Source organism: Pseudorasbora parva, chromosome 11, assembly GCF_024679245.1.
Source record: "Pseudorasbora parva isolate DD20220531a chromosome 11, ASM2467924v1, whole genome shotgun sequence".
In the NCBI taxonomy this organism is placed as follows: Eukaryota; Metazoa; Chordata; class Actinopteri; order Cypriniformes; family Gobionidae; genus Pseudorasbora; species Pseudorasbora parva.
Window position 1 is genome coordinate 38,908,745 of NC_090182.1, and position 116,167 is coordinate 39,024,911.

The following is a 116,167-nucleotide window of genomic DNA, read 5'->3' on the forward strand; positions in this document are numbered from 1 at the left end:
GGTAAAGCCCATTGAGTAAATTATTGCAAAGACATAAGTGTTGTCACCTTGTCATATGAGCTTCACCTGTGACTAATATTGGATCAATTAGGTCTCAAGTGTGTATAAAAAGAACCCCAGTACACTAGACCTTCACATCAACTGCAACTAGACCTCTGCAAACATGCCTAAGATTCACCCTGAGACTAAAGTTTTGATTATCAAGAGGCTGAAGACCAGATCCACTGCTGATGTGGCAGACATCTTCAATGTGTCTCAGTGTCAAGTACAGAGGATTAAAAAAAGATTTGAAGAGACTGGAGACGTTTTTGACAAGCCTTGGTCAGGCAGACCCCGCAAGACAACTGCTCGAGAGGACCGTTTGTTGGCTCGAAAATCCAAGGCCAGCCCATTTTCCACTGCAGCAGAGCTCCACGAGACCTGGTCATCTGAATTCCCTGTGTCAACCAGAACAGTTTGTAGGATTCTGTCTCGAAATGGCCTCCATGGTCGAATCAGTGCCCAGAAGCCAGCACTAAACAAAAGACAATTGAAAAAACGTGTGGCATTTGCCAAGGCCCACAGCCTGCTAAAAGGATGGACGCTGGAAAAGTGGCAGAAGGTGGATTTTCAGATGAATCTTCAGTTGAATTACACCACAGTCGCCGCAAATATTGCAGGAGACCTACTGAAGCCAGAATGGATCCGAGATTCACCCAGAAAACAGTGAAGTTTGGTGGCGGAAAAATCATGGTCTGGGGTTACATCCAGTATGGGGGTGTGCGAGATCTGCAGGATGGAAGGGAACATCAATAGTCTAAAATACCAAGAAATCTTAGCTACGTCTTATATTCCCAACCATAAAAGAGGCCAAATTCTGCAGCAGGATGGTGCTCCATCGCATACTTCCATCTCCACATCAAAGTCCCTCAAGGCGAAGAAGATCAAGATGCTCCAGGATTGGCCAGCCCAGTCACCAGACATGAACATCATTGAGCATATGTGGGGTAGGATGAAAGAGGACGCATGGAAGACGAAACCAAAGAATATTGATGAACTCTGGGAGGCATGCAAGACTGCTTTCTTAGCTATTCCTGATGACTTCATCAATAAATTGTATGAATCCTTGCCAAACCGCATGGATGCAGTCCTTCAAGCTCATGGAAGTCATACAAGATATTAAATTTGGATCTCACAGCACCACAACTTAATTTGCTGACATATTTTTGTATTTGCAGTAAATTTGTTACATTTCTGTATAGGCGACAAAACTTTTGTCTTGCCAAATTTGACCTTTCTGTCTTGATTAAATGATAAATATTTCTTCTGTGAAAATTATTTATTTCGGTGCATTAAACATCTTTTGGGAGGGTTTTAGCTTTTCACATGAACTATTTCTAACACCAATTAATTAATTAAAAGTCAGGTTAATATCAGGTATTTCTACAAAATAGATATGCGACAAGACTTTTGTCAGGGACTGTATATATATATATATATATATATATATATATATATATATATATATATATATATATATATATATATATACACTTTTATAATAAGAATATCACTATTATAATACAATTATTTGTATATTTTTTTTAAACAAACAAAAAAAACATGCAAACTAAGTTTATATTAACTAGACAAAAGATTGGTTGTCATAAAATCGTTGTTGGTGTCAATAAAACCTATATAATTGAACAGGTCGACTGTGGTCTCAGCCTTGATAACGTTCATGTAAGTTAGCCGTGATAAACAAAAGCTGCACGATTAAGTCATTTATCGAAACGAAAAGCTGCCATTTCAACGTGTTAAAGCATCCAGATTTGTAGCCATGTTAATAACGTTTGTAAGAAACCAAACTATTTGTAAATCCATCAAGATTTCAGTGAGATAAGAGTATTTATGTTCATACAGATCAGTCATATTACATCAGGTTCTACAGAGCCCGACAGAAAGCTTGCCTGTGACAAGATGGCCGCCGGTGATGACGATGGTGACTCCGCCGTAAGATATCTAGCCCTTATTATGGATATCTGGACTGCAAATGGACTGCATTTATATAGTGCTTTTATCCAAAGCGCTTTACATTTTGCCTCACATTCACCCATTCATACACCAACGGCGATGTCAACCATGTAAGGCGCCATCCAGCTCGTCGGGAGCAGCTGGGGTTAGGTGTCTTGCTCATGGACACTTCGACACTTGGTCAGGTGGAACCGGGGATTGAACCACCAACCTTCTGGTTTGTAGACAACCTACATGAACCACTGAACCTCTGCCGCCCCAGTGGTACCACTGCCAGTGGTACTGCCAGTGGTACCACTAAACCACTGCCGCCCCATATCTATGTCAAAGACTGCCTCGTGGCGTACCACGGATCAGCTTTTTGTCTGATTTTGGCCTGGAAGGGAAGGCATACCTTTTCCTAAGCAAATGCTAGCTCATTGAGTGGCGGACACTATTGGTGAGGCATATTGTTCAACAGGCTAGGCATTACCTGTCATTCAACTCAGGCAGTGGCTGCTTCTTGGTCAGCATTATGTGGTGTGCCTCTCTCAGAGGTATGTGTAGCAGCTACATGGGCATCACCTTGCACATTCACAAGGTTCTAATCTTAATCTGGCTCTTCTATTAGTTCTGCTGTATTGCCTGGGACCACTTACGTTCCTCATATCCTTGTGACTTGGCAACATTCGTTCTCCACCATGTTTTGACCGTCTCTAGCGGTGTGGAACAATGAAATAGAATGCTGGTTACCGACATAACTCTGGTTCTATGAATGATGGAAGACCGCCAGAATCTCTGGTCACTCAGACTGAGAATGACTAAGAGACCGACCATTAAAGCACCTTTTTTGACGAGTGTGCATGTGCAACATGCTCTAGTACGTAAGAATGAGCCTATGATTGAATCTGGAAATAACTGAGGAAAAACAAGAGTTAGTCCTTAGGTGCTATATCCGTGATAAAATCTACAATGAATTTGATCTCAAAATTATTGATTAAAAAAAGTTATTACACCACCACCTGCTTGACATCATTAACCAACGTGGTTAAACAACAGTTTCGAAACAGTCATGACTAGCTAGTTGATTTCTTCAATGATTCAACGTAAGCAGTGAGTGTCGTTGTACGGGAAATGCACCCCTGAATGAACCATGAATCATAAATGTAAGCCTTCTATTGTTTCTTAGATGGGGTTATTACATTTTATATCAATGGGAATTTTCTTCTGTGGTGTCCTTCTTGAAAGGGGTTTCCCAGGCGTGTTGATTCACTGGAGGTCTTTTCTCATCTGAAGTGATGACTTGGGAAGACAATCACATTCTGGTGTGTTGGCGGATGAATAGAGTTGTTCACTGAAGCTTTGTGACAAACCCTTAACTTAGAAAGCGAGACTCTCAACAGAAAAGAAAAGGAACAAAGTAAAGAAAGAAAAGAAAAATAATTTGTCTTGTTTCTTCATGATGGTGTTTTAGGATCAACCTTAGCGCATCTTAATCATGGCCTTATGCTTCCTTAAAACCAACTTTGATGCTTTGTCCTTCAACTCGTGTCCCCGTTCGTGTCAAGTTTTTTTTTTTTTTAACTTAGATGATTTTCCAACTCCTAGAGGAGATCTGACCAATTAGGTGTTGTCTTTGGTTCAAGGTGTGATGATTTCTCCTCCTCTCACATAAATGACATGTTATCTGATTAGTCACATGGTCTCTTAACTTTCCCGCTCTAGCAGGAAATGATTTAAACTTTCCATGATTCAAGAAATGAGACATCATTCACACACAGTAAACAAGATCCTCCAATAAACCATGCAATAGTTATAACAATTGCATTCATTTTGTGTGATATATGCCTAATAGTCACAGGTTTGTAGACATTATATAGAACTATGCAGTTGAATGTTGTTTGATTGAGTCTGTCTGGCATTGTTCCATTTTAATATATAAAGGCAGCCTCTGTGGCTTTTAGAGAGGATTTCAGTCCTGTGTTTAAAGGTCAAAAAGAGGTCTTCAAAAAGAAGGTCTCTTTTAAGCCTCTATTTAATCCTGCTTGGAAATGTTTAGTCTGGTTGACAGCTAAATGACAGGATCTTTTGATCCTTATCTTCTGAAAGAGTAATGATGTCTGTAAATGTTTTTGAACAGTCAGTTGTAAACATAAGGATTTTGCAACGCACAGACACAGCCCTATCTGCCGTCGTCATACTCAGATTCTAGTCAAAATATGACTCAGATAGAATGCATAATTGAAAAAATGTTGAGTCAGTGGTGATGTGTCAACGGCAGTTACATTGAACTAACATTGCAAAAAGATGTTGCTTTAGCATCACACTTGCACCCCTCCGTTAATGTTGAAGCAATTCTGATCCCAAATCAATGGTAATAATATTGATTCAACATTACAAAGTGATATGTTTCTAACATCTCTTTTGCACCCTCAGTTAATAGATTTTGACCATAAATCATGGGAAATAGCGTTGTTCCAACATTATGGTATGTTCACACCGAATGCTAATACACCGTCTGGAGCGCATGATTTCCATTTAAAGTGAAATGAAAGGCACGTTGACGAGCGTCTGAAGGTCCTGCAGCGCGATAGAGGCATTTGGCGCAGCGCGATGGACGCAATTCCGCCTCATGGGCCTTTCACACAGAGCGCGGCAATGGCACCACTGTGCTAAGAAATCTATTCATTTCAATGGCTTGCGGCATGCAAGGACGGTTTGTTGCTGCGTTGAACAAAGCGCACACGCAGCGGAGCGCACCATTGACAAGCTTGCACGCACGTCGCGGTCAGAGTTCAATATATTTTAACTTTTGCCGCTGCGCTCTGTGACGATTACCCGTGCAGTCAATCGAAATGGTACATCGAAACAAGCAAGGAAAGCAAATGGATGGACAGCTTGTACTCTGCTTAGGCTGCTGTGCCCAGCAAACTGTCAAACTGCTCCCTACTGAGCCGAAAGTACACCTGGAAATGGTTGTTGTGGAAACAAAGCTCTTTCGTGAGCCTTGATATAGAAATAGACATATAGAACTCCCACTAAAACTTTGCCTTACTTTACGCTGTATCTGAAGGGCTACGCTGAACCCCGCAGCAAGTGCAGCGCATTCTACATCTTGTTCCTGGGACACCGACTAGCTCTTCTGGCACTGCAGGGTTATATTATTGAAAAAACAAGTTCTAGGAGTCGCACGATAACTACGTACACATTGCGGCATTAGTTTCGGCTTTTGTTCACACAGCGCTCGTCCCGCGTCGAATACCGCAATATTACTAGGTCCCCGACCCGGGTCGAATTCGGTAATCAATGCCGGGACGTGCTTGCTTTCACACAGAAGGCGACCGGGCAATGTTCCGGGAATATGTGTGCAGTGTGAAAGGGGCTTATTAGAACTACATAGCTTCCAGTTTCTGTTCACAGTAAATGCTTCTCTGCAAGTGCTATAGTTTGAGTCGCTCAAAATGATCTTCTTTTTTTTGGGGAATGCAAATTCGTTCTTCCCAAAAAAGCCTTCCCAAGTTTGTTATGAGAATCATTTAGAAATATGCTGTTGTCAACAAATAGAAGTACTAATGTCTTTCTGCGTGAATTTCCGCCAAAATAAAAGCTCTGCTTAATGTTTGAAAGAAATCCACCATTTCTTGTTTTAAAAGAAGTCTCTGCTCACCAAAGGCTGCATTTATTTGATCAAAACTACAGTTACAGTTTTTCTTGATTGCTTAAACACATTTCTTGAAACTATGCTTCATATTCTCAAAACTATAAACACAAATCCATAACGTCTCACCCAGTTTCCCAAACAACCTATTTTCAGGTCAAAATGAAGCTCTACAATCAAAACCATTCACTCTTGCTGAAAAACCAAACTTTGCCCTCAGACAAGACACACAAGCCCTCAAAATCACACACACTACAACATAGTCTAACACACTGGTGCAATAAATTCAAAACAACATTTCCAAAACTGGTAAGTTATGTTACTTGTGGTTCCCCTCCTCACAAACCTTTTCACATGATGAACAAAAGACACAACCAATGGATACATTGGCACATTTTTATTCATTCATTCATACTACACAGTACAAAAAAAATATATATATATATATTGTATTCCGCCTCAGCCTCCCGTCTTTGGTCTGGGTCAGGCCAGAGAATCTCATCCACATCACAGGCTATATTAGCCCTAGCCTGGCAGCGGGGGTAAAATCCTCTTGCATGCCTGATCCACCCCTGGCACGCATCTACTGACACATGGCCTGGACGAGGTGAACAAGAATATAAGGTTCTCAATCATACACTTTCCACTAGTGTTGTAGTCAAGACCACCTAAACCGAGACCAAGACAAGACCAAGACTTTGAAGGGCCGAGACCGAGTCAAGACCAAGACCAAGACAGGCCGAGACCGAGTCAAGACCAAGAACAGTGCATGTCCCCACACTTATGATAAAATGTGGAATATGCATATGATTGGCACTTCTCTCGTATGATCAACTAAACTGGCTCTAATTTCATCCGAGACTGCTTGTCTTCCTCCTCCTCCTCCTCCTTCACCACATCCTCTTCCTCTCCCTCCTCCTTCACCATGTCCTCTTCCTCCTCCTTCACCACCCACGTCCTCTTCCTCTCCCTCCTCCTTCACCATGTCCTCTTCCTCCTCCTTCACCACGTCCTCTTCCTCTCCCTCCTCCTTCACCATGTCCTCTTCCTCCTCCTTCACCACCCACGTCCTCTTCCTCTCCCTCCTTGACCTCTTCCTTCATTTCTTTGTGGATCCATTGTTCCAAAGCTCAAATTAACTGACTCTGGCACTTTTATGTAACTTGAAAGTTCTGATTGATGTGTGTTAAATTTTGACTCTTAGTGTTTTCACCTGGGTAATCGTGTGCTAATTGAGCTGAAACTATGCTGACTTGAGTGAACAATATTGAATGCTAGTGCTTTCTAAATGACCACATGGTCTAGGCAATGAGAAATTAAGGGATTTGTGTGTAGAGTTTTGCAGTGACAGTTTAACAAATCTGACTCATGTGTCAAAACAGGGAATAGTGTTTATAGCTTAGTGAAATGGGTGTGCTTTTTGATAAATGGCGTTATGGTTTTGAAATTTTAGTTCAAAAGCCTGGTTATAGTGTTTAAGCAATCGAGAAAAACTGTAAAACAGTTATATTGTGAAATATTATTGCAATTTGAAATAGCTGTTTTCTATGATAGATAGATAGATAGATAGATAGATAGATAGATAGATAGATAGATAGATAGATAGATAGATAGATAGATAGATAGATAGATAGATAGATAGATAGATAGATAGATAGATAGATAGATAGATAGATAGATAGATAGATAGATAGATAGATTAAGATATAGATATTCGTATGCGATATGAATATCAAGTCAATTGTAATGTGTTACTCTGATCAAAGCTGAATTTTCAACATCATTACACCAGTCTTCACTGTCACGTGATCCTTCACAGATTATTCTCATGATGATTTGCTGCTCAAGAAACATTTATTTTTTATTATCATGTTGAAAACAGTTGTGTAAACATCTTTTTTAGGATTCTTTGAAAGCTTTCTATTTTAGATAAATCCTGTTCTTTTGAACTTTCTATTCATCAAAGAGTCCCGGGGTAACGAATTGTGAGCATATTTAGCATGATACTTCTTTAAAAAAAAAAAAAAAGAAGTTTAAATTGTACATATCCCAGTCTGAACCGTACTGTAAGACTCGTCAAGCTTGTAAGAATATTAAAGTGCAAATGAACGCCTGAGCACTCTTGTGGGTTTGCTACAATTCAAAAACCGTATAAGGGTAAAAACATGACAGACAGACATGATGTAAGCAACACAGCTACAACTAATACAATTGATAATGGGTCTGTGATTATTATCAAGAATTGACAATAGTCAATCGGTACCAAGGGGCCCCCAAATAAAATTCTGCTTAGGGCCCCATGAAGGCTTGAGCCGGCTCTGGTGTGAGGACCCTATTGGAATTGCTCAGCCCATTATTCTTCTCTCAAATGAATTACATTTTTTGAGGGCCTAAACCTGCTCGAAAACTCATGAAACTTTGCACACGTGTCAGAACTGGTGAAAATGTATGTCTGATGTGGGATTCATAATTAGCGTCGATAGCGCCACCTACAAAATTTAAATTAGGAGCCATTCGAGCTACATTTCATGTATTATAATGAATTTCGGTGGACACATGCAACAGCCCAATACCTACAAAAAAGACTCTGGGTGCAAATTATGAAAACCCAACAGGAAGAGAGATATTTAGAATTTTCAAATTTTGTGTTAAGTTTTTACCATTTCCTAGCCTGGATGCCAGCCGAACTCAGCCCCTCCCACAACATTTGAGCTTGGGCGGTTTGGTCTGGACTTGATCCATAGAGGAGTGATTATGCCTGAACAGAAACTGTTCGGACCAATGAAATCATCAGGGCGGGCTTTAGACGATGACAGACAGATAATAAACAGTAACGTAACCATGCACGTCATCAAAGGGGCTTGGATTATATTTGTTAAAATCCTAAACGGAGAGCTTGTTTGTATATGCATTCATCTTCACAATTTCTCTCAGAAATGATGATCATTCTGGTAAGTAACTTTGTATCCTTAAATTATTATTTTTACAACAATGGCAAAAATCATTTATTCCAGTGCGCGTGGATTGCCAAGTTTTTACAACAAAACTTGCCCAATAATAGCCCTAAACAATAGCTTCTCAGGCAATAGCTTCTCAGGGTTGTCCGGAAAAAAATGGCGTTCGGGGGGTAAAATGTGTGTTATTTATCACATAATTAAGATCACTTCAACCCGCGGACATGGGAAACAACCCACGGAAATAAACCCAGACTTGGCAACACAGTGCAGTTGAGTTCTGTTGACATTTGACAACTACGTTATCGCTTTGTTGCTCTGATTGGTTGTAGCTCTATCCAATGGAGGTCTTACCAGGTTTAGTTGAAACACGCCCCATAATCACAGCCCAGTGGAGCAGTTTCAGACTCATATTCTGACTAGAATTGAGTATGACCACGTCAGACTAGCCATTTCCAGTAGTCATACTTTAACAAACGCCTCCTAGAAATTTAATCAGAACATCATCATATTTGTGTATACATTTAATGCCACAAAACAGGAAGTTGTTGTAACTCAGGCATACAAGCTGTGTCCCAAAGTGAAGGGTGCGCACTTCGAAGGCCATGCACTTCGAAGGCCAGACCAGGCCAGGCCTTCAGAGTGCACGAAGTGCACGAAGGGCGAACCGAGAGACAGGGTTGCCAGGTCTGAATAATAAAACCCTTCCAATTGTTATTCAAAAGTATCGGAATCACGGCCAGAATGGACCAAAATATCCCAAAATGCGGGGCGCGGGAAGTAGAAATATTGCTTAAGTAAAGACAACTTAACCTGTGGACTATAGGCTACAAACACCCCAAAGTAACAGTAGCCTAAATGCAGACCCATTCCAGACTTGGCAACAATGAACCAAAGCGCCGTTAATGGACTAGCAGGTTCTGACAACTGACAGCGGACGTTCGTGAGGAGATTTTAAAAAGAGAAATGGAGCATATACTACTACTTATATATATATATATATATATATATATATATATATATATATATATATATATATATATATATACTTTTTTTTTGAGCTTTCTATTGGGTTTTGACATGCTTCAAAGCCTGCGACGATGGGCTGGACCATAAGCATGTAAATCTGTAGCCGGTTAAATATTGTCAAATTGCAAATATTATTTAACAGTTTATTTCTTATGTTAAATGTAACTGTTACAATATATTTTAAACATTTAGCCTATATACGTCCAAGTTTTTTTTTTTTTTTTTAAGTAGGCCTACTTATTTTTATTCAACTCATCATCTCAGATGCATTTTTTATGGCATGCCATGCAGCCGTCGACCGATTCGGCCCCGCAGAGCTGCGGACAGTGGATATATGCACTCATCCCAGAAGATGATGTCCCGCTCAGGCCTTACCAGAGTCTCTATTGTGCATTATTCCCCATCCCGGTCCAGCTCCAGCTTCTCCCGCTCAGCGCAATGAAAGAGTAGAAAAGGGTTTTCTTCTGGTTTGGCTGATAATAAAAATTTGTTGTTTCTAATGTTAAACTTAAGTTATTTTATTGGTCTATAAATAGGCTATAGTTGTAAAAAGCCTGCGTAGGCTAATAGACCAATTTATTTTCATTTACACATTTTAAATTACATGACAAGAAAATATATGTATAAACATAAATGTGTTTAATGTAGCTACAAATTATAACGTGCATTACAAAAATAAACAATAGCTAGGCTATAGAAAAACCACTTCTCTTTAATTTAGCCTACGTTTGAAGTTAACGAAAATGAACAATAGACAGCAGTTCGTTTAATTTACAAATAACTTGCATAAAAAATAATAAGCTAGCCATTTAAATTGTTCTGTTTCGGCCACGCATTCAGCCTTTGGAGGATCGATGTTTCGTTGACCGTCGTCAGTGAACATTCATTCATTCATATAAAAAAAACAACAACTTTATTTTAACATCTAAGTCAGCAGTTTTCGTTTGTTTGTATTTTTTCTTATAATTCTGAGTGACAGATGTCACATTTGATTTAGCCTATTTTTCTGTGATATTGGTTTTAGTTACGGTGTTGACATACAGCCTGCTGTAAGAAAAATAAATGATTGCACAGACAATTCCTATCCAGTGTCTCTCTTTCTAAAATTTAAAAGATAGATTCTGGAAACAACATCTAAATTTAGCTGGATCAGTCGGGTCGGGAATAAAATAATTTATAGTGGGTGAGCACGGAGTGAATTTTGCGCGAGCGGATCGTGCGGTGCGGAATAGCGGGAGCAGGACGAAAATACAGCGCCGCGCAGATTATATTTTGAAGGCTATTTAAAGAAAGTGTATGGGGGAAAAAAGAAACAGCGAAAAGGGTGATAATGGACTGATTCCTCTTCTTGAGATAATGGTTGAGAAATAAATAGCATTTAAAAATTGGGAAATTAAAGTTTATCTTGCTCAGGGCAGGGAACTGGGAACTGTGTGAATGCACTAACGTTGAACGTTTCATTTACTTCTAGCGCTTGCGCTGTTGTGTTCAATAGTAGCCTACCCAGGCTACACTTGAGTTACCGACCGCTACCGTCTTTAACTGGAATCTGATCGAGTGCCGCGGGAATGCGGACCAGTCAAATCCTGTAGTCACCAGTGTGCTATGAATTCTGGGATAGGGAAGGCTGCGAAGTTATGGGAAGGTCCCATCTGCTGTACCCTTCCTTTGCCTGAGAACCGAAGGGCGCATTTTGAAGTCGCTCATGAATTGCGGCAGCCTTCGTCGCACCGCTGTGACGCAATCGCACTTCAGATGCGGCCTTCAGAGCGCTTCAGAGGTGCAGCTTTCACTTTGGGACAGCCCACGTAGTGCCGCTGTGACGTAATCGCACTTCAAATGCGGCCTTCAGAGGGTGCAGCCTTCACATTGGGACAGTCTTCGTAGTGCAGGTATGACGTAATCGCACTTCAAATGCGGCCTTCGAAGTGCGGGCACTTCACTTTGGGACACAGCTACAATGTCCGATCTGTCACAAACTTCATATTTGATAAAAGTCCTGTCCTGAAGACCACTACATGCCAATATTCAGTTATAGACAAAGTGCCACCTGCTGGCAGGAGTAAGTGTGGCACATCAAATGACTTTGCTGTATTTCTCCTTTATTTACCTGCTTAAATGCATCTTGCTCACTATTCGCTGTTTTCCAGGTGCAAGGGCCCTTTTATTGCTTTTTGCAGCTTTAATTATTTTTATGTTTTTAACTGGGGTGTAACACAGCCCTGTATTTTGTGATGTGTTTGTTGTCAAACTCAAAAAAATATATATTTTAAATTAATAAAAAAGTTAATGTATTTTATTGACAAAATATTTGGTTTGTCTTTTTATTATTTTTATTATATCAGGTAACATTTTAAGCTGTAATTTGGTCAAGTAACAATGTGCCACTTATGCGGAATGTTATCACATTTCACTTCCAATATTTCGGGGTAAATCAAGAAAATAGAATACACTGCATTGATTAAACATAACCACATAATTTTACCAGACATGTGGAAAATTAATGTGGGGTAAAATAAATACTCTGTATCTCAAATGGATTTACACAAACTGAGAGCCCTGCTCTCCCCTATGTCTGATTTTTCTCACCGAGATTATCTCCAGTATTTATTAATTTATTTTTAGGTTTTCATGGTCACTGTCAGGTTTTAGGTGTGTTCGACATCGGCTGCGGCTAGATGCATGCGATCGGCGAGAGTAGCCGAGTGTAGGCGGGGAGGAGCTGCAAACGGAAACGTGAAGTCGGACACTTTCTACCTCCCGGAGTGACGCTTGTGCTGTGTTAACAAACTTTATCACAGCTGAAGTTAAATAAATGCAATATTTCTAAAACACACAGATGTTTCAATGACATTTTCATTCAATACTTTATGTACTGCTTAATAAAGCATCTATTTGGACAAGATTAAAGTTCAACATATAAACATACACTATCAATGAAGTGTTGTCAATGGTTTTAGTTAATGATGCCGTCGGCGCTGCCTCAAGTCGGACAAAATTTCTAACCGGCATGCACTGCTTTAAGTCTGCAGCCGATCGGTCTGCACATCGCTAGGTGAAGTCAAGGGAGTAATCTTGCACTCGGAAAGCGTTCCACCCATAGGGGCGGCCATTGGTAACCAAGCCATTACCTGCTGTTAGCATCCCCATTGACTCCCATTCATTTTCGAGTCACATTGACAGTGAATAACTTTACATCTGAGGTGTTTAAAGACTCCATTTTTCCATTGTTTATTTCTAAAGAAACACGACAATGCATAAAAGGCTCCATTACCTTGTATCTTACACTATCGCCCCGTAGAAGCTGTTTTTGTAAAAATAGGCTAACGATTGCGTCATAACCAACGCGACTCTGTCGCACAGTTGAGAAATTACCGTATAGACCTGAGGAGACGCTCGCAGGCAATCTTTTACTGTCTATGAGACAGTCGGGGGGACGTGGAGACATAAAGTCTGATAAAGTCAAGGTAGAAGAATGGGGAGAAGCCCATAGTGAGCCAAAAGCAACAGGACAAAACATTTAAACAACGTGATTCAGATTTTACTTTCCACAACTACTAGAAGACCTACAGCTGTCAGACAGGAGGCTCACGTCACATCTACATCGTCAAGCTCAGTCTGAGCCTGCGCAGTTCGCTCAGCCATCAGGAAGTGAGTGCTTCTAGTTGACCTCACTTTCCGCCGTTGAAGTCTATGGAAACGCTCTGTCCATTTCTTTTACTGTCTATGGGTGAAGTCGAACAAGCCTTTTGTCATGCACTTCCTGGTTTTGTTATGTGTTCCCTGGTCATGTGACTCTATGCCCTCATGTGTTCCTGCCTCATGTTCCTGGCTGCGTCCGAAAACCTAGGCTGCTGACTCGTTGCCTCATCAGACAATGACTTGTAAGGCAGCGTTTTGTGCATGAAGGCATCTCATGAAAATAATTTCGGACAGACTTCTAAGGCAGTGTAACAGTGTAATGATCTACAGCTAAATAGAGAGAGCTTTGGTGAGAACTAAACACATATTTTGTGAGCATTACTACAGTAGTGAATTCTCACTAGAAATGACATCAGAAGTGTAATATGTTGGTAAAAATGGTACATTTACACACAAACTGACCCGCAAACGCAACTTCTGGATTTTCCCCAGCTCAACTGTCACTGAATGGAAAGCACAGGATTGTGGGATATCAAAGGCAGCGAAGGACACATGTACGCTGCCTTCAAAAATCGATCAGACGAAGGTCTCTCAGGAGACAGGAAGTGAAGAAAATATTAGATTCGGATGCAGCTTGATGCCTTCCTGCCTTCAAATGTGTCCTCCAAAGGCAGCATTTTCCAGGTTTCGGATGCAGCCCCAGTGTCATGTTGTCATTGGTTTATGGGTTAATCATTGTTCACAGGTGTCCCTTGTCTTGTCATTAGCCCTTGTGTATTTAAGCCCTCATTTTTGCTATAGTCTTTGTCAGATGGGTTCTCAACCTCGCCTCTTCAGTTGACTATTTTACAGTCTGTGTCTGAACTCTGTTTGCCCTGTGTCTGCGAGTCAATAAACAGCTCATCACACTCCTCAACCTGGTGTGTACTTTCATTGCTTATTGCATGGACAGCTTTCTCACAGCTTGAGTGACAGACTTTGGCAAAATGGTTTAATTCACCACGTATTTTACACACTTTTCCTTTTGCAGGACAGTGAGATCAATTGCTGTAAGGTTTGTTTCCACAGTAGACGCATCCTTTGGTGTGCACTGGGGTAGCATTTCTAGGTTTCAGGTTTTCACTGTATTTCTTTGTGTATTTATCAATCAACTTTATTCATGTAGCGCTTTTACAATGACGATTGTTTCAAAGCAGCTTCAGTGTCCTCAAAAAGGACAATATTGCAACAAAATTAGATTTGGCTGTACAGTCATTCTGGAGAAAACAGTGATGTCATCAGCTTTTTTAAATTTATCATATACCGACAATGTTGGCAGATCAGTATTATAGTTTATAGAATTAAATGAAACCTAATTAATTTTATTTGTATATTTAGTTGAATAACTTTGATCATAATTTTAGTGTCCCCAACTGAGCAAGCCAAAGGCGACAGTGTCAAGGAACCAAAACTCCATCAGGGCATGATGGAGAAAAATAAACCTTGGGAGAAACCAGACTCAGTCGGGGTGCCAGTTCTCCTCTGGCCTATTAACACACTGTACGATTATTATTCTGGCAACCTTACAGGTCTGAAATCATATTAGATCAGAATATTCAAAATTTCAATGTATCACGCAAGAGACGGGTTTATTTAGGATGGCGCCTCGATTACACAAGAGTATGAATTCTTGAAAGATCGGAGTTATTGCGCTGGAGACGAGTTTAGTGAGGATGACGTGCCGGTGAGGCAAATTCAGAGGAGACACCAATTGACACGGACTCAGCAGACACTCCAGGATGAGCTGGTCATGTCCAGGCGCAAGTCCACCATCCGATCCGGACACGGCCTGGAACCGGGATAAACAGAGAGACTAACGTTAGTGTGGATGCCACTCTTTTTATGATGTAATAAGTACATCAGGTGTTATGGGAAGTGTTCCCGGTTTCCAGCTGACCTAGTTAATGCAGCCTAACAATCAGTCAATTGATTTGAATAATGAAAGTTAAAAGTGTTCTATGTGTATGCCATAGTAAAGAGATGCGTTTTTAGTCTAGATTTAAACGGACCGAGTGTGTCTGCTTCTTGTTATTTAGCATTACCACGCCCTGTGATGTGTGGCGGGCGATTGTATTAAAAATGTCACGGCTCTTTTCTCCGACCCATAGTAGAAGATAGCTACATTTCTCATCCTCACCCTTTTTCTTCAGGGGTCCACTGAACATCAGCTCTGCTTGCTGTTGAAACTTGCGCCATGCTTCGGGCAGATTCGTTGCTTCCCAGTTCATTCTGGGCATAGGAACTCCAGCGGTCTCCATCCTTGCATATAATCCGTTCACTCTGACACCATGTTGTGTTTACGATTGAAGAAGTGTACAAGGGCTCTGGGTGCACGCAGAATGTATGTTTATAATGAGGATTCACTAAACTTGTTTTACGTCCATGACATGAGTGTTAACTCTCGGGCAGCAAACACGCAACTGCTCTCTGTGGCTACTTTACACAAACTGCACTGGCAAGTGCTATAGCCAATAAGAACACAGCACACGTTGCAAATGGCATGTGATTGGTTCGTGGCAAAAACAAGAATACTACAGCTATGACTTGACTTACTTGACAAAAAGCTGTGATTCGACTTGACTTGACTTGATTGTCACAACAAATTACTTGAAGGTTAAGACTTGAGACGTGCTTGTGACTTGCACATGTGTGACTTACTCCCACCTCTGCTGCTAACAGCTGGAGCCGTTTCAGGGGAAATCACGTCAACACATTGAATAATGCGGCGTGTTTCAAGGCACTTCAGTGGGCCTTTAAGAAAATTACACGTCATTGGACGTGTCAAACATCAATTTAAAGAAATATTAACAATCATAAATATTCAATCAGTAATAATCATGAATATTTTAAATGTGGACTCGGAAATAAGTCTGAGTCCTAATATGTTTGAGTCAAGACCGAGTCAATGAAAAGACTGAGACCATTAAAATATGGTCTCGAGACCAAGTCCGAGTCCGAGTCTCGGTTACAAATTACTATGTTTTATCAATTTTAAATGCCTACCCTTTGCTAAAAAAATTCAATGATTTAATCTGGCTTTGTATTCTTGAAAAGTGCTAGAGGACGGCTCCCAAATTTGATACATTTTTATTATGGCCCATAACTAAACAAATCCTACAACCATCAAGGTACATTTTGATCAAGGAAGTTGACACTGGGCATGGTTTTACACTGGTGTGAGTGCCAACATTTCCAGAAAAAATATATTTAAAAAAATATTTTTATTTCTCATCACTTCCTTCTCAGCAAAGTTAGAGATTTCACTTGTCATCAAGTAAGTTCATCACAAGTTTTAAGGTGTATGAAGCCTCCACCTGATGAATCTGCCCACTTATGATTCACTGCACGTAGGTGTGCTTAGACTAATAAAACAGGATTAACAATTTTGCAACATTAACAGTTGCAAATTTTGTAACCTAATGTTTCTCCACACCTCAGTGAAACATCTGATGAAGCAAAATAAACTCCTCCCTCTGTGATCATATATAATAATGAACTGCAGCGGTCTGATTTTGTGACAGGACTAAACGGACAGTGATAAATCATGGGTAAGTTATCAGCTGCTGAGTGTTTTTATATGGTATTGTCTGAATTATGAGGAACTTTTTGTGATTGTGTAGCATTGCATAAATGTACTGTGTATACAATATAATTGTTTAATGACTGCAAGGGCTTTAGGTGATATTTTCGATGTGGTTTCTAGCATGCATTTATGGAGACATCATGAAAATAAACACCACCGGTGCATCAGAGAAGACAGCAAGACAAGACAAATTAACTGTAAAGGGTGAGAATTCATGACTGCATGCAACTTATATCTGACTTTTTTTTCCAATAAATGGAATATGCACTATGCGGCACTATTACTCTCTCTGTATTAACAATCATTTAAACTAGGGGTTGAAGCCTCTAAACAAATGGCTGAGCATGATCTGGCCAGGCTGGAGAAATACAAGAATATGATCATCAAAGTTGGCAGAGCAAAGAAGATGGACCCGGCTGTGATTGCTGCCATCATATCCAGAGAAACTAGAGTTGGAACTTTACTGAAGGATGGATGGAATACTGCTCATACAGCCTTCGGCCTCATGCAGGTAAATTAAAAGAATGGATCTAATCTACTTGAAAATAATTCACAGATAGACTTTATATGAGGTTTCTTCTAGGTTGACAGTACCCAAGGCCACAAGCCAGTGGGTACATGGGACAGTGAGGAACATGTCACACAAGCTACTGAGATTCTCATTCGCTTCATTAAAGAAATTAGAGGAAACAAAGAAAAGTTTTCCCAGTGGACTCAAGAGCAATGCTTTAAAGGTAAAATACTTCCACATGTGTAACTTGTTTTAGAAAACATACATCAGATTTGATAGCTTTTCATAGATTAATATTGATAAAGGAATTGATTGATCAATTTATCATTTTTACTTTGGTGCAACTAAAATTAATTTCGTACAAAAATGACCAAAATATAATTTGTAATGTTTTTATTTAGACTTATATGTAAATTGTACGATGTTCTCATAAGTGAGTGTTTCATGTCTCAGTTATAGTATGTTTGTTCCAGGTGGAATAGCAGCCTACAACAAAGGTGTGAGTAGAGTCTCTGCTCAATATGACAAAATCGATGAGATAACTTCAGGCCTTGATTACTCCAATGATGTTGTTGCCCGAGCCCAGTGGTTCCGAAGCAAGGGTTACTGAAGAACATCAGCGGTTACTGAGCAGTTAAACTCTAACATTTATTAAAAACATAGCTACAGTGTATTAACCTCATTTGTTTATGTATTAGAATGATGAGTTAAATATACACTATAAGTTTGGAATAATAGAGAAGTGCAAGTGTTTTTGACACAGCTGCATTTATTTGATTAAAAATACAGTAAAAACTGCAATCTGAAAGGTTATCACCATTTAAAATAACTGTTTTCTATTGCAATACATTTTAAAATGTATTTATTCTTGTTAAGAAAATGCCAAATTTCCAGCAGTCAATCATTATTTTTTGTTTCAGTATATTTTGTTATCAGTAACCTAATAGAGCTAAACTGCACATTTCATTGCATATGATATGATGAAATAAAGACATTTTCCACTCAAATCATTATTGTTGTGAACAGTCTTGCCATATCCTCATTATTACCTCATATTCTACATTTTGTCCTGGAAGTCAATCCAAATGCAGAGCTCTCAACTACTTCAGTTTCTTCTTCTGTCTGTATCTTGACATCCAGTTTCCACAATGTGGATCTAATGATTGGAGGCTCAAGGTTCAGCCACACCTTAACTCTACCTCTCAACCTAACTTGGTTAAGCTTCACACATTTTGGCTCTGTAGTGAGCACCACTTGATTTCCACAGTGCTGATTACAACATGATTACAATGGGGAATATGCAAGTTTTGTTTCCAAATGTCCAAAGTAATGATACAGTGACAATGTTGAAACCTTAAGATGCAGCTTCTGATGCAATGTCTCGTTCCCATCCTCTCAGGGAACCGGGATTATGTGTATAACCCAAACAATTTAGCTCAAAGGGAATTAATAATTATGTTTATAGGGAATTTTGAAAGACTTGTTTTATGGATGAATGAACCATAAATCATAAATGTAAGCCTTCTATTGTTTCTTAGACAGGGTTATTACATTTTATATCAGTGCACCAATTCGGAGGCGTTTCTTGATTTTGTTGTTTGTGTCTTTGATGGGAATTTCCTTCTGTGGTGTCCTTGCTGAAAGGAATTTCCCAGGCGTGTTGATTCACTGGAGGTCTTTTCTCATCTGAAGTGATGACTTGGGAAGACAATCACATTCTGGTGTGTTGGCGGATGAATAGAGTTGTTGACTGAATCTTTGCGGCAAAAACTTAACTTAGAAAGCGAGACGCTTAATGGGAAAAAAAGTAAGGAAGAAAGTAAAAAAATAAGTTGGCTTGTTTCTTCATGATGGTGTTTTAGGGTCGACCTTAGATTTCTTAGCCCGCCTTATGCCTCCTTAAAACCAACCTTTAACTCGTGTCCCAATGTTTTTTTGTTTTTGTTTTTTACTTAGATGTTTGTCCAACTCCTAGAGGAGATCTGACCAATTAGGTGTTGTCTTTGGTTCAAGGTGTGATGATTTTTTCCTCCTCTCACATAAATGACATGTTATCTGATTAGTCACATGGTCTCTTAACTTTCCCGCTCTAGCAGGAAATGATTTAAACTTGAATTTTATAATGACACAAAACATTTTACATGGATTTGATCCACATAGCTCAAGAAATGAGACATCATTCACACATATAGTAAACAAGACCTCAATAAACCATGCAATATTTATAACAATTGCTTGAATTATTTGTGATTGACTTAATCCTGCTTCGCTGACAGGTAAATGACAGGATCTTTTGATCCTTATCTTCTGAAAGAGTCATGATGTCTGTAATTGTTTTTTGAACAGTCAGTGTAAACAAGGATTTTGCATCGCAAGCACAGCCCCACCAATGGTTTCCAAATGATTTTCCTGGTATTAGTTTCCTGCATTAGGGTGTATCCATTAATCACAAAGATTTTGAAGTGGTGTTCATTTAATGTTTAATTTAAGTGTAAAGTATGCACAGTTATGTATTGTGTTGTTAATGTTGTTGTGGTCACAGTATCTATTTTGTTGAATATGCATTTTCTTAGGCCAAATCAAATTTAAAACTACACTTCTGTTGAATGTGGTGCATACCATTGCTGCTTTATAAAATAAAAATTTATTAAGTAACTCTGACCTGATGAATATCGATTATTTTCTTAGCATCCCCACACACTGATCTAGCACTGGTAGAGAAAAATTCTGCCACGGTAAGTCTTTTTTATGTAACAAATTAATCTAATGAATATTATTTCCATTTCTGCATATTAAGTGACCTTTGTTAGGGGTCCTATAATATATTTCCTTTTTCATTTACTTCTGAGTTGCCCAATTATTTATCTGTCCTAAACGTAACTAAAACACAGAACCCATCAGGTTTGGAAGGATGGTCCCATGTGGTGTAGTTTCAAAAGGTTATTTATGATCTGAATCCATCAGTGCTCCTGAGTCAACTAATACACAGATAAAGCATAACATTATGACCATCTAATATTGTGTTGGTCCCAATACCCAAGGTTTCCCAGCAGAACATTTCCCAAGGCATCACACTTTCTCCTCCGGCTTGCCTTCTTCTCATAGTGCATCCTGGTGCCATGTGTTCAACAGGTAAGCGACGCACACGCACTCAGCCATCCACATGATGTAGAAGAAAATGTAATTAATCAGAACAGGCCACCTTTTTCCACTGCTCCATGATCCATGTTGGTGCTTTTGGCAGTCGACAGGGGTCAGCATGGGCACCCTGACTGGTCTACAGCTATGCAGCTCCATACGCAACACACTGCAATGCACTGTGTATTCTAACGACTTTCTATCAGAACCAGCATTAACTTCTTGAGCAATTTGAGCTACAGTAGCTTGTCTGTTTGATCGGAACACATGGACCAGCTTTCCCTTAACATGAGCATCAATGAGCCTTGGCCGCCCATGACCCTGTCGCCGGTTCACCACTGTTCCTTCCTTGGATTACGATAGAGACTGACCACTGCAGACCAGGAACACCCCACAAGAGCTGCAGTTTTGGAGATGCTCTGACCAGGGACGCCTTGGGCCGTAATAAGCGAACTAAGCGGCTGCTTAGGGCCCCCTTGGCCACCAGGGGACCCCCAAGAGCTCTTGAAATGACATCTTGCTGCTACTGTATGTTCTTTTATGTTTGAAATCGCAAAATGGCCTTAAAACAATTACTAAATAAACTGCAAAATGTTACGTTTTCTAATATATGCACGGATTGATTCTGACAGCGCTGCACGAGCTCGCGGTGCCATCGACTGTAGCTTGTTCGTCAGAATTCAAAGTCCACAGTGCGAGAAAGGAAAACGGCGCTGAAACGGAGCTACTCATCAGTTGCCCGGTAACCTTTTTATGAATGGATGGATTTTGAGAATGCGCTTTGGTTTAGTGCAAATATCTTATTTGACATCCTGAATGTTTTGGACGGAGTACAGCTTAGCTGCAGTTTCTGTTCACAGTAAATGCTTCTCTGCAAGACAAGTGCTATAGTTTGAGTCGCTCAAAATTATCTTCTTTTTTTGCGGGGAATGCAAATTCCTTCTTCCCAAAAAGCCTTCCCAAATTTGTAATAAGAATCATTTATAAAAATGCTGTTGTCAACAAATAAAAGTACTAATGTTTTTCTGCGTGAATTTCCGCCAAAATAAAAGTTCTGCTTAATGTTTGAAAGAAATCCACCATTTCTTGTTTTAAAAGAATTATCTTATGCTCAACAAAAGGCTGCATTTATTTGATAAAAACTACAGTGAAAACAGTTATATTGTGAAATATTATTGCAATTTAAAATAGCTGTTTTCTATTTCTCTCTCTCTCGCTCGCTCGCTCGCTCTCTCTCTCTCTCTCTCTCTCTCTCTCTCTCTCTCTCTCTCTCTCTCTCTCTCTCTCTCTCTCTCTATATATATATATATATATATATATATATATATATATATATATGATATTCATATGTGATATGAATATCAAGTCAATTGTAATGTGTTACTCTGATCAAAGCTGAATTTTCAACATCATTACACCAGTCTTCACTGTCACATGATCCTTCACAGATTATTCTCATGATGATTTGCTGCTCAAGAAACATTTATTTTTTAATATCATGTTGAAAACAGTTGTGAAACATCTTTTTTATGATTCTTTGAAAGCTTTCTATTTTAGATAAATCCTGTTCTTTTGAACTTTCTATTCATCTGGAGTAAAGAAACTGTGAGCATATTTAGCATGAGACTTCTTTAAAAAAAAAAAAAAAAAAAAAAAAAAAAAAGGTTAAATCGTACAATTCCCAGTCTGAACTGAAACTTTGAATATTAAAGTGCACACCTGAGCACTCTTGTGGGTTTGCTACTTTTACAATTAAAAACCGTATATGGGTAAAAACATGACAGACAGACATGATGAGCAACACAGCTACAACTAATAAAATTGATAATGGGTATGCGATTATTATCAGAAATTGACAATAGTCAATCGGTACCGAGGGGCCCCCAAATAAAATTCTGCTTAGGGCCCCATGAAGGCTTGGGCTCTGGCTCTGACCCAGTCGTCTAGCATCACAATTTGGCCATTGTCAAACTCGCTCAAATCCTCACGCTTGCCCATTTTTCCTGCTTCTAACATCAACTTTGAGAACAACATTTTCACTTGCTGCCTAATATTACAAAAATGCTTTTTTGTTGGAACCAGCGAGTTCCAACATTTCCAGAAAGAAAAAAAAATTCCCACAACTTTTTATTTCTTATCACTTCCTTCTCAGCAAACTTAGGGATTTTACTTGTCATCAAATAAAACATTTTAAGGTGTATGAAGCCTCCACCTGATGAATCTGCCCACTTATGATTCACTGAGCTTGGGTGTGCTTAGACAAAAAACATTCACAGTTGCAACATTCACAGTTGCAAATTTTGTAACCTTACATTTCTCCACACATCAGTGAAACATCTGCAGAAAAAGAGCAACCCCTCATATATTACTGAACTGCAGCGGTCTGATTTTGTGACAGGACTAAACGGACAGTGATAAATCATGGGTAAGTTATCAGCTGCTGAGTGTTTTTATATGGTATTGTCTGAATTATGAGGACATTTTTGTGATTGTGTAGCATTGCATAAATGTACTGTGTATACAATATAATTGTTTAATGACTGAAAGGGCTTCAGGTAATATTTTTGATGTGGTTTCTAGCATGCATTTATGGAGACATCATGAAAATAGACACCACCGGCGCATCAGAGAAGACAGCAAGACAAGACAAATTAACTGTAAAGGGTGAGAATTCATGACTGCATGCAACTTATATCTGACTTTTATAGTTGCCAAATATTAGTTTATTTTAACATTGATTTAAACTTGTTATAGGTGTTGAAGCCTCCAAAAAACTGGCTGAGCATGACCTGGCCCGGATGGAGAAATACAAGAGCATAATCAATAAAGTTGGCAAAGCAAAGAAGATGGAGCCGGCTGTGATTGCCGCCATCATATCCAGAGAGTCCAGAGCCGGAGCGGCTCTGAAGGATGGCTGGGGCGACCATGGCAATGGCTTTGGCCTGATGCAGGTTGGTTAGGGGAATAAATCTATTTTGAAATATAATACAGTAGTCATCTGAGAAAGCTAATAAAATATTAAATATTATGACATCAAAAAGGAAACAGATATATAAGCAGAGGATGCTAAAGCCTTTCTGAACCTTTCTAATTGTTCTCTTCTCTGATGGTGTTTTTTTCAGGTTGACAAACGCCACCACACTCCAGTGGGTGGATGGGACAGTGAGGAACACGTCGCACAAGCAACTGAGATACTCATTGGCTTCATTAAAAAAATTAAAGAAAATTTTCCTAAGTGGACTCAAGAACAATGCTTTAAAGGTAGGCTATATTTACTCTCAGCACCATAAAAAAAGATAAATAAATGCAGATAGCACAGGAACAACATCTCTAAGTTGTCGGCCAAAGAACACTTAATCTGGAAAACATCTGATAAGCGTTTTAGAAAAAGCAGTTTTACATACACAATAAATCATAAACATCTTAAAGACATTTTCCAAATATCTATTTAACATAGAACAGGAAAAGTCCGATGAGCAAACACTCTTGCAGATGTAATGCAGACATTGATTAAACAGCCGTCTCTGTGATGTATTTGTGCTATGAAACAACTTCATGTCTCAGTTGTTGTAATATAATATTTATTCCAGGGGGAATATCAGCCTACAACGCAGGCGTGAAGAACGTCCGTACATACGAGCACATGGACGTGGGCACCACAGGAGACGATTACGCCAATGATGTTGTGGCCCGAGCCCAGTGGTACAATAGCAAGGGTTACTGAAGAACAGTTATTAACCTGTAAACCCCTTATATTTCTGAAATGAGCACAATAACTCAAGATTAAAAATCAAAATTAGATGAAGTCCTCATTTTTAATATCAAACCTAATATTTTGATATTAGAATGCTGATTTAGCGTGGACCGTTTTCAGAATGAGTAGACCTACATTTCTCATTAATAAAATAAAAGTCATTTATTTACTCAATTCATGTGTTTATTATTTACCAAAACATTATTTCTAAGTCCACACCTCATAATCTTCATTGATCTTGGAAATGTCTGCAAACTAGTCTTGGAACTTGTTCTCCACACGAGAGGGCGATGTTGAGCCTCATCCTGCTCTCACTCACGTCACTGAATGTGTTTTAGTACAAATCCCTGTAGTTTCGCTCGTTTAAGGATGGCTAAATACCTCTAGGATTTCTTCGTTTCGTATGTACATGTCTGCTTTAAAGCAATAACAAGATAATTTGGATTAATTGAGGCTTTCTGGCGGGTTTGAGCTCACTACGCTGGACAAAGCTGCTGTTTGGGAAGTTTGGGAAGCAAACATCTCCATCACTTTCCGCTAGTCCAGTGAGTAATGCTATGCGAACTTTTTTTTTCTTCAGTGAATTATAACCAATGACATGTTATCTTCTTCACTGGTTTATAATAGAACCGCACTTTGAATGCTCGCTTGTTATGTCTTTTGTAAAACAAATAACTTAAGGAAATGTAAAAGTGGTCTAACAACGTAAATATTCAGTGCAGCAAGCTGTCACAACGCCTCAAATAATATATATATTTTAATATATGCAACAACCTGGAAATTCCGATATTTTGTCCTGTAAGTAGGCTACCTTTTTTAGTTTAACATTGTCATATTTGTGTACTGTAATATCATTGTTTTCATGTTTTAAAAAGACTTCTGAGCCACAAATTACCAGACTACAGTTGTTTTAGGGATATATAAGAAAAACACACAATGGATATATATATATATATATATATATATATATATATATATATATATATATATATATATATATATATATATATATATATATGTATAGTATACATACGCACACACACACACACACACACACACACACACACACACACACACACTTCATATATTTAATAAACATTTGCATGCTGTGTGTGTGTGTGTGTGTGTGTGTATATGTGTGTATATATATATATATATATATATATATATATATATATATATATATATATATATATATATATATATATATATATATATAAAACTTAAATATATGCATGTGTGTGTTTATATACACAATATTTATAGACAGTGACAGTACACACACATTATATAAACACAAACTTTTATTTTGGATTCAACTAATCATGATTAATCGATTTGACAGCGTGTGTGTGTGTGTGTGTGTGTGTGTGTGTGTGTGTGTGTGTGTGTGTGTGTGTGTGTGTGTGTGTGTGTGTGTGTGTGTGTGTGTGTGTGTGTGTGTGTATGAAAATGAAAATGTGACTGACAACACGATCTAGCCACCAAGTTAAAAGGCAAAAAAAAGAGAAATACATTCTACATACTGATTTGCAGGTTTTCATACTCTTTATAGGAAAAACATTTGTATTTTAGCTGTGTCTGTGGTAACCATGTTAACATTGTCTGTGGCGCCTGATCTGGCATCCTCACCCTGCTGCTCAGAGATCAAATAGCCCTCCTTTTGCTCTCAGTTCAGTGTGTGTGTGTGTGTGTGTGTGTGTGTGTGTGTGTGTGTGTGTGTGTGTGTGTGTGTGTGTGTGTAGTACAGACTCATCATTAAAAAAAGAGTCTCAGAATCATGTCTCTCATTTGATGTCAGGCTGTGTGCAACTAGCATTTGGAGAATTTGGAGAATTTTAGAGGGTGGAACGTTTGAAAAGATATGGTGATCAGTTACAGAACATACAAAAGCCAACAAAGAAACTTGTTTTTGCAATGGAATATAACTTTTTAAAAAGGTAACTGCAACTTATCTCAAAATTCAGACTTTTTTTTTTTTCTCCGGATTGCGATTGCAAGAACTAATGTGGAAATTGTTATAAAATATGAGCTCACAATTATGAGAAAAAAATTAGTTTAGTTAGTTTAGTTAAAAATGGTCTGAATTGCAAGATATGTGCACGGTGTTCACAGAAAATGTTGTTTATATCTATGTATGTGGTGTTTTTAATATGCTTTAACACAAACCATGTGTAAATTCATCAGTCAACAGGATTGCTGAGTATTTTCTCCTTAAAGACGGTTTGAAATCGCTGCTGTTTCTGATGTCACAAACTGCCTTGTAACCAATCACGTCATGAGGGGTGCGGGTTCTAGCATATCATTAACTATTCTCTGAAGTTATCCTGTTATATTTTTCTGTTGATATGATGAATCGGATAGATTCAGCAATATAGCGGGTTAATTATGTATGCTTCCTCCAGTGGCGTTCTATGATGTTCAAAGCATTTCTAAGGATGCTGATTTTCAGAAGGCAGACTGAGATGGCAAACGGGAGCATTTGTGTAACATTAGTAACACATTAGCGTAACCAAAGGCTAATCGTATTAATTACCGTTATGTGTCCGATGTTGTAGAGAGCAATACATCAAATGCATCACCATTCTATAAATTAACTTGTATGAGCCTGTACAATTCAGTCTTCCACTTTTTCTGAATCAGTTTCTGGTTCAAACATGACTGAATTAAACCAATATTTCCACTTGCCACTGTGCAGCATTTAAGTTGATCGAGTGGATCTCTGATCTAGTGTGAGTGAGGGGGGATATTTTTGCATATTCATGGATCCAAATGAACCAAGGGTGTAGAGTTACATAACATTCAAGCTTTGTTAAGCATAAATAACTTATTTTCACAGGAATATATATATTTTTAAAGCACATTAAATGTCTTAATTTAACTAATGCCAAATCGTTGCTTAATCTAAGCCCTGTCTGTGAAACCAGGCATTATTATTGTTATAGGGGTGTAACAGTACATGTATTCGCACCGACCCATTTCGGTACAGGGCTTGCGGTTCAGTGCATGCGTTCTAAACAGCTCCGAATACAATCAATCGGCTTGTTTTAAGTGCGGAACACGCTTCAGTCCATTTTATCATGAAATTCAAACGATAAATGCCATTTTGACGCTCTTTAATGTGTCGTGACTGATCACTGTATAGCCGCAACTGTTTAAAGGTGCACTATGCAACTTTCCGTCCACTGGAGGGCGATTATTCTAAACAAAGGCATAGTTTGATGACGCCAAGTTTGAGCGCAGTATCTTGGGACATGTGGTCTTCACCTCACAGCCGGTGGAAAATAGGACTCGGGCAGAAATCACGTTCATAGATGCAGTTATAAACGTCACTGTAGTGTGAAGCAGAGCAGGACCGAGTGTTGTGGAGCTGAGCACGGCCGCTGGAGCGATTGTTATACGAACACACTGCTCGCGAGTTCCAGGAATTTTATTATTTCGGGAGGGGACACAGTCGCCGGGCGTGCGCACTTCCTCTTTTTCCGGTCGTGATTATAAGGTAAAGCAGCTCTGTTTATCATATTAGATACATTTAAGTGTGTTTAAAATTATGCTATGACGTTACTCTGTGCGTTCGCTCTGCGCTGCTGTGACATGTTCACACATTGTGGCGCATTTAGTGTGACATAGCTTTTAAAACCAGAGCAGTTGAATAACAGAGTTGCGACACGCCTTCATCACGCGGCAGCACACGGTCACGGCGCTCATTATAATTCTAAACAAACCAGCGCGGTGTCAATCAATACAGACCAGTGTTTCCCAACCGGGATCCCGAGCAAAAGTTGCGGGAACGCACTTACACCGCGGTTCATCTCACATCTGATGACGCATCTTTAATATGGGTTGTAACTTGAAAATAATGCTGTATGTATGTTTCTGTCGATGGATACGTGCTGACTCCTCAGGTATACACTACAACAACAGCGATAATAAAAGAAAAACGTGGGCAAAACGGTCTCTCTTTGTAAACTTTATAAAACGCATACGAGTGCTGCTGTACGTCCGAATATGAGCAGTCATTTTCACCGTCATCAACCCCGTGTAGCCAGAAGACGCGAATGAGAAGATCTGTCTGTGTGCACTCATCCCAAAGCGTGCAAATATTGAGTTATCTTTCAAATCCTGTGCTTAAACGGACAAACTCACAAAAAGTATGTCAAAATGTCAAAGCCTACTCTATGCCTTAAGTGAACTTTATACAGAAAATACGACGACTATCCGTGGGTCTTAAAGGGGCAGTAGCCTTCACTGCTGTCTGTTTAATGTCAAACAAAAGATAAAGACATCACTCACTGCTCCTGACTGAATAGCTTTTGTAAGTTTAATAAGGATTATTTTTTTTAATTTTAAACAGTTAAATGTGTGGTTATTTGACTTTTGATTACTTCATTCCATTTCTCTACCTAAAAACTAATGTTAGACCTACCTGAAAAGCATTGTTTATTTTATTCTCATCTTTGCTCAATAGTATTTATTTGTGCTGCTGCTTCTATTTAAGTTATCTGTTCTTATTTTCTTTATTTTCATTTGACAGTAGTCCTTTTTCCCCTGAACATAGCAAATACCGAACTGCACTGAAACGTGAACCTAAAACCGCGATACAAAGTGAACTGTGAGCAGTCTGTACTGTTACACCTCAAGCGTAACTTATGTGAGGGGGTGCCACAGAATTTTGAAAAATTTCAAAGGGTAAAAAAATGAATCGTTAGATTAGTCGACTAATCGAAAAAATAATCGTTAGATTAGTCGACAGAAAAAATAATCGTTAGTTGCAGCTCTACTTGGTCCGCTTCCAACCGAATTCTGGTGCTGTTTGATTGATATATGAACGCAACATGGACCAAAGACACCAAGTAAACGAACCAAAACATGTTTCGAAAATGCTAAAAGAAACGCACAAAAAGCATACCTGGTTCTTCTCATCAAAGGACCCGTGTTGCCCATTAGTTTGTACAGACAACGGAACTGCCATTTCTTTTACAGCAGATCTTCATATTTGCATACAACAGAGGAAATCCTGGTGCTGTTTTGAATGTTTTGAACATTTTATGAGCTCTTTGTGAGTTTTCAGTTAGTAAAAATAATACACACTTAAAATGATTGTGTTTAATCCAGCACACAGCATTGGTTTGAATGTTCATTAAGCAAGCTCCTACGTCATAAAAGCCGACCAATCAGGTTGTGACCGTCTCCCTATGCATTTGGTTAGGTAACTTTAGGTTCCCTGTAAAAATGTCAGTGTGAATGCTAAGAGGACCAGGACTATATGTTTTGTTTTTGTTTTTTGGTCCAGACCAAATTAACCGAACTACAAATGTAAATGCACCCTTAGAAGTTTTGGGTGGGTTAGTTCACCCAAAAAAGACAATTATGTCATTAAAGGTCCCATTCTTTGTGATTCCATCTTTCAAACTTTATTTAGTGTGTAATGTTGCTGTTAGAGCATAAATAATACCTGTAAAAATATTAGGGCTGTCCTTGACTAAGGATTTAGACAATCGAATCAGAATTGTCGAATCTCTCTATGTATATATATTTTTGGGTGAACTAACCCTTTAAGGACACATTTTTTTCAGTAAACCACTGTTGAATAAAAATAAATAAATAGCAATTTCGTAAAACTGCTGTACCGAACCCGTAGGTACCGACCCATGACTTCAAAACCAAGGTAAGTACCGTTTGTGTACCGTTACTCCCCAAGTTATTTATATCTATAAATTCTATAAAGTCAGAATTGTGAGATAAATTCACAGTTACAACGGTCAAGCTTCCATAATAATCTGTAATAAAACAAGAAAACCAAGAGACCATGCTTCACACAACATCTGTATAGTAATTGACACTCATTAACTTATGTATGTTAACTGTATTTCATATGAGTTGTGTATGGAGGCAAATAGCTGAACAGTTGTTTTATAAGTTAATTAAACCCGTTCGAGCATGTGTTAAGAGAGCCTGTTGTCCTGTAAAGCATCTTTTGATGATGAGCCGTGTTAATATTGTCCTGTTGTGTCTGCAAGATACTTTGAAAACAAAAGCATCGTAAAACCCAGGGTGAAATTATTTCATTATTATCATCTCATTAAACAATTAAGATGCTCCATTTGGAAGCCTCCCCCCAAAAACGCCACACACCGAGTTTTAAAGAGCCTGGAAAACAAGTGGATACAAAGTTTACTGGTCACAGATCGAGGAAAAGAGCAGCTGAATGGGCTGTGTTCATTGGTCAAGCTGTGTGGACCCAGCTGGATACTTTTTTATTGTAAGGGTAAAGGACTTAGCGGACACATGGAGAGCTTGGCCTGCTCATGGCTTTGTTTTAGAAGTTCTTTCCCAGGAGAGGATAGACTTCGTATTGTGAAAGGAACTTATATATTCATCTTATAAGTTATTTCGAAACATCAATCCACACGTCCTGCTTTTCAGGCCTCTAAGCCGAGGGGTATCATTTCTTGGGTTATTTACAGTTTGGCATACATGGCCTTAATTAGAGTGTGGGGTAGAGCGCTGCCTCAGAAGATGCGTTCCAGATGTGGGCTGGAATTCAGAGAGCTTTGTAAAGAAAAGAAACAGTGCTCTGCAGGAGATGCCTAAGGAAACTTGAGGAAGAGAAAAGTGTTGAAGGGAATTGACAAGAGTTGAACGGAGGGGGGTTGTATTCGAGTTTAAATATTCATGACTATGTCTAAATGTCTTTTAAAAGAATTTAGTCAAATTTGTTCTGGCTGTTTCTGTCATTAGATTTTCGATCATATGGAGCGATGTAAATATTACAGCACTATCATCTGTAACAGTCTGTGCCAACTGCATAAATGTAAAATTAGGTTCAAATTAACATGGTAAAGTATGTAAGAAAACTATATGCTAACAGTACTGTTCAAATACCGCTTTGGTCGGTAAGACTTTTTAATGTTTTTGAAAGAATCTCTACATTATATAATGTAATTTATTGCTGTGATGCATCATTACTTCAGTGTTTAGTCACATGATCCTTCGTAAATTATATGCTGTTTTGTTGCCCATGAAACATTTCTTAATTATTATCAGTGTATAAACAGTTGTGCTGCTTTATATTTTGTGGAAGCCGTTATAGCAGGGGTGTCCAAAGTCAGTCCTGGAGGGTCACTGTCCTGCAGAGTTAAGTTCCAAATTGCCTCAACACACCTGTCTGGAGGTTTCTAGAATGCCTAATAAGACCTTGATTAGCTGGTTCAGGTGTGTTTAATTGGGGTTGGAAGACTCGGAGCTGAACTCTGCAGGACAGTGGCCCTCCAGGAGCAGGATTGGATACCCCTGTGTTATAGGGTCATTATTAAGTGTAAAATCAACCATATTTCAGAAACTTCCCCATCTTAAGCCGGGTGCACACTGTGCAATTTTGGCCATGATTTGGCCGTCTGAGACAAATTTAGCAAATCCTTAAAGATTCCTCAGATCCTAGGCTAAAGCCTAGTTCAGACTGCACGATTTTCAAACTCGTCGGGTCACTGCTCTATTCACACTGCATGACTATCTGGGGTATCATTCAGTCACTGCTGTGTTCACACTGCACGATGGTTTGACGACAGAGGAGTTCACACTGCATGACTGAACAAGAGGAAGAATCGCCGACAACTCTCTCTCTCTCCGGTGCGCAAACGTTTTGCCAAACACACGTGCGATGTGCCGAGTAAACAACGCGAGATCACACGTGCGTCAGACCGGAGTTCTCGCGCGACACTTTGAATTGTTATTTAAAATGATAAACTGCACAACGTTTGCTTCAAACTGTATGTGCGCTGATTTGTAGAGAAAAAGAAAAAAGATTATGGAGGAAGAAATTGTTGGAGAGACAGAGGGAGCCAGGATTGTGTTCTGCAAAGACAGTTTGAGGTAAATAAACAATTTTGTAATGTGCTGCTGCTGTGGCTGGATGTGCAAATGTTTGGGCTTTGTTTCTGTTTGATAGAATTGTAAATATATCTATTAAAATACTGATATTCTGCTCTATAACTCCTCCCTGAACGTCCTGCTGCCCTGTATCTCACTCTTTCATTGGCTGTCGGTCATCGCCGACGTAATTTTCAGTCAGAACCCTGTTCACACAGCAGGAGTTTGAATTGCCGACAGGTCCAGATATTTAGCATGCCAAATATCTCACCGGCGTCGGCGACTCGTCGGCGATTCTCTCTGATCGCGTCTTTGATTATTCACACTGCGTGATTGTCATTCGCGTGCACGAGCACCGATTTGCCTGTGATCTCGGGCATTTGTCGGCGATTTCGCAAAACCTGTCGGCTACTCAAAATCGGGGCAAAAATCGGGCAGTGTGAACTAGGCTTAAAATCTGATGTCTTTGGTCGTTAGTTTGACATGTTCACCGGCAGCCGATTAATGAGCTCTGCGATCAAATTTTACCTCAGACGAAATTCTGGCAGTGTCAGAAGATTTGGCACACAATCCTGCAGTGTGACTTCTCCTACGCCGACAGTCAAATATCTCGGTTTTTCAAGACAAACTATGACCAAAACGAGAGCTAGAGATTTCTTTGTAGCCAGCATTTCAGTCCCGCGTGTAATGGAGCTCACCGTCATTGATTGATGATATAAAACTCCAGACGAGTTTTCTTGTGCGCGTCGGTTTTTAGCGCGCCTTCACTATCGTACAGTCTGACATTAATGCCAACCGAGATCTTACAGTGTGACATGGCTTACATCGGGGATCATGTTCGTACAGTCTGACAAGGGACATTCGCAAAGGATTTTGAAAAATCGCACAGTGTGCAGGACCCATTAGATTTTGTTAAAGGAACACAGCGGCTCTCATTCCTGCATAATAATCCAGGAACTTTGCTGCAGTACCATGGGTGCAGCGGCGCAATGATATTAAAGGGTTAGTTCACCAAAAAACGAAATTGATTTCATTAATGACTCACCCTAATGTCGTTCCACACCCGTAAGACCTCCGTTTATCTTTGGAAAACAGTTTAAGATATTTTATATTTAGTCTGAGAGCGTATCCAAGTGTATACACACTATACTGTCCATGTCCAGAAAGGGAATAAAAACATCATCAAAGTAGTCCATATGTGACATAAGTTGGTTAATTAGAATCTCTTGAAGCATCGAAAATTCATTTTGGTCCAAAAATAACAAAAACTACAACTTTATTCAGCATTGTCTTCTCTTCCTTGTTTGTGTTCAGTCCTCTAATAAAGATTCAAATGCTAATGAATCAGTGAATCGATCAATAATTTGAATCGCCAATGTCACGTGATTTCAGCAGTTTGCCAGTTTGACACGCGATCCGAATCATGAACCAATACGCTGATTCACAACAGTTTGAATCTTTATTTGAGGATTGATGTCTGAAGAATAAATAATGTTGAAACTAGAAATTATTCTTGTTTCCCTCTATCAAAACAATTGCTTAAAACGTGCCAAATCCACAGAAATGGTCAAGTTAAGGCACACTAACGAAATTTATTATTTTATAATGTTTCCTGGGGTGTACTTATATTGTTAGTATGGTTTTTACATCCAAAAATGTCATAATTTAGAAATTAAAGGCATTTTTTCTATACTGATATTAGCCCTCTGGCTTGAATGCTCTGTTTCAAGGGGTGTGTCTGCTGTGAGTCTTCATTGAAAACACCCATTGTTGTAATTGGCTGACATCTTTGCATTTGAAATGAGATTACATGCGGAGGGGGCATGGTTTAGTCAGGTGTGACCAGGCAGCTGCAGCTGCCAGTCGAGAGAGAGACAGAGAGAGACGGGAAAGATTGCTGCGAAACAAGCGGCAACCTCCCGCGATCTCTCTTGAAGCCAATACGGAAGTAATGTAAACTGCAATTCCTCAACTGGCCACTAGGGACAGGCTCCAGAAGGGAGCAGAATCTCATTGAGCCCCAGGTTAAAATTCTCAACTTTAAAGCAGAAAAAAACATGTTTACAGCCTGGTACAAATTGTGGTTTTGGCTTATAAGGCTAATGTTGATCTTCATGACAACTCTGAGGGGGGTGAAATTTTTTATAACTCATTCGTTTACGTTATATAAAGCCTTAAAGTTCTGCATAATTAAGGGCGTGGTTACAAGTGGATAGCCATTTATCTGCCGTCTATAGTTATTGCGTCACCTCAGCTCCGCGCACATCCCGCCTTTTTGCCCATTTTCTGTTATCCGGGAGTGACACGTGACGACTCGCTCACAAGATGGCAACGCCCAGCTCGCCCCTACTTTAAGCTTCAGAACGGCTTATCGGAATCCTATGGGTGACGTCACGGACACTACGTCCATATTTTTTTACAGTCTATGCTGCGAAAGTGTTATTGTACCGAGTTTTTGAGAGTGCGAGTTTATTTTGTTTGTGTCTGAGAGCTCTGAATAAACACGCATGAACTTTGCAACGTTATTTCTCTCACAAAATGCTTTCACCACAGCTTACAACAAACATGACATCGACATGAATACAGTTAGAGATTCAGTTGAGCATAATGAGCAGCGGCATTCAAACGGCAGTTTGGACGATTGTGCACTGCTGATAAACACTGTGATAGGCCGATCCGAACATTATAAAGAGTGTTTTTTTTTTTATCGCTCTCTGTAGTTTAATCATTTAAATAACAGATTTGTTTCATGCTGCTAACAGAAATGACGTGAGGTTGATGGTTTTAGTCACTGGCTTGATTCACTGATGCATCAAGACGACCAGCGGCGGGACTAACAGTATTAAACGATTTAGAAAGAAAGTCTGAGTGAACTTGAATGATTAGCTACATATCAGAACTCACTGATCCCAGATCAGGCATTAATGAACACTGTTACTCACTTTTTGTGGCGGTGCTGTCAAATCCATATGGTAAAGCCTGTGCTGCTGACATCCACTGATAAACTGAATATATTCTCCGCTATAATTTTCTGGGCGGGCAAAGCAGAGGAAGGGGCGGTAACCTTTCCTGGTATGACGTCATAACAGGAGAATTCTAGATCAGCTCGTCTGAGCTCTCATTTTCCCAAAGGCAGAGAAAGACAGCCAGAACTCAGTTTACACAGATCCAAATTTCTAGCCACTTGGGGACAACATTCAGGCTAGAGGAATTCATATTAATGTTCATATATCACAATAAAAATTTCATGCCATGGGACCTTTAAAGGGTTAGTTCACCCAAAAATGACATTTCTTTCATTAATGACCCCAATGTCCACACCCGTAAGACCTCCGTTCATCCTTGGAACACAGTTTAAGATATTTTAGATTTAGTCCGAGGGCTTTCTTTCCTTTGAATGTAAGTGTATGCCCACTTGCTGTCCACGTCCAGAAGGTACACCATTTAAATATAAATCTTTTTTTAACATTATAAATGTCTTTACTGTCACTTATAATCAAATGAATCCCAAGTTTGAACATTTATTAATAAGATAAAACATCTTAATTTGACCATCATGCGTTATGTGACTGTTTACAGTAAGCTTACACATTGCTCAAAAACAGTGAAAATAAAATTATAGGGGTCAATTTTATCTACTGGTGCTTATAAATCCCCCAGGGTTTTTTAATTCTAGTTTTATCTAAACAAATTTTAACAATCGGGGTTTGTAAATAACACAATTTTAGTAAAGTCATTGACTGGGAGTCTTGGATATTTTATTGAAAATATGTCATGTATATGTCATTTGAAATACAATCATGGGCAATTTTTTACCCCGTGGCAGTTCTATTGTTCAATGAATCAAACAAGCGAGTTTGTACTTTAAAAACTATTTCATGTAGTCTAATCAACTACTATGATCATAAAAAGGATTTAATAATTATAAGAGAGTTGTAGCAATGTGGCATGCTAAACATGACATGTCAGCTTTCCAAAAGTATTTAACTAAATATGAAGAAGTCTGTAGAAGGAAGTCAAGGACGGTTGATAGCGAATGTTTTGCAGATTATCAGGCAACCGCATACTATGACTGAATTAATGAATCTACTGATAATACTGACGCTATGGCCCTTTGGAGGGGCCATATGCTTAAAACAAAATATGGGTTTCTTCAGGGGCAGAGCAGAAAGGTCTCAGGAAATACCAACCTGGCTTCTTTTTTTCATAAGGAAAACTGACATTCCACTCAACTTTGAAAAGAGAACTGGGACATATGCCTCCATAGACATTCTGTTCACCATATGTGAGAGGTAAAAAAAAAAAAAAGGGTTTGACAGCCATTACTGAGTGTGAACTTGATGTATCTGGCTATGTTGGTCTAGTATGAAGGCTCCCCATCTCCCATCCCCTGACAGGAAGATAATACTTTTTTCGAAATCCAGCATTTGCCAATGTTTGTGTTTAAGAAAAGCAATGGACTGGCGCAAGCTAAGCTTGTTTACACTTCTGCAAGATACTCCTACACAATTTGCCTGAGAGGGAAGGAAAATATTCAAAACTGGCAGAAAGGCGAAACGTTTGTATGTAGTGAAGAGGTACGGTATGAGATTGAATGCACAACACATTTTCTAAAGAAAACAGGGTAAATGACAAATGTCCTGTCACTAAAATATCCGGTTGTAACTAGAGTTGAATCTACATCGTCTAAATCCTTCATTTGCAGCAAGCGCATCTTGCTCCCAATGTAAACAATAATTTGTATTTACTTGCATTAACCAGCAAACCTTCGGTAAACGTTCATTTGAGACATATTGAGCAGTAAGTGCACAGGTTATTTTTTGGCATTGATGGTTTCGTAACATCCACGGAAGCTTTCCATTTCACACAAGATTCTTTATAGTTATTTAGATTAATAAAATGTTCTTTACACCTAAGCAAAAGGTTATTTTCAGAACTGTCCAATGAAAGGTATATTGGAGAAACCCCCTTTTAGTGTAACTTGACTACCTTACTAAATATTGGGTGAAAATGTTACTAATGATTTATTAAAACTGTGTTGGCCGTCAGATGACTGGCTTTCCAACCCCCTTCGTGGGACAGAATGAGCCTCCCTCAGACACGAAGGTGGTATCTCCTCAGGGATCTGCCCCATCTAATTATCAAATGACGCCTGGTCTGTCGGCGGTAAGCTGCTGGGCTGAGACAATAGTAGCTGATTCTCTGGATTAAGTGACGGGGGTTGGAGAGGGACGGGAGGGGGGATCCAAGAGGAAGAGACAGAGATCATGCTCAGTCCTGAGAGACAGGCTACCGGAGCACACATGCTTTCCCTGTGAAGGATACACATTCTCAGTCACAAGTATCTTTTCGTTTTTTTACGAACGCCCCATAAGATAATGGTGGTGTGACGGTTCACTTTTGGAACTTGAACAGATTCTTACAAAGGATGCGCTAAGGAAACTCAGCTTTAGAGGTGAACTTTGACACCATGTCTGGACTTTACAGCTGCTTTGGGGACAAAAAGTAAGTTGGAGCCTTTTGTTAATTATTTCTTGGTTTAAAAAGAGTTTGTGGTAGCACTTATCTCTTGTTAACATGCTTGAGTTTGAAATGAACCTCTTTTAGTGAAATTTTAGTGGAACACTGATGAAAATGCTTGTGTTGATAGAACTGCATACATTTGAACTATTTTTCCTGTAAGGAATCTGTTGTACTCTCTGAGAATGTACTATAATAGCTTCTTAGATGAACTTGCTCAATTAGTCTCTTTAAACGCTCTTCTATCTAATGGTCTCATGACATCTTCAACAAGACCCTACTCATCACCGCTGAGAGAACATGTTGTTTACCATTGGGTTTCGTCCAGATTCTTTACAAGTTTAGTAAAGAGACTTGTGTACCATTTCTTTTCACTGAATTTGCCATTTATTATTGTTTATTCTAGTCCACCCCCCATACCCCACCCCCAGAGACTAGATTAATGTACAATAAGATAGTTTGGACCAGTTATTGAGACATAATGTTCCATATTCAGATGGATGTCATATGTGCCTTTGCAGAGACTGACAACATGCCCTACAGGTTTTTATATATATATATTTACTGGAACCAGCTTCATCCTTACATTCTGACCTACCTCCATTTTCACACCATTTATGGTCCTTGTGCTCCTGTGAGAGTCCCGCTTTGTTTGTATCTACACAGTGTATCTATTTTGCAAGGAACTTGAGCCATCTCATGAAATACGAGTGCAAATGTTAATGTTCAGACCCCTTTTGTGTTGACCTCTGTGTTTTCTCTGAGCTTGTTGATGTTGAGCCCAAACTCTTGTTGTTTTTAGCAGGTTTCTGCTGTCTTTTAACAAGTATCAAGTCAGTGAGAGGTTGTTTTGTTAAAGTTTGTTATAGTTCAATTTGCATATTGTGGAGAGTGGGGTAAGACGTTTCAGTGAGGACATCTTATTTTAAACGTTTTTTTTTTTTTTTCTAATCCTGATGTACAATCTTCATTTTAGCTTTACCTCTCATTTATTTTTGACTAGCTTATGTAAAAGGTGGTATGTCATGATACACCACTCTTCTTTACTGTAAAACATTTCTTCTTTGGGTTCCTTATGGATTCTCTACTAATGATTCATCCGGTATCAGATAGCCGGAATGTTCTGCTTTTTCTTTACTGGTTTAGTTACATTTAAAGGAGTATTGTACTTTGTGGTTAAAGTTCAGAAGAACCACAAAAGTACAGATGGTTCTGTTGTGTGTCTGTGTCTGTGTGTGTGTGTGTGTGTGTGTGTGTGTGTGTGTGTGTGTGTGTGTGTGTGTGTGTGTGTCTGTGTGTCTGTGTGTCTGTGTGTCTGTGTGTGTGTGTGTGTGTGTGTGTGTGTGTGTGTGTGTGTGTGTGTGTGTGTGTGTGTGTGTGTGCGTGTACATGTTTTTCTAGCCTGGTGAGGACTTCAAACTGAATGCACACAGACTCATGGGGACTCGTGTCACCGTGGGAACCTAAATTGAGGTCCCCATGGGTACAAAAGCTTATAAATCATACATAATGAGTTCTATTGAAAATGTAAAAATGTAGAATGTTTCCTGTGATGGGTAGGTTTAGGGGCAGGGGCAGTGTAGGGGGATAGAATATATGGTTTGTATGGTATAAAAACCATTACGTCTATGGCAAGTCCCCACAAAGATAGCGCACCAGACGTGTGTGTGTGTGTGTGTGTGTGTGTGTGTGTGTGTGTGTGTGTGTGTGTGTGTGTGTGTGTGTGTGTGTGTGTGTGTGTGTGTGTGTGTGTGTGTGTGCATTCAGGCTGTGTTTGGTGAGTTTTAAACTATCAATCAAAAACTAAGAGCAAAAGTTTTACAAACACAGCTCATTAAGCCCATATTGCCTAAAATATCATCCTGGATGGAAAAAGAAAACATCTTTATAGATAATTCAGAGCTAGGTTCTGTGTCTGTAATTTTAGGGAAGCATTTTAATCACTAAAAATCTCCCAAATTTTGCATAATATGTGCATGTCTTACTTAAATTCCATGTAAATCTATAGGGTATATATTTAAACGATACAAATGTACAAACTCTTGAGGAACTAATTGAATTTAAACCACAAATGTTGTTAGATGTTAGAATCTAAACAAAAAATGTTAAAAAATCTGTGAGAAAATGAAATAAAATACTTTTATTTAGCTCCTACCCTATAACAAAACTGACAGGAGATGGAATTAGACCTTATTGTTAAGTGAGCCAAATTTTGTTAGCCCAGTAAATGTTTTAGGACGTTCTTTCTCTTGAAATATAAATTAAGAAATGAGATGGGGATGGTCATCACTTTAGCTAATGTTGTCAACTGATTGAGCCAAATGGTGACTCCAACTGGTTTAATAAACTTATTAGTGTAGTTAACTCCATGTTTCTATCTGCTTAAAGGTGCAGTATGTAAGTTTTTGATTGTACTAAAGCATAAAAATACCATAATATGTTTGCAGATATTTAGGAAACATACTTGTTTCTTTAAAATTCAACAGCACAGCATATTGCAGCCATGGAAGCAGCAAACAAATATCTGGGTCAGATATTGCAGATTCTACCGGACCTAAAGCATATTAAACGGGAGCATATTAAAACACAGATAAATCAATTCATTAACTTCTCTTCACTTTCAATTTTTAATAACAATTGTTCTTGTTGCGGGGGGGGGGGGGGGGGGGTCATTTTAAACTGATCCAAAATTACAGTTACATTACAAAAAAATACTCACTGAAGACTTGAGTATAATGACTCTGAAATTTAAGCTTTGGCATGGATAATGGATAACAGTGCTTTGCCTGTGCTTCCCCATTATATAGTCCCCCATAACATAGGACTCCATTTATTATGCTAAGCTAAAGGCGACCCTGCCAAACTAAAACAATGCATGCACTGAGACACAAATGAAAAAGCCCTATTTCTAAAAACAGTGGTGTTCCTTTAACAACCACCTTATTAACTATTGATAAGCATTTAAAGGTGCACTATGCAACTTTCCATCCACTGGAGGGCGCCTATTCAAAACAAATGGGTAGTTTGATGACGCCAAGTTTGAGCGCAGTATCTTGAGACATGTGGTCTTCACCTCACAGCCGGTGGAAAATAGGACTCGGACAGAAATCACGTTCATGCATGCGGTTATTAACGTTACTGTAGTGTGAAGCAGAGCAGGGTCGAGTGTTGTGGAGCTGAGCACGGCTGCTGGAGCGATTGTTAAACAAATACCTGCCTCGCGAATACCGGGACTTTTATTATGACGGGACGGGACACATTCGCCGGGCGCCCACACTGATCCGCTCTTCTGGTTATGATTATGAGGTAAAGCAGCTCTGCTTATCATATTAGATACATTTAAGTGTGTTAAAAATTATGTTATGATGTTACTCCGTGCATTCACTTGTTCACACTGCTAAGAGATATGACGCAATTGACGGGCGACTTCCTCAAACGCTATGCTGAAACGTCCCAGTCCTTAGTTAAAATAGCAATTTTCTCACAATTTACAAATAGTTGGAAACATTTGGGATATTGTAGGTACTTAACTGAACAAAACATATAACACTGGCCTAGTGGTTTTTTGGATATTTTACTGCAAAAATACTACATAGTGCACCTTTAATCGAGTTTAGTGACCCAAACTGGAACCTATATTTTTTGTTACCATAGGTATCACCATGGTTATCTATTTTTATTATTAGGTTGATATTAGATATTAGATATTAGACCGAAACTAGTGCTCATTTAAAGTTATGTTTTTAAAAAAATAATAAAAATTGAATAACACTGTTAAATGTCATTTGTTGCTGTTAAAAATGATTGATGATCTATCTGATTGATATATACACAAACACTCTCAGTTTGGAAATTCATCAACAATGGCAGAGTTATTGGCTGGTGCTAATATTCTCAAAATAGGCTAAATATAAGTTTCACTAGGTCCATAGTAGTTTCATATAGTCTTGATTATTTCTCACACTGTGAGAATTCACACTGTGATTTTAGAGTACTTTGTTTAGTCTCCTGTCTGATAAGTCTTTAAAAGCAAAAAGCTTGAAGCTAACACAGCATGCTTGCTAATATCTTCTGCTTGAAAGCTTCTCTCCACTAACTCTTACTCTTTCTTTCTTTCTCCCTCTCTCTTATTCCTCTGTTCCTCCCCCCATCCAAAAGTTAAGACATGAAACGTCGGACGTCATCCCAGAACTCTGGCGTTGGAGGCAGTCCAAGGTCAGTCCATTAGTCCCTGTAGAGCTCTGAACAACCTCTCTGCTATCATAGTCACGCACTGGCTAATGATAAGGATTTTTTTAGTCAGTCTCTTGAAAAAGTGGTTGGTTTAGTTTGCTTGATAGGCTTTTAAGTAAAAGCTAATCTAAAATGTAAAATATGTCATCATTTACAAATCTTTATGTCATTCCAAACCAGTATGACTTTCTTTCATGCTTAGAATGCAAAAAAGATGCTTTGCATCTACTCTTTTCTAGTGGCAGTCTGCTTATATCATGCGACTATACTAAATATTTTGTGACCTTTTTTCTTGTTGGATCAGCTCGGAGTCAGACAAATCACGAGCTCAGAACATGTTTAGTTGCGGGCCGATCTCGATCACGTGACAGTGTGAGATCTAGTGAGAATCATTAAAATCCAACGCAAAAATGCTCAGTTATAAACCATACATATCATTAGGGTTGGGTATCATTTAGGTTTTTTATCATACCGGTGACAAACTGATACTTTTAAAACGGTACCGGACGTTTTAAACCGGAAAAAAATTAGCATTTTGCACTCGCACTAGGAATGTGATTGCGAGGAAATTTTCCCAACTGTTAATTGACGTATGACAATACGGTAATTACGGGTGGCTTTTAAATCGATAGTACTGAACCAAGAGTAAAATGTGCACGGCCACTCGGGTATTCATAGCGGTGCGGAGCAAAGCAAAGTTGAGCTTCCATTGAGAATAAACTAAAAACGCACCAGTGGACATGCACCGTGAATGACAGTGCGGCCGTGAATGAATGGCGCATTTTATTTTCTGTTTAGAATTAGTGCCGAATCAGGAGCGGGTTGCTTGAACGGTGGATTCATTCGTCTATTATTCTTAATGAAAACACAGCAACAAAACAGTACAATGAAAAACTCACTTGAATAGGTGCTTTTAGATTTCGCTTTGAAACCAAATCTTCCACGATCTTGACATTCAGCTCCTCGCTCTCGTGTTAAATGAAATCTGACTCCTGCTTTTGGTCTGTGCTGAGACTCTCATTCACTCTTCAGTTTTTAATTGTAGTGTCTGTTCTCTAACTGAACTAAATTATTTTATTACTATAAATAAAAATGAAAATGAAGGTGGGATATGGTGGGCAAGTGATGTAACCGGTGTTGCATACTAACGCAGCAAGCCTAGCTCACATCAACGCGACCGTGTGAAGTTTTAACTCGCAAATGACCAAAACATTATTGCATTTTTGACCATTTTATTCACAGTCTAGAGCCCTGAATAAAAATGATTGATATCTACCTATTTTTATAACCTTATTGGAATTGAAATTAGGAATTGATAAGAATCAGAATTGATAAGCAGAATCGTAATCGTTCAAATTCAAACAATCACTAAACCTAGTCCTGCCCCAAACTCATGTTAACTTGTTTAGAGACTTTAACAAGCTAAAAGTTACCAAAGTACTTTGGATTGTACTATTCTTTGCAGCCCCTTATGTAAATATTATGGTACATAGAGTTCAGAATGGTAATAATTAACAACCAAAGTATCACTGTACCATGGTACTGCCACAGTACTCTATTGTAAGGGTTGTTTTCTTGTGTGACCTAAAACTGTCTGTGAAGGAGAGGTGTGTACACAAGACCAGCTGTGTGAACAATCCCAGGTGGTCCTTCATCCAGAGTTTGACACAAGTCACACAATTCTGACCTGAAAGGGGTCAGAGTTTTTGGAATTTAAAAAATTCCAGAAAAGTGCTATTGTACTTTCTCAAACAAAATTACAATCCTTCAACTTTACTATATGTATGTGGCAAAAGGAATGAAAATCATGGAAGTGGAGCTGCCCGAAACAATAATTTAAACGACCAATCGATTCAAAGAAAACACACATATTTGATCTAGTCATAATTCTGACACACGACTCACATAACTTTCATAACCTCACCCTTAGGCAATAACTGGACAAAATTACCATCATGTGTGTGTTTTCATTAGAACTCTGAATATCTCCATCATCAGTGCTTAATCGTGTCTGTTTATGATTTAGCCGTAACTGTGGTTTTTCTTGTCCTTGTTCTCTCATATGCCAACATTAGCTATCTGTGAATCATTCGTCTGTGCATGTGAAGCAGACTTTATATGAACTTCCCTTGAGATATAGAGAGGAAATGAATACTTGCTATCTGATGACTTCATGTACGGGTCATCCATGTGCTCTGATGTCACACCTCCCCTGGTGTGTGTGCACAACCCCTTCTAATAAATTAGGTATCACCAGAAACTGCAAATCTGGTCTGTTAAGCAGTAAAGGACAGATAGTACTCGCGTTCAGTGGTAAGAAAGATTGTTTCTCATTAAATGACTGCCGTTATTGTATGGTCTCATGCGGTGTTAAGGCTCAAAACATGAATGTTCTCAGTCTGTTAAATTGGCTTCTTGTGTAAACTGCATAAGTGAAACTAGATTTTTACAAGTGTGAGTGGTGTTTGCCTAAGAAGTTACTAGGGTGTTGTAGGTTAAGAATATTACATATAGTCTACATTTTTCAATTGTTGTCTTTAAGACAAGTCATTTCACTACGCGGCAATCTTTGAAACTCCTCTCGGTCATGCAGTATCAAAAAATATTTGGTTATACAAAATATAATGCTGTATGAACCATTTACAGTCCACCCGGAAAGTATTCACAGCGCTTTACTTTTTCCACATTTTGTTGGCAGCCTTATTCCAAAATGGATTAAATGAATTATTTTCCTCAACATTCTACAAACAATTCTCCATAACAATGTGAAAGAAGTTTGTTTGAAATCTTTGCAAATGTATTTTTTAAAAATTACGATACTAATGTACATAAGTATTCTTAGCCTTTGCCATGCCACTCAAAATTGAGCTCAGGTGTTCTCTGTTTCCACTGATCATCCTTGATATATTTCTTCAACTTGATTCAAGTCTACCTTTGGTAAGTTCAGTTTATTGTACATGATTTGGAAAGGCACACACCTGTCTATATAAGGTCCCACAGTAAACAGTGCATGTCAGAGCACAAACCAAGCCATTAAGTCCAAGGAATTGTCTGTAGACCTCCAAGACATGACTTTATCAAGGCACAGATCCGGAGAAGGGTACTGAAAAATGTCTGCAACATTAAAGGTCCCAATAATAATATGATCGAATATCACAAAATCTCCAGCGTTCGTTTCAACCAATGACATTTAGATCTTATAATAATTGGACGCGTACTATTGCACTATTTACATTCGCGTTAGACATAACCGACTGTTTATGTGATACTCACTAAAGACAGACATTTTTACATCATTTTTTGTATTTGACTGTTTAAGGAAACTTCATTTTGGAATGTGTGAGCTCTAAGTTACAGGCTTGTGTATGCGTTGTTGGTATTCAAGCTCCATGTAACCGTTATTACGAAATGCTATAAAACCACTTGCATGTTCAAATTTGATGAATTTTGACAGATTTTTGCTGAAATTATTTCTCACAAGAAAGTTTTCAAATGACTGATTTGATATGATAATCTTTGTTGATTAATTTACTATTAAACATTTGTGGTAATTTCTCACTTTACTCATTCTCACGCAATATACACACGCCAATATCAGAGAGTGTGGTATCAATTTAATATCTGTACTTTGGTATTAGATTGTGGTACCGTACCGAAGCCAAAATTGTGTTATTGAGCCATCCCTACTCTGGACAGAGCTCTAGTGTTTCTCTGTGGATAGAGGAGAACCTTCCAGAAGAACAACCTTCTCTGCAGAAATTCACCAATCAGGCCTGTATGGTAGAGTGGCCAGACGGCACACGATAGCCTGCCTGGAGTTTGCAAAAGGCACCTGAAGGACTTTCAGACCATGAAAAACTAAATGTTTTGGTCTGATGAACAAAGATTTAACTCTTTGGCCTGAATGGCAGCATCATGTCTGAAGGAAACCAGGCATCACTCATCATCTGGCCAATACCATCCCAAGCATGGTGGTGGCAGCATCATGCTGTGGGGATGTTTTTCAGCTGCAGGAACTGGGAAACTAGTCAGGTCTCTTTTAGGGAAAGATGAATGCAGCAGTCTACAGAGGCATCCTTGATGAAAACCTGCTGTAAAGCCCTCTGGACCTCAGAATGGGGCAACGGTTCATCTTTCAACAGGACAACGACAGCCAAGATAACAAAGGAGTGGTCCAACCAGAGCCCTGAAAATGGCTTTGCGCTGATGCTCCCCATCCAACCTGATGGAGCTTGAGAGGTCCTGCAAAGAAGAATGCGAGAAACTTCCCAAAAGTAGGTGTGCCAAGCTTCTAGCATCATACTCAAAAAGACTTGAGGCTGTAATTGGTACCAAAGGTGCTTCAACAAAGTATTGAGCAAATTTTGTTTATACATGTGATTTAAAAACAAAAACAAAGGAGTGGTCCAACCAGAGCCCTGAAAATGGCTTTGAGCTGAGGCTCCTCATCCAACCTGATGGCGCTTGAGAGGTCCTGCAAAGAAGAATGGGAGAAACTGCCCAAAAGTAGGTGTGCCAAGCTTCTAGCATCATACTCAAAAAGGCTTCAGGCTGTAATTGGTTCCAAAGGTCCTTCAACAAAGGATGCATTGCATATTAAATACAGTATGTTCTAAAAAATCTGAAGAAGAACTATTAGTTGATAGCTCAGTCGATACAGATTTTCATTTGGATTGCAACTTCCTCTTCCTAATAATTCTTTCTACTTTCTACTACTTCTGTTAAATGCAAATTATAAAAATGTGAAGCATAAACAGAGAGTTTAACGGAGACAGTGGAACATGATTGTATTTAGATGAGCTGTTGCTTAAATTTAAAAGATAAACACATTTGAAGGTCTGATATGAAGAGTACCACAACATACAGTCATGAACTTAACAGACAACCTGCACAAACTCTGGAGTTTTGAGTAGAAAATATTTGGCATTTTCATCTGTTGTTATGTTGTTGAAAGAATGTAGAAGAAACCTGCTTAAACTCCATTCACAGGAAGAGGATGGTGGGATGAGTTCAGGAAGTGGTGTGAGAGAGGGTGGGAGTGATGACAGAATGCCAGATGTTTTGGGTTACCTGAGTGTATGGATGAGTTGGAGGATGGGTAATGATAAATGCTTACACAACCCATGTGCAGTAGTTTGTGCCATAGTTAGATTAGAGAATGGATGTCTCTTTTAATTGAACTGAAACAATGTGGCATGTAAAATATAACAAAAATGAATGCTTTGTATAGCGGTTTTGTAGCCCGCCCCTTTTCAGCGCTGTTCTGTCTTCCTGTTTGTATTTTCACAGCATGAAGGATCTTAAGGATTTGTAAATGAATGCTTGTTTTAAAATCTTCCCTGTTTAGTGATATTTATGACATCCACTTCAAACATTGCACTGCTCATATTAACTTTCTTTGAGTAAAAAACTAATTCCAGCATATTCCTCTTTAACAGCAATGCCATAGAAATATACAGACAAAAAATGTAATTGAAAATTACTTTAAGAACAGTGGGGCAAAAAAGTATTAAGTCAGCCACCAATTGTGCAAATTCTCCCACTTAAAAAGATGAGAGAGGCATGTAATCTTCATGATAGGTACACTTCAACTATGAAAGACAGAATGTGACAAAAAATCCAGAAAATTACGTTGTCTGATTTTTAAAGATTTTATTTGCAAATTATGGTGGGAAAAAAGTATTTGGTCACCTACAAAAAAAAGCAAGATTTCTGGCTCTAACATAGGCTCCTCTGTCCTCCACTCATTACCCATATTAATGACTCCTGCTTGAACTCGTTATCAGTATAAAAGACACCTGTCCACAACCTCAAACAGTAAGACTCCAAACTCCACTATGGCCAAGGCCAAAGAGCTTTCAAAGGACAACAGAAAAAAAAAAATTGTAGACCTACCCCAGGCTAGGAAGACTGAATCTAGAATAGGTAAGCAGCTTGGTGTGAAGAAATCAACTGTGGGAGCAATTATTAGAAAATGGAAGGCATACAAGACCACTGATAATCTCCCTCGATCTGGGGCTCCATGCAGGAGCTCACCCCGTGGGGTCAAAATTGTCACAAGAATGGTGAGCAAAAATTCCAGAACCACACGGGGGACCTAGTGAATGACCTGCAGAGAGCTGGGACCAGAGTAGCAAAGGCTATCATCAGTAACACACTACGCCGCCTAGGACTGTGCCAGACGTGTCCCCCTGCTTAAGCCAGTATATGTCTGGGCCCTTCTAAAGGTTTCTAGAGAGCATTTGGATGATCCAGAAGATGATAGGTGAGAATGTCATATGGTCAGATGAAACCAAAATAGAACTTTCTGGTAAAAACTCAACTTGTTGTGTTTCGAGGAAAAAGAATGCTGAGTTGCACCATATCTACTATGAAGCATGGGGTGAAAACATCATGCTTTGAGGCTGTTTTTCTGCAAAGGGACCAGGACGACTGATCCGTGTAAAGGAAAGAATGAATGGGGCCATGTATCGTTAGATTTTGAGTAAAGACCTCCTTCCATCAGTAAGGGCATTGCAGATGAAATGTGGCTGGGTCTTTCAGCATGACAAAGATCCCAAACACAATGCCTGGGCAATGAAGGACTGGCTTCGTAAGAAAAATTTTAAGGACCTGGACTGGCCTAGCCAGTCTCCAAATCTCAACCCCATAGAAATTCTTTGGAGGGAGTTGAAAATCCGTGTTGCTCAGCGACCTAAACGCGCTAGAGGAGATCTGCATGGAAGAATGGGCCAAACTACCAGCAAAAGTGTGTAAAAACCTTGTGGCGACTTACAGAAAACGTTTGTCCTCTGTCATTGCCAACAAAGGGTATATAACAAAGTATTAAGATTAAGTTTTGTTATAGACCAAATACTTATTGTCCGCCATAATTTGCAAATAAATCTTTTAAAAAAAATGTGATTTTCTGGATTTTTTCTCTCATTCTGTCTCATAGTTGAAGTGTACATATGATGAAAAAAACAGGCCTCTGTCATCTTTTTTAAGTGGGATACTTGCACAATTGGTGGCTGACTAAATACATTTTGCCCCACTGTAGGTCATTGCAATATGTCTCAATAGTTGCTTGCCATCAAAAGAGAAGTGAACCAGTCAATCAATCATATATCCTGCCCTTATTAAACTGGAATAGTCCTTGTCAAACGGATGCATGTCAAACTAGACTGCAAATTGCCTCCACATCCCGTTTGTTCGTTCCTCCTGCCTGGAGCTGCAGCCGTCTGTCATAGATACTGTTTGAGAGTTTCCTCCTTGAGAGCTGGAGGTGTTCCAGAGGAGAGTCTGATCCAGGATTAGGCTGTAGTCACTCATCAGGACAAACACTAAAGATTCAGCTGGTCTGGGATCTGTTTTGGGCTGCTAGTATCAGCAAGTCTGGTACTGCAGATAGGGTGGATCCAGTGGAGTGACTCGGCTCCAGTGTTGTAATCTAAATGAGTCAGCATTAAAAAAGTCTTATCACCAATGCCTGCTGTGCGTCCTTGGGTGTAACAAACCCTCTGCCATGGGTGTAGTACTCTTATAAAGGACAATATAGGCAAAAAATAGACAGACCTAAGCAGTCTCCATTTTCTTTAAAGATGAATTACTTAAAATACTTAAAAGTTATCAGATGTCATTTGAATGTATTACATCAAAAAAATATTTTTGCATTTGAATAAATAAAAAAATAATTTAACTAAATTTAAAAACCTTTTAGAATGCTGTTTCATCATTAATGGATAACTAAAGAACAAATGAGTAACCTATTATTAGCAGTAGTAACTACTATTAACTAACATGAAACTCTGATTGATTAATTAATTAGTAAGTAATAGTGCTCAGTTGCATGTGGTAATTCACTATTAGCTAAGTTAAAGGTTGCTTATTCCTCTGGATTTAAACATTCTTAGAAATATTTGGATAATGTAAGTCCACAAGTCAACAAAATATAGTGAGCGTAAGCATCAGTTCTGGCAGGCTAGGTAGTCAAGACGCTGCTAACGCTATTAGGTCTCATCAGCTGTTTCTGCTCCACTGAGAGGCATCAGCTGTTTTGCATCAGTGCATCAGCTGTTCAAACTCCCCTCACTACTAATGGCTATGATATAAACAGCGCGCATCTTCAAACAGATTCAGTTCACTCCTAAACTGCCGTTGCTAGCTCTTTGCTGCCCACCACCTCCCCAGCTCCTCCATGTTGTGTATAACGTGGCATTTTACTTTGTCATCGTTGCTGCTCTGTTCATAGGGGGAATAGTTCAGCTCTCACAGCCCTAAACTGTGCAAGCATTCCCTAATGCTGCTGCTGTCCTCTGACTCTCTGCTATTTCATGGTGCTCATGAAAGGTCAGAGGACTCCCCGAACAGAGCCATACCGCCAAAACATTCAATTCAGAATTATCAACTTGAATTGCAATTTATTCAAAAATTCATTTTTATTTTGTTCTTGACTTAATAGACCTGACAGAAATAACATTCTTCTAGTTTGGATATTTTAATCCAAAAATCATACTTATTGGGCCTTTAAAGTCGGCATTAAAACCCTATTGTAATGTGTATACAGTGAGGAAAATAAGTATTTGAACACCCTGCTATTTTGCAAGTTCTCCCACTTAGAAATCACGGAGGGGTCTGAAATTGTCATTGTATGTGCATGTCCACTGTAAGAGACATAATCTTTAAAAAGAATCCAGAAATCACAATGTATGATTTTTTTAACTATTTGTATAATACAGCTGCAAATAAGTATTTAAACAACTGAGAAAATCAATGCTAATATTTGGTACAGAAGCCTTTGTTTGCAATTACAGAGGTCAAACGTTTCCTGTAGTTTTTCACCAGGTTTGGACACACTGCAGGAGGGATTTTGGCCCACTCTTTTCTACACAGATCTTCTCTAGATCAGCCAGGTTTCTGGCCTGTCGCTGAGAAACACGGAGTTTGAGCTCACTCTAAAGATTCCCTATTGGGTTTAGGTCTGGAGACTGGATAGGCCATACCAGAACCTTGATATGCTTCTTACCGAGCCACTCCTTGGTTTTCCTTGTTGTGTGCTTTCGGTCATTGTCATATTGGAAGACCCAGCCTTGATCCATCTGCAATGCTCTAACTGAGGAGTTTGTACACAAGGAGTTTTTAGGCTGTGCTCCCTCTCTACCCGTCTATCGTACATACTACTGTCCCAACAGTTGTATTGTTTTCAAGGTCTATCCACATCATTACTGCAAGGTGGAGGATTCTGATTGGCTCAGAGAAAATGGACAGTTATAGTATATTTTCACACATTGTCAGTTAATCAGATGCACGTGTCCACTTCTTGTCCGCTTGTCCAGAACAATAAGTCCACCCATCATGTAGGATGTCCGTAATCCACCTCCAATACTGATCTGGGACCCACTTTATATTAGGTGGCCTTAACTACTATGTAGTAACATTTGAATTAATAATTTGATACATTGCACTTATTGTGTACATACATGTTTTTACATTGTACTTACATTTTAAAAAATACCTGCATGTAATTACGTCTGTAATTAATTTCTGTAGTTACATTTGTCATTACACAGTTGGCACTTCCCTTACAACTTAAACTGACCCACACCACCACACCTGTCCCTAACTCGACCCGTATCCCACCTCAATATCAGCAAAGGTGTTTTGCAATACAATTTGAACACAGTAAGTACATTGTACTTATTTCTTGATGTAAGTACATAGTACTTAAGGTCACCTAATATAAAGTGGGGCCCTGTTCTGTAACACAGAATGTTGCGCACATACACAGATACACAGTCTCTACAAGGTTGGAGTTGTATGAGTTTTGGTTCTAACCAGAAAGTTTCCTAAAACTTACTGATAACATGTGCTTTCTCTCAGTGAAAGTTACAGACAGTAGTACATATTCATCTTGATTCTTTAGTGTTTCAGTAAAGGGAAATAAAATGAAAGACAAATCCATATTTCATATCTGGAAGCTGGGCTAAGTGAGCAAGCACTGTTACTGCACTCCTGGCATGTTAGGGGTGTGTGATACCTCCAAAATCCAAACACACGACAACAAGTTCTGCTATCAAGTTTTTAGTGGCACATCACACATCCCTAGGCCAGACCCTCAGTCACTCCTCAGAGACCAAATACACACTTTAGAAAACATATATGAAGAAACAATCAGTGGTTGTATTGATTAAATAATAAAATCATTATTATAATATAGGAGGATAATATTTGATTATAAATTGAATATGATTTATACAGGTATACTGAAGTAGCAGTCGATTTCAGAATCCACTTTTCAGAACCAAGTGTTCTGCCACAGGAGAACTCTTCATTTTACCTTATCATTTTTATACTTCACAAATCCAAGACAAGTCAAGAACCTTAAAAGTGTGAACCTAAAGACTTCTTTGCTGCACCCAAGGTGCTTAAAATTTTTAATTAAAGTAATAGTTTACCCAAATATTTTTTTGCATTCCAATCCAATAAAATAAATTTAGCAAAATAAGAAAAATTTGTTGGGACTAATGTTGTTAAAAGCATAATAAATATGTTTCACGTTTTGATAATTTAATGTCATCAACTTTTTTTGTTTTACTTTATTTTGGATTGTTTCCCTCACAAAGATATTTTTTCAGCTCAATAGTTAATTCAAACATGTCAAATTGAAAGCAAGCAGTAGCCTTGAGGTAGCCTGGAAGCCAGCCGAACTCAGCCCCGCCCACAACATTTGAGCTCGGGCAGTTCGGTCTGGACTTGATCCATAGAGGAGTAATTATGCCTGAACAGAAACTGTTCGGACCAAGGAAATTGTCAGGGCGGGCTTTAAACGATGACGGACAGATGATAAACAGTAACGTAATCATCCACGTCATCAAAGGTGCTTGAATTTGTTCAAATCCTAAACGGAGAGCTTGTTTGTATATGCATTCACCTTCACTTTTTCTCTCTGAAATGATGATCATGTTGGTAAGTGCTCTGTGTATCCTTAAATTCTTTTTTTTACATTACTGGCAAAGATTGTTTATTCCAGCCCATGTGCAGACAGGGTTGCCAATTTTTTACAACCAAACCCACCAACTCATAGTCCAAAACAATAGCTTCTCAGGGGGTTCTCTGGAGAAAAAAAAGCCGTTTGGGGGGGTAAAATGTGTGTTATTTTGGCAAGCTTGTCTGCTAAAATTTGCATTCCTGGTTCTATATATCACATAATTGAGGTCGTCTCAACCTGCGGACATGGAAAACAACCTGCCAAAAAAACGCATACTTGGCAATACCTTGCAGTTGAGTTCTGTTGACATTTGACAACTAATGTTATGCGTCGCTTTGTTGCTCTGATTGGTTGTAGGTCTATCCAATTGATGTCTTTCCTGGTTCGGATGAAACACGGCCCATAATCACAGCCCAATGGAGCGGTTTCAGACTCATATTCTGACTAGAATTGAGTATGACCACGTCAGGCTAGGGTTAAGGTGCAGTAACATTTGCAAAATTTAAGCTAAATTTTATGGGCAAAAATAAGTCAATTATCTATAGCTTTGCAGCGTATAAAGCACAACTCACACAGAAGTCACTTATAAACCGAGCAGCTTTCTATTGGTCGGCACAGAAAATGTTTTGCCTTCGCATGAAACTCTGACAAAAGAAAAAAGTTCACATTGTTTTGGAACATCATGGAATTTAACAAATAGTTTTAATTTATTAAATTTAATTATATTAAATTTATTTAAAAAAAAATTGAACTCTCCTCATGTGTGTAAATTCTGGGTTGTTTCAACCCATGTTTAGGCACCAATATGGACAAACCCAACAGTTGGTTACATTTTTTTTTAATACATTTTTAAACCCAACAGTTTAAAATCGAAAATGGGTTGAAACAACCCAGAAGTTATGCGATTTAGAATTCTGGCTCCATTCTAGGTCACATACCTCACATTTAACTGCACCCTCAGTAGTAGTGTCCAATAATCATTTATCTTACAAACCTTTTTTTCTCAACAGCGATTGTGACATCATGGCCTCGGGATCTCCAGATGTTGCACACGGTACTGAACCATCGGAAGCAGCAGAAGAGTGTTCAGGTAATGTTCAAGTTTAGTGTTTTATCATCCATGTGAACAACAAGAATGTCATGCATTTTTCCCCAAGTAGAGATCATAGATGAAGAATTAGGACACTCTACTAAATTAAGGGATACAAGATGCTAGTCCTCACTGACAGGAAGTCATGTAGCACACAGACAAAGCCAACATTTGTCTCTCCCATACGAGCATGCTTTCCGCTGTCCGACATTTGACCTTTCTCTCCAGTTTAGTGTGGGAAGGAAGAAGCCCAGACTGCTCAGATCCTGCAGTGGGCCTATGTGGTGATGTGGATTAGCCATTTCCTTGCAAAATATGGTGCTTGCAAAGCAACCCTAATCTCCTCTATCGGATTGTGGGTCTCTCTAAATCCATTAAGTTCAAGAGTTAGTCAATGCCTGTAGTGTGTACAGGAGGTGTTAATCTTGTACAGATTTATCACAGGATACTGATAATTGATCCATGGTCAGGATCACATCAATTGCACTTCTGGCCATTACCTTACACTTGACGTGAGTGAAAGTATTTTATAGTCTTATTTGTACTTTTGGTGACATCTAAATCGTCTTCTTTTGAATCTGTCTACAAAAAAAAAAATCAGTCATGCAATTATTTGTTCAATTCTTGTGTAATTTGCTCAATTATTGTATTCTCACTTTAAAAAATATTTTTATAATTGCTGATCCAAAAATGGAGGTTAGATTTTTCCTACCTACTAACATATTTTGAATCAATTCACCAAAAAAGCGAATTCTTTGATTCATTCAATAACCCTTACTCTAGGCTACATTAAAGGGGTACTTTATCGCTGGGAAGATGAATGTGTATTTAAATTGGGTCATTTATGTAGTAGAAATGTGAAATTGTTTTAGAAGTTGGTGCCTTCTAGACTGAAAAAAGCAAGAAAATGTATTTTTGGCTCATGTGGATGAAAGACACCAATTCCCAGAATGCACTTGCTGAGGCCACTCCCAAGCCACACTACCTGTTACATTACTTGCCCACCACAGAACCGCCCCCACTGTCAATTATACTATATTAATAGAGGATAGATTTTTACTATACACTTCTGAATCATGCACCAAAAAAGTTCATTCAGATTCAAATCAGCTCACAGATAAAACTCATTCATATTTAGGACTTCCTGTAGGCCAGGGCTATTCAAATCTTACCCTGGAGGGCCAATGCGGTTCAGAGTTTAGCTCCAACCCTGATCAAACACACCTGAACATGCTAATCAATGTCTTTAGGATCATTAGAAAATCACAGGTGGGTGTGTTTGATCAGGGTTGGAGCTAAAGTCTGCAGTGCATTGGCCCTCCAGGGTAAGATTTGAATAGCCCTGCTGTAGGCTATATTAATAGAGGCTATATTTCTAATATAGACTCAAATTTCCTGAATCCGTTCACCAAAAATATATAATTTAGATTAATTCTTTGTTTCATTCAATAATTCTTGATGTAGGCTACATTAATTCAACTTGTAGTTATTATATTACTTTATGAGTATGTTTTAATAGCTCATCCAAAGTTATATGCAAACTGTTAGAACATTGATTCTCGCAAATGATTCAATTTACCTGAATCAATTCACAGAAAAAAGCTCATTCAGATTTGTTTGTTTCATTCATTTAGTTACAATTCCTGTAGATTACATTATTGTGCTTTTAATGGTGGTCAACCGTTTTTGTGTTTTTCACTTTCACAAATGTACTGAGTCTTAGATATGTTTAATATGTTCATATATGCTCAATAGGTTCATCTATTCTAACCAGTAATATCCTCCTTGAAATTCTACACTTTAAGGCTGTATACTTATGCTGTAGTCAATCTTTGAAGGTAGAAAAAACAATCACGTCTCTCCGCTACAAGGGAGAGACTTGAATGGAAAATATGAGTCATTGTAGTGAACAGGACTGTATGGTTCACTTAGGAGATTCGTTCCAAAATACATGTCATTCTTGATTGAGCCTAGCCAAATAGATGCAGTGCCGATCCTCTGAAAAATGCAGATCTAGTATATTAAAAGCTCATTTTGAATTTGACACTAATTGGAGTATTATTAGATGTTCATTTATTTTGACGAAGATAAAGTTGTTTGCTGTGGTATACTAGCATAAACAGTATTGTAAACCCCTGAAATAAAGCCACGGTGCAAACAATGCTCCTGTCCCCCTCATGCACTGTGTTTAATGTTGCCACATTTAAACATACCGAGGCTCTGTTCTTAGAAGGCAATATTTAGCATCTCTTACTGTGTAATCAAATAACAGACCATTGAGTGGTTTATAAGAGACTGTGAGATCTCTTTTTCTGTGCGTTGTTTACTGCCTTTAGACGGGCCGCAGCTGGACACTGTAGAGCTGAATCATATGACTTTACCTGGAACGAGAGAGAGAGAGAGAAAGAGAGAGAGAGAGGATGTCAGACAGCAAGGGAACACCAATACACAAAGTATACACTGAAGATATCCTGAATACCACTGAAGAGTCCTCAAAGACTAAATAGAGAGCACTAAGTCCAGTCACCAAAGCCATGATTTTGTTATCTAGAAAGTTTAGAGTTGAGGGTGAGTTGAGGGTGAGTTGAGGGTGAGTTGAGGGTGAGTTGAGGGTGAATTGAGGGTGAGTTGAGGGTGAATTGAGGGTGAGTTGAGGGTGAATTAAGGGTGAGTTGAGTTGAGGGTGAGTTGGGAATAGGGTGAGGTGAGGTTGAGCTGAGGGTGAGTTCAGGGAAGGGTGAGGTGAGATTGAGCTCAGGGTGAGTTGGGGGAAGGGTGAGGTGAGGTTGAGCTGAGGGTGAGTTGGGAATAGGGTGAGGTGAGGTTGAGCTGAGGGTGAGTTCAGGGAAGGGTGAGGTGAGGTTGAGCTCAGGGTGAGTTGGGGGAAGGGTGAGGTGAGGTTGAGCTGAGGGTGAGTTGGGGGTAGGATGAGGTGAAGTTGAGCTGAGGGTGAGTTAGGGGTAGGGTGTGGTGAGGATGAGTTGAGGATAGGGTGAGGGGTGGTGTGGTGCGGTTGAGTTGATTTTGAAATTATGTATAACATCCTCTCTCTCTCTCTCTCTCTCTCTCTCTTGTTTCGGGGAATGTCACATGATTCAGCTCTACAGTGTCCAGCTGTGCCCCGTCTAAAGGCAGTAAACAATGTACAGAGAAAGAGATCTCTCAGGTTGAGTTGAGGATCGGGTGAGGTTAAGTTGAAGGTGAGTTGAGGATAGGGTGAGGTTAAGTTGAGGATAGGGTGAGGTTAAGTTGAGGATAGGGTTAGGTGAGGTTAAGTTGAGGGTGAGTTGAGGATAGGGTGAGGTTAAGTTGAGGTTGAGTTGAGTTGAGGATAAGGTGAGGTTAAGTTGAGGGTGAGTTGAGGATCTGGTGAGGTTGAGTTGAGGATAGGGTTAGGTGAGGTTAAGTTGAGGTTGAGTTGAGGATAGGGTTAGGTTGAGTTGAGAATAGGGTGAGGTTGAGTTGAGGATGGGGTGAGGGTGAGTTGAGGATACGGTGAGGTGAGGTTGAGTTGAGGATAGGGTGAGGTGAGGATAGGGTGAGGTTGAGTTGATGATAGGGTGAGGTGAGGATGAGTTTAGAGTGTTTTGAGAATAGGGTGAGGTTGTGTTGTGGGTCAGTTGAGAGTGAGATGAGGTTGAGTTGAGGTGATGTTGAGTTGAGGGTAAGTTGAGATTGGGTTGAGGTGATGTTGACATCCTGTCTCGTTCTTGTTTCGGGGAAAGATAAGTTGAGATTGGGTTGAGGTTGAGTTGAGGATAGGGTGAGGTGTGGTGAGGTGTGGTGAGGTTGAGTTAAGGATATGGTGAGGTGATGTTGAGGTCAGGGTGTGTTGAGATTGTGTTGAGTTGAGGTTGAGGGTGAGCTGAGGTTGAGATTGAGGTTGAGTTAAGGAAAGGGTGAGGTGTGGTGAGGTTGAGTTAAGGATATGGTGAGGTTGGGTTGAGTTGAGGGTGAATTGAGAATAGGGTGAGGTGATGTTGAGGTTAGGGTGTGTTGATCAATCCATCAATCAAAACTTTTATTCAGGACACACATGGTCCAAAAACATCTAAAACTAATACAGCAATACCAATACAAACACACACACACACACACACACACACACACACACACACACACACACACACACACACACACACACACACACACACACACACACACAAAAGAGATTGTGTTGAGTTGAGGTTGAGGATGAGTTGAGGTTTAATTGAGGAATAGGGTGAGTTGTGGTTGGGTTGATGTTGAGTTGAGTTGAGTGAATGCGACACTTAACCAATTTAAACAAAATTGTACTGCCAAAAAAGCGTCCATTGTTTATAGGGATGTATAAAGCACAGCTCACACAGAAGTCACTTTCAAACCAAGCAGCTCACCTGTTGGTCAGAACAGAAAATTCGCATGACCAGCCTGAACAACAGGCAGCAATGTCTAAAATAGCTTATGTTGGCCAAATCGTATGCATCCTACATAGAGAAGGCAATTGAATAAAGAGAAAAGATATGTGGTGGAAATAAACATAAAATTTATCAGACTATTTTACCCCTATATACTCTATTTTGTATGCTATGTGTTTAAGACTATCATGTTGTCTTAGCCAAATTCTATTTGAATCTGTGACTGGAGTCAGTGGCTGATATGATAGATCTGGCATGTTTAAATGAGTCAAATAAGGGTTGTCTAGAGTTATTTTTTAAAATCACCCCACTACATAAGGCAAGCCAGCACTAAAAATCCCTTGTTCTCAGTAGAAAGAATGACTCCCTAATAAAGGTTGCCATCCCAGTATTGTTCACATAGCTCTACTTCTTTAAAAAGCACTGGCTTTTTAACTTGAATGAGACTGACCTTTCAGTGTTTTTTTTTTGTTTGTTTTTTAAATGAAAACTCCAGGGAATTTTTAAGTTTATCTTGATCGTTATACCTTTGTGAGTACAGTCTATAGAAAAAAAACCCCAAAAACGGATTGGTCCTTGCAACACGGACCTATTATAGTTAATGCCCAGAGCCCCCACTCAGCTAAAACGGAAGCTTTGGGGGCATAAAAGTAAAGAGTGTATTTGTGCCTCTTAACAGACAGATACTAGCTGTATCTCGCGCTGAAGTCCCGTGGGAATGCAGTTGTAGCCGGAAAAAAAGGCCAATAATCCAGTTGGGAAGAGCATCGTGTGTGTAAAGCATGATTATTTCATTACTGCACATCTTCCCTCAAGCCGTGTGTGCCCAAAGGGAAGGATAAATAAAGTTTGCATTACCTCCACAGTGGTTTGCAATGGTATTATTCTTCAACCGACCGGGCTGTGTTGTGTCTGTAAGTTAGTCATCTTTGTCAAAGAGTTTGCTGCAAATTTTCACATTCTGTTGCCACAATTCGGAAAGGCACAAATGCGAACCATTTCTTCTTCACTTGTGAGCCCGATTGGATCATCACTCTAGAGATGTTTCTGCTCATTTTCTGACATGTTTCTAGCTCACTTTCTGACATGAGTGACAGTCCCTCGGAATAGAAATAAACGAATGTCTTGAATTATATGTTGTAGCTCTAACCGTTCACTAACAGTGAACTGAGACATGTTTTGCTGAGGGAACTGATGAACTCACGAGCCGCTGATACTGAGAACGCGTGTGTAACTGAACGTGCAGCGGTTTTTGGATCAGTAGGACAGAATCGAAAACCGTTTCTTTCGGACACGTTCAATACTCAGAACCGACGAGCCAGTGAGCAGAGCCTCTTGATACACACGACGCTCCTCCCAACTGGACTATTTGACTTTTTCCTGCTACAACGGCGTTCCCACAGGACTTCAGCGCGAGACTAGAGCTAGCTGTCTAAAACAGGTGAATTTAAACCATGGCCAAGTGGCTAAACGCATCTCGTTGTCATGTAAGGGACATGTTCATGTTGGACAGACAATATATATATATATATATATATATATATATATATATATATATATATATATATATATATATATATATATATATATATATATATATATAGAGTGATGAAGCCTATATCTCCTCTCCAGCTGATGTGTGTGGTGAGCGTTCTGGCGCAGTATGGCTGCCATCGCTTCATCCAGGTTGATGCTGCACATTGCTGGTGGTTAAGGAAATTTCACCTTCCATGTAAAAATGGCTTGAAAGTGCTTGAAATATTAATGTAAATTATTATTATTTACATTAATATTAGATCATTCTGCATATGTTAAATAATAAAATTATAAAACCAATTCATGTTGATCATCAGAGAAACCTACCAGAGATATCTGTGGTTCTTACAACCATAGGCTGCACAGTGCTCCGGTATTTTTTATTAAATGCATTGATTTGTTATTGTGAATGATGAGCAGCGTATAAATATATATCGAAAACAAAAATATTTTGTATTCATCTGAACTGCTGAACTCATTGAATAACTCAAACATTTAGTGTTAAATCATGTGATTTCTAACTACTGAAGCTCATTTGTGTATTGTTGAGTAAAATTATTCAACATTAAACCTCACTGGACCTATTAACAAACAAGTTATTCAAATAAAAGTCACAGTGGATCAATTTTACAGTAATTGCAACAATACATTTAGGGCTTTATTGGCTAAATGTGTTAGTTAGTGTCATGCAAGCACCCAAAAAGGAATATTAAGAGGTTTACAATGACAGTTTGTTAAATAGGCATCATATAAACACATTTTAATGGATGCATTGAACCTTTTAAGGTAGCATAACCACAGCCAACAAATGAGAAACAATCTGCTGTCAGATGTACTTTACCACGGTCAGTAGGACTCCCCACTTTACATTCTTGACTCCGTTATATAAGTGGTATTTCAGTCATAAATTACAATGTGATTGTTTGAACATGCTGTATATATAATTTCCAATACTTGAGGGCCAGTAAACACGATTGTCTGCCAGCTGAGCTTATTTTGTTTAGATAAGTGGACTTTGATTAATTGACAGCATATGTTCGCTGTTCACTGTATGCAAGCCTCTCAAAATCCAAGATTCTCCTATGAGATTCCTTTAGTGCCACTCATTTAATAAATACGTTTCTGTTTTGTTTTCACTCCAGGGAAAAAGAAGTCCAAATTCCAGACATTCAAGAATTTTTTTGTGAAGAAAAAGAGAAAGGAAAGTCCTGCTCAATCGGGTGAGATTGGCTTGAAGGCCAGTCAGTCGAGTGATGATGTCAACACCTCAGAGCCAACTATCAGCGACAATGACCGGGGGTGAGGGAATGATCTTATTACTGGACTGTTTTGCTGTTATTTGTATTACCTTCTATTTTCATCACATGCAATACAGTAGAGTTTTAAACATTAACAATGAGATTTAACCATTACTATCTTTCATTCATAGATCCAAGATCAGCTTGGGAAACAAAGCCATGTCACATGATAGTGTCTTTGTTTCTGATTCACCCTCATCAGAGACTCGTGAGGGTCTGGGGGCGTCCCAGGACAGCATTCATGGGAAAGTGAAATCTTTACAGGTATTCAAAGACTATTACGATTTATTCATATATGAATGTAGGCCTGTTGTGTTTATAGATTTAAAGGGGCCGTGACATGGATTTCTTTATTATTTGAATATGTTCTTTGAGGTTCACTTATAAAGTTTATAAAGTTTTTTGCACACATGTGTATATATATATATATATATATATATATATATATATATATATATATATATATATATATATATATATATATATATATATATATATATATATATATATATATAAAAAATATATATTGGTTTTTTTTATTATTATTTTTTTATATATATATATATATATACTTCTGAGAGAGAGAGAGAGAGAGAGAGAGAGAGAGAGAGAGAGAGCGTTAGCTTGGCCCTCCCTCATGCAGTATAATTGGTTGACACCGCGTGGTTGACAGGAACAGAGGCTGATCAGACAGTTGAAACGAATGTGGCCTAACAGCACTCAGATGGCCAATCAAATAAAAGTAGGAGAGGTTTACATTCTCTTTTGACTGGTGCAGTCTACACCATAGGTCTACACACACACATACACACACACACACACACACACACGTCAATCTATCGCGTTATGCCTTTCCGGAGAGAGACTAATCTCCAGTGAAATCACAAAACTAAATGCACACACACAAATGCACACAAAATGCAACGTGTCCATGCTTTTAATATACAATCATTGATGAATATTTTAATGAAGAAGAAAACTATATGAGAGTAGATTAGAACTCGGAACATTTGAGACGATTTACTAAAAGTCTACTATTAGACCACTGAGGAACTCAAATATTAGCAGCGAGCAGATGTAGCCTACGTTTTTATTCACTCATGCGAAGAATCTCGGCACTAATAATATATTTGACGCTTATTAATGTTAATATTGTTTGCAAATAGTCCCAAATAGATTATTTCCCAAATAGAATTAGAACTAGAATTTCATTCACTGATCTGTTTGACCTGGTTATGGCCTTGCTTTGAATTAGTCTATTATTTAAAATTAAAATAAAAACATTTATTATTTCAGTATTACATAATGATTTAATTTCTATAGGCTATATTACAAAAAAAATGAGTTGGCAAGAGAAGCCAATATGAACCATTCATGTTAAGAAAGGAATGTTCAAATTCAGAAGAACAGTTCATGTTCAGAAGAAACATTCATGTTGAAGAACTGTTGATAATAAAGATTGAAAAGATTGGATTAGTTGTGCTTTTGTTTTTCTGTGGAATACTTGATGTGGCCCAGCCTGACCCAGAGTCTACCTCCAGCGGCCCCCGGGTAAATTGAGTTTGAGACCCCTCTTTAAGGCGTGTCAGGGTAATGGCCAATGTTATGATTGGCTAACATCATTGTATAGGAAACAGTGTCAACACCCACTAACTATTGCACCTGATTGTTTTGAAAACATTATCCATATAAAACCATAATTTAAAGACAAAGCATAATGAAATCGTTTAATTACGGTCTGCAATGTTTCATCTGTCAACAAAAGTTTCTTTGTGAACTCTTCATTACACTGTGCCTCGTTTACAAAGCAATCTGCGGCCAAATTCTCTAAACTGACGCTATCCATAAATAAATAAAAAAAAAATTATTAGCCCCTTTCCTGTTATGCCCGGTTAAGTGCACCAAAACAGTATTTATTGTTGGAATTTTGTATTAAAACTATTACATTTGAAAGCTGAGACTGAGACAAAAGCCAATTTGGCGTGAGATTTACTTGGGCAGAGTGAGACCGTGAGACCGCGCATAAAAGCATGTGTCTCATGCCAAATGCATGAGAGTTGGCAACCCTGTCTTTCACACATTAAACAATAAATTACTGTAAACTTATCAGATTGGCAGCATTCTGTCTTTTTACCGGTAAGATACCATCCTCACATTAGTACCAAAATAATGGTAAACTCTGTGATGTCAATCATCTTAAATTACCTTAGAACGCTGAGCTGTTTTCTTTGTCCACCTGGAAATGAAGCACTGTAGTTTCTCTGTCCAAGTATACAACATCATTTTTTAAAACACAAGATGTATAATTCTGTAGCACAGAGCCCCTCAAGGGACATGGTGATGAAGAAAATATGAGATGGGTGGAAAACATTTATGTCAATGCTCTGTGTCCCCCCGAGAATCTTTGTGTTCTTCACAAAACATTTGAGTTCCTTCTGAGAACATCAAAAAATGGTTCCTCCCATCTCATATTTTTCCCATCACCATGTCACGTTAGTACAGCAATTAGTAGGCTATGTACAATAGACCTGTCCTACCCTGAGAGGTCTTTAAAAGTAATTTGTTAGAAAATTGGAAAAAAAAACACAAAAAAATCTTTGTTTATAAAGTATTCCAAATTCCAAACTCCATGGAAAAAGATATAGAGAGAAAAAAAACAGTTAATTTGAAGTATAAAAAAACAAAACAAAAAAAGACTAAAGACTATTAAAGTCGTCGTTAAACAGAAGCTGCTGGAATTGTCTTTTCTTTCCCATTCAGGTGTCAGCGCCGTAATGATGACTGTCAGCATTACCAGACAGTAGCTGAGCGGTGATAGTGGAGAAATTGAAAGCAAAAAAAAAGCAACAGTGCACCATATCTGAACACATAACAGTGACGTATATCATGTGCACGGATAAATCATTTATAATAAATGCTGCAATATTCCATTAAAAATTAAAGGGGTGATAAACTGAGAAATCAACTTTTGTATTTTGTATATAAAAGTTCACCGTAATATAAGAATATCCTGTAAGTTTCAGAGCTGAAAAGTTCCTTGTTAGTCAAAAGCCCTATTTCCACAAAAATTACCCGGAACAATTTGTACCAGGAACTTTTTTTTACAGGATCTTTTCTCCCCCCAGACCTGCAACTGTCTGCGTTTCCACCGCAATCTAAAGTTCCGAGAAGATTAGGCAAATTAGTCCGTTGATGTAGGACTGCGGACGACTGCTCCACCAAGCCAGTGACGGACAGTAATCATTTTTGCGCGATACTATATCCACGTTTACAAGCACACTTTTTTTGTCATTCCGATTGAAAGATTTAGTGGACTGTTAACATGAGACGTTATCTAAACCGATCTGGTGTTTGCATGTGATGACTTTCAATCGCAATCATTTTGTCACATGCAGTTTGTCTGCCGCATCAAAAATGTCAACGCTGTTCTCTCCAACAGCTGAAATGTGTTAACTATAGCCATAGCAACTCTTAACGGCCACCAGGACTAATACAGTATTATTTATAGCTATTTATTTGCTGTAAAGTGTAATAATCATCTCAGAAAAAAAATGATTCCTCTGTCAGGCACAGTTAAAGTAAAAACTGGGGCAATATACGCTGTGTCATTATTCCAACATTATCTTCATAACTTACGAAATAAAACGTTTACCCCTCAGAAAAACTTTCCTCTCTTGTCAACATGAGCGCGGTGCGCGCTGTCACGTCATGTAAAGACACACATAATAATCGGTCAGGTCGTTTACATGGTGAAAAATAGACTGTAAAAAAATGTAACAAGTATGGAAGAGATTCAAGCTGTGGTGCTTTTGCTGGTTATGTATAGGTTTACTAAAGAGGTAACAATGACAGAAAAGAGCACTAACATATTCAGAAAGCTTGTAAAGCTAGATTTAAAATGACAATGTATATTATTATCAGCTATTACAGACATTAAACGTGAGATCGCTGAGACGAACGTGCGCCATCAGACAGAGAGCAAGACTGATATTTACTGAACGCAGAACGAACCTCGCAAAAGACTTTTAAAAATGCCAGTTGAAATAAAATGCTAAACCAATCAGCATGTTCAGCGCCCAAGTCCCGCCCTCGAAAGTTCCTGAACTTTGAAAAAGTACTACCTCGCGAGAAGGGCCGCTTGGAGGGGGAAATATTTACCTGTACTTCATTTAGACCCTGGTTCCTGCGGTCTAAACACACCGAGTACCACCCAAAGTTCCTGGTTCCTGGGTAAAGTTCCTGCGGTGGAAACGCGGCTATAAAGCTTTTATTGACACCAGGCCCAGAAAACATATTTTGACATATCAAAATATGTCGACTATTGATGTCATAGAATGCAGAAACTGCTTCTGTAGGCCCGCCCTAAGCGGAGCTTCACGATTTGTTAACGAGACCAGTTGAGCTGGATTTGCAGACATATTGAGATTAAAACACAATGCTGTGCCTTCTATATTGAATTTGACAGGAATGGTGCAGCACACTTATGTGAGTAAAATGCGTTTTTATTTGTGATAGTAGTGCATTGTTACAGATCGTTTTGATTATGTGTACGTTTTCAATTTCAATGTGGTGTTGTCATTGTGTGATCAGACTCGAACATGTATGGACCAGGGCTCACAAAGCCCAACGTCCCGAGGCTAGTATAGGGTTTTTAAAACGGGCTACCAAAGCTCAAACCTGTCAGCAGGCTGGTGAATCTTAAATAGAGAAATCACATTCGTTTCTTGATGTGTGTTGTTCACTCTCTTGACTTGATATTTAAAGGGTGCGCGCGTGCGTGTGTGCGGTTCATGGTTATTTCCACCAATCGGCCGGGCCAAGTAATAATTTTTTTTATTCCAATCAATCGTGGGTGGATGAGAGATAAATCATTGTGTTTTTGTTTGGTAAAGATGTTTTGCGAGCTCTGTGAGAGAATCATTCCGGTTGCTGCTTTCAAAACAATCCCTCACGTGAACTGACAGGGGAGCTGAAGCTCATTGGAAATCTTATCCAATCCTGGTCCTGGGCGTTTACTTCCAAGTCTCCAGTGTGTCACACCCATCAGAACCCAGCGTTCAGGAGAGAACCTCCAAACCAGTGTAGAAAATAGCCTTACTTATTAGTTATGATGTTTTTGGATGTTTTTGGTAAAAACTATGTGAACGACATAAGTTGACCACAGTATAAAAACAGTATGTTCATGCCACCTTTAAGATTTGTCCGTTTGTATTTCATGGGGACTTTCAGGTTTTATTTTGCACCCTGTTTGTGGAAAATGGCATATGTGTGCTCAGAGGGAGTGTATAAGTATATTCTCTTTCCTGTCCTCTTTCTTTAATGAGTATTAGTGATGGCAATTCACTGGACTTTGGTATAAAATTAGCAAGTCTAAGCCTCAAGACAGAGTCTGAGATTTTCTCTGTTGACATTTTGCCACCAGCCCAATCCAGGCTGCAGGGAACATCGTCAATGTCACTGAAAGACAGAATAAAAAGGAGACCAAAACAATGTGAGCTACAAAATACCTTACAAATGTGTACATGATGTTCAATTAGTCACCAGATGCCCACAACAACATGTCTGTGTCTTGGCATTGATTAAATGCTACTTAGCGTAGCCTTTTTAATGCGGTTAGCGTATTACCCGTAGACATTCCGGATTCTAGGCACTTTGTCATTGAGCCAGACATGAGAGCAGCTCAGCAATGAAAGTTACCAGTCCATTAAGAAAGGATTCAACATTTCACCCACTGTTTGAAAGAAGCAGATCCTCTGAGAATAGCTGAGACTAGGCCCGAATGAATTTCTCAGAGGTGTTTAAATGCTCTGGCTGGCTTTAAGTCTTGATTATTTTATTATTTAAAGACAGTTCAGATTAAAAAAAATAAAAATAAAAAAACATTTAATAAAAAATGTAAGATTTTTTGTGCCCCAAGGCTGCATTTGTTTGATCAAAAATACAGTAAAACAGTAATAATATAAAATGTATCATTTTAATTTTAATTTAAAACAACGTGTTTTCTATTTGTTTTCTATTATTTTAAAATATGTTGATGAATATAAAGTTCAAAAGAACCGTGTTAATTTGAAATAGAAATCTTTTGAACATTATAAATGTATTTACCGGATCTTTTGATCAATTTGATGATTCATTGCTAAATAATAGTATTAAAGAGAAAATCATTTTTCACCCAAAAAGGAAAATTGCTGTCATCATCTACTCACCCTCAAGTTGTTCCAAACTTGTATGAATTTCTTTGTTCTACTGAACACAAAAGAAGATATTTTGGAGAATGTTTGTGATGGACCCTATTAACTTCCATAGTATTGTTTCCCTACCAACATTCTTCAAAATATCTTCTTTTGTGTTCAGCAGACCAAAGGAATTCTTAATGTTTGGGACAACTTTTAGGGTAAATGAAGACAGAATTGAAATTTTTGGGTGAACTATCCCTTCAATTTCAATAAAAACAGTTATATCAAGCCCAAACTTATTACTTATGTCAACACATTAAAATATACCAGGTAGTAGTAGTGTAGTGGGATTAATCTTGATAGTTCACATTCTGTCCTGTCTGTAGCTGCAGCTAAAGCATGCGATTTGTCTGGGTACGCCACCGTCACTCCTCTGCGGGAGGAAAGGGGAGGACACGGGTGCTCTTTCAGAAGATGACGGTCTTCCCTGCAGCCCACCGGAGTATTCCAGTCTCCACACTGTGTTGGCCACACCTCTTCACACGGTACTCCTCGCTACAGTTACCATCATATATCCGGTTTCCGCATTTCTGTAGCTCTAATTTGTGAAATGCACAATTGTGTAGCACTCTACAGAGAAAAGCACTATAGGATTGACAGACTCGTTTTTCTCTTACCGTTAGTTGTATTGGCGTTTTAAAATAAAAATATCTATCCTACTTTCTTCTTATTAGCTCACCATGAATGACTGGTTTCAATAAATGCTCTTTTTTCCCACTGGGGAGTAAGTTTTGAAAGTATGTTTTCATAGTTTAGGGCATAGTTTAGGGCTTCTTTTCATATGTGAAAAGAAATGTTGATTCCTGGTGAGGAAAACCACAGCCATTATGCTTCTTTTGATTTTACCTTTCCTTTAAGCCGGGCTCAGACTACAGGAGTTTGTAAATCTTAACCAATTGGGAAATCTGGTTGAATCACGCACATAAGGAGAATCTTCTCATTTAGACACAGATTTTCTTTTTTGAAATATTAAACCGGCACACACTACAAGAGATTATCATGCCAGATTTAGCTCCTCACATGATCTCACGGGGAAGGGGATGTAAACAAATGGATTCTGTGTTGAGGTAACTTGCTGCAGACATAATATGAGGAGACATTATAAAGGCAGTCATGTTGTTTCAACGTTTAAGCCAGCCTTTCCTCTATCTCTGTTGTCCACCGGACCCTTACAGCTGATTGTTTTTTCACAGTAGCCCTTTCAAAAGTTCCAACACTTCCGTCTCCTTGTAGACTTGTCACTCATAGTCTATTGTGGAAAAGGTTCTGACGTAATCGTCCTAAAATCCTAAATATGAAACATTTTTGAAATCGTCAGGGTGGACATGTGTCCGTGGGCAGATCATGAGATTTAAGATTTGATCTGTAAATGCCTCACATTACCAGATAATCTGGGCCAAACATTGGAAACCAACCGATGCCATGCATGTAAGATTTTAAATCAGGCATAAACTGGCCTCAAACTCTTGTATTCTGAGTCTGGCTTTAGTGTGTAACATTGCTGTTTGTGCCTATAAAGTTAGAATCCACTCACCGCTCAAGTGTTTGTCCAGCTGTGTTCTGCATGCGTGCAAATGTAGACATTATGTAAATAAGAGATTCATTGTGTCGTCAGCTTCACTGATTAATGTAATGGAACTGTGATAGATTGTGTTCATTGAATAGACTACTTTTAGTAATTATAAAGGGAGGGCTCTTTGCACACTGTCCTAGGTATATAAAAAATAATCAATAGGCCTGTGTGTGTGTGTGTGTGTGTGTGTGTGTGTGTGTGTGTGTGTGTGTGTGTGTGTGTGTATATAATACAATCTGAATAAAACTTTTGTTTTCCAATCTTGACACACAGCCACATACACGCTTTAACACAGGCCCATCTCCATATATATGCCGGATTTACTCTTAAAATTGTTATTACTGACCATAGTAAATATTATGTATCAAAATCAGGCTCATACTGTTAATGTCAGGGAACATGATTCCAGGCTGCATGTCAATATTCATGGATCACTGGTTCTTTGGTAAGCTGTAAGGAACACATTTAATGAATGTTTATATTTGAGTACCGCAAAACATGTTTGTATTTTTTTTTTTTTTTTTGAGATCTAATTCTCCTGCCACGCTGTTTTTTGAAAATAAGAACGTGTTCTAAAGTAACTTGCCTGTTTAAAAGTTTATTTTAAATGGATATTTATTTGTTTTACTCGTGTTTCCCCATACCCTCTATTTCTGCTACTTTGCTACGTTACACATTTGCATAATGTCCCCTAAAGCTTTGGCTGCCTTCAAAGAACAGTTGGGCGAGTGATTGATGTCGAGCATATGCAATTTTTTCACTGCAAGGACAAAACATTTCATTGACTTCCAATGGTGATGATTTATTTACCATAGATATAATACTTTTTACAGCTGAAAGATGATTATAGACTTTACATGGACATTACATTTCCAACGCACACTCCAGTCAGAGCAGGCTGGGCTTTCCGGAAATGTGCTTTAAAGAGAAAGGAACTAAAACAGACTGTTTCACACAGAGGGTGAAAAGAGGTGCTGCAGCTAAGACCAGTATGATAAAATATTGATTTTATAAACTTCAAAGATATAATTATTAACATGTAAATGAGCATGATATGGAGACTTATTTGCTGTCATTAGTGGTTACTTAAATACCCACGCAGACTAAAATATCCAGATTTTTTCATAACTATAAAACTTGGTTATAAAAAAATCTGGATCTTTCATCACTGAACAGAACCATATACAAAGACGATTCCAAAAAAGTTGGGACAAATTGTGAATAAAAAAGGAATGCAATAATTTACAAATCTCATAAACTTATATTTTATTCACAATAGAATATAAATAACACATCAAATGTTGAAAGTGAGAAATTTTGAATTGTCATGCCAAATATTGGCTTATTGTGGATTTCATGAGAGCTACACATTCCAGAAATGTTGGGACGGGTAGCAATAAGTGGTCGGAAAAGTTAAATATACATATAAGGAACAGCTGGAGGACCAATTTGCAACTTATCTGGTGAATTGGCAACATGATTGGGTATAAAAAGAGCCTCTCAGTGTGGCAGTGACTCTCAGAAGTCAAGATGGGCAGAGGATCACCAATTCCCCCAATGCTGCGGCCAAAAATAGTGGAGCAATATCAGAAAGGATGGGCTCAGGAATACTTCCAGAAAACATTGTTGGTGAACACAATCAACACAACCCTTCGCCGTTGCCTGCTAAAACTCTATTGGTCAAAAAAGATAGCACGGGTACTGAAATTGCCAGCCTGCAGTCCAGATCTTTTACCCATAGAAAACATTTGGCGCATCATAAAGAGGAAGATGCAACAAAGAAGACTTAAGAAAGCTGAGCAACTAGAAGCCTGCATTAGACAAGAATGGGACATTATTCCTATTTCTAAACTTGAGCAACTTGTCTCAGCAGTTCCCAGATGTTTCCAGACTGTTATAAAAAGAAAAGGGGATGCCACACAGCCACACTTATTTGATGTGTTGATGCCATGACATTTAAAATCAACTTATTTTTCCCTTGAAAATATATATTTTTATCTATGTTGTATTCTGAATAAAATATTAAAATTTGAAACTTCCACATCATTGCATTATGTTTTTATTCACAATTTGTACAGTGTCCCAATCTTTTTTGGAATGGACTTTGTAGAAAGTCATGCAGTGAGACACTGTGATGAACGTTTTCTGCATGCGTGGGTATTTTTGGCTCTGGTAAAAGCGTGTAAGAGCCTCAGACATCACAGGGCATGATTGAAAAGACAGGAAGCTCCCTGCTGAGTTCTGTAACAGGATTAGGTGCAGTGCCTTTCCCCCGCGCTGTACCTGCCTACCATGAAATCTCTTCAGAGATGTACACAGTCTCTGTCCTCACCTTCCCTGAACCGCAGCCCAGCGGAGACCAAAGCTGCTCTTTAATTTAGAAAATCTAATGTGGTTGGGAGTGATGTTTCATCAGTTGCAACCTAGATATTTTAGTCCAGACTATCAAACCAGTAAAACTTTATACGAGGCAAACATATTGCTGTGATATTAAATATCAAAGATTTTTTTCCAAGTCATTTATCAAGGAAAACATGGTTATGTCAAACATGAAAACAGGAAGTTATTTTAATGTCTCTCTTTCTTTGCAGTCGGGGGATTTGACCCAGAGTTCCTTGAGCATGGAGGCATCAGACAGTGAAGATGATCAGGTGACGTGCACAACACATGGATCACTTAATCCTTCACACACCACATATAGGAAATGCCTGGATGGTTTGTGAATGTGATCACACATATGCTCAAACATGCTTGTCTGACGCAAAAGACCAATGAGAATTGTCCTTGCACGTCAATCAAGAACAAACCTAATTGGCTCCCACGTGTCAGATAAGCATGTTTGAGCAGCCGCTTACCATATTTGATGTGCTCTATGTATGTACTCATCAATTATTATGTAGATAAAAAAAACTATTCACAAAAACACATTTGCTAAAAGTAATCTGTGAATCATAAAAAACAATCATGTCTCATCTCAATTCATATGGATTACTTTTATGATGCTGTAATACAGTTGTTTGTTCAGGGAAGAAAGAGGCGGGAACCGGCGAACATTCAACAGACTTTAATAAATAAATAAATAAATAAACTGAAAGTAAAAGCGGCAGCCCCTCACGGACGACTACCGCGCACACACATAACAAAACAAACAAAACACAGAAATCTCTCAGGTTTCATTAACTCTTTCACACGTAAGTTTAAAATATTCGAGCTGACCGCGATGTATGACAGATATATTGCTTTTATTTAATGTTTATTTTTTATTCAAAATATTCACAAACTTGTTGGCTGTCATCAACTACCTGATAATTCTGATTGTTAATTACATGTAAGTGAATGTGTTTTTTTGTTTGTTTAAAAACCTTTATAACAATCATGTTAGTGGATATATAACGCACAGTGGGCATCACCTTGTTAGTTTGCACCATAATTCAGAGATAATGTGGTTGAAAACACTGAATGGTTGTGATGACGAGCGCTGAACGTGTCCAAAAGCGCAAAAGCACATTGGAATTTAGTAGTTGATCATGTGATGCACTGAACCTCCTAATCACACCGGTGTGATCGTACACGTCAAAAGGTTAAAAACATCCTCTTTTAAGTTTCAGAAATAAACAATAATCTTATGGTTTTCAGTGACACGAGGATGAGTAATTGATGAAAAACTGTTCGTTTTTTGGATGAACTAACTCTTTAAGAACAATTATATTCTTTTCAATTGTGGTGTCATGCTTTGACTGTTAACATTTTGTATCACAAATGTTCAGATCTGATTTGTGTCCATGCTGCTCTTGAATTTTCTGTAATATCTGCATTGGTCTCTATGGCAATGACATTGCGAGTTCAGTACATGGACATCACATACACATGCGTCACATCTCAAACACCATTGCCTCCTCCTTCTTATGCAAATCTTTTGCATGAAAAACACCACGGAAAAATAGGCGATTCTCAACATGACACTAACTGTGACGCAATGGCTGGGATCATTAATATGTATGCCCCCAACATTTGCATATGCCAGCTCATGTTCATTGTCAGGCGAACTGCGCAACTGAATCATCAGGTAAACAAGCATCACGCGAGGATAACGAAAATGGCAGATCAGGGACAAAAAATGTCATGTTCCAGGCTGTGCAGGGGACGTGAGGACTTTTCATACCACAGATAAAAAATGTCAACAGTCATGGTTAATGTTTATTATAATCAGATACCGCAACAATTTAATTCAAAATTGCTCGTTTCCTCGGCCCATTTCACCGCAGACAGTTTTTCTAACCTGGGACAATATCAAGCTTCGTTCAGCATCTAAAACTGAAGAAAGGGGCAATTCCAACTATATTCCTGCAAGCAGTAAGTAGTGGTTTTATCCACTTATTTACTGTCTAAACAATTTCTGATTAAATTTAAAGTTTCTCGAAGAGACAGCATTGTTACAATAGGAAACTCCAAGTACCATACAAATCTAAATAGTGTGTCTAATGACAACGGTTAATATTATTTTGTATTACAAAATACAACCATCTTGTTGTTGTTCCTCTGTACACATACTATACTCTGAGAATTCTGTAACTTTTTTTCAGTTTTTTTTTGTTTTTTTCAATGGTGCTTAGAACTGTATACATTTATTATATAATAGGATTATATGGACTTCTTATATTTGGTTATTTGGTGTCCTTTTGGAGTCTCCAATGATCATTGAAGTTTGCGGAAAATACAGCTTTGTGTGAATCACTCTTCAATCAGATTTTTTACTTTGCTGGATATAGCAAATTATGACAAAATAAATGTGTTTAACGAGATAAATGGTGTATGGTTAATTTCACATTAAGTATGCGATTAATCGTGATTAATCACACAACAAAAGTACGATTAAAATTGTTTTAGCTTTTGACAGCCCTAGTTAGTTAACATTTACCAACAACAACTAAAAGAAATGCGGAGGGGTTTCCAATATAGATGTTATCTAAAGGCAGTGGCAGAAACATAGAAGGCTGATATGCACAGCTTTATTCCATGCTGTCATCTCCACCCATCATAAAATTCAACATCTCTATTATATTGTAATTTTCTGTTCAACAACAACACAAGCTTGTTTCTGCAGCGACTTTCAGCACGTTTCCTATAACAATGTGTGACATGTTTACGTTTTATGTAGCATGAGAAAGTGACATAAACCATGCAAAATCGCTCAGACTGAGACAGATTTCCAGGAATTAAATTTGAATAGAATTTCAAACAAATGAATGTAGCTCAAAAATAGATGGATATTATTGTAAATATTTGGATATTATTATACATATTTGGACTGACAGTCTGAACAAAACTTTGATGGGACAGAACAGAAATGGATGGATCAGATAAGGCAGACATCCAGTAGAAAACACATACTTTTGTTAGTAGTACTTGTTCAGATTAGAAGCTTGACTGTAAATTAACTTTTGAATAGCCTGTTGCAGAATTTTCTATTATTTGTTTGCGGGTGACACTTAATATACATACATTTCAAATACTTACAAAATTCATGCATTTAAAGTGTCTTACAATTCCACATAATGTTTTTGAAGCACTGCAGATGATTTGAATTGAGTGTAGATTCAGACTCTTGACATGTTTGCCCATAAAGTCCAGCACTGGAGAGAGCCATACTTACCCTAAAAATGTGCTTATCTGCTGTTGTTTTGGCTAGTTTGGATAGTGTAGAACTTGTAGAAGTGTTGTGTTATCAGCAGTATTTACGGACACTGACGTGTATTCAGAACAAGTACTTTCACAGTCAAAGGCAGTTGACTTGTATCCACTAGTAAGTACATTTGCATTTCAAATAAATGTGAAACAAATGTTCAGTCTGTACATTGAAAGGGCATTTCTAAGACTCAGTGCACACGCATCTCATGCACAACACCAGCAACTATCCAAGACTGACCCAAAACAATCTTAAACCGCTGAAAAACATGCACTTTTGGATTTGTCTTGGTGCCAGGGCTTAAAATAACTGTCATGTGTTTGTGTTATGCAATGCTTTGAGCTGGACCAGAGGCTGTTTTGGGAAATTTGGTTTTGGCAAATGTAATTCTGTTGGATATTCTTTCTAAATGGGAATTAGTTATTGCCAGCTATAAGGTCTGCAGATCCATGTTAGTAAATATACTCTGTATATATATATCAGTAAGATTTTTGGGGGCCAAGGGGCACCCATTGTAATCATTGGCATTCTTTTTCTTATTATTTTTCTGTTTCTTCTGCTCTTGGAATCTATGGCAGCCCATTGAACAGCTTGTGGGAAAGTTATGAAATTTGGCACACAGATAGACGACAGTGACCCTGAAATGTAACCATAGCAAATTTCCAATTAAATTTGAATTGTCTGAAAATAACTTTTTCTAACTCTTAGGCCGTTGCTCCAATTTTCACAAAAATAACCAGATCATCTTCAGACCATGGCAACAAATTTTGTAACTTCTGAACAATTTGGCCAAATGACGAAAATATTTTACGAATGCACTGTCATATCGTTACGGAACTCAAGCCGTTTTGGGGCAGCGCCACCTTGTAGTCAATTTATAATGAAATAGCATATAAAATTAGCCTATTGTAATGGTCTCAATACATTCCTTGTGTAATGCTGAAAACATAGATCCAATTTTGCCATAGTCTACTTCCGGTCCGTTTTCAAACTCCTCCTACATCATTTATCCAATTTTCACCAAATTTGAGTCAGATCATCTTTAGACTGTGCCGACAAAAAGTTTTGTGGATTTAGTCTTTATAGACAAAACCATTTTTGAATGCCACTGCAACAAATGCTCACCCAGGCTGTATGCAAAGCTGAATTTCTCCAGTCTTCATAGTCACATAATCCTGCAGAAATCATTCTAATATGCCAATATGCTGCTCAAGAAACATTTCTTATTATTATCAATGATGAAAACAGTTGTGCTGCTTAATATTTTTGTGGAAACCATGATACGTTTAGTTTTTTATAGATCTGTTTTTAATAGAACATTAAAAAAACATTTATTGTAAATGTTTTATTAATATTAACTTTATAAATGTCACTTTAAATCAATTTAATGCACTGTTGCTGAATAAAAGCATTATTTTCTTTAAAAAGATATCGTGTGAACCCCAACTTGTGAACAGTAATGTACATCACTTTAGCTAGAGCATTGAATGCAGCTAACGAATGGCTTAGGAGCAATGTAGAATGGGATGCCTAAGATGCCACTATAAAAAAAACTATAGTGCTTTTCTCTGTTATGGATAATAAACTGTTTTTTTTTTTTTTTTTATGTTGATTATAATTGGTGAAAAATGTATGAAAATGTAGCATTTATTGACACCCAGCTCTCTAGATATCGTATCAGAATTGGTCATTAAATGCCCTAATTAGTCGATCACTACTAAAAGTTCACAGCATTGTTGAGTCCTTCCTGTCCATGCCAGGGTTTACGAGTGAAGAAGGCGTGTGGTCTGAAAAGCATTCCAGCGGTTCACCCTTGCAGCCTGGCTGTCTGCTGGAAATGGGATATTCCAGCAATCTGGGTCAAAACGGCTGCCAAGCTGGACCTGAGCACTGCACAAACACACTGCTGTCTCTCAGAGCTCATTCACACCAGTTCCTAACACACTGCACCGTAAAAAGCATGTTAATACATGTTTTTCCACCTGCAATAGTGTTAACTTAAATGTTGATGCTCTCATTTTTAAGACTTATACATTTATAAATTTACTTATAAAGTTATATTTGACTGTAGCAGGCACAGATAGTAGATGAACACGGGTGCTGGTTTTAGAGTTGCTTTGAACATCAGGAAGAAAATATGCATGAAACCTTCCTTCATTCGGAAAATTGCCTTATTATAGTTATTATAGTTATAACTAAAGCCATAAAAACACTTGTGAACTGAAACATTTACCAAGCAAGTTACCAAGAAAACTATTCTCGTACATTTCAGATGTACTAAAAACAGAAAAGTTTTCAATTTTTTTCCACAACTTTGTCAAAACTATTCCCGTTCACAGAGATCTGCGAAAATTATTAAAAATGCTGTATTATTCATGCCAGTCCAGTAGATGGCGATTCCATTTAGTAAAGAACCGCTGCATGCCTTTAGACTGAACGCATAATATGCATGCGCATGACGACCGTTTCACAAATTTTTGGTTTACACAAAGACGATAACGCTATCATTTTCAAAAACACTTTGAAACCGTTTTCAAATGTTTGCCTTTCCCAAAACACCAACGACGTATAAATGAATGACCTAAACACATAAAAAGTTTTCGTTTTTACATCAACTAATGTAATGTTACATCAACTAATGTTACATCAATTAATCTTAGGGGGCCATTTATACAACACAGTTTTCAAATAAAAACGAAAACTTTTTATGTGTGTATGTATATATATATATATATATATATATATATATATATATATATATATATATATATATATATATAAAAGAAGATTCATCTTAAGGGGATCTTAATAAATAATAATAATTATAATATCTAAACTTAAGCACAAAAATGGAATATCCTATAAAACATTTACGAATAATGCAGCGTCTCCGTCCCATGTGTTCAAACGTTATAGGCAATTGGCACAAATGATCTGTAATAAAAGTGGAAGTTGCTGCAATCAGAGAAGCCACTGTGGTTGTTTTTGCATACATCATAAATGACTTGCAGTAAACGCTGTCATGTTATCTCGCATTCGGAGGCCTGCCGTTTGGGAACGCTATCATGTGAGGTTCTGCGCTTCTGGGAGGGAATCATACCAAATCATTCTGATGAAAGACTCCAGCTCAGGCATTTTAGAATAACTAAAACAAATTTGAGATCATGTGCAATGAAACTGATCTGTTGATTAGTCCAGTTTTACAATCACATCCATGTTGAGGAAAAGTTTTTTTGTTGCGCATCGAGGGATTTATTCTGTTAATGTTTTACCTTCGTAGTCTAATTTCTTATGAGATAAATAAATTATCTGCCTCAATTTAGAAATTTGATTTTTTGAAATTATGCACACACTGGCGTTTCCATCCAACTTTTTTTTTAATGCAATATCCCAAAATGTACATAAAAATAGGTGGATGGAAGCATAGCTATTGATACTAAAATAACACTGATATTCAAAGGGATTAAAACATACAGTTGTAAAGACTCGCAACATTGCCAACATAACCTACAGTTGTTTCTGCTGGAGGAGCTTTTGTTTGCATTTCTTTCTGAGAGGAAATAGCTGAGGGCAATCATCATAATTGGTCATGATGAGTCGGTTGTGGGGAAGGTGGCTGCGGTATCTGTTTTTTATTATGGTAATGCTGAAGGCATGAATGACCTTGCTCAAGAATTGGCTCTACTATCATGATGCCTCTCTATGGTTTGCTGGCGGTTAGGGGGTAAAAGGAAATACTTTTAATATGACAATCTATTTAAAATTGTAAGCCACATATGGAGGTTTTTGTGGGAAGTGGTTCGAAAGAACTATTATTTTGTAGAAAATGTTGCAAACAAATGATACATCAAATCAGTTGTGGAATGTAACCATAATTTAGACATCTTATTGTCATTCCTCTGTCTCCCCCTCCATCATATAAAGATGTCTTATGAAGCTTCTTCGAGACCCGGCACCCCTCAGGGGTCTGTCATCCCCGTTGACTTCAGTCTGCCCGCCAGCTCTGTGTCCTGCTTAGACAGCTCAGCTGCCCGTCACCGCATCGCTGTCAAATCCAACGCTTGTGCCAAGAGAAAACCTGCCAGCGTAAGATTCTTCACATTAACCATTCATACTCTTTCATTATCTATGGTGGCTCATTATATCAGACTAACAAGCTGTTAGTGATGTTTTATTCAGATGTCTTTTTGAACATTTAAAAGAATAGTACATCCAAAATGCAAAATTCTCTTCTCAGTTTGTGGTTAGTGGTTAAACTGAGTGTGCTTCTTCATGTTTAGCGGCAAATACTGGACAAGAGAAGAGACCTGAGAGAAAGAGTGCTGCTCAGAGACGCAGAGGACAAACTACGGATGGTTACAAGGATTGGAGAAGAAGAACATGAAGGTATGTCTAGTCAAATTAAGATTTTTCTTAATGAAGTCTCAGCAAGGCTGTATTTATTTACAAACCCGATTGAAAAAAGTTGGGACACTGTACAAATTGTGAAAAAAAAAGAATGCAATAATTTACAAATCTCATAAACTTATATTTTATTCACAATAGAATATAGATAACATATCAAATGTTGAAAGTTAGACATTTTGAAATGTCATGCCAAATATTGTCTCATTGTGGATTTCATGAGATCTACACATTCTAAAAAAGTTGGGACAGGTAGCAATAAGAGGCCGGAAAAGTTAAATGTACATATAAGGAACAGCTGGAGGACCAATTGGCAACTTATTAGGTCAATTGGCAACATGATTGGGTATAAAAAGAGCCTCTAAGAGTGGCAGTGTCTCTCAGAAGTCAAGATGGGCAGAGGATCACCAATTCCCCCAATGCTGCGGCCAAAAATAGTGGAGCAATATCCGAAAGGAGTTTCTCAGAGAAATTTGCAAAGAGTTTGAAGTTATCATCATCTACAGTGCATAATATCCAAATATTCAGAGAATCTGGAACAATCTCTCAATCTTTCCAATCAAAATTTGAAAGGTATATCCAAGTTCCAGAACAACATATGATCCCATCCAGACTTCATCTCTTTCAGGGAAAACCTTGCATTTTCAACATGACAATGCCAGACCACATACTGCATCAATTACAACATCATGGCAGCGTAGAAGAAGGATCCGGGTACTGAAATGGCCAGCCTGTAGCCCAGATCTTTTACCCATAGAAAACATTTAGCGCATCATAAAGAGGAAGATGCAACAAAGAAGACCTAAGACAGTTGAGCAACTAGAAGCCTGTATTAGACAAGAATTGGACAACATTCCTATTCCTAAACTTGAGCAACTTGTCTCATCAGTCCCCAGATGTTTCCAGACTGTTATAAAAAGAAGCGGGGACACACAGTGGTAAACGTGGCTTTGTCCCAACTTTTTTTAGATGTGCTGATGCCATGAAATATTAATTTCACCATGAAACTTATTTTTCCCTTAAAATTATAAATTTTCTCAGTTTAAATGTCATCTGTGTTGTTTTCTGGATAAAATATTGAAATTGAAACTTCCACATCATTGCGATCTGTTTTTATTCACAATTTGTACAGTGTCCCAACATTTTTTTTAATCGTGTTTGTAATCTAAAATGCAGTAAAAACATTATTATTGTGAAAAATTATTACAATTTAAAATAAATGCTTTCAATTTATTCCTGTGATCAAAGCTGAATTTTCAGCATCATTACTCCAGTCTTCAGTGTCACATGATCCTTAAGAAATCATTTTAATATGCTGAATTACTGCTCAATAAACATTTCCTATTATTATTGATGTTGACGACAGTTGTGCTTCTTATTTCTGTGGAAACTGATTATTCAAAAGTTTGGGGTAAAAGAAAAAAGTATCGGGACACCCCTCCAAATCATTGAATTCAGGTGTTTAATAACTTCCATGGCCAGAGGTGTATAAATCCAGCACTAGGCATGCAGACGCTTCTACAAACATTTATGAAAGAATGGGTCACTCTCAGTAGCTCAGTGAATTCAAGCGTGGTACCGTGATAGGTTGCCAATAAGTACATTCATGAAAGAGGAGAAATCGGCAACTATTGACTCTGCAGAGAATCTGCAGAGTCAATAGCTACAGACCTCCACACTTTGTGTGGCCTTTTGATTAGCTCAAGAACCGTGTGTAAAGAGATTCATGGAATGGGTTTCCATGGCCGAGCAGCTGCATCCAAACCTTACATCATCAAGTGCAATGCAAAGCGTGGGATGCAGTGGTGTAAATCACACCACTACTGTGTACGAGTCTGGGTTTGGCACTTGCCATGAGGTACCTGACTGACTGCATTGTGCCAAGTGTAAGGTCAAGTTTGGTGGAGGGGGGATTATGGTGTGGGGTTGATTTTCAGGGGTTGGGTTTGGCCCCTTAGTTCCAGTGAAAAGAAAACTTAATAATAAACCTTAGTAATGATGCTGAAAATACAGCTTTGACAGCACAGCAGTAAATTTCATTTTAAAATATAGTCATAAAAACAGTTCTTTTAAAATGTAAAAATATTTCACTGTTTTTACTGCATTTTTGATCAAATATATGGCAACCTTGGTGAGAATAAGAGAGACTTCTTTAAAAACATTTAAAAAATCTTACTTACCCCAAACTATAGAAAAGCAGTATATAGTAATTCAATAATTGTTGTTAGTAGTTCAATAATTGTTATTCTGTTGTTCAAATTGGTGTAGATTTGCCCGGAGAACAGGTTAATGATTCAGATCACGAGTCCTGTGCTTCCGGACACGAGGAGGAAGTGACTGATTCCGGCAAGTGTCACAAAACCTCTGCAACATCCTCCATCTCAGCTGGAGACGTCTCTGAAGGAGAGGAACATGTTCCTGCCGAAGATCACGTCCCCAAGTCTGAGCTCCCAGAGTCCTCTTGGGAGAGTCCAGTAACACTTGAGCTACAGGCTGATGACTTCCTGTTGGACACAGGATGTGAGGTCGTTCCTGAGGAGCAGGGGTCATTGCTGGAGGAAGTGTTGAGTTCCCTAAAGAGCCCTCTTGCATCAGGACTAGCACTGGAGCATGAGAACATGGTTCTACAGAGTGAGGTACAGCACATTCATTGAAATTTTCAAGAAGACTGCAGCAATGAGATATTATAATATCTTAGTTGACATAATAGTTAAATTAAAATATTTTTAAAATCTAGTTTAACTCACACCTGCAAAGTTCCTAGAAATGTACTCTTTGTATTAATGTTGGATTTATATGGTTTTGACAAAAGCTTGTGTACTATTTTCAAGAAATGTTTAAATGTATCATTGTGAAATTGTATGTGTTAAATAAATGTGTGTACATACCTTAATTATAATTTTCAAAAAATATCCTTTACTAAAAATTTTACTAAAATTAACAGCCCATTTAAAATATGAATGAAACTATGATAAAACTAAAATAGCACTGTTGTTCAGTAGAAATTGTATGTTCAAGTCAGTTATGTATATGAATTTAATTTATTTATATTTGATGTATTGAAAAGGAGCCATCATGGCATTGACCCACATATGAATTTAACAACTATTGTGCTTGTTTATTGTAGGTGAAAGACATAAACAGTGGAGGTGTGGTTTCTCAGCTTGAGGAGGAAGACAACAGTGACCTTCTTGATCCCTCAAACCCTATATTGACCACAGAGGAACAGGCTCCTCTGCCTGACTCGCTTTCAGAATCATCTGTGGATTCAGAAGAGATCTCAGAGCAGACCACCGAAGAAGAGGAGCTGCTAGAGATGCCAGAATTCACTGGTGAAGAGTCTGCTGAAGTGCCTCATTTTGAGAAACAAGTAGACAAGGCAGAGAGTGCCAACGAGGAAGAAGAGTTGTTTGAATCGCTAAAAGAAAGAGACGAAGATGTTGTTGAAGAAGAAGCTGAATTTGAGGGAGAAACCAAAGATGGTGCAGAGGATGTTGAGAAAGATGATGAATTGGCTGTGGTAGAAACTGAGAAAACCGAGGGCTCTATGAATGATGTTGAACCTGAAGAAGCTGGGGGTCAGACAGGTTCTCAAGAGCCTGAGAAAGATGAGACTTCAGGTGACGAAAGAGAATTAGCAGAAATCAATGTGGAGAACATTCCTGAATCTGATCAGACAGTCAGAGATGGTGTCTGGAGTACAACAGAGACCGTAGAAGCCTCTGAACCCCCACCAGAGACTCTTGTCAAGCTCCTTATTTCTACCGTGTCTCCTGTGCTCGAGAGTCCAGTTCTCCATTCTAAATTCTTTAATGCATCAATGTCTCCTCCAAAAGAGGAAGACAAAGCTGAGCCCAGTGAGCCAGATGTGTCTAGTCAGCCTCAGGAAGTGTCTTCAGAAAAACTTGGCGTTGTTTCTGAGCAGCAAGATCAGCCAGTTTTTGAGTCGCCTACAAGAGAACCCACAAGCAACGCTGAGGGTCGACCTCGCTTCACCATCGCCCCTGCCTGGCAAAGGTCTTTGGCCTCTGGAGGCACCCAAGAGCAGAACATCTTGCTAATGCTACCAGAGACTCTAAAGACTAATGCTTCCTCTCCCCAAACAACTGAACTCTTTACTCCCGTAAAAGAAGAACAACCCAAACCAGCTGGAACTCAGAGTTCTCCGACACTTCCCACGATCCATGTTCTAGAAGAGACGAGCCCAGAGAACCCATTTGGCGTGCGCTTGAGAAAGACTCCCGTCCTGCACCGGTATGGTTTAGATGTAGAATCACCTTGGACCCAGACACAAACAGAGTCTTCAGGGGCACAGGAGACACCAGATCATGACCAGAATGTTAGGAAGAAGCCTGAAGCTTTGCCAAAGAAGCCTGATCTGCTAGTTGACACTGTGATGTCAGCCAGGAAAATCCCAGGTACCTCCATTCTTGAAGTAGACCTATTATTCCCCATTGTACAAGATGTAATACAAGTCTCAGGTGTCCCCAGAATGTGTCTGTGAAGTTTCAGATCAAAACACCCCACAAATCATTTATTATACTATGTTGTAAATGCCAATTTTTGAGTGGAAGGAAAAGCATGCTATTTTCATGCACATATATATAAAAGGTACATAACACACAACATTTTCACAAATCTAATATGAATCTTCAGTGCATATAGAGTAGTATTGATTATATTTGAATATTATTTAGTTTTATAAAAGACGGATACGCTGTGCTGATTCTTTACGAAAACAGCCAAGCTTGTCAATCAATCAATCAATCAACTTTATTTATATAGCGCTTTTACAATCACGATTGTGTCAAAGCAGCTTCAGTGTCAAACAGGATAATATTGCAACAAAATTAGATTCAGCTGTACAGTCGTTCTGGAGAAAACAGTGATGTTATCAGCTTAATTTTAATTTATCATATAGCGACAATGTTGGCAGATCAGTATTATAGTTTATAGAATTAATTTAAACCTAATTCATAAATTTTATCTGTTTAACTAGTTGAATAACTTTGATCATATTTTTAGTGTCTCCAACTGAAATCGCCACAACACAACGAAATCGTCACAACACAACGAAAATAACCCACAACACAACGAAATCGCCACAACACAACGAAATCGTCACAACACAACGAAATCGCCACAACACAACGAAATCGCCACAGCACAACGAAATCGCCACAGCACAACGAAATCGCCACAACACAACGAAATCGCCACAACACAACGAAATCGCCACAACACAACGAAATCGCCACAGCACAACGAAATCGTCACAACACAACGAAAATAACTCACAACACAACGAAATCGCCACAACACAACGAAATCGCCACAACACAACGAAATCGTCACAACACAACGAAAATAACCCACAACACAACGAATCGCCACAACACAACGAAAACAAGCCACAACACAACGAAATCGCCACAACACAACGAAATCGCCACAACACAACGAAATCGCCACAGCACAACGGAAACAAGCCACAGCACAACGGAAATCCTTCCTTTGTGACACTCATGTGACATTGCAGTTCTTCATCATGAAAGTTTATTATCTTCATGTGTTTTAAAGCCATATCACTCTTAACTTCTTATATATGGTTTTCTGAGCAGACTCATCCAAAGCACGCACACAGAAAGCTCGATATCAAACGGCGGGTCCCGCAAGTATTAAACAAAGTTCTTTTTCACGTCTTATTGCACTTAAATGGTCAAATACACACAAAGTTCACATAAACACAGTCATTATGTCTGTGAACGTAAAGAGGAAGTAAAGAAATTGCATGTGTATATTAGATATGTGTATTAAAGTGAAAGCAGCCTTATATACACTATCAATTGCTAAATATGCTGTAGAGCCAGTAGAGGGAGCTATTTCAACATGTTTCAACCCGCGCATCGGGGATGTGATCGCACTCACAGCACTCAGCTCGGGCAGCTGCGAGCATTCATGTAAACGGAGCAGTGTGGAGCAAAAAGGCGGGATGTGCGCGGAGCTGAGGTGACGCAATAACTATAGACGGGGGATAAATGGCTATCCACTTGTAACCACGCCCTTAATTATGCAGAACCTTAAGGCTTTATATAACGTAAACGAATGAGTTATAAAAAAATTCACCCCCCTCAGAGTTGTCATGAAGATCAAAATTAGCCTTATAAGCCAAAACCACAATTTGTACCAGGCTGTAAACATGTTTTTTTCTGCTTTAAAGTTGAGAATTTTAACATGGGGCTCAATGAGATTCTGCTCCCTTCTGGAGCCTGTCCCTAGTGGCCAGTTGAGGAATTGCAGTTTACATTACTTCCGTATTGGCTTCAAGAGAGATCGCGGGAGGTTGCCGCTTGGCTACACCTCAAACGCCAAGTAAAAGTACATTTTGCATAATGGGTCCCCTTTAGAAAGTTGCTTGAATATAAACATCTACGATAAGAAAAAGAAAGAAAAAATCGTTTTTTTTCCCCCTGTTTTTCTGTAAAGATATTTAGAATTTTCCAAAGAAAATAAATTTTATTCAGTTGCAAAATGAAATGCTTCATCTCATAATTTATAAGAAATTGTAAATTTTGTTAAATCTAAAGTTATTAAAAAACAATTAAAATCGTATTGTTTACTGTAAAATAAATAAATAAATGTACTTTAAATGTTTATATTACAGCTAAAGTAAATGTATTGTTAAGATATTTTAGGTATTTTTACTGGAAAACAGAAAACATGAAGAAAAAAAAATACAATAAATATTTTACATAAAAAATCAGCATGTGATTATATATTTAGCAATGTCAGTATCTATAAAATTGCTTTAGGAAAATAGTTTTCTTCGGGTTCTTAAGGTATTTATTTGCTAGCACAAATTCAAATAATCAGTATTTCATGTGTGATTACTTAAAACGGCATATTCTATACATTTAACTTAAATAACTTTGAATAAATAAGATTATAAAGAATATGGGGGGGGGCAGTGCAGGACTTTATTGCATTGATCAAGATTTGATTGGATCTTAAAGTGGGTTTTTATATTGTTGTTTAGCATTATTTTTCTCTTCCATTTCATGTCAGCAAAAAAGCATCATAAAATAATGTTGATGCATATTTTTATGTTTATATTCAGATGCGGTGGGAAGAATATCTGTCGGTAGCATGGCGTCTCCGAGCTGGATCTCTTTAGCCAGACAGAAGCAGAAGAACTTCATGGAGAACTCTCCAGAAAACCCAGCAGAGAAACTGCCCTCACAGGTGTGTGCTGCCGCTTCATATAATCAACAAATGTGTCCTGTTCAATCTTGCCCAGTTCTCAAGGAAGTGTTTCTACACTGTCTTACCATCATAAAGCAACAGGACTATCATATTAACACAGTCATAGTCATCTTTACGTGTTGCAGCTTGGGAAAATACAGTGTTCTGTCATGTTTTAATTCAGGGAAACGAACACTAACTTTTTTTTTTTTTTGTTCATTCATATTTTCAGATACAAATGTAATCGACAGAGCTTGTATTGAACATTATTTTCAGTCCTATTTATTATGTATCCACTTGTGTTCAGGAGGATGACAAAAGACCGGATTCCCCAGCCAGTTTATCAAATCCAATCACCAAAGAGCAACTAGCACAGCCATGTTCACCTTTACAAGGTAATCTCTCCATTAGTATCAGTCGCTGTCATGGCCTTACATAGCAAAGCTTTAATGGATTTAGCTTTGTTCTGTTAGGTCTGAAATGTGCAGCGACCTGCAAAGTCACAAAATATGGTTTTAATCTCTTAATAGCATGTGGTTGTGTTGTAGGCTTATGGTGAAAAGGAAATGTATATTGATAAATGTCTGCCCTCTAGTGGATATTTATTGTAATTGTCTTGAAACGCCATATAAATGAGCCATGTGAAAGCCCGACAAATTTAACAATAGTCCGGGTAACAAAATTGTTGTTGTTTTTTAAACTAAAGAAAAAGGTTTGCTTGGGTTTTTTCTTGTTGAGTATCATATGTTATACATCAGTTGTTTTATGACTCATACTGTATGATATAGTGAGAATAATATTTGAGGAGGGAAAAAACACCAACTTGGTTTAAAGGGTTAGTTCACCCAAAAATGACATTTCTTTCATTAATGACTCACCCCAATGTCGTTCCACACCCGTAAGACCTCCGTTCATCTTCAGAACACAGTTTAAGATATTTTAGATTTAGTCCGAGGGTTCCTGTCCTCTGAATGTTAGTGTATGCCCACTTGCTGTCCACGTCCAGAAGGTAATGAAAACATCATCAAAGTAGTCCATATGTGACATCAGTTGGTTAGTTAGACTCTTCTGAAGCGTCGACGATACATTTTGGTCCAAAAATAACAAAAAATATGACTTTATTCAGGATTGTCTTCTCTTCCGTGTTCCTCAAATAAAGATTCAAATGGTCATGATTCAAGATTCGGATCGCATGTCAAACTGGCAAACTGCTGAAATCACGTGACATTGGCGATACGAATCAATCTGCTGATTCACCGTTTGAACCTTTATTTCGAGGGTTGAAAACAAACGCGGAAGAGAAGACAATCCTGAATAAAGTCATATTTTTTTGTTATTTTTGGACCAAAATGTATTGTTGACGCTTCAAAAGAGTCTAACTAACCAACTGATGTCACATATGGACTACTTTGATGATGTTTTCATTACCTTCTGGACGTGGACAGCAAGTGGGCATACACTTACATTCAGAGGACAGAAAGCCCACGGACTAAATCTAAAATATCTTAAACTGTGTTCTGAGGACGATCAGAGGTCTTACGGGTGTGGAACGACATCAGGGTGAGTCATTAATGAAAGAAATGTCATTTTTGGGTGAACTAACCCTATAAAGGTGCACTATGTAGTATTTTTGCAGTAAAATATCCAAAAACCACTAGGCCGGTGTTATATATTTTGTTCAGTTGAGTACCTACAATATCCCAGAAGTTTCCAACTATTTGTAAATTGTGAGAAAATTGCTATTTTAACTAAGGACAGGGAGGTTTCAGCATTGCATTTGAGGGAGTCGCCTGTCAATTGCGTCATATCTGCGCTACCCTCAGTTTCGGCTTTTATTTGGCAGGAGCGCTTTACTCTTAGCAGTGTGAACAAGTGAACGCACGGAGTAACGTCATAACATCATTTTCAACACACTTAAATGTATCTAATATGATAAACAGAGCTGCATTACCTCATAATCATAACCGGAAGATCGGATCAGTGCGGGCGCCCGGCGAATGTGTCCCGTCCCGTCATAATAAAAGTCCCGGTGTTTGCGAGGCGGGTATTTATTTAACAATCGCTCCAGCAGCTGTGCTCAGCTCCACAACACTTTGTCCTGCTCTGCTTCACACTACAGTAACGTTAATAACCGCATGCATGAACGTGATTTCTGCCCGAGTCCTATTTTCCACCGGCTGTGATGAGAAGACCACATCTCCCAAGATGCTGCGCTGCCACTTTGCGTCATTAAACTACGCATTTGTTTTGAATAGGCGCCCTCCAGTGGACGGAAAGCTGCATAGTGCACCTTAAAGCAAAAATGAACTTTGTTTCAGATGACCAAAAAGTATGATGAAATTCTAACAGATTGTAATGTAAATAATAAATATCACTTTTCACTCTATATCTTCCAACAATACGTCTTAGTAAGATGATATTTAAATGCTTAGTTTTATGATCAAAGGTCTGTAGTTTTAATTTTGGGTGCCAAAACATATAATGTTATGCGTGTGTGCACAGTGACGATTGAGAGAAGAACAACTAAACGTTCCTCAAATGGCGGATTTACCCTCATCACTCCCTCGCACTTTGTAACTAATCCTTCCATTGTGGGTCAAAATGACTGTACTTAAAGCTAAATTATTATACTTAATTATACCCTAAAACTAAACTTAATTTTTTTTTTGTAAAGAAAGCTTTTAATTTGTATAATATTTGTTCTATTTTTAATGCAATTTTTGTGTGGTGATCTTTTTATTTTTTGTTTCCTAGATTTTGTCAGTAAATGAATAATAATTCATGTATATTCTTCACATTCTTTAAAATTAACATAACCCTTTTAATTCAGCTCAAAATATCTTACATTCGGTATCTTTGCCGACCTCTTGTGGAAAAAATTTATAACATGATATTTCACAACTCTTGCCACTATATTGCTCTAAATCAAGTCCTAAAGTCAGTTTCTCTTCAGTATGCATTCAGATACATATGTAGACATTTATCAATTAAAAACAGGGTCAAATAGACCAGCATGGGAAGGATTTGTTCATTTTTTTCATAAAAACTCCTCGAATCTGGCGGTAGCACTTTTAGCATAGCTTAGCATAATTAATAAATTCTGATTAGACCGTTAGCATTTCGCTCAAAAATGACCAAAGACTTTCAATATTTTTCCTTTTTAAAACTTGACTCTTCTGTAGTTGCGTCGTACTAAGACTGAAATAAAAAGTTGTGATTTTCTAGACTGATATGGCTAGGGACTATACTCTCATTCCTGTGTAATAATCCAGAAACTTTGCTGCTGTACCAATGATATTACACAGCGCCTGAAAATAGGCTAACATCCTTCAACATAGCCAACGTGATTATAGATTCAATGATCAATGCTAAGCTATGCTAAAAGTGCTACCGCCAGACCCAGAGATCGGCTGAATGGATTCAGAAACGGTAAAAGTCAACTGTTTGGGGCAAAATGACCTGAGGGAAGGATGAGGGTTTATCATATTGTAAAATTAAAAAAATAAGGCTATGTTGCTTCAGTCCAGCAATTGTTCATCTTGAAATATTACTGTCAATATAAAAGTTATTCTTACGTTTGCTTGATACAAATCATTCAAGATTTCACAGCAAAAAGACAAGTGTATCACAACATTAAGGTGGATGTTTTTAAAATTACAGCAAAAGGCCTTGCTATCTAAACGCTCAAAAAAAATGGCATAAAGTTTATAATTTAGAGGTTTAAAGGAAGTGTATGTAAGAAATGTATTTCAATTCATCATAAAATGACCCTGATATGTCACTAGACATTAAGAAATCATGTTCATTTCAAATACTTATATCACTGACAACAGTAGTCCGGCCAGGATATTGTCATTTAAAAGTTGTTGTTGCAGCCCTCAACTGATGTTGATGTTGACATATTGTGTTTTGGCCTGAAGCTCCGCCCTCCACCTATCGACCAATCACAAAGTCAGTAGTGTTTCTGCATCTGGGTTGCCAGATCTGCTCTAGTTACCACAGCTGCAGCAACAAACGTTCCTGCTGATCCTGCAGCATATCTGGCAACCTCAAGTCAGGGGAGAGGGGATAGTGATTGCAGTACCAGTTTTGGCCACAATCTTACACACACTTCCTTTAAGAAATGTGTGTGTCAAATATAATATAGGCATTATAGAGTTAATATAAACACACACACAAACACACAGTACTTTTTCTTATTTGTGTTTCATCTGAAGGCATAATTCAAAGTCAAGTCACCTTTATTTATATAGCACTCTTTCAAAGCAGCTTTACAGCGATAAACAGAAAAATAATGAAAGTTTTTTTAGAATTGACAATTCAATTCTATTGTAAAGCAGCTCTGGAAATAATATTTAGGTGAAAGTTCAGTGTTGATTCAGTTCGGTTCAATCTGTATAAAGTTCATCAATTATGAAACCAGTTCATACATAAAGCAGCTTTGGAGAATACAGTGACATGTAATAACGGAATAAAGTATAAAGGAAGATGAATAATATGAGCTGTTTTCTATTGTTTTTGAATGATCAGTGTGCTGCTCCCTCGAGCTCTCCAACACGTCCATGCTGGAGAAGGAAAGTGTGAAGAGAAGCGTGAACCCCTCCGCTGCACCTCTGGCCCAGGACGAGCCTCCCTGGCTGGCTCTCGCCAAGAAGAAGGCCAAAGCCTGGAGCGAAATGCCACAGATCGTTCAGTGAAAGGCTCAGATGGCATGAGGACTTCATAAGCACAGGATGTCACTTCACTGACTTTCTCGTCTAAATGTACATACACGTGTGAGCAGTTATTGGAAACATAAACAGTCTGATTTTGCTTAATTAGCCCAGTGTCATTTATGTTTTTTTGACGTGCTAAAGGATATGGATGCACAGTAGACTGGGGCTCATGGGTAATGCGTTGTATTTGTAGTATTTGGTTTACAACAAAACACATCCACATTTTTAAATGGACTGTTGGGTCTGATTTAGTCATTCAAACTGAGGAAAAAATCCGAATGAGTTTTGAACCCTTTGAAACTGATGAGCCACCATCAAAGGTGTGTTTTCATTACGGACCTTGTGAAAGCCTTCACCGCTCTTTGCTATGTTATTCTATAACCTAAGTAAGTAACACAGTTATCATGAATGGAGCTGAAGGTGTCTTTGTATTTATTTATCTCACTCTTCTATGTTTTATGTATTTTTGTATTTACGCGCACAGTTTTGTGACTTGTACATAAAATGTGAACTAAAAAAAAATCCAGAAAAATAATAAAATGGAGTCCTGTGTATTTGATCCATCCAACGATACAGATTTCAGATTTGCTTCCTCTTAGCTGTAGTTTTTTATCTATCTATCTATCTATCTATCTATCTATCTATCTATCTATCTATCTATCTATCTATCTATCTATCTATCTATCTATCTATCTATCTATCTATTTATCTATCTATCTATCTATCTATCTATCTATCTATTTCTGTCTGCCTGTCGAAGCAGTTGCCCTTAATTTAATGTAAGAGTGGCGCCATCTACTGGATAAATTATATATATATATATATATATATATATATATATATATATATATATATATATTAATACTTAGAATACATATATATACCATATAAATTTATCCAGTCGATGGCGCCACTCTTACATTAAGGGCAACTGCTTAGTTATATAAAGGTCTATCAAAGTACAATGTATATATTTGGAGACCCTTATTGCCTCTCTATATTAGACGTGTATTTGCCTTTTTCTGCCTAGCAAACTCTTTTGTCTACTTTCTTTTTTTCGGAAATTGAAACACTTTACATTAAGGTCTCATTTGTAAACAGAATGCTTCATAAACTAACGATCTATAAAAAAAAATGTACAGCTTTAATTGACCTTTATTAATGTTAGTTAATATAAGGATCGTGTTAGTTCAGGGTGACGTTAGCTATTTATAAATTATGTAGAAGTATTTGTTCATTGTTAGTTCATGTTAACTAGTTGCTGATTAAATGTAAAGCTACAACTTATACTCTACGTGTTTCCCCAGAAGCTATGCATTTTACTTTTGTACGATAATGTGTTCAAGGTTTTAGTAGAATGTATTGTAATTTCGTTTATTATTTTTTAAATAGTCAATAGAAAAACGTGGCGTCGAAGAAGAAAAAAACAGTGACGCAACGCAGATAATAGTGCAGACGGAATGGGAGAACTAAAACACTTTGACATTTAAAGTGCGTTAAGTTTAAAATGCTAAAACAAAACAATATAATAATAATAGAGATGAAAATATCTACATTATATATGGTTGTCAAACGGTATGATGTTGACTTTACATCTGATTTTTTTTTTTAAACTCACCGTGGCCTGCGCCTTTTGCCCAAATCTAGGGTAAGGGATTGAGTCGAGTTTTCATGGTGATCCTGGCTCAATGTATCCACTAGGTATTTTTCGTTATTGTTATCTTGGTTTGAGTGTGCCTTCAGGGTACAGCGGTGTACTAAATTGTGCATACAGATGACAAGAGCACCAAGATATCCCGGCTTAATCCCTTATCCTAGTTTTGTGCATAAACTAACGAGAACACTCAGAAAGGTTAGTTCAAAATAATATATATAATCCCTGGTATTGTTTCAGTATATAATTAATGAAATTAATTCATTGTAAGCATGGTGTATTCAAATATACCCTTAGGCAAATTAGCATGATTTATTCAGATATGATAGTTATATGAAAACATATCTAATTATCTATAGGCCTGTGACAAATAAGCCCAGAGTACGTTCAAATGTTTAGTCCAGTCAGACGGTGTCTAACCATTTCCATACTTTCATATCTGTTTTCTTAATCCGTTAATTTTGTGTTGTCACTGCTGTTGTGCAGTTGAACTGAATTGAACATGTGTTCATGCAATGACAACCATAAAGAAACATGGATGTGTGTCAAGGATGGCTTTAATGAAATCCACAGAATCTGATTGGAGTTTTGTTTTCTTGTTTTACATGGGCAATTACACTGGTCCAGTGAATTATGAAATATTTGTAAAAGAGGAGAGAACAGGCAAGATCAGACATATGCTTTAAGTTACATAAAACACTCTGAGAATGTCATCCCTGAGTCCTCATCCTTCTGTTGTCATAAGTCCGTATCCGTATACTGGTTTTGAGCTGCTCGTCATCACTCTCTTTTCTTCTTTTCCATCCCTTTGACTCGACCCTCCAGACTGCTGATTCGGCTCTCCAGACTGCCTCCGCCTCTGCCGCCGCTCGTAGCGACCCCAAACACAGCGCAGGTGAGCACTAGTAGGGTCAGTCTCATCGTGGTGACCTCCGAGGAGGCCATGGGGTCGCTGACGATCCGCACAAACAGCCACAGCACCACAACCGCCTTAATCAGCCAAAACACTCGCCTTACAAGCGCCACAGTGACCCGCAGCAGGAAGAACAGCAGCCAGTAACCGATCAGAGCCAGCAAAGCACACTTGGTCACAGCAGACACGCCCTCGGCGGTGAAATGAGGGATAGATATGGTCTCTTTGAATAATACATACACACACACAGAGAAAGAAAAAAGAACAGATGTTAATTAGATTAGAAAATGTGAGTGTGATTTCCTGCACAAACTCAGAATTAGTTTAAAGTTTTTTTTTATTATTATTATTATTATTATTATTATATTATTGTGCATGTTGCTATTTTCCCCTGCTGTTTTACATTTGATACAGCAGGGATTCCCAAAGTTTATACCATTACATTCTACGCTATGTGTGGAGTGGTTGCTATCTACTTGTTGTTCTGGGTGGTGCTTTGCTCACCACATTCCCATTACAGATTTGTGCAAAACTTTTGCACAAACTTTTGTAAATGTTGATAAAAACGATTACGAGATAAGTGCTTCCAATAACCGATGTTATGCCACTAAAACTTTCCTCTCACCACAAGTCACTCCAAAAATCATGGCCACGGATGTTGGTAGGTTTACATATATCGCAGCCACCACATTAAAGCCATGCCTTTTACAGAGTGTCTAGTTACATTAAGTGCAAATAGCCGACTTTTTGACGGAGGATATTTGCACTAGCAAATTAGCACTAGCTCTGGTTGGACCAGAGAAAAATATCAAAAGGCGCTGGATTTTGACCAGGAGCAATAGTGTAGGGGTAAGGCTCGTGTAAGGACCTCAGGGGACTGGGACATCAATTGGACATTAAAAAAAAAAAAGATCTGCCTTTTTGCCGAACTCACTGTACTCTCATTTCCATTCAAATATCAGATCGGAAAGGCATTTATTTTCAATAAAAATTACAAAAATATACCAAAGGTGGAAATAAAGTGAGTGAGTTTAATAATAAAGTGTTTATGGGATGGCTTAATTGTCTAAATAAGGCAGCATCCACTTAATAATTTTAATAATCATAATAATTTACACTCAATGTTATTAATGTATATAATTTAATGTACAACAACACTGAGGTACAAATAATATCTGCCACTATAAGTATAAATAGAATCTAACTACCGCTACTACTTGTACTTATTGCAAAGAAATTGCTGCTATTTTTACATAGTCTAAATATACTATAGTATAAATAGCTGTCATCTTATTTTTAATCAAAGGAGATGTAGGCATGTAGCCTAATCCAAGCATTAATGTAAAGAAAGCCTCTTATATTCAGGAGTATCCACGAATGAGGTGTTTGTAAGTGTTTCTCCCTCATCCACTTCAAGGTCTTGATAAATTGTTGCATTTCTTTGTTGTTTAGAATCCAGTATTCCTGTGGCTCTTTAGTTTTTATGAGTTTAATAAAAAACTCTGTCTCTGCGGCATCTTTAAAGAAAGATTGTGTGACTTTTACGCAAGGGCGTAGCACCAAATTTTGGGCCCTGGCTTTTTTGCTATAGCCTACATCAGAGTTTTTGCGAAATTGATGGTTCCATCGGGAGTATTTTTTATTTATAATTTCCGTTTGTAATCAATTCAGTTTCAATTTGAAGGGTAATGGAAACGCAGATAGTGTTATTCACCTGTCGTGACGAATAATTGTTTACACATCATCCTAAATAAACCCGTCTCCGGTCCGATGACTCTGATCCTTCAAATATTCATAATTTTGTGTAAAAACTTAGGAGAATGAACTCCTGACTGAGGACAGGAGGACACAAGTCCGATACTCTGCTAATGGAAACGTTCTTGATAGCGCCACTCAGCTCGCTCTGGCTACTCCGGTTATCACTGTATGGATATTAGTGGCTACAATAAAACGAAATATGTCATAAAACACCACTTAGCCTCTTTTCCTTTTCATTACATTTTTTTAAATATATTAATAGCCACACAAATGTGATCCAGGCAATGTGTACCTTGATTATCTTCATAGACTATTTATAACAAAACAAAATATGAAACAACCCTGCCTCTTTTTGTTAAAGCGGTGGTAAAACGCAGTCTTTCGAAGGCTTGTGTTTGCGGTGTGCACTGTGACATGTGTTCATGCTTCTATTTTAAAAATTGCATTATTTTTCATACATTTTACCTTTATTCTACACTGCTCTGGCTTCCGGGTTCTATGAAGTCAGTCCCTCAAAAATAGCAATAGGCTCAGATAGCTGGCCCAGTGCGCTGTGATTGGCTAACCGCCTAGCACACTCCAGCCTACTCTTCTCCACAGCAACAAAAAAATGGCCTCACTCCCCTTATTTAAAGGGGGGGTGAAATGCTGTTTCATGCATACTGAGCTTTTTACACTGTTAAAGACTTGGATTCCCATCCTAAACATAGACAAAGTTTCAAAAACTAAGTTGGACTAAGTTTTTTTCGAGAATGGGTCCGCTTGATGTCGACAGAGCGGAAGGTCCTTGTATGGGCCGTACGGGCTCTTCTCCCTGTAAGGTGCGCGCGCAAGTGACTAGAGCGAGAGAGGAAATGCACGCCCATAAACACTCTCTCAGCTGCAGATCCACTCGTACGTGCAACACTTCTGTGGCGCCGCGCTCTACTTTATTCCTATGGGTGACATCAAGCGACTTCAACGCTTCAGCACAGCATTCCGGGAAGGCAGCGCTGCATTTAAACCGATTTGAACGCAGAAATGACGGGAAGCGTCACAAAATCACGTGTCAGTCCTGTTGCGAAAGTGGATCTCCACGGTCACTGCTATCAGGACTACATGAAATCAACAATGTTACCAAAGAAGTGTGTTTTTGACTAGGGATGGGTACCGAAACCCGGTATTAAACGGGCCCCGGGGCTGAATTTTGAAAGACCGTTGTATCGCTCGGACGTTATCGGTTCTGCTGTCGGTACTTTTGAAAATGCACGTGACGAGAGAGAGAGAGAGAGAGAGAGAGAGAGAGAGAGAGAGAGAGAGAGAGAGAGAGAGAGAGAGCGCAAAACGACAGCCCACAGAGGACAGAACCAAACATTCAAATATAGCCTAGTTTCACTTTACACTAGATTGTGATAATGTGATTTTATTTTAGATTTTGGCTTCTTTGGTAAAGATTATAATTTTGATATTTATATCTAGCGCAACTTAATTCCCATTGCAGCAGTTGCCTACGCTGTCATTTCTCCCTATAACTCAAACGTAATGACAGAATCAGCACGATCAGTGATTGTTGTAAAATACAGTCTAGCTACTGTTGGTAAATTGTGAGATGCGTTTAATAATAAAAAGAACGATTAAAAGCACAAAAATGTCCGAAAGAGATTGTTCCCAAGTCAGCGCGAGCTCCGAAACAGCCGCAACGAGACGAGCACATTACACTTTCGGTTTCACACTCGCGTCTAAACGATCAGATGTACACAAACATCTATGTCAAAATGACCGGCTTGGAGAGTCTCTTAAACACAGTTTGTGTCTAAAATGGACGTAGTTATTATGGATAGTTGGGAGAAAGTGTAGTGCATCTGCCTATTATCAGTCGCCTATAGATCTGCACGTCTGTCTTAAAGAGGCAGCAGTGTAAATAAACATGCTGACGAATTACTGCGAATTAAACAACCAAATGCAAAGAGCAAATCACTCGCAGCTCTTGAATGAATAACTTCAGCTTTAATAAGCATTAATTTATCCTATCTATGATAAACTATGCAGTGTTATTTTACATTTGATTAGCCTACTAGAATTCTTCCTGAAATTAAAGCACTGTGCAGGCCTATATAATGTGTATCTTTGTTAATTGTGTGTGTGTGTATGTATATATATATATATATATATATATATATATATATATATATATATATATATATATATATATATATATATATATATATATATATATATAAATAAAATCTCAAAAAGTACCAATAAGAAAACCGTTAAAGTACCGGACCGATAAGCAGTATCGTTAAGAGTAGTAATACCGTTAAAACCTTAACGATACCCATCCCTATTTTTGACGGTGCGGTCCCAGCGATAAAGGATCACAGTCCTGCTTTGGAAACAGGCGGTGAGTAAAACTGCTTCAAATGTCTGTTGTTGGCTATCGTCGCGTGAGTAAACATCAGTAAACAACACAATCGTGTATAAAGTTAGTTAATTTATTAATGGACCATGCGATCTATGGTGTGTGTTTAAATACATTGTGCAAAACCGTTTTGCTTGCTACTGCTAAGGTTTAGTCGCATACAATAGTCCATAAACCGAATCATGTCCTCATAAACGAGTAAACACACACAAATGTTGACAGGCCACTAAATACAGTCCATACCACTGTATCTCCTGTTCAATTTATTTCAGCCTCCAGATCTGATTCTAGATCATATCTGTATTAATTGAATCTGATTGATAGCCATGGTTTACTAGAGTAACGTTTTCTTCTCCACGCTTGAGGACGTCACCACTTTGTGCGCGGTCATCATTCTTTAGCTCCGCCCACACAATACGGCTCGTTTTTTTTCCCGGAAAGACTCGGTACAGCCTATATTTCTTTTATAAATATAATAAAACTAAAGACTTTTCGGAGATATGAAGGATGCAATACTACTCTATATGTACTCAAGATTGACATGAGATTGACGGAAACTGAGTGTTTCACTCCGCCTTCAATATTCTCGGAGGAGGGGTTTATGTAAATATTGGAGCTGCTGATGTCAGCAAGTCTGGAGGAAAAGGCTGTAATTCTCAACCGGCCGTTTGCTGTAGTCCTTAGAAATTGATTTCTTTAAAAGCAAATATCTCCCTTTGCTTTAAACTTTTAGCGTTGTAACTTTGCAGATGTTGTTTATGTCAAAGAGCAACATTACACACTAGCTAGGGTTAGAAAAGTGAAATCGTGTTTTACCACCCCTTTAAAGGATTACTTCAGCGATTAGCATATGGCTTTGTATCAGTAGAAACCCTGGAGTATATTCAAATTATCATGCGTCAACCTTTTATGTCCCCCTGAGACGAGAGATTTATGTATTTTATTTCTGGAAAAAAATCCTCTGATGACGCAAATATCGTCATTTTGCATCATCTGAGGATTTTTGAGAAGGGTCTGACTGCAGAGCCGCAGAGCCACAGTTTAACCTCAACCATATTTTTACCACAGTAGTTCTGACCGCGCATGCGCACTGCGTTGTGAGAGTCTTATGACTTCGAGATGCATGTTACGGCACTCGAAGGGAATAAAACTACAATTTTATTTATTTATTGCAATTGCACTTGTTTGATTTTATAGTTATAAGTTAGTGATCAATTGTAATGGTAAAATAGGCCTAATGTAAATTGTAAATGTAATAAATGAATGTACATTACATTCGTAGTTATGTCTCCAACAAATTAATAATATGCTCACACTTTCAGCCTGTTTAAAAGTTTTATTTGTGTTCAGGTTTATGCATTTACCCCAGGCAGAATTAATCAACTTGAGGAATTATTTATCTTGACTTTAGACTAATAATTATAAAAACCTTTGAAATGTCTATTCGAAAGTTTGTTTTTTATACCAGGCATTGAAAATACATTGTGTGTTTATTATACTGGGCTGTTCGTTTTTGGAGAAAAAAACGTAAAAGAAACATTTAAGTGTTCATGACAGCATTGTTTTATATCAGTAAAGGAGCCTGAAGGCCTTCGGGCAGATGCAAAAAAATTACAGCAGGAGCATAATCAATAGATAGCTTTAGGACCGAATTAAGATTTAAAAATCAAATGTATCAGCGTGAAATCGCTGTATTGAAACTGCACATGCACGAGGCAAAATCGCTGTATTGAAACTGCACATGCACGGGGCAAAATCGCTGTTGTAAAAACTGTGCGTGCATGGGCAAAAACGCGGCTCTGCAGACAGATAATATTGAGATTTTGGGCCAGAGGCTAAAGACTACAGCCAGCAGAGGGAGCTATTTCCAAATGTTTTCAACCCACGTATGGGGGATGGGAGATCACACTCAGAGCTCAGCTCGGGCAGCTTCAGGCATTCATGTAAACGCAGCGGAGCAAAATGTGTTTCAACTTCTCAAATTAAATCCTATGAAAGTTAAGCTTCCAAACGCATGAACTGAAAATGCGCTATGAACGTATGCCGCGGAGGCGCTTACCTCAGCTCTCCTGATCGTAATCTGACTCCTGCTGCATTTGTGCCGTGACACTTGATCAGCTCACTCACATTATATTGAACAGACACGTTCAGTTTTTAATTGCAGTGTCTGTTCTCTAACTGAACTGATTTTATAAAAATGAACGCGGTGGGAAAGTGATCCAGCAATCCAGCAATGGCTCTGGGAGTGGCCTCGTAGGGCAGCTAAGCATTCTGGGAATTGTTGTCTTTCATCCACATAAGACAAAAATACATTTTCTGTCTTTTCTCAGTCTAGAAGGCACCAAATTCAAAAATAATTTCAAATTTCTACTACATAGAATAGCAATTCTGAGAGTACTTCGACCCCCCTCTCTAATTTCTGTCAATAGGGGGGAGGAGGAGATGTGAGGGAGGATTTTTCAGCCGGGACTTTTTGCTGCGGCGAGTCGAAGTACTCTCAGAAGTGCTATTCCGCCATACATTATAGTGATCTTTTTAAACCGGCTTAGAAAAGCGCCACGTTTTATTTATTTTGTGTCACCATACTAGGTCGTTCACCCATTCGTGTAACTGTATTTAAATAGGGAAAACATGGAGGTGTTTGGTCGTTTATAACTTGATCTAGGTTTGGTACCATAGTGAATGAACTGGGCTTAGTGGGCTAAGCTAAATACTAAATACTATCAGATCGTCACCGCGTGTCAGAGCGATTAAGTGCACGCACTCAGACGAGAGAGGGATGTATCAACTCGTCTTCGTCAAGGGAATAACAGTTTAATATGGAAAAGCGGTGAAGTATCCATTTAAGTACAAAGCTTAATGCTAAATCAATGAAGTAACCCTTTAAATGTAAGTTTTCATGATCAATAATAGCTATTATAATAAAAGTATAAGTAAAAGAAATAAAGCAAACAATTCAGTCAAACATACAAAATCAGCGCTACAACGGTAAAGTTAAATATAAAAATAAACATATAAAGTTATGAACTTCACTTTTCCCACAGGCAAAACGATTTGCCAGGGATCAAATTATAGATTCATGAGAACAAAGATCGGCCGTTAGATCTACACAAGACGAATCATATCTCAGAGACATCGAAGTCAGAGGCAGACGTCAGAAGGTCTAGCCAAGGAAAGGTAGCTCTCGCTGGGGTTAATGAGCACAGAGCGCCTGCCGATCGACTGGATCTCACAAATCCGAAAACGGAAGATACAATTTTATCTTTATAAATAAACCACAGATTTGTGCTTTGAACAAGTACATTCTCACCTAAAAAAGTCTTATACTCTTAGAAAAAAAGGTACAGTTCTGTCACTGGGGCGGTACCCTAAAGAACAAAAGTGAAAAGGCACATCTTTGTAGCTTACTCACCACTAAATGGTACATATTAGTACCTTAAAAGGTACATAGTACTTTAAGAGTGCATATTAGTACCTTAAAGGTACATATTAGTACCTTTTCAGTTTTGTACCTTAGGGTACCGCCCCAATGACAGCAATGTACCTTTTTGTCTGACAGTGTAGAACTACATTTCGTAACAGTAGTATTTTTTAAATAACATGGGTTTTCTCATCCAATATTGACGCTTGCTGGTTGGTGTGAGATGCATTCTGGGATACCGGTCTGTCTCAAGTCCCCTCTCGATGCATCCTCGATAAAAGGGGGGAATCAAGGACACATCTGGGGATTTGAACTGTACTTGGCTAGATGTGAACTTTGAATTGGAACAGTACTTGGGCAGTGACTGATGACGATTCACAAGTCCATGAGAACACAAGTATACAGACAAGAACGCATGTTGAGAAACGGCCACCATCACTGGTTATAATGGGTTTTATTGTCTTTTGTCACATCGCACTGCTTGGTGTAGACACTGTTAGCGCCCACACCAACACACATTATTACTGCAGTTTGGGCTAATATTAAACAGAATGCTTTGTCGTCTGCCAGTTTAAATATCGCCCTGAAAGTGATTCCAACGATATCGTTTCTCGGTGTTGTTATCGCTATAGTTGTGGTGTGGATTTTACTATTCTCATAGAAGTAAACTGATTATTCACACTATAGTTTTAGTCCTTGGTGTAAAAGTCCTTTAAAGTAAAAGTCAGCATTACATTTAAGTTGCACTAGTCTTTCCTTCCCTATTGTGATGCATATCTGAGTGAAATGTCTTCTGTAAAAAGAACAAATGTAGGGTGGGAGGTTAACGAAACATTAAAAATAAATACTGCAATTTAATTTAGATTCCATGGAGACTTTAAGGGTTTAGGCATTACTAATAAACTGATGAGTTGGACAACTGTATGTTCTATAAACAGGCCCATATGTTTCTGAGATGAAATAATACCTTCTTTCTCCTAATATCTGTAACACACAGTCATTTATATCAGCATTACGACAGCCTCAGGAGCAGCAGTAACACACATTATCTGCCAGTACTGAGTGACAACTCAAGCTTGCCAGATAATGGGAAACACTTCATGCGGCTTTATATTTTACTGATCATTACACACTGAATTCCATTTATCTTTGAGAATGATATTATGCATATTCAAGTTACATTTATACCCTGGCTGAGAGATGACCTTTACTCACCGTTCACTCCTGTAGCTCTGAGTATCTCAGACACATACACAGCAATGACATTCAGCCCACTGGCGGCTCCTTCAGCAACAAACTTCAGCAACATTTCCACAAACTGAATAAAACATTAAGGGAAAGGAAAGAGGTTAGATTCCAGGACGTGTCTTGGTAGTGTGCATTGAGGGCGGTCTATATCTGATCTGGGGACAGAACTGCCCATAGCTGATCATTAACTAAAACTCTGACACAATGCACATGTGATTCAATTAAAGGAACATTTCGGGTTCAATACAAATTCTGTAGACAGCATATATGACATTCTTTTGACTTTAAAAACAAACAAAATCATGTTTTCATGAATGCACTAACAATATATGTCTACATGTGGCCAAATGTTGCATCGTTCAGTCATTTTTAGTCATTTTTGTCTCAGGTCTGTTATAGGTCACTGACAGCTAAGAGAAAGAAAGAAAAAACTTTTATTTTTCTATTTGAGAAATTATCAGATAGCATCCCAAACTAATAAGGGTTTCTATTCAAGATTTGTGTCCTTTTAAATTTCAAGATAACTAAATAAAATAGAAAATTAAAATGATTCAAAAATGTGCACACCATAAAAAGATTTGGGTCCCACACTTTATATTAGGTGTCTTTACCTACTGTGTACTTAGATTAAAATGAATAATTTGCATACAATTCACTTATTGTGTACATATGTTATGATATTGTACGTCTTATAGTATGTATATTATATGTAATTAATTACAGCTGTAATACATTTCTGTTGACCTTCCCTTAAACCTTAACCCACCCTTAAACAAACCATACCACCAAACCTGTCCCTAACCTTACCTGTATCCCACCTTAATGTTTTGCAATACAATATGAACACAATAAAAGGGTAGTGTATAGTTAAAGGGATAGTTCACCCAAAAAATTTAAATAAAAAAAATAAAACATTTCCCCATGATTTACTCACCCTCAAGTCATCTAAAGGCTGGAATACACTACCCGATTTTTGCCCCGATTTTCCCCCAATTTAGAAACTGAACAAGTTGACGCCAGTTGACAAAAGTCAGACCCAGTCTGCAGATTTGAGCCGACAGATTCCATGAAAAAATCGCGTAGTATATCATGGCCATTAGGTGTATATGACATTCTTCTTTCAGAAGAATAAAATCAGATTAATATTTACAAAGTGTATCCGGCCATTATAAAAGTACTCCACACAGCTCCGCAGGGTTAATAAAGACCTTGTGAAATCTGAGGAGGCGTTGGGTTTGTGTTAGAAAAATATCCATATTTAACACATTATAAAGTAAAATTTATTTGCTTCAGAAGGCCTTTATTAACCCCCCGGAGCAGTCTGGATTACTTTTATGATGGATAGATTAACTTTTATGGTCTTCAAGACAGAAACAGCCATTCACTGCCATTTAAATCTTAAAAGAGTCAGGACTTTTTAAAATATAACTCTGAATGTATTTTTCTGAAAGAAGAATGTCATATACACTTAAGCCCTATTCGGACTGGATTAGATTAACATGGAGACGTGGGGGTAAAGTAATTACTACCAGAGGTTCTCTGTGATTTTACGCGTCCGAATGTGCCATCTCGGTAATCATTACGGACAATGTCAGTGAAGATTACTGAGACTTTTACCTTCTGTAAAAAGGTCTGGAAAAATGACCTTGGGTAATACTAATCCCGTTCGAATAGACCCACTGTAAAAATGTATGGTAAAATTCCGTAATTTCCGGTTTAAACGTTTTTTTAAAAAAGAGCATTTTGCGAGCATGGAGGCGCTTGAAGCATTCGGTTGCGTTATAGGTGTTGGGACAACTCTGTGTCAAACGTCCAGTATTTTCCGCATATCATTTAAAGCAAAAAGAAGATCAAAAGCAGAGGCACAACACTTATTTTAGCTCTAGGAAAGTGTCTATTACCAACACAATCCAATCAGAATCATTAGACTGGACCTAACTGTTTATTAAAACACACATAGCCTGAGACGGAGTTCAGACTGGTTCAGACTGGCGCTCATGTGTGTTTGCTCAGGTGATAGCAGCAGCGTCATACGCACATGACGACACGGAGGATACCGTTGTGTGTAAAGCGAGTTACTCCTCCCACTTCTGCTAGTTTTACTGAGATGTCTTATCCCGTGCGAATTGGCCATTAATATTACAGACGTCCTGAGGTAAAATGACTTTACCCCACACGTCCCCATGTTAAACTAATCCCGTCCAAATAGGGCTTTAGGATGGCTTGAGGGTGAGTAAATCATGGGCTAATTATAATTTTTGGGAGAACTATCCTTTTAAGAATCAAGGATTGGATAATTATTGCAGTGATGATTATGTTTCTAGCATGTTATATGTTTGGCAACAGTTCTTCCAACCCTCATTAATGGAGTTGGCAAGCCATTTTAGCTTAACTTGTTCCCTCTTACTCATCGTAATTGCATTTTTACTAGAAAGAATTCAATTAGAGAGCTCTTCAATTCAATTCTTACTAGTAGTGTCAGGGTTCTGTCACTTCGGTCTAGCGTTCTCTTGGTTTGGTGACAGAGTCCTGACACTCCTGTATTTTGTCTTGTGTGAGCGTGCAGCTTTGAGCATGCTCGAGCTGCGTGCTCTTCTGTCCCTGTCATTTTCTATGTGGGGCGTGGTGTTCGGGTCCCAGCACTTCTGTCTAGTTGGGTTTCGGTTTTGTGTTGGGATTCGGACATTCATGCTCCTTGTGTTTTGTCTTCTGTTGTGAGTGCACAGAATGAGCATTCGCTCATTCTTGTGCACTCTGTGTTGTTGTGTGTGTGCGCTGTCCTGTCTGTGTGTTTTGTGTTGTGTAGCATGCAGCTGGTGTTTTACTTGCTGCATGCTTTCGTGTTGTCATGTTTCGTGTGAACATGCAGTTTATGAGTTTTCATTAACTGCATGTTCATGTCACGTTTGGTGTGAGCACATGTTCATGTGTTTCTTTGTCCCATGTGCTCTCATGTCAATTGTCTAACCCCACCCACCTTGTTTCCTGATTATTGGTTCATTTGCCCCACCTGTCTTCTCCCATTACCCTCGTTTGTTTGCCTCCCATTTAATCTCCTTGTGTTTGCAGTCCTGTGCTGGATCGTCGTCAAACCTTCCTTGTCAAACCTACCTCATGTTTCCCTGCTCCTGAAGTCAAGTCAAGTCAAGTCAAGTCAAGCCAAGAAAAGTCAAGTCTTGTTTTTCCCCCTTGGGGTAGTTTTTGTTTGTCTTTATTTATTTTTATGAAATAAAGCCCATTCTGCCTGCAATTGAGTCCTCGCTCCTTTTCCACTCCGCAAACCGTGACAAGTAGAGCTCTCTAATTAAAAATGAATGGCAGTCAATGAGGACAATGACTAGTAAAAATGTATTTGTAAAGCTCTCTAACTGGAATTGTTATTAGTAAGAAATGAATTAGAGAGCTTTTTAATCATAATTGTTACTATTATTAATTGAATTATAGAGCTCTCTAATTGTAATTATTTAGTAAAAATTGAATTGTAGAGCTCTCTAACTGAATTCTTACTAGTAAAATGCAATTACGACAAGTGACCCTGGGAACAATTTAAGATAAAACGGCTTGCTGTAGCTTTTCATTTCTTAAACAACCATGTTGTATGCAAGATCTTAACCAAAAATGTATGCATCTCTTGGTTAAAATATTATCAAAACACTTAATTCCATCAAGAGGTGCATCAATTTTCGGCCGAGATCTTGGATTGCCAATGTAAGAGTCTAGGGGTCGTATTCACAAAACATCTTAAAGGCCCACTGAAGTGCCTTGAAACCCACCACATTATTCAATGTGTTGACGTAATTTCCCCTGAAACGGCTCCAGCTGTTAGCAGCTCCTCCCCTTTTTTGAACCGCCCAATAGCATTTCGTTAATATACAGTTTGACTACAGCCTTACCGTTTGGTAAAGCCAGACTAGCCAGCTTCCTCTAACACTGTTTATCATCATAATCTCCAAATCGCCTTGAAATGCTGCATTGATTCTGTGCTGAATTCAAATGGGTCGATATTTTTTGTTGTCTGCGCAGACTTGGTGTGTGTGTGCTGCTGCGGTGCGTGAAACTAACGTGAAAACAGACTTCATTCGCCTCAAATGAAAGTATATTTTCACTCAATCGTTTCCTATCACATTTATAGTGCGCTGTGTCCCTTTCACCACATAGAAATTAGTAAATGTGTGGCCAACTGACCGATGTCAGACGCAACTTCAGCAGTGTAGGGGGCGGGCTTTAGATTCTAGAGAGCATTTTGATTGGACAGAAGATTTGATGAGAAAGTGAAGTCTGCAATGATGTCACCAAAATCTGTAATTCGTTTAAACGGAAGTGAGAGACTGTACGTTTTGAATGCTTATATCTCATAAATGCAAATTTTGTCATTGTTTTGGAACACACCAGTTTATTCATAACTTTAAAGCTAACACAGTCATACTAAAAGCTAAAAAACTTCAATTTTGATTTCAGTGGGCCTTAAGGCTAAAAGTAGCTCCTCAACTTGGCAATTTAAAAGAAACTCTAGGGAAAAAATTTTTTTAAGGAAAATAATGGGTGTGTCAGTCTGTAGACTCCTAAATTGTAGGTCTAAGAGTATTTCACAAAGCATTTTAGCACTAAAACTAGCTCCTAAATCCATGAACCGCTAGGAGTCGAGAGGACACTAAGACCAAATCATAAACAATCCTAACAATCCTGTTGCCGCAATCCGCCCAAAGACACTATACAATATTGAGGCAACAGTGATAATTAATGTATCTTTAATAAAAAATAATAATAATGTCTTTACCTATTTAAAGATTACCTGTGGTGGTTGTTTTTACAAGTTCACACTTACAAATGATTGAATAAAGTAAAACAATATAAGCATATTTGAGTTGCTGTCCGAAGCGATCGAGGGCTCCAAACTCTGTATTTAGCCCAAACGCAGAGTTCTGCCCCATACCGCAGACCGAGAGTGAGGTGGGGGGATGCAGAAAACTGTGACTAACTAACGTTACCTGTGTAACTTAATGTTAACGTGTATTTACCACCTCTCGCACTGATTAGATAGACAGTTTGAACGTGCTCCTCACAAACTTTCTTTATAAAACATCATTTTCGCAATATCTCAAGATGAAGGCGTTAGAGTCTGACAATTAGCTGAACGTATACTAGTTTAATTAGTGACAGCCTACTTTTTAAAATCTTTATTTGAATATGGCAACATTCTTATTTTAAACATTTTATTTGAATATAGCAACATGAAACCTCAACAAATAAGAGACAAACTGTTGAACAAAATATTTCTATAATTAAATCACTCACAGAGACCCCTCCCTTATCAGCTAATCACTGTGGGCATTGTTAGTAAGCGTGATGACATCATCCATAGCAACAAGGTCAACCCTGCCTTTACTCTTAGCTGGGCTTAAGACTTTTCTCTATTCCTTAGTATAAGTTGCTTTTAGCAGCGTTGTGAATAGGTTTTAAGAGAAAACTCGTAACTAAGAAATGTTACTGCCATTTAGGACTGCCATTAACTCTTAGCGGTAAGAGAACATGTTTCATGAATACAACCCCTGCACTCTATAAAGTCTGCTCTAGCACATCCCAAATACTTGTAATGATTTTAAAGTCTTTCCCAGCCATTCTTTCACAGTTTGAGCCTGATGAATGTTGACATTGTCATCCTAAAATATGGCCATAATGTGTCTTCCTACATGGCTGTTTTAAGAAATGAAAAGCTACACACTATGTCAATGAGGGTTAGAAGAACTGTTGCCAAACATATAACATGCTAGAAACATAATAATCATTGCAATAATTATCAAGTCTAAAGCATTTGCATTTAAATCCAAACAGCAACCATTTTTTGGCCAGGCAGTGTATGCACGACAAAAATATTTTTTTAATATATATATATATATATATATATATATATATATATATATATATATATATATATATATATATATATATATATATATATATATATATATTAAAATCACCTTAAAATATCAAACATGTTTGATATCCTCTGACTGGATGGAATCAAAGTCTGAGTCTGCGCTCATTCAAAATCTGCAGACTGACTTGGAGTTTTAGCATCAACTATACTGTAAATAATAAAATAAATAAAAGTTGCATAGTGTATTCCAGCCTTTAGACAACTTTACAGCTCAAATAACACAAGCGATTCGAGATATGAGCTGCACATTTTGAGTTTTAAACCTTCCAAAATGTCTTATTTCCTCTGCATAAAGTGCATAAACCATGATTTTTGCTTGTTTTTACAAGCTTTACTTGTATTAAACCCAAAAGTTTCTCTTAAGTGGTGATTAGATAACACATCAGCTGACTCGGATCAAACAAAGAAAGCACATGAGCAAGTTTGGTATCTAGCTTGAAAGGCTAAGGAGTTGGGCTATAACCTTTTATAGTATTTGTGGAAGAACAAATAGATTGTTGTGTACTTCAACCTGAATGCGCACTAATTCATGGGGACGTGTGCCACTTTTGGGACCTAAATTAAGGTCCCCATGAGGAAACAAGCTTATAAATCATACATATAAGTTGTTGTTTGTTTAAGTTTTGTGTGATGGGTAGGTTTAGAGGTAGGGTTAGTGTATGGGGAAGAATATTCAGTTTGTACAGTATAAAAACCATTATGTCTATGGAGAGTCCCCACAAAGATTGTGTGTGTGTGTGTGTGTGTGTGTGTGTGTGTGTGTGTGTGTGTGTGTGTGTGTGTGTGTGTGTGTGTGTGTGTGTGTGTGTGTGTGTGTGTGTGTGTGTGTGTGTGTGTGTGTGTGTGTGTGTGTGTGTGTGTGTGTGTGTGTGTGTGTGTGTGTGTGTGTGTGTGTGTGTGTGTGTGTGTGTGTGTGTGTGTGTGCTGCTGACAGACTCTTAACTTCATCACTCACATACATGCGCAGCTATCACACATACATTACTTGTGATCAAATACACTCCTCTCTAGCATAAGGTCACCTCATTTGGTGAAGGACGAACACAAGCAAACATATACACACAGATAGAGTGTGTGCGCATGACTTCATGAAGGGAGTCAATATGAAAATAATCACTGAACAAAGTAGCATTGTTTGGCATTCTGGGCGTGAGCCACCAAGCACTTGGGCACCTGTTCTGGCATTTTTTCTCAGTAGCAGTTGTCGCTTTCACACAGACAGTAACACAAGAATGTGCAGTGCGCGCGTCAAAGCAAGTGCACAAATCAATACATGTGACTGCTTTGACATGAGCTCTGACACTTTTACTTGTTCTTACCATAGCAACAGAATAGATGTTCTCTGGGCCAAACACTGAGTCAAGGTACAACACAGCATTCTGGGTCAAAGAGAGGTGGGTGAGGGGGACATAAGCAGAGGAAATTAGGGCAAAGTATGAGTGGAGGAGAGGAGGGGGTTAAAGAAGGATTAACAAGTAGAGGGACGACATGAGAGAGGGATAAACGTATGAAAAGCACCGTGAATAACACAATCCAAAAGTTTAAGCATTCATTAGGGAACAAGAGAAGTGAATTCAGCAACCCAGCTAATAAAAATATGTTTTAAGAACATTTTGCTAATGTTAGAATGTTTAAAACGTTCCAAAAACTTTTTTTTCTTGGTTATGCGGAGGCTAAGGATATATTACGGGAAATGGTAGACAAATGTGCAACGTTTCAGAGAAAAAAAATACCATGCACAATTTATAATGTTTTTGTCATAACGTTCTGAGAACATTATTAAAGATCAGATAACGTAAAGAAACATTCAATTAATGTTACTGAAAGAATGTTTGTTCAGAACTTTGAGAGAATGTAGCCAACTGCAAAAAAATACAATTAAAAAAATGTTTTTCTAACTTGGTATTTCTGTCTTGTTTCCAGTCCAAATATCAAAAAATTCTTAAATCAAGACGCATTTACTACAGTAGAAAATGTCATAAGACATGTCTTGTTTTCTTTAAAACAACCATTTTTAGAAATATGGCTTATTCAACTTCTTTCCTACATTTAGATATGTGGACAAGTGCATTTTGTCTCAGTTGCATGCATTGTTTTAGTTTCGCAGGGTCCCCACTAGCTTAGCTTAGCTTAGCATAATGAATGGGATCCAATGTTGCCAGCTAGCATGTCCCGAGTAAAAGTGAACTTGTGGCCTGCATATTCACAACGAGTACAAATAGCGATGCAGATTAAGACTAGGCGATTTCCTAGGCAGATATTGACTTGGGACTATATTATGGGGAAGCACAGACGAATCACGCAACACATTGCGAATTGCAATCGCTCAACAGCCGGAGGACGTGAGGATGAGAGCCGTGATATCTTTGCGCCCAAGTAGCAGTGCTTCGCCTGTACATCCCCATAGTCCCAAGTCAATATCTGCCTAGGAAATCGCCTAGTCTTAATCTTTTACTCGGGACATGCTAGCTGGCAACATAGGATTCCATTCATTATGCTAAGCTAGCGGTGCCCCGCCAAACTAAATTTTGCATGCCTAGACAAAACTGCATTTGCCCACATATCTAAATGTAGGAAAGATGTTGAATAAGCCCTATTTCTAAAAACGGTGGAGTGTTCCTTTAAAATAAGTTAAATGGTTCACCAATTTTTGGTTACAATTTATTTTAAGGTGTTGTGTTTCATGTTCATGTTTTTTTTTAGTTTGCCATGTTCACTGCCACGTTTCTCAGTTTATCATGTTCACTGTCACGTTTCTCAGGGTATGTCTCATTCAGTTACCCAGCTCCCAAGCTCGTGAATATATCATGTACACGAGTTCAGGCACTGGTAAAGACAGTAAAAGACAATGGCTCCCTACACATTGGGACTCTATTACCGGTGACGTGATGTCATCCTCATTGTACAACATCATTACTGGTATTTATGAGTAACAGAAGAGCTGATATCTTTCCGACGTTACTTTTAACATTAGGATCATAAAGTACATATATGTGCAACATTTCAGCTGTAAATAAATTATAAATGTTAAATAGATTTTCTTCATTACCTGTCTAACGATGTATGTTTATGCTAAAATATATATATAAAAAGGTTTTTTTGCACATTATGTGTAGTAAGTTGGCACTTCAGAACTTCTGTTAAGGGAGCACAGAGACCATCGATGCACCCTGGGTTTTGCGGTGCATTGTGGGAATTTTTAGGGGGCGAACATTTGAGTGCACTGAAGGTTTCTGTGATTGAGACAGGCCTTAAAAGTGCCCTGACTACTGAATTAGGGAGCTGATTGAGACGTGCCCTTACTTTGCTTTGTTCACTCATTGTCATGTGATTCCCACGCCCTCATGTGTTCTTGTGTCATATTTTTGGTTCATTGTTTTATCAGTGTTCACAGGTGTCCCTTGGCTAGTCATTAGTCCTTGTGTATTTAAGCCCTCATTTTTGTCATGGTGTCTCCTATTAAATGTGTAACCCTCTGCTTGTGAGTTTTGTTTAGCCATGCTATGTTAGCAATGTCTTTGTTTTATGTTTATAATTTTGGAATAAAAACTCCACTTTCCTCCAGTGGACAGTTACACATACAGTATGTAACAAGGACAATGTAAAATAAAGTGTTACCAAATTGTTTGATATTTGGGCTGGAAACAACACAAAAATACAAAGAAAAGTTTTTATTTTTTGCTTGCAGTGAAAGAACATTCCCTGTTAGATGGGACATTTAATAACCCATATATTTTATTATAATTATTATTATTATTATTATTATTATTATATTTTTGTTAAACCATCACAAAGGATATCTCTTCAGTATAGCTATTGTTTCACCTAGATGTTTTGTCTCGCTCATGCATCTCAGATGTTTCTCCTTAGGCAAAAAGTGGAGTAATGTCATTTGTCTCTTTCACCTTTCAAAAAGTGTTTTTCAGACACCAAGATTTCCTCAAATATTTCAAATTCTCAATATCCAGCAAACTGTCCTTTTTTAAGGAGAAACATTTGAGACAAATTTCAGTGAAACAATAAGTGTAACTATAAACGGTCAAATTTGAGCAATATGTTCCCGTGGAAAGAATAGAATTACAAAAAAAACAGTTTTACCTCAACACAAATCTCAATCGCATGTGTGCCAACAATGGACTCCACGTATCTTCTCAACCCGTCCAGAGGCTCCAGAATAACAGACCCCAAATCAAAAGAGCCTGAATTGATCTCTTCAGCAAACCCATGGCATAAGGCTGAACGAACCAGAAGCAAAACCCCAAAAAACAGCAGCTTTTCCGAACTTCTCGAGGCAATGTTGTGAACAGACATCCTTAAAGCCGGATCAAGACGCGCACGAGACTTCAGAGTTGAGAAAACACACTAATAGATGTGCACAATAGCTCGTCAGTTTTTAAGTACTTTTCTTTTCTTTTTCTCTTCTTCTTGGAACTTGAAAAAAAATATGAATTAAAAAAATAATTACTGGACTGGTAGATCCTTCTGAGAAAACTATTTTATGGCTGAACAGTCACTTCAGTCGCTTCAAGAAGTCCGGCACGCGCTTGCCAAGGACGCTTAAAAATAGCGTCTAGATGACTGTATATGGTATCGAACAACAAAGCGTAAAGACAAAGATAAAATAAGATACACTTATATTTTGAAACTGACTAATAAAAAAAAATGTTTTAAAACGCGCAAATCAATTTTCTGCGTTTCATTCAGCGAATATCCTAAATGAATCCAGTTTTGAATTTTAAAGGTGTTTGAAGAGCTCGTGCACGGTGGAGTAAATTTTGAATACTATTGTTGGACTACAGACATGTTAATACGGTTGTGCCTCCGCCTCCTTCATTCCTGTGCCATGCACGAGAAACACTGTGGCACTTCAGGCGAACGACGCGACGCGACAGTAAACGCTCGCGCTACACTATAGGCGAGGTAGTGTTATGTGATTTACAGTAGCCCCGAGGTATGTGATTTACAGTAGCCCCAGAGGCGCGTGAAGATCTGCGCTGAGACGTGTTTTTTTACACAAAGGCGTTAAAGGTGTTCATTAAAGCAAGGACAGGGTTATGGAGGAAAACATGAAAGGGGACAAATGAAAATATAAATATGCTTCAATTATACCAGGTGAAAGCATCTCCAAAACTGAAGCTCTTGTGGGGGTTTCTAGTCTGCAGTGGCCAGTATCTATCAAAAGCAGTGACAGGGTCATGGGGGGCCAAGGCTCATTGATGCACGTGAGGAGCAAAGGCTGGCCTGTGTGGTCTGAACAGATGAGCTACTGTAAAGTGCTCAAGAAGTTAATGTTGGTTCTGATAAAAAGGTGTCAGAATACACAGTGCATCGCAGTTCGTTGTGCATAGCTGCAGACCAGTCAGGGTGCCCATGCTGACCCCTGTCCACTGCTGAAAGCATCAACACATGTGAGCATCACAATTGGACCACAGAGCAATTGAAGAAGCTGAACTGGTCTGATGAATCACATTTTCTTTTACATCACGTGGATGGCCGGCTGCGTGTGTTTTGCTTACCTGGGGAACACATGGCACCAGGATGCACTATGGGAAGGCAAGCCAGCAGAGGCAGTGATGCTTTAGGCAATGTTCTGCTGGGAAACCTTGGGTCCTGCCATCCATGTGGATGTTACTTTGACAAGTACCACCCACCTAAGCATTGTTGCAGATCATGTACACCCTTTCATGGAAACGGTATTCAGCTGTGGCTGTAACCTTTTTTCAGCTGGATAATGTGCCCTGCCACAAAGCAGGAATGGTTTGAGGAGCACAAAGAGTTTGAGGTGTTGGCTTAGCCTCAAAATTCCCTAGATCTCAATCCAATCGAGCATCTGTGGGATGTGCTGAACAAACATGTCCGATCCTCACAACTTCCAGGACTTAAAGGATCTGCTGCTAACATATTGGTGCCACAGAACACCTTCAGGGTTTTTTGAGTACATGCCTTGACGGTGTTTATTATAAATATAATGAATGGCATATAATTACACTAAAAACTATTAGGCACTAATAACTATTATTTGTTTGTGGTTTCTTAACCTTAACAAAACGTTTTTAGTCCTTGTTACATGTACTTGCCAGTAATAACAGATAGTTTTACATCATTACAAGCAACTAACCAGAAACCAAACCCGAATGCTATTCAGTTGTATAATTACACTACACTGCAAGGACACCTTAAAATAAAGCGTAACAATAAACTTTCTAATAAACATTCATATACTAAACCGCTCAATTTAAAAAATAATGTGGAAACTTTTAGGTTGATTCATAAACTACAGTACTGTGCAAAAGTCTTTGGCATGTATTTTACGCACAGTCGCTCTGGAGAAAACGGTGGCGTCATCAGCTTATTTTTAATTTATCATATAGCCACAATGTGGGCAGATCAGTAATATAGTTAATTCAGTTGAATAACGTAGATCATACAGTCTTGTTCAAAATAATAGCAGTACAATGTGACTAACCAGAATAATCAAGGTTTTTAGTATATTTTTTATTGCTACGTGGCAAACAAGTTACCAGTAGGTTCAGTAGATTGTCAGAAAACAAACAAGACCCAGCATTCATGATATGCACGCTCTTAAGGCTGTGCAATTGGGCAATTAGTTGAAAGGGGTGTGTTCAAAAAAATAGCAGTGTCTACCTTTGACTGTACAAACTCAAAACTATTTTGTACAAACATTTTTTTTTTCATGGGATTTAGCAATCCTGTGAATCACTAAACTAATATTTAGTTGTATGACCACAGTTTTTTAAAACTGCTTGACATCTGTGTGGCATGGAGTCAACCAACTTGTGGCACCTCTCAGCTGTTATTCCACTCCATGATTCTTTAACAACATTCCACAATTCATTCACATTTCTTGGTTTTGCTTCAGAAACAGCATTTTTGATATCACCCCACAAGTTTTCAATTGGATTAAGGTCTGGAGATTGGGCTGGCCACTCCATAACATTAATTTTGTTGGTTTGGAACCAAGACTTTGCCCGTTTACTAGTGTGTTTTGGGTCATTGTCTTGTTGAAACAACCGTTTCAAGGGCATGTCCTCTTCAGCATAGGGCAACATGACCTCTTCAAGTATTTTAACATATGCAAACTGATCCATGATCCCTGGTATGCGATAAATAGGCCCAACACCATAGTAGGAGAAACATGCCCATATCATGATGCTTGCACCTCCATGCTTCACTGTCTTCACTGCGTACTGTGGCTTGAATTCAGAGTTTGGGGGTCGTCTCACAAACTGCCTGTGGCCCTTGGACCCAAAAAGAACAATTTTACTCTCATCAGTCCACAAAATGTTCCTCCATTTCTCTTTAGGCCAGTTGATGTGTTCTTTGGCAAATTGTAACCTCTTCTGCACATGCCTTTTTTTTAACAGAGGGACTTTGCGGGGGATTCTTGAAAATAGATTAGCTTCACACAGACGTCTTCTAACTGTCACAGTACTTACAGGTAACTCCAGACTGTCTTTGGTCATCCTGGAGGTGATCATTGGCTGAGCCTTTGCCATTCTGGTTATTCTTCTATCCATTTTGATGGTTGTCTTCCGTTTTCTTCCACGTCTCTCTGGTTTTGCTCTCCATTTTAAGGCATTGGAGATCATTTTAGCTGAACAGCCTATCATTTTTTGCACCTCTTTATAGGTTTTCCCCTCTCTAATCAACTTTTTAATCAAAGTACGCTGTTCTTCTGAACAATGTCTTGAACGACCCATTTTCCTCAGCTTTCAAATGCATGTTCAACAAGTGTTGGCTTCATCCTT

At 38.3% G+C, this 116,167-nt stretch overlaps 4 protein-coding genes across 11 annotated transcripts; 3 read left to right on the forward strand and 1 right to left on the reverse strand.

The window, feature by feature from the left end:
* Positions 1–17,019: 17,019 nt before the first annotated feature.
* LOC137092407 (lysozyme g-like) lies at positions 17,020–18,415 on the forward strand. The gene is made up of 4 exons (XM_067456658.1): positions 17,020–17,101; positions 17,212–17,408; positions 17,481–17,631; positions 17,882–18,415. The coding sequence occupies exons 1-4, from the start codon at positions 17,038–17,040 to the stop codon at positions 18,016–18,018; spliced, it is 549 nt and encodes a 182-aa protein (XP_067312759.1). The 5' UTR covers positions 17,020–17,037; the 3' UTR covers positions 18,019–18,415.
* A 4,698-nt stretch (positions 18,416–23,113) lies between these two features.
* On the forward strand, positions 23,114–24,467 carry LOC137093153 (lysozyme g-like). Its single transcript, XM_067457895.1, has 4 exons — positions 23,114–23,210; positions 23,301–23,497; positions 23,669–23,807; positions 24,137–24,467. Exons 1-4 carry the CDS (start codon positions 23,114–23,116, stop codon positions 24,268–24,270), a joined length of 567 nt encoding a protein of 188 aa, XP_067313996.1. The 3' UTR covers positions 24,271–24,467.
* Positions 24,468–24,623: 156 nt separating this feature from the next.
* Positions 24,624–91,641, forward strand: zgc:66433 (uncharacterized protein LOC321250 homolog). Of its 7 annotated transcripts, none has more exons than XM_067457890.1 (14): positions 24,624–24,845; positions 41,848–41,904; positions 53,899–53,978; positions 61,054–61,210; positions 61,341–61,473; positions 67,772–67,930; positions 71,610–71,669; positions 78,629–78,790; positions 78,985–79,090; positions 81,377–81,744; positions 82,236–83,526; positions 86,226–86,350; positions 86,658–86,745; positions 90,881–91,641. In XM_067457890.1, the coding sequence occupies exons 2-14, from the start codon at positions 41,855–41,857 to the stop codon at positions 91,045–91,047; spliced, it is 2,946 nt and encodes a 981-aa protein (XP_067313991.1). In that variant the 5' UTR covers positions 24,624–24,845; positions 41,848–41,854; the 3' UTR covers positions 91,048–91,641. The 7 variants fall into 7 exon arrangements, with proteins under 7 accessions (XP_067313991.1, XP_067313993.1, XP_067313990.1 ...); XM_067457889.1 differs by lacking the exon at positions 24,624–24,845 and adding an exon at positions 37,219–37,674; XM_067457892.1 differs by lacking the exon at positions 41,848–41,904 and having other exon boundaries at positions 90,881–91,640.
* A 1,617-nt stretch (positions 91,642–93,258) lies between these two features.
* si:dkey-74k8.3 (voltage-gated monoatomic cation channel TMEM109) lies at positions 93,259–113,064 on the reverse strand. 2 transcript variants are annotated; one of them, XM_067456659.1, is made up of 4 exons: positions 112,497–113,064; positions 109,718–109,777; positions 102,428–102,530; positions 93,259–93,855 (listed from the first exon to the last, which is right to left on the reverse strand). In XM_067456659.1, the coding sequence occupies exons 1-4, from the start codon at positions 112,707–112,709 to the stop codon at positions 93,500–93,502; spliced, it is 732 nt and encodes a 243-aa protein (XP_067312760.1). In that variant the 5' UTR covers positions 112,710–113,064; the 3' UTR covers positions 93,259–93,499. The 2 variants fall into 2 exon arrangements, with proteins under 2 accessions (XP_067312760.1, XP_067312761.1); XM_067456660.1 differs by lacking the exon at positions 109,718–109,777 and having other exon boundaries at positions 112,497–113,055.
* Between the last annotated feature and the right edge of the window lie 3,103 nt (positions 113,065–116,167).

Coding starts and splice junctions, on each gene's coding strand:
- zgc:66433 (XM_067457888.1), top strand. CDS start 53,305: ATGGAGCGGTTTCAGACTCATATTCTGACTAGAATTGAGTATGACCAC. Junction 67,931..71,609: donor TGGCCACACCTCTTCACACG/GTACTCCTCGCT, acceptor CTTTCTTTGCAG/TCGGGGGATTTGACCCAGAG. Junction 71,670..78,628: donor CAGACAGTGAAGATGATCAG/GTGACGTGCACA, acceptor CATCATATAAAG/ATGTCTTATGAAGCTTCTTC.
- LOC137092407 (XM_067456658.1), top strand. CDS start 17,038: ATGAAAATAAACACCACCGGTGCATCAGAGAAGACAGCAAGACAAGAC. Junction 17,102..17,211: donor AGACAAATTAACTGTAAAGG/GTGAGAATTCAT, acceptor CATTTAAACTAG/GGGTTGAAGCCTCTAAACAA. Junction 17,632..17,881: donor TCAAGAGCAATGCTTTAAAG/GTAAAATACTTC, acceptor TGTTTGTTCCAG/GTGGAATAGCAGCCTACAAC.
- si:dkey-74k8.3 (XM_067456659.1), bottom strand. CDS start 112,709: ATGTCTGTTCACAACATTGCCTCGAGAAGTTCGGAAAAGCTGCTGTTT. Junction 109,778..112,496: donor CGATTGAGATTTGTGTTGAG/GTAAAACTGTTT, acceptor TCTTTGACCCAG/AATGCTGTGTTGTACCTTGA. Junction 93,856..102,427: donor CAGAGCTACAGGAGTGAACG/GTGAGTAAAGGT, acceptor TATTATTCAAAG/AGACCATATCTATCCCTCAT.
- LOC137093153 (XM_067457895.1), top strand. CDS start 23,114: ATGTGGTTTCTAGCATGCATTTATGGAGACATCATGAAAATAGACACC. Junction 23,498..23,668: donor ATGGCTTTGGCCTGATGCAG/GTTGGTTAGGGG, acceptor TGTTTTTTTCAG/GTTGACAAACGCCACCACAC. Junction 23,808..24,136: donor TCAAGAACAATGCTTTAAAG/GTAGGCTATATT, acceptor TATTTATTCCAG/GGGGAATATCAGCCTACAAC.